We start from the raw sequence: 103399 nt of genomic DNA, 5'->3' as shown, positions 1-103399 counted from the left end.
TTAAATTAATAATAATATATAAACATGATCATCATATAAATAATTACTTAAGATACTTCGATGTTTATTGAAGTTGAAGAAAATATCATAAGAAACGAAACACACATTCTTACATGTAATCTTAATATATACACTCTGGTCTCACGAACAAAGATCAAATTCAATTGGTACTTAATTTTCACACCTTGCATTTTTATTTTCATAAAAAAAGTTGAGTAATAAACCATAAATATTATACTGTTTGAAAATTTATGAACCAAGTAATTGCAAAAAAAAAATTATTACGAATTGTAATTGAGTAAATTGATAACTCATTGTCGTGCTAAGCAAATCTACATCATTGTTCACAGAAAAATGAGGAAACTTTTGCTATGCATTGTGGAAATAGTTCCCATAATAGTATAGAAACTGTATCCACACTATTATAGGAATGATTCCCATAATATATGGGAATAGTTCCCATAATCGTAAGGGAATAGTTCCTATACAAATATGGGAGCCATTCCTACAATATCATAAAATTTTTTTTTTACAGTATACACTTATCCAAAAAATTAAAGGAACAAGAAAATTTCATAAAATTTTTAGCGATTTTTGGTAGTCTGTATTTTCGTGAAAAATGATCGTATAGAAAAAAAAAAAAAAGCAAATTGAAGCTTGAAATCTCTAGTTTAAAGATCTCCCAGCAAAATAATTTTTCGAGCCACGGTTTTCGCAGAATCATAAGAAATAGGTCAAGACAAAATTTTTCTAAATTTTTTGGTTTAGTTTTTAGGTCTACGGGGCCGGGAAATTTTTTTTTTGAAAAAACTAACTTAGGAGTCGTTTAGAAAATTTATTCAGCTACAATTTGCTTTTTTTGTTTCTCTGTACGACAATTTCCTGCTAAGATATCAGCTTTCAAACGAAGAAGGATCATTTTGTCTTTAATTATCGATATCTTAGCAACTAATGGTCGCACAGTAATTTAAAGGGCAGTTTGAGAAACTTGAATAAATACCCTACAAGCTCTATTTTCGATTATTTTGGAAAAAAAAATTTTTTTCATCCTTAATATCAATTTCAAAAACCCATATTTTTTTTTATCAAAAAACAAGATAAAACAAGAATTTTTTCTTTTTTTTTCTTTTACGTTTTATTCGGGGTTTTTTTTTCGTTTTTTGGAATTTTTTTCACTTTACCTTACATTTACCGAATAACTAACGTAAAAATAGAAGAAAATCCGAAAAAATAAATTTTTTCATTTTGATAATGATTACACAAATTAAGGAACAAAACTTGTTCCTTTAGATGTTTTATAAAACTTTGAGCAATCGGCCTGGACAATCGGTTCAATGGATCAATCTGAAAATTTTGAGGGTTTTTAGGAGTACATTAAGCTGTAAAATCACCTGGCAACATTATTTTTTTTATCGATATTTACAAAGTAGCGAAGAGTTGACTAAAAAACCAGAAAATGGCCATTTTTTGTGGGTTTTTGAAATTGATGTTAAGGATGAAAAAAATTTTTTTTTTTTTTTTCGAAATAATCGAAAAGGGAGCTTGAAGGATGTTTATTCAAGTTTCTCAAACTGCCCTTTAAATTACTGTGCGACCATTAGTTGCTAAGATATCGATAATTGAAGACAAAATAATCCTTCTTCGTTTGAAAGCTGATATCTTAGCAGGAAATTGTCGTACAGAGAAACAAAAAAAGCAAATTGTAGCTGAATAAATTTTCTAAACGACTCCTAAGTTAGTTTTTTCAAAAAAAAAATTTCCCGGCCCCGTAGACCTAAAAACTAAACCAAAAAATTTAGAAAAATTTTGTCTTGACCTATTTCTTATGATTCTGCGAAAACCGTGGCTCAAAAAATTATTTTGCTGGGAGATCTTTAAACTAGAGATTTCAAGCTTCAATTTGCTTTTTTTTTTTTTTTCTATACGATCATTTTTCACGAAAATACAGACTACCAAAAATCGCTAAAAATTTTATGAAATTTTCTTGTTCCTTTAATTTTTTGGATAAGTGTGGTGTAGAAATTTCTTTCATGATATGGAGAAATTTAAATGAAGCTTCGTCCACCCTAAATTTCTATTGCAACACTAAATTACGCTTATAATTACCCTTACTGTACAGGGATGACATTTATGCACGAATAAATGAAAAATATTCAAGTTTACTATCAAAAATATAATAAAATATCAGTGTACATACAATGATAGAAGAAGAACTGTCGTACATCGGTCTTATACATTGTAGTAAATTGAATTTTAACTATTAAAAACGTATCCCGAGTAGAGGTTTAAAAATCGTAGGTCCAATATACTAGACGTAAAAAACGTAAATTTAATTTTTTAAGATGTATAAAGCCGTTAAATCTCATTTTAGCTAGCTTTGATGGACAAAAACAGAAAGAAGACCTTCGACAAATTTGTTTAGCTTACGAAACTAAGTCTTTTTTTAATAAGGAAATAGCTATATTACTTACCAGTGTTTCACAGATGATTTGATGTAATTGTCGCAGATGATTTATGTACAATATTTTTCAGTGGTATTGGTTTGCATAGCCTTTTTATAGATGAGGTAGCTGTAACAAGTATAACAATTTATCATGCATCAGTTTTATATGGTGTAATGATATAAATTTTAGATTGTGAAACTGTATCCCGAGTTGAAGTTTAAATCGTAGATTGAACGTACTAGACGTTAAGAACGCAAATTCAATTTTTTAAAATATATTTAGCCGTAAAAACCTACTTTAGTCGTACTTCACATACAAAAATGTAAGGATGACTTGCGTGAAATTTATTTAGCTCAAAAAAACTAAGTCATTTTTTTGTAACAGGGTAAAATTTAATTTATCATCAAGGAAAATCGTGGTTTCCCACTGCTGGTCAGTTACCCGAGCCGAAACCCCAAATAAGCACCCGTTAGAGTTTTTCGACTTGTCGCCGGGTGCGCTAATTGAAGAAGCTCGGACGCCTGTCCCAAAATTAATTAAGTGGGGAGGCCATTTTTCGGAAGTTGCCGAAAATGGCCGAGCTGAAAATATATAACCACAGGACAGAAGCAAAATCAGAGAGAGAGTGAGAGTTCGCATTGGACTTTCATCGAGTAAACATCAAGACAAAGATTGAAAAGAATTTTCTCATAGAGTGAAAGTGTTGATTATTAACTCGTGAACAACGATAGGCATTCAGATTAGTTGATACTAATCTCAGTCAACTAAACAACATTCTCCTCCACCACCAAGGACACCACAGCAATATCCGGAGCTACCTAATTCATTGCCGATTGGACCACCATTAACTACGCCTACAGCAGCCAACTACAGTCAGGTTACAAAGACATATCAAGTAAATAATAAATTCAATTCAAATCAAAATCTTAGTAGCAATATTGATAGTAGATAGACAAGGGGGTTTTTGGATCACTTGAGGTAAGATGAACATGATCTGCTGTACCGACGGATGGTAAGTTATCGACTGGCGATAAGATGTCGGCGGTTGGTGTGGGTATCTGGGTCCTTTTTGACATTATTTTGACGCTAATTGACATTATTTCGAGGCTAAGTGACATCATTTTGTGTTTATTTGGGGCTATTTTACCGTCTGAGCTCATTTTTGAGCTCTTATCCACCATTTTGAGCTCATTTTATTATAGGTGACGCCTCATATATATTTTGAGCGGGAATTTTCGAAAAAATCAATGCTCAGTCCGCCATTTTGACATCTTCTTGACGTTAATGGATGCCATGTAAAGTTTTTATTCGCAATTTTGAGCTCCGATTCGCCATTTTGAATTAAATATTATGACCATGTCCGTCATTTTGAATTCTTATCTGTCATTTTGAGGTCATGTTATTATAGGTGGCGTTTCGTATATATTTTGAGCGTAGATTTTCGAAAAAATCAATGCTTGCGTTGGCCTTACAGTTGGTAGTTTTGAGCTCAGTCTGCCATTTGCCTTCTTGACCGCCATTTTATGTCTACTTCCGCCATTTTGAATGAAATATTATGCTTGTGTCCACCATTGTGAATTAAATATTATGCCCATGTCCGCCATTTTGAGCTCTGATCCGCCATTTTGAATCAAATATTATGACCATGTTAGCCATTTTGAATGAAATATTATACCTATGTCAGCCATTTTGGATCAAACATTATACCCATGTCAGCCATTTTGTATCTAATATTATGCCCATGTCCCTTATTTTGGATCAAATATTATACCCATGTCCGCTATTTTGAGCTCTGATCCGCCATTTTGAATCAAATATTATACCCATGTCCGCTATTTTGAATCAAATATTATGTCCATTTCAGTCATTTTGAATTAATTTTAAAACTTTCGAGCTTGTGTTTTCCTGAAGTTACTGAAGGAATATGTGGCACATTCTCAAAAAATTATCATGCATTACTTAGAAATTGCAAGATTTTATAACATTATTGTTTAGCAACAGCGAATATTCTTTATTAGCTATGGCTTAATTGATTCTATTTGTAGATGATGTCATCGAGTTTAATTTTAACTGCATAGTAGATTGTTTATTTTCAGATGATGATTCACACGATTCTATTTTTAAATCATGACTCATACAGTTAAATTTTTAACTGCGTAATAGATGACATCAAACTCATCTCCACGCCATCTAGATCTTAGGTTATGTTGATACAATCTAGGAATTTTTTTGTCGAGATTCTAGGGAACTTTGTTATATAAGGTTGGTACTTTGTTAATTTCTAGGGAATTTTTGCAAGTTTCTAGGGAGTTTTTATTTCATAAGGTTGGTACTCATGAGTGCTAGAACTTTCTACTGCGCAGTTGATGAGTCATCCCCCCACCTATAAAAGCACCGCGCGAGAGCATACTTCACAAAAAAGAAGTACGAGTTCACTCAATGAAGTACGAATCTCTAACGATTTTAAGTTCTTTGTGTACGCATTTCAAATTTTTTTTAATAAAAAATTTTTTAAGTGATTATTTGAACAATACATAAACAATTTAAGTGATTATTTGAACAATACATAAACAATTTAAGTGGTTATTTAAACAATATATAAATAATTAATGTGTTTTAGTGATAAATTTTTAAATGAACAATCGTAGTGATTTTTTCAAAATTTATTTTTTACTAAACTAATTAATTTATATAAAAACTACTTATTAAACAATACTAGTGACAGACAATTTCAAGGGTAAATATAAACAGTGACTTTAGAGATGAACTTTTAAAAAATGGCACAAAACAATTTTATTGCGGCGCTTCAGCGTCCAGTAGATTCAATAATTAAATCATTTAATGATTTACATGATCAGCCATTAGCTGAAGAACATTGTCAAAAGTGTTATCAAGTCTGCGCTGATATAATTGATTACTTCAATGAGATCTTGCTAGATCCGCAAATAAATGTTCAAGTCAGAAGAAGTGTACGAGCAAATATTGTACTTTTGTACTGGTATGCAGATCAATTTGTACAATTGAGTGGAGAAGTAACTGGTGGTGACTTGCGTGCAAACCGACGTCTCATCAAGTGGCAAGATCTTGAAAACGCATTTTCTAATAATATTAGATCAGGATGCGTGGTGAATCAAGCTCACACGGATCTTCGTACTTTTCTTGATGATGCCGAAGACGTTATCATTGAAAAAGTTTAAAATATGCTCAGAGATGTTGCTGGGCTTAAAGTAAATGTTGAATTAATTTGTAAATTTGGAAATGTAAAAGCTGAAAATGTGATTGAAGAAACAAAGTCATTCAACACAAAGAGCCGAGACATTTTACCCGAAACATCTCTTGCTACTTGGTATCAGGATCATGTCAACGATAAATTAATGAAGAAAGTCGAGGAATTCAATCAAAAGGATTCTGGGTGGAGTTTAACAGAAATCCACAGTTTAATCATTACAATATCGAAATATGCGGCTCTTCAAGCTGGAGATTCAACGTTTGTGGAACTACCCAAGGACATCCAGGCAAAAAAAGCAGTATTAAATATTCAAAATTTTGATGAACACTGTTTTCTCTGGAGCATTGTAGCAGCATTACATCCAGCTAATATTAATCCTGCGAGAAAAACATCATATCCTCACTTCAGCTCTATATTAAAGTATGAAGGTATAAAATTTCCAATCACTTTAAACGATATCCCGAAATTTGAAAAATTAAATAATTTATCAATTAATGTCTACGGTATCGAGTCAGAATTTTGCAATAAAAAATCTGATAAAAGTACAATAATTCCTTTATATCTAAGTAAACTCATAAAGTCTGATAAAAAAGTTATTCATCTTTTAATGGTACAGCAGAATATTAAATTAAATAAATCAGATTTTGATATTAAAAATTTTCAACCTAAATTCCACTTTGCTTTGATCAAAGATCTTTCACGATTAGTTAAAACCCAAATTACAATGTCAAAATGCAAATTATTTTTTTGTGATCGATGTTTGAATCATTTCAAATATGATTATTCATATGAAAATCACAAACTTGAATGTTTTAAGATGAACAAAGTCCATATGACATTTCCAAAAGATCAAATTTTAAAATTCAAAAACTATCGATACAAAGACACAGTACCGTTTGTTGTATATGCGGACTTGGAATGTACACTAGAAAAAACCCAAGGAGATGATGAAACTCAGAAGCATGTTCCACACAGTGTAGCATTCTATCAACATTGCAGTTATGACAATAAATTATCTAAATTTGAATTAAATCGTTCAAAATTTTGTATTAATTGGTTTATTTTAAAGTTAGAAAAATTAGCTATCGAGTATGAAGGATATTTAGAAATCCCATACCAATAAAACCACTCACCAAACAGCAGCAAGAGACACATGATCAGGCAACTGTTTGTCATATTTGCGAAAAAATAATTACAACAAATACAGATAAGTGTTATGATCATTGTCATTTCACCGGTAATTATCGCGGCCCAGCTCATATATCTTGTAATGTCAATTATCCCAAGTCACATGTTATTCCCATAGTATTTCACAATTTATCCGGTTATGATTCACATTTTTTAATTAAAAGTCTAGCTACATTAATTAAAGGTGATGTAACTTTACTGCCAATTAATAAAGAAAAATATATATCTTTCACAAAATCAATTGAAAATACTTCAGTGACATTACGATTTATAGACACATTCAGATTTATGGCATCAAGCCTTGAAAAATTAGCTTCATATCTTGGTGATGATGAAAAACTTATAACGAAACTTCATTATCCTGATCCCGATCAATTTAAATTAGTTACGCGCAAAGGCATATTTCCATATGAATATATTTCAAGTATTGACAAACTTAATGACAAACAATTGCCTGATCAAGTATCATTCTTCTCAAAGCTAACAAATGAAAGTGTCTCTGATGAGGATTATTTTTTTGCTCAGCTAGTCTGGAATAAATTTAACATCAAAACACTGGGAGAATACTCAGATTTATATCTTAAAACTGATGTACTTCTTCTTGCAGATGTCTTTGAAAATTTTAGACGTAGCTGCTTTGAAACTTATAATCTTGATCCATTACACTACTATACTGCTCCCGGTCTGTCTAATGATGCAATGTTAAAATACACTGGTGTGGAACTTCAGCATCTTACTGATCCTGAAATGGTACTTTTTATCGAGAAAGGTATCAGAGGTGGGGTATCTCGGTGTACAAACCGATATGCTGCTGCAAACAATCGGTACATGGGTGAAGACTTTGATCCAAGCAAAGCTGAATCATATTTAATGTACTATGATGTAAATAACTTGTATGCTGCAGCAATGAGTATGTCACTGCCGACGGGTTCATTTGAGTGGGTGAAAAATGTTGATGATGATGTAAATAAATTTTTTAATGATAATGACAGTGTAGGATATATATTAGAAGTAGACTTAGAGTATCCTGAGGAGTTACATGAACTCCATAAAGATTTACCGCTGTGCCCAGAACACTTTGTACCGCCAGGATCCAAACACTCGAAATTATCAACTACTCTATACGATAAAAAAAATTATATAATACATTACAAAAATTTAAAACAATGTCTAGAGTTAGGATTAAAATTAACAAAAATACACAGAGTACTACAGTTTAAACAATCACCTTGGCTCAAAAGTTATATTGATAAAAACACTGACTGTAGAAAATTAGCAAAAAATGAGTTTGAAAAAAATTTTTACAAACTGATGAACAACGCTGTATTTGGTAAGACTATGGAAAATGTTAGAAAGCACAAAGATGTACAATTAAAAACTGAATGGGATGGTAGATATGGAGTCAAAGAAATGATATGTAAGCCAAATTTCCATAGTCTTACCATGTTTGATAAAGATATGGTAATTATTGAGATGAGAAAAGTTAAAGTCTGTTTCAATAAACCTATCTATGTGGGCTTTTGTATTTTAGATTTGTCAAAAACATTTATTTACGATTTTCATTATAATTATGTAAAAAAGAACTTTAAAAACGATGAGTCGAAATTAATGTACACAGACACAGACAGTCTCATCTATCATTTTACTGTACCAGATATCTATAAAATCATCAAACGTGATATCTCAAAGTTCGACACCTCTGACTACCCCGTTGATAATGTTTATAATATGCCATTAGCTAATAAAAAAGTCCTGGGTCTAATGAAGGATGAAAATAATGGTGAAATCATGACTGAATTCACTGGACTCAGGGCGAAATTATATGCATTTAAAACATATAAAAACAAAAAAGCTAAAAAACGTGCAAAAGGAGTCAAGGGTCCTACTTTGAGGACAATCACGTTTGATGATTTTATGCAATGTCTTGAAAATCATGTGACTCTAACAAAAAAACAATATCTAATAAATACGAAGAAACATAATGTTAAAACAATTGCGCAAAATAAAATTGCATTGAGTTGGGCTGATGATAAGCGCCAGCTCATTGATGGTAGCCACGACACCCTACCATGGGGCTATAAAAATAAGAAAATTATTGTAGATGATGATGATGAGATAATAATTAAAAAAAGAAAACTTATGTAAATAGTTGTAAATATATATATATATATATATATACATATAAGCGAAATACCACTGACTCATCATCAGATCTCCGAAACTATTTGACCGATTCATTTAAAATTTGGCATAGGTACTCCTTTTTCACTGTAGATGAGAGATAAGAAGGGATTTTGCGCAATTCCTAGCCAAAATGGATTTTTCGATAACCATCACGTATGCTACCCCCTCCCCCCAACGTTGCCATAGTAACCGTTGCCATGGTTACTGTTACTATGGTTATCAAGGTGGTTACCATGGTAACCGTTGTTATAATAACTGTCAAAATGAATAAATTGTAATAACAAATTCAGTTGTCAATTAAATTCAGAGGAATCATTAGAATAAAGGTAGAAAGATATTAAATACTAATATTCTATAAATCATCTACAGTATTATTTTATATAATGTTAGGCAAATATATTTTGTTTTCAAATTTTCTACTAGGTCGATTCAGTCTAAACTATTGGTTAGTTAATCATTTTTTTTCTGAAAGTTATAGGTCAAAATTAACCCATAATTGTAAGATTCTAAAATGTTTTAAAAAAGTAATATTATAAAAAAAAAAAATATAAAAACGGTTGGCCTTAAAGGTCATCCCTGCAACTTCCCGTTAATTTCATATTTAAGCGCTCAAAATTGTACTTACTCCGAGCTCAAAAATCTGGTAAAAGTTTAATATAACATTATTTCTTAAATTCTAAAACCAAAATACTTTTGAATGAATTAACCGATTTTTACGCGATTGGTGGCATTCGACGCAGTTTTTTAGGCCTCATAAAGAGTCTTTGAGTTTTAATCGATCGAAGTATGAATTTCGATATAATTCAGAAAAAACATTTTTTTCTGTTTTTTTTTTTCGACAACGATAACTCATGAATGAATGAATCGATTGTGACCGGGCTAGCGGCCATCGACGTGGTTTCTTGATGTTGAGAGCTGATTAGTTTTTGGAATTGATCAGTAGTCGTTTAAAAGTAATTCTATAAAAACCACATTTAAAAAATTTTTTTTTTGTGTAGTATTTTTGAGATTTCTCAAAATATACCGGTTCGAATCGGTATAAATTGTATTTAAAATCTAAGTTTGGTCGAGCCCTTTCGGATGGCACCAACCGAGATCAAATCGGTCGAGCCGTTCAAAAGTTATAAGAGGCTTACATACGGCCACACACACACACACACACACACACACACACACACACACACACACACACACACACACACACACTCGGACATCATTCTGAAAATAGTCAGAATAGCTTCCTAGGACCTCAAAACGTCGACATCTGATGAAAACTCGATTTTCAAAAATCGGGGTGAAAACAATAACTTCCCGATTTTTCAGCGGGATGTTAAAAATGTTGTGTGAAGTACGCGATTAACTTTGAATTGAAGACTTGAACATAAAACGATAATAAAACTATTAGAGATCGGAAAGAGTATATCAAATAATAATAATTATTCAATTTTATTTATTTCAAACACACTTCCTATAAGTTAATGAATCTTAGATTATCAATAATCATAAAATGGTATTTGACGCAATTTATTGTAAATAATTCATTTGTGATTACTAATAATTATTAGTAATCGAAAATGAATTATAACTATAATGATATTGAAGTTGGCTTTAGATAAATGAATTATATCATGATATGCTTGAGAGAATAAATGAATAAATGTCGAAAATAAATCGCTGTCACGATATTTACAAAGAAAAATTTTAATAATTAAAAAAATTTTGGTATTTATACGTATTCGACGCTAATTTAAATAATTAAGATATCCATTCTTTATTATGGTTACTTCAATTGAGTATATGTCAATTATATTTTATTCATTGTTTTTAATTCAAGTAAGTCTTCGTGAAAATTTTTTTATCATTTTTTCTAAAGTTTCCAGTTGGTAAGTGTTTATTTAAATTTACCAAAAAATTTTTTATTACTTTACTAATTCTGATTTTATCAATTTACATCCTGGGGATCCCGCAACGTTAAATAACGGGGACGCATTCCGATACACAGTACCTCATGGGTGATGCGAAAATCTGTGAATGACAAATGCATTGACTGGTACTATTTCTCCTGACTAAAAATTTTAAAAATTCACTTCATTTATCGATAAGAAAATATACATTATGTATTTAATATAAGCAATAAAGATTAAAATTAATAGTGTGCCCAGCGAAACGGGCGGGTGGCTGCTAGTATATATATATATATATATATATATATATATATATATATATATATATATATATATATACTAGCAGCATATATATATATACTAGCAGTATATATATATATATATATATATATATATATATATATATATATATATATATATATATATATATATATATATATACTAGCAGCCACCCGCCCGCTTCGCTGGGCACACTATTAATTTTAATCTTTATTTCTTATATTAAATACAAAATGTATATTTTCTAATCGATAAATGAAGTAAATTTTTAAAATTTTTAGTCAGGAGAAGTAGTATAGAATATTAGTATTTAATATCTTTCTACTTTTATTCTAATGATTCCTCTGAATTTAATTGACAACTGAATTTGTTATTACAATTTATTCATTTTGACAGTTATTATAACAACGGTTACCATGGTAACCACCTTGATAACCATAGTAACAGTAACCATGGCAACGGTTACTATGGCAACGTTGGGGGGAGGGGGTAGCATACGTGATGGTTATCGAAAAATCCATTTTGGCTAGGAATTGCGCAAAATCCCTTCTTATCTCTCATCTACAGTGAAAAAGGAGTACCTATGCCAAATTTTAAATGAATCGGTCAAATAGTTTCGGAGATCTGATGATGAGTCAGTGGTATTTCGCTTATATGTATATATATATATATATATATTTACAACTATTTACATAAGTTTTCTTTTTTTAATTATTATCTCATCATCATCATCTACAATAATTTTCTTATTTTTATAGCCCCATGGTAGGGTGTCGTGGCTACCATCAATGAGCTGGCGCTTATCATCAGCCCAACTCAATGCAATTTTATTTTGCGCAATTGTTTTAACATTATGTTTCTTCGTATTTATTAGATATTGTTTTTTTGTTAGAGTCACATGATTTTCAAGACATTGCATAAAATCATCAAACGTGATTGTCCTCAAAGTAGGACCCTTGACTCCTTTTGCACGTTTTTTAGCTTTTTTGTTTTTATATGTTTTAAATGCATATAATTTCGCCCTGAGTCCAGTGAATTCAGTCATGATTTCACCATTATTTTCATCCTTCATTAGACCCAGGACTTTTTTATTAGCTAATGGCATATTATAAACATTATCAACGGGGTAGTCAGAGGTGTCGAACTTTGAGATATCACGTTTGATGATTTTATAGATATCTGGTACAGTAAAATGATAGATGAGACTGTCTGTGTCTGTGTACATTAATTTCGACTCATCGTTTTTAAAGTTCTTTTTTACATAATTATAATGAAAATCGTAAATAAATGTTTTTGACAAATCTAAAATACAAAAGCCCACATAGATAGGTTTATTGAAACAGACTTTAACTTTTCTCATCTCAATAATTACCATATCTTTATCAAACATGGTAAGACTATGGAAATTTGGCTTACATATCATTTCTTTGACTCCATATCTACCATCCCATTCAGTTTTTAATTGTACATCTTTGTGCTTTCTAACATTTTCCATAGTCTTACCAAATACAGCGTTGTTCATCAGTTTGTAAAAATTTTTTTCAAACTCATTTTTTGCTAATTTTCTACAGTCAGTGTTTTTATCAATATAACTTTTGAGCCAAGGTGATTGTTTAAACTGTAGTACTCTGTGTATTTTTGTTAATTTTAATCCTAACTCTAGACATTGTTTTAAATTTTTGTAATGTATTATATAATTTTTTTTATCGTATAGAGTAGTTGATAATTTCGAGTGTTTGGATCCTGGCGGTACAAAGTGTTCTGGGCACAGCGGTAAATCTTTATGGAGTTCATGTAACTCCTCAGGATACTCTAAGTCTACTTCTAATATATATCCTACACTGTCATTATCATTAAAAAATTTATTTACATCATCATCAACATTTTTCACCCACTCAAATGAACCCGTCGGCAGTGACATACTCATTGCTGCAGCATACAAGTTATTTACATCATAGTACATTAAATATGATTCAGCTTTGCTTGGATCAAAGTCTTCACCCATGTACCGATTGTTTGCAGCAGCATATCGGTTTGTACACCGAGATACCCCACCTCTGATACCTTTCTCGATAAAAAGTACCATTTCAGGATCAGTAAGATGCTGAAGTTCCACACCAGTGTATTTTAACATTGCATCATTAGACAGACCGGGAGCAGTATAGTAGTGTAATGGATCAAGATTATAAGTTTCAAAGCAGCTACGTCTAAAATTTTCAAAGACATCTGCAAGAAGAAGTACATCAGTTTTAAGATATAAATCTGAGTATTCTCCCAGTGTTTTGATGTTAAATTTATTCCAGACTAGCTGAGCAAAAAAATAATCCTCATCAGAGACACTTTCATTTGTTAGCTTTGAGAAGAATGATACTTGATCAGGCAATTGTTTGTCATTAAGTTTGTCAATACTTGAAATATATTCATATGGAAATATGCCTTTGCGCGTAACTAATTTAAATTGATCGGGATCAGGATAATGAAGTTTCGTTATAAGTTTTTCATCATCACCAAGATATGAAGCTAATTTTTCAAGGCTTGATGCCATAAATCTGAATGTGTCTATAAATCGTAATGTCACTGAAGTATTTTCAATTGATTTTGTGAAAGATATATATTTTTCTTTATTAATTGGCAGTAAAGTTACATCACCTTTAATTAATGTAGCTAGACTTTTAATTAAAAAATGTGAATCATAACCGGATAAATTGTGAAATACTATGGGAATAACATGTGACTTGGGATAATTGACATTACAAGATATATGAGCTGGGCCGCGATAATTACCGGTGAAATGACAATGATCATAACACTTATCTGTATTTGTTGTAATTATTTTTTCGCAAATATGACAAACAGTTGCCTGATCATGTGTCTCTTGCTGCTGTTTGGTGAGTGGTTTTATTGGTATGGGATTTCTAAATATCCTTCATACTCGATAGCTAATTTTTCTAACTTTAAAATAAACCAATTAATACAAAATTTTGAACGATTTAATTCAAATTTAGATAATTTATTGTCATAACTGCAATGTTGATAGAATGCTACACTGTGTGGAACATGCTTCTGAGTTTCATCATCTCCTTGGGTTTTTTCTAGTGTACATTCCAAGTCCGCATATACAACAAACGGTACTGTGTCTTTGTATCGATAGTTTTTGAATTTTAAAATTTGATCTTTTGGAAATGTCATATGGACTTTGTTCATCTTAAAACATTCAAGTTTGTGATTTTCATATGAATAATCATATTTGAAATGATTCAAACATCGATCACAAAAAAATAATTTGCATTTTGACATTGTAATTTGGGTTTTAACTAATCGTGAAAGATCTTTGATCAAAGCAAAGTGGAATTTAGGTTGAAAATTTTTAATATCAAAATCTGATTTATTTAATTTAATATTCTGCTGTACCATTAAAAGATGAATAACTTTTTTATCAGACTTTATGAGTTTACTTAGATATAAAGGAATTATTGTACTTTTATCAGATTTTTTATTGCAAAATTCTGACTCGATACCGTAGACATTAATTGATAAATTATTTAATTTTTCAAATTTCGGGATATCGTTTAAAGTGATTGGAAATTTTATACCTTCATACTTTAATATAGAGCTGAAGTGAGGATATGATGTTTTTCTCGCAGGATTAATATTAGCTGGATGTAATGCTGCTACAATGCTCCAGAGAAAACAGTGTTCATCAAAATTTTGAATATTTAATACTGCTTTTTTTGCCTGGATGTCCTTGGGTAGTTCCACAAACGTTGAATCTCCAGCTTGAAGAGCCGCATATTTCGATATTGTAATGATTAAACTGTGGATTTCTGTTAAACTCCACCCAGAATCCTTTTGATTGAATTCCTCGACTTTCTTCATTAATTTATCGTTGACATGATCCTGATACCAAGTAGCAAGAGATGTTTCGGGTAAAATGTCTCGGCTCTTTGTGTTGAATGACTTTGTTTCTTCAATCACATTTTCAGCTTTTACATTTCCAAATTTACAAATTAATTCAACATTTACTTTAAGCCCAGCAACATCTCTGAGCATATTTTAAACTTTTTCAATGATAACGTCTTCGGCATCATCAAGAAAAGTACGAAGATCCGTGTGAGCTTGATTCACCACGCATCCTGATCTAATATTATTAGAAAATGCGTTTTCAAGATCTTGCCACTTGATGAGACGTCGGTTTGCACGCAAGTCACCACCAGTTACTTCTCCACTCAATTGTACAAATTGATCTGCATACCAGTACAAAAGTACAATATTTGCTCGTACACTTCTTCTGACTTGAACATTTATTTGCGGATCTAGCAAGATCTCATTGAAGTAATCAATTATATCAGCGCAGACTTGATAACACTTTTGACAATGTTCTTCAGCTAATGGCTGATCATGTAAATCATTAAATGATTTAATTATTGAATCTACTGGACGCTGAAGCGCCGCAATAAAATTGTTTTGTGCCATTTTTTAAAAGTTCATCTCTAAAGTCACTGTTTATATTTACCCTTGAAATTGTCTGTCACTAGTATTGTTTAATAAGTAGTTTTTATATAAATTAATTAGTTTAGTAAAAAATAAATTTTGAAAAAATCACTACGATTGTTCATTTAAAAATTTATCACTAAAACACATTAATTATTTATATATTGTTTAAATAACCACTTAAATTGTTTATGTATTGTTCAAATAATCACTTAAATTGTTTATGTATTGTTCAAATAATCACTTAAAAAATTTTTTATTAAAAAAAATTTGAAATGCGTACACAAAGAACTTAAAATCGTTAGAGATTCGTACTTCATTGAGTGAACTCGTACTTCTTTTTTGTGAAGTATGCTCTCGCGCGGTGCTTTTATAGGTGGGGGGATGACTCATCAACTGCGCAGTAGAAAGTTCTAGCACTCATGAGTACCAACCTTATGAAATAAAAACTCCCTAGAAACTTGCAAAAATTCCCTAGAAATTAACAAAGTACCAACCTTATATAACAAAGTTCCCTAGAATCTCGACAAAAAAATTCCTAGATTGTATCAACATAACCTAAGATCTAGATGGCGTGGAGATGAGTTTGATGTCATCTATTACGCAGTTAAAAATTTAACTGTATGAGTCATGATTTAAAAATAGAATCGTGTGAATCATCATCTGAAAATAAACAATCTACTATGCAGTTAAAATTAAACTCGATGACATCATCTACAAATAGAATCAATTAAGCCATAGCTAATAAAGAATATTCGCTGTTGCTAAACAATAATGTTATAAAATCTTGCAATTTCTAAGTAATGCATGATAATTTTTTGAGAATGTGCCACATATTCCTTCAGTAACTTCAGGAAAACACAAGCTCGAAAGTTTTAAAATTAATTCAAAATGACTGAAATGGACATAATATTTGATTCAAAATAGCGGACATGGGTATAATATTTGATTCAAAATGGCGGATCAGAGCTCAAAATAGCGGACATGGGTATAATATTTGATCCAAAATAAGGGACATGGGCATAATATTAGATACAAAATGGCTGACATGGGTATAATGTTTGATCCAAAATGGCTGACATAGGTATAATATTTCATTCAAAATGGCTAACATGGTCATAATATTTGATTCAAAATGGCGGATCAGAGCTCAAAATGGCGGACATGGGCATAATATTTAATTCACAATGGTGGACACAAGCATAATATTTCATTCAAAATGGCGGAAGTAGACATAAAATGGCGGTCAAGAAGGCAAATGGCAGACTGAGCTCAAAACTACCAACTGTAAGGCCAACGCAAGCATTGATTTTTTCGAAAATCTACGCTCAAAATATATACGAAACGCCACCTATAATAACATGACCTCAAAATGACAGATAAGAATTCAAAATGACGGACATGGTCATAATATTTAATTCAAAATGGCGAATCGGAGCTCAAAATTGCGAATAAAAACTTTACATGGCATCCATTAACGTCAAGAAGATGTCAAAATGGCGGACTGAGCATTGATTTTTTCGAAAATTCCCGCTCAAAATATATATGAGGCGTCACCTATAATAAAATGAGCTCAAAATGGTGGATAAGAGCTCAAAAATGAGCTCAGACGGTAAAATAGCCCCAAATAAACACAAAATGATGTCACTTAGCCTCGAAATAATGTCAATTAGCGTCAAAATAATGTCAAAAAGGACCCAGATACCCACACCAACCGCCGACATCTTATCGCCAGTCGATAACTTACCATCCGTCGGTACAACAGATCATGTTCATCTTACCTCAAGTGATCCAAAAACCCCCTTGTCTATCTACTATTGATAATGTTAGTAATGTAGCTAGTTCAAAAGAAATTAACTTTATTAGTTCGCTAGTCTCTGAAATTAAGTCAATTCAAGAAATCTGTGATTTTAATAATATTCTTAAACAAATTAAAATATTAAATTATAATTTACGCCAAAACATTAACAATAAGAAAGCACAAATTGACACGATTATAGATTTCACAGCGCAAATAGGATTTGAGACTGATAACGATAATGGCAAATAAAAATAATTATGCACTTACGATAGGACACTGGAATGCGAATGGACTGATTGAAAAATAGACCGAGCTATAAAACTTTGTACTGGAACACAGTGTAGATATAATGCTGGTAAATGAAACTAAATTAACTAAAAATAAACTTAGGAGCATCCCAGGTTATGTTATTTTTAGACAAGATAGGCCAGGGAATACAGCGGGCGGCGGATTGCTCATAATAGTTAAAAACAATTTAGATTATCAGGAAACAAATAAAGTTAATTTCACATTAATAGAAGCTTTGGGTATAAAAATCAATAACATTAATATATACTCAATTTATATTAGACCGACTATAGATAATAAAATGAATAAAATAGACAAATTAGAGTTAGGACAATTAATTAACAGCTCTAAATCAGTTATACTTGTAGGGGACTTCAATTCGAAACACACGCTCTGGAATTGCAAAACTAATAATTTTAACGGTAAATTAATTTATGATTTTATTAATCAAAATAACCTATCAGTAGTTGCGCCAGACAATTTAACACTATACCCGACTAACGGAGGACTTCCGAGCACAGTAGACTTTGCTATCTTCAAAAACGTACAGTCTAACAACACAATCGACACACTGAACGAACTTGACTCTGATCACTTACCATTAATAATAAAATTAGAAATCCGACAAAATATCATGAAAACGACAGTACTGAGACGAAACTACAAAAAAGCAGACTGGACACTGTATAGACAATTCATAAATTCAAATATAATATTAAACACACAACTTAAAACAGCAAAGGATATTGATAAAACAGTCGAAGACCTCACAGACACAATAAATAAAGCTCTTGAATTAGCAATTCCAAAAAAAAACAACTAACAGCAAATACAAACCCTTACCTGACGATATAATAAAACTGATAAAACAAAGAAACAACTTGAGACGAGCTTATCAAAGGACAGGTCGAGAAACTTATAAAATTTTGAAAAATGACATCACCAGAGAGATTAAAAAAGCTATCAAAATATACAACAACAAAAACTGGGACAAAAAATTAGAAAATCTAGAAGTTAAAGATAATACATTATGGCAAACGGCAAAATCATTAACCAAAAAATCAGATACCAGCATACCTACACTACACGGGAGAAATGGTCTTGTATTTTCAAGTTACGACAAAGCAAATGCTCTTGCAGAACATTTTGAATCGGTTCATCGCTTAACAGAAGATTTTGGTGACGAAGAGACGGAGGTGAAAGTAAATAACGCTTATAACGAGCTAATGAACACACCAATATATTTAAATGAAATACTGTTAACATCTCCAAATGAAATAGCCAGAGCTGTTAAAAAAACTAAGCCACGTAAAGCACCCGGTGCAGATGGTATACAAAATATAGCTAAAAAAACTTACCAAAAAAAGCAATAGTTCAATTAACGTACATTTACAATAGCTGTCTGAAAATTTCATACTTTCCAAATGCGTGGAAAATAGCAAATGTCCTGGCTTTTCAGAAGCCAGGTAAAGATAAGCTCTTCCCACAAAATTATCGTCCTATTAGTCTATTGCCTACACTTAGTAAAATTTTTGAAATGTTAATTATAAACAGAATTAAAATATTTGAAAAACAAAATAATTTATTAATAGATGAACAATTTGGGTTCAGAGAAAAAAAAAGTACAGTGCACCAACTTGTTAGAATAACGGCATATATATCAAATCACTTCAATACAAATAAATCGACAGCAATGGCATTACTTGATATCGAAAAAGCATTCGACACCGTCTGGCATCGGGGGCTAATATACATTTTAATAGACTTGAATTTCCCTCGATATGTAATTCAACTTATAAACAAATACTTAACGAATAGATACTTTAAAGTAGTTATAAACAATGTAGCATCACGAAAACAAAGCATCGCGGCAGGAGTCCCACAGGGATCCATTCTTGGCCCAACACTCTTCTTGTATTTCATTAATAATATTCCAAAAAATCACAGAACTCAAATAGCGTTATTTGCGGACGACACCGCTCTCTTCCTCGCCTCATGGTGTAAAAGACTAAGAGTAGATTTAATACAAAAACATCTAGATGAAATAATTAGATTTTTCAGTAAATGGAAAATCAAAATTAATGCTAGTAAAACAGAACTAATTATATTTAGTAAAAAAGTAAATGGCACTGACAAAAAGAAAATGAAAAATGCAGACTTACATATTAAAGTAAACAACGAAATAATTAGACCAAAAAATCACGTTAGATATCTAGGAGCGATTCTGGACAAAACATTAACATTTAAGGAACATGTAAAACATGTATGTGAAAAGGCAAATAAAATCAAAGGTATCCTTCTCCCTCTTATCTGTAGAAATAGAAAACTAAGCTAAAAAAATAAGTTAATATTATATAAAAGTATGATAAAACCTACACTAATGTATGCAGCACCTGTTTGGAGCAATACATGTGATACTAACATTAATAAAATAAGAGTAGTTGAAAATAAAACACTTAGGATAATAAGCAATGCAATACTTCGTACCTCAAATAAACAACTACATAATAAACTAGAAATAAAAGACATATTTAGTGATATAGAAAAGCAAACAGAACTATTCTATAAAGAACGAATAAATAATATCAGTATCTTTAATAACCTAATTTATGACAAATTGGAAAAAATACCTTTTAAAAGTAAACACAAACTACCAAATAGTCTACTGTTAAATAAATTAGGTTAAACTAATAAAACTTGTATATATTGTAAATGTTGTAAATATTTAAATATAGTTAGTTAATAAGTAGAGTTAAGTTAGATATAAGTATTAAATGATCAAGTGGATTTTTTTTCAATTTTTATCACGAAAATAAATAAATCATTCTATACTACATGAAAAGGAAAAAAAAATAAAACAAATAAACTATTGGTAAAGTCCCTAATGGGATAGAAACAATTAATAATTTATGTTAACATTTATGTATTACTAAGTTCATAAATAAAGAGATTTTCAAAACGTTAAAAAAATCAGAGAGAAGAAGATTACGAAGAAAAAGACAAGATTACGAGATTCTCGCTCTGACTCTCGTCAAGTGAACGTGCCTGATATTCCTAAAACGTGAAAAGTAAAATACAGTTAAAAATTACAAAGCGACTTCTTCAAGAGACAAGTCAAAGTAGCCAAATGGCTAGCTTGAAAACTAAAATGAAAATCAAGAAGCGAAAGAAAAATAAGCTTCCACTGAAGGACGACCAAGACAAAAATGAAGCGGCAAAAAGAGCTAAAATCAATGAAGACAAAATCAAAATCAAAAGTGATGAGATGGAGACTATAAGCAACTCAAGTGAAGATAGCGACGACGAGACACAAGAACAACCTAAATATAGGTATGTGCCGATCATCGTTGACATCAAAAAGAAAAATCACGACCAAATCGTTGACCTGATTAATCAAGTGAAAGCAGCCACCTTAAACACTAAATACAAATTTTCGGAAGACAGAATAAGTCTCTACCCACAATGCAAGGAAGACCATAACAAAGTCATGAAGCTACTTCAAAAAGACAATCAAGAATTTCATTCATATCCTTTGAACGATGAAAAAGACTACAAATCCGTAATAAAAGGACTACCAACAATACCAGAAGACTATATTAAAATGGAACTCGAGGAGCTAGGATTCAAACCAAAAAAGATAACAGAAATGAGACAAAGGAAAGAATCAACTAATAAATTTCCTTTTTATTTTGTATCCATGGGTCCAGAGACAGATCTTAAAAGCATATACTCCCTTAAATACATATGCAACGTAGTTGTCAGAATCGAAAGATATCGAAATCCTAAAATTGTCACACAGTGTTATAACTGCCAACAACTTGGACATGGATCTAATCACTGTCATAATAAACCTCGATGCGTTAAATGCGCAGAACCTCACAAAACCGAAGACTGTAAGAAAAAGAAAGAAGAAGCTCCGCAATGCACTAATTGCAAGCAAAACCACCCAGCTAGCTACACCGGCTGCTCAGTTTATCAAAGCTACCTGGCAGCTCAAGAGAAGAGAAGACAAATGAGCTCCAAACCACAGAAGCCGCGTACAACAGCTCCGACCAATGATGCCAAAAATTATCCAGGACTGACTTCAACGCCAATAACAAGCCAAAGAACACAGGTCAGTTTTATCAACTACAGCCATGCAGCGAAACAGCCACCACAGGGTAAGATTAACGAAAATGAACCATCGATGTTTAACAATCTATTAACCGAACTCAAAGAATTAAATTCTATTTGCAATATTAGATTCTTAGTAAAATTAATTAGATCTCTTAATGAAGAACTTAGAAATTGTAAACATGATAAAACCGCGCAAACCTCTGCAATATTAGAATTTATGTTAGCCTATGAAGACGAAAATAATAATGTTAATAATGGTGAATAACCATAAACATAGCATAATAATAGGACACTGGAACGCAATCGGACTTTCTCAAAAATGCTCGGAACTTTTCGAGTTCATAAGACAAAATAAAATAGATATCATGCTCATTAACGAAACAAAACTCAATAGCAACAATAGACTTAGCAAACTGCCAGGATATACTTTCATAAGACAAGACAGACCAGACAGTATCAATGGTGGAGGGCTATTAATTATCATTAACAATTCTATTAAATTTTGTGAACTAAAAAATAAAGATTTTGACACAATAGAAGCACTCGAAATTAAACTAGCTGACAATACAGAAATCTACTCAGTTTATGCCCGTCCTAAAATAGCGAAAAAAACAAATAAAATCGACCCTAACGAAATTAAACAACTAATGACAGGCTCACGAGTACTAATATTAGGAGATCTGAATGCGAAACACACTGATTGGAATTGCAACATTAAAAACACTTATGGTAATATAATATCAAATCTAGCAGATAAATATCAATATGAAATCCTTGCACCAGATCGCTTTACTCTGTATCCCACTAACGGTGGGAGACCGAGCATAGTGGATCTGGCCATACTCAAAAATATACCCAACACCAACCAAATAGAAGCTATTAACGAACTAGATTCTGATCATCTACCATTGATACTAACCATAAATCCTACAAACAAAACGAGACACGACACAAAAACATTCCTAAATTACAAAAAAGCCGACTGGACGCAATTTAGAAAATTAATTAATGACTCAATACTTATTAATTCCAATCTTAACACAGAAACCAAAATAGACATATGTATCAAAAATTCGACAAATTCCATAAACGACGCAATAGAAACTACTATTCCTAAAACCAATATAACTAATAAAATCAAACCGCTACCAGATGATATACTACAATTAATTAAGGACAGAAACAGACTTAGACGACAATATCAAAGAACTGGCTTAAAAATACTAAAAGCACAAAAAGAACAACTCTCAATCACAATTAAAAAACTAATAGTATAATATAAGAATAAGCAGTGGGACGAGAAACTACAAAAACTAAAAGTTTCTGATAATACCATCTGGCAGACTGCTAAGTCTTTCACGAACAAAACAACTAATAACACACCAATACTTCACGGTCCCAACGGCCTGGCCTTTACTGACGAAGAAAAGGCCAACGTTCTCGCCGAGCACTTTAAGACGGTCCACCATCTCACTGAACACGAAGGTGACGAAGAGACAGAATCGGAAGCGAACAACGCTTACAATTATATATTGCATACTCCTTTAGGCCAAAACGGAGCTAGTTATCTTTAGTAAACGTAACAAACTCAGGAAAAATGAAAATAATCTTACACTAAAAATGAATAATATAATAATTGAACCTAAAACTAATGCTAAATACTTAGGTGTCATCTTAGATAATAAATTAACATACAAAGCACATATTAACAAGGCATGCCACAAAGCAAACAGTATTAAACAAATACTCTATCCGCTAATCAAATCTAAAAGTAAATTAAGTACCAAAAATAAACTGACATTATATAAAAGCATGATCAAGCCAGTATTATTGTGTTACGTCCCAGCCTGTACGTCAGATGACGTGGGCATTTACTTCTCTAATTACCGACCTGAAATCTAACTAATTATATCGAATATCGATAACCAAGTAATTTCCGTAGTATTTCATTAATTATATAAAATAATATAATATTATTTAGAATATTTGCAACATATTGATAAAGTTATTTTTCTCTTAATATTTGTTATGTACAAATATACGCTGACGCCTCGAGTAAATCCTCGAGACGTACAGCTGCACAAACATCTATTTTGTTCTAAGATAACTTTTGTTCATAGATAAGTGACTCATTTGTTAATAACAAAAACGGAGAAAGCGTGAGAACGGAGAATGGATCATTCGAGAATATTGCTTATCACGATCCACCCCTCTATATCGAACGATGCGCAGGCCTGATGCCCAAGCACCTCGTATTGATAAGAGACTTACTCTAGTTTTTCTCGATCAAGAGAATTTAGTCTGAAACATAGAATCATCGAGAGCAGTCAGGCTCAATATTAAAACCTCAACTTCGTTCTCACCCTCTCAAAGTTATTGTTAAGAGTACACTAACAATTTGTAAATTAATTCAACTGTATATTTTCACATCACTCAAAATTATACCCTTATAATTGAATAAATCGGATTTAGATATATGAAATAATATATATAATCAAACAACCAGTTTATTGCAACCATCAAATGGTGGCTGTTCAACCCATACTTAATTATTATTTATAATTATAGGTTTTCATTACGTCCAATTCAAATCGACCGCTCAACTACGCCAGCGCCAAAACATCTACCAGGACGTAACAATTGTATGCTGCACCTATCTGGGGTGGCGCTTCTGCATTCAATATTAATAAAATTAAAACAACTGAGAATAAAATTTTACGTATGATAAGTAACGCACACCCTACAGAAAGCAATATCGAGATCAAAAAAAGATTGAATATAAATGAAATTTATACAGATATATACAATCGTACTTATGCATTTTACACTACTAGAGTTAAACAAATTGAAATATTAGATAATGTTGGTATTTATAATAAAGATAACGCCCCTTTTAATATGAAACACAAACTCCCGCATCATCTTCTGATTTGTTAACAAACAACAAAACTGTAAATACTTGTAAATTTATGTAAATACTTTATTTATTTAATTATTTAGCTGTAAGTTAGTTCGTAAGATTTAAAAGTGTAAGTGGTTTTTTTTTCACCAATTTTTCCACTTAATAAAGATAATTATATAGGAACAATGTAAAATTAAAACTAAGACAATATAACTATTTGATAGCAGTAAGGAACAAATATTATAAACATGAATCTTGTAACTGATCCGAATGAAAATAAAGAACTTTCTAAATCCAATCTAAATCCAATCCAAAATCAGAGAGAGTCGGTCGAGCCGACAAGCTTAATGAACGTCCATCTGCCGTGAGCCTTATCCAGAAGACCGGAAACCAAGGAAAGATCAAGGGAAGCTAGATAGACTCCAATGGTATGATCCGGTAAACAAGGGAAAAGTTGAGTGTTAACATCGTAGTGCTGTGCGTAAATCAATTCTCGGCAGGTAAGCCAGAATTAATAAACTAATTAATATCGAGTATAAAACCATCGGAAGTATTAATAAACCAGCGTCTCCGACAGAATAAATTCTCGGCGGGGGAAGCCAGAATTTATTGTAAAAAAATAAAATAATAATTAACCACGTGTTTGGTAAAATAATTGTCGGCAGCGAGGCCAGAATTTATTAATCATTAATTGTAAATTAAGGAGTAAAATTTCTCGACAGGAGGCCAGAAATTATAATAGTTATTTAGTCATTGTTATCCCTGTTTAGAAAATCTCATAGAATCCAATAGATCCTCATACATTCCTATAGAAATTTTATAAGAATGAATGAGTTCTATGAGAAGTGCTATAGTTAAGTATAGGGCCTTATACATACAGCTATAAGAATCTATCGGATTTTTTAAGCAGGGATATAAGAAATTAATCGGTAATTTAATAAGATAAAATTTACAAGACTGAAAATCAAGTGCTGTGAAAATCGTGATAAAAGATTGAGATTTTAATTAATTAAAATTGCGAGCAATAAGTTAATGTCCGTAAATTGTTAAAAGAAATTGAAATTGAATTCGGAGAAAGATACGAAATAGAGAGAGATAGACCGAGACGCGCGAAGTAGAGAGAGATGGCGTCGGTCGCTCGAGTCAGTAAAGTCTATCACTTGATGAAAAATTAATACTGGAAAATTTTTTTGAATCAAAGTAAACGGTTATACAAAAGAGAAGATTAAGGAATAACTAAAATCAAATTTTAAGGAAAGTTTTAGAAAAATTCTAAATAGTTTTAGAATTAAATTCTGTGTGTGTGTGAGTTAAGTCCGGTGGACAGTAAAGTGGTTAAATAAAACGTGTGTGTGTGTGCGATATGAAATGATTCCAGGGGAATTTTTAATTAATTAATTTGAAATAATTAGATCCAGGGGATCTGGCAAGTTGCCTAGTTTGTTTAGTATAGATCCAGGGGATCAGGCCGGTGGCCAAGTTTATTATAATAAGTCCAGGGGACTAAATTTTGAATAGATCCAGGGGATCAGGCCAGTGGCCAATTAAATATTTTAATTCATAAAGTCCAGGGGACAAATTAATCAATGTAATAAAGTCCGGTGGACTCCGTTAGTTAATAAAATAATTATAAGTGAAGTAAAAAAATTTTTATATATAATCATATATGAAAAATGGCCAAATATAATCATATATAATTATATATAACTGTATATAATTATATATAACTATATATAACTATATATAATTATATTTTGCCATTTTTCATATATGATTATATATAATCAAGTTATATATAATTAAAAAATATTTTTGGAAAAAAAAAAAAAATTAAATACCAAATTTCTAATTTGGTTATTACCGCGCGAACGCATTACAAATTCAGAAACAAGAATTGATAGCAGTAAATGATGAAAAAATCCTGGAACATCTGCTGGATTCGAACACAGCTCCTTTTGGCTGGTAGCCCTGAACGTTGATCACTGGTCCACATCACGAGAGTTCAAGTCATGTGCTTAATTGATGTATTTAGAGTGAAATGCCGGTAAATACCGAGTTCATAAGTTTTCGTGATGGATTTTTACACAATTTAAAAAAACTCCATGAGCTTATATGAAATTTTATTTTTGTCGGCCTCGATGATAATTATATAAAATTTTATTAAGCTTCTTCAAATTTTTTTATTTTCTGTTGTGATGTGAAATTTAAAAAAATTTATATAAAATTTTGGGAAACATTGAATAATTTCACAAAATTTTATGAAATTCAACCGATTGAAAAACTGGGTACTTCCAATTTTTGAATACCATGAAAAAAAAAATTATTTTTTTTTTAAACACCCTAATGATTGTATACAATTACATATGGATATATGTATATATATATATATATATATATATATATATATATATATATATATATATAAGATTATATATAATTATATATGATTCTATATGAAAAAAATTTCTCGGAATAGTATTATATATAATCATATATAATATATATGGAGCTACATATGACTTTCTCCGTTCAAATATTGTATTATGTATGATCATATATAATCATATATAGTTATATACAATTATGTATGATTATATATAAACATTTATTCTCGGGTTAATAAAAATATTGTGTAATAAATTTAATTTCTCATCCTTTCTCACTCTTGTAAAATTCAACGACCCTGAATTTTCTAAATTTAACATCTCCGGTTCTGGAAGGCCGAGTCTTATCTTCCAGTGGCGCCCTTATTAAGATCCATTAATAAAGGGGCCAAATTTGGCAAGGTTGAAAATTACCCTGTTACATTTTTATGAAAAAATATCTATCATAATTACCAGTGTTAAGCGGATGATTTGATGTTATAATGGCGGTTGGTTTGTGTAGAATAGCGTGTGGTGGTACAGGTTGGTATAGCTTTTTGGTAGTTGAGGTAGCTATAAGATATATAAGCAAACTATCATGTATCGGTTTTATTTGATGAAATGATATAAATGTTAAAAAATGAAACCGTATTCCGAGTCGAAATTTATACCGTAGATTGATAGTACAAGACGTTAAAGAGACAAATTCAATTTTCCGAGATGTAAATAGCCGTAAAAACTTGTTTTAGACGTGTTTGACGTACAAAAACGTACATAAGACTTGATAGTCATAGATACAGCTTTTTACATTTTACAACATAATATTTCAACTATATTGGAAATGTTATATTGTCAAAATAATATGTCAAGCAGCCAGAAGATGAGTAATAAAAATTTTCGCTGCTGGGTTATGCAGACTATCTAGTAGCTTGGAGTTAAAAATTAAAAATTCTCAACACCTGCAGAATATTTTTTTGGAGCATTTTGTTTTATGAGTAAATCGTCTGCAGTAAGACTTAAATACAACAAAAAAAGAGCCATCAGTAAAGTAATGTCTCACAAGGTCCAAAATGTTTTTTTTACTGCTGTTGAGAGTTTTGATTTTCGTCGCCAAGCTACGAGGTAGACTAAAGTCCTATGAGAGCACGAGGCATTAGTAATGTTATGTCCTATAAGGTCCAAAATATTTTTTAAAAGCTGCTAAAACTTTTCATTTCTTGTCTTCTAGCTCCTAAATATATTTTTTTTTTTAAATGAAATGATTCCAATGTTATAAATTTCTTTCATTGAAAGTCTTACAAGGTTGCAACTATGATTACGCGTCTTCTTACTGAATGTCGTACATAAACTTACTTCGGATCATCCGAAGTCGTTAAAGAAAAATTGGTAGAAATTCCTTTTAATCGAAAGTTTACCAGAACAGTCTTCGGTGTCCTATTCAACGGAAAGATTGTCATTACTCTCTGCGTTTTCATCAGACTCGTCATGACTTGTTACTTCAAACTTCGGTGATTTTTTTTTTGACAATTAAGCTAACTCGTGATAGAAAAAAATTAAAAGATATAAAATTTTCCTTCTAATTGCTCCGTCACTTTGGTAATTTCTTTTCGTTTTATTAGATAGTTCGGGGACCAGGTGTCAATATCTCGACCCTCTAAAATCGATTATAATTTTCTTTCACCGCGTTCCAAATTACGTTTAATTTCTTTTAAAATATATAAATCAAAAAATTGATAGTTAGATAGATAGATACGATACTACAATACTGTAGATATATTATAGATTTAAAGACCCGTAAAATGAGTGACAACCGCAGACAACAGAACTAGCGCCATTTTTTTACTATCGATAAGGAAGATACTTCACCTTCACTTATCCGCGGCGGTATTGCAGATCTCTATAATTGCAATAGTACCCTCCGCCCTCTATCGACTTCAGTGAAAATTATAATTGTTGGTTAAAATATAATTATAAATAGTTCATAACGTGTATAATTCCTAAGAAATACTAGTATGTAAAATTTGTTGGATTTATTACCGCTGAAGATTAATTTCTTTACACCGTTAATCGAATTTTTTGATTAGGAATTGGTCTGGAGAATGAGAGTTAAGGAATTTATGTCAAGATATATTTTGTTGTTAAGAATTATCGTATGATGTCGATAGTTCGAGTGGAAAGAAAGATTAAAGTGATTGAAAACAGTACTTTTAACTTGGGTCAAGTAAACTGATAATTGATTAAAATAAATTTATAGTGCATTTTATCAAACTTCAAGTCAAGGACTACTTGTGGCTCACTTGGCAAAAACATTAATTGAACAGCTGAATGTAAAAGGTAGACCATTAAATTAGAAATGACAACTTTGGATAAGTTAACTTTCGTTTTAAAAAATTTGGTGGCCCTGAAAAGGGCCGGTTTGTTTATTTTGAATTGAAGTAATTTATGAGCTGCTTTTTTCGGTTTTTTTGGGCAACAAAACAGCTTGGATGTTGGGCAGAACTCCACCTTGAGCAATGGTGACTCCTGACAAAAGTTTGTTTAATTCTTCGTCGTTACGGATGGCCAATTGAAGATGACGTGGGATGATACGAGTCTTCTTGTTATCACGAGCAGCGTTACCTGCTAACTCGAGTACTTCGGCAGCGAGGTATTCCATAACAGCTGCTAAATACACTGGAGCTCCAGCACCAACACGTTCAGCGTAATTACCTTTACGTAACATACGATGAATACGACCGACTGGGAATTGAAGACCAGCACGACTTGAACGGGTCTTTGACTTTCCCTTTACTTTACCACCTTTACCGCGACCAGACATGTTTATAAATTGGAGTGAAAGGAACACGTAATTTACTCAACAGCGTCAGAGACGAATTATGCTTTTCGCAGCAAAAGTCACTGTATTTCCCAACTTTACGTTGGTTACTGCGAGCCACTCACAGTGAAGAAATTATCCCCTCTATTGATACTTTTTTTTGATTCGATCGCAGGTTCCGACGCAATTAATATTGTTATTATTTTGTTTCGGTACCTGCGATCCAATCGGATTACGCGTATCCCCTCCACCCGATAGTACGCAATATCATTGGTTCGGTCATAACAATGTGTCAGCTGTTAAAAAAGAAACGAAAAGTTGGCGAATTCATAATTTGACTCCAGTCTTGTACTAGTGTTGAATCAGTTATCATCATGCCTCCTAAAACGAGCGGTAAAGCTGTGAAAAAGTCGGGCAAGGCCCAGAAGAACATTACTAAGTCCGACAAAAAAGGACGCAAGAAGAAGCGTAAGGAAAGTTACGCCATCTACATCTACAAAGTGTTGAAACAAGTTCATCCTGATACTGGTGTTTCCAGTAAAGCCATGAGCATCATGAACAGTTTCGTCAACGACATCTTTGAACGTATCGCAGCTGAGGCGTCCAGACTTGCGCATTACAACAAACGTTCCACCATCACTTCCCGGGAAATTCAAACTGCAGTGCGTCTGTTATTACCCGGTGAATTGGCTAAGCACGCCGTCAGTGAAGGAACCAAAGCCGTCACCAAGTACACCAGTTCTAAATAAACTTACTAATCCCTCGATAAACCAAACGGCCCTTTTCAGGGCCACCAAATTTTTTAAAACGTATATTTCATTCAAGTTTTCAATTAGCATTCAAACAATTTCATATTTTATTTACGTTATTGAAGTATCCTTTCAAAGGACAAAATGTAAAGACAGTAGGACACCCTCGGCGCTTTCGCACTCAAAGCGTACGATAGGTGATTTTTATATGATCCTTATTCATAGATAAAGACCCAAATCATTAAATAAAATATTTCTTCCGATGCATAAGTTATTATTTATCGAATGAAATCTTTCGCATGCGGAAATTTCAGTTTTTATCGAAGAACGCCTAATTTAAAATTTCCATTTGTTAATGTGAGTGCAACAAGAACCATTCGTTTGTTCACATGTGTGAGCAAGAGAATATAGGCGGCATATCCTCTTGTATCAATAATTTTTTTAAGGGGACCCGGTGGTCTAGAAGCTGAAAATTTCATGATTTAAAAAAAATTTTTCTTATATTTTAATAAAAATCAAACCTTCTGAAATTTTAAGGGATTATTTTGTTATTTAAATATACAAAAATCATTACAACTAAGAAAAAAAATTATTCTTGATATTTTAAAGATGGCGTTGAAACCAGCTCCTTAAAAAAAGGGACCCGAGTGGCGTAGGACAATTCAGCTCTTCTATGGGTCTGAAACAAAAAAATTTAATGGATTTTGAATCAGTATAAACATATCTATCGCAATAACTAGAATAAAAATTTTTTTGAAGAAGTGGCACTTTGTTGAAATTTGTAGTCCAAAAATTGCAATTTTTTTTCTTAACATTTTGCATGTTAAAAAATAGAAATATTCATCGCAAAAATTTTATTCTAGTTCCTGCGATAGCTGTTAGTGTATTAAATAACATATTTAAATTTGAAACCAATCGACCGAATAGTTTTTTTTCCCCTATGCTAGGTAGAAAAAAGTAGTTTCGAGATAAACGCGTTTAAAGTTTTAGTCAAAGAAATTCTGAAGGAAAATAGATTTGAACATATACTTACGATTAATCAGCTATTCCAACACCATATTTTTTTCTTGTACATTTCTTCGGTTTTTCTTGTTTTTCATTATATGTTCATTTGTTTATCATTATTATAACTTAGGTATAGAAACCAAAGCAGATGTTTTCCGCCAAACAATAGAATAAAAATTACTCACTCGGCCGGCCAGTTAAATAGCTTTTAGAACATGAAATACTGGGAATACCTTCACTATATTTAATAGTATAATTTAGAAATCCTACACTTTCGAATCATAAAAAAAAAAAATCGATTTTTCAAAAATTATAGATCACCGGGTCCCCTTAATAACTTTCTGCCTTTCAGAAAGCATCCATTTTATTGCTCGATCATGTAAAATGACAGATTATGTACAAATAGATAATTCCTAACCACACATTCAATTATATTTAATTTATGATTATACATAAATAACTATCATATATATTGAGATGTGATTATATCTGGCCATTTCCTATGTATATTTAGATTTGAAATGCATCTAATTATTTACATTATTCTTTTTTAGGATAATATAACGAATTATTAAGTAAAGCTTACAAGACAACAGGCACTTATATTTTATGAAACAATCTCCGTAAAATGAACATGTAGCACCTGAAGTTATAAATTCATAGAAGTTTTCAAGTAGATAAAGTATAAAAGACCAAATTATTGGTTTCATTTTAGCATTGAATGTCAGAGATTAATAAATTTTTTTTAATCAACTATATTATTAGCAATGAATAATTTTATTAATCATAAAAAATCCACCGTATGCATACCAGTACTGAATCCCGATTATTTTGAATGGTCGAACAATTATAGAATTCTTCAGTGAAATGCATGAGTATGATTAGGCAGTGTTTAGTTGAAAGGAGAGTATGTATGGTTGTTGGGAAATTAGGATAAATATGACATTATTATTTTTAATTGTATTAAATACAATCAATGAGAAACGAGTTGAATTTTCTTAGTATAAAAAATTTGATGGCCCTGAAAAGGGCCGTTTGGTTTGTAAGTTTTAGATGTCAAGATAACTTAAGCACGTTCTCCTCGGATACGACGAGCCAACTGAATATCTTTGGGCATGATGGTGACACGTTTGGCGTGGATGGCACAAAGGTTGGTGTCTTCGAAAAGACCAACGAGGTAGGCTTCGCTGGCTTCCTGGAGAGCCATCACAGCAGAGCTTTGGAATCTCAGGTCAGTCTTAAAGTCCTGAGCGATTTCACGAACCAGACGTTGGAATGGTAATTTACGGATGAGGAGTTCAGTGCTTTTTTGGTAACGACGAATCTCACGAAGAGCGACTGTTCCGGGACGGTAACGATGTGGCTTCTTGACTCCACCAGTGGCTGGCGCGCTCTTACGGGCGGCCTTAGTAGCCAGTTGTTTACGTGGAGCCTTTCCACCAGTTGACTTACGAGCAGTTTGCTTAGTACGAGCCATAGTAAGCTAGTTAATCTCCGAATAAACGTAGTAATACGTTCAGAAACTTCAAGCAGAATGAGGTTGAGGAGCCGAAAATCGCCTTTTTGTCAACTCGCAGAGCAGATGGCGCGTGATTCGTTTTTTTCTCAGTGGAAGGGGTAATTTAGCGTCACTTCGATTGGTTTATTTCTGAGAGTGGGAGAAAAATGCACCGCCGCTCTGATTCGTCCAATTTGAGCAGTAGGAGTAAATCTTAGAAAGTGTTTATAACCAGGCTCAAAATCGGTCCTGGAGCATTCTCAGCCTAACTTTGTCGGTGTTTATTTCATCAAAAGTTTTTAACTTGCAATCATGACTGGCCGTGGTAAGGGAGGAAAAGGATTGGGAAAAGGAGGAGCCAAGCGGCATCGTAAGGTTCTTCGTGATAACATCCAAGGTATTACTAAACCAGCTATCCGTCGTCTAGCTCGTCGTGGTGGAGTCAAACGTATCTCCGGTCTGATCTACGAAGAGACCCGCGGAGTTCTCAAGGTCTTCCTTGAAAACGTCATCCGTGACGCAGTCACCTACACCGAGCACGCTAAACGTAAGACTGTCACCGCCATGGACGTTGTCTACGCTCTGAAACGTCAAGGCCGTACCCTTTACGGATTTGGAGGTTAATTGGATCATTCAACTCAGCAAATATTAAACAAAACGGCCCTTTTCAGGGCCACTAAATTTTTTATACGTAAAAAATAATTCAAGTTTTATTCACAGTATTAAAATATTAATAATATTATCTATTAAACAAAAGTAAATGGTCATCCATCCAATCTGTCTAACGTTAATATTTTTATTAGACCAAAGTATTGATTTTCATATAATGATATGATCTACCCATTACGATATCAAATATCAAACATACATTTAACCTTCAATTTGGACTGAATATTAAGTGCTAGATTTGCAAAAATTAGTTTAAACAAGCTCACAGTTATCAACCTATGTTATATCTTAATAATTATTAGTTCTCGGTCTTCTAGTAGAATTTAAAATTGTTTTTTTTTAAATATATTTATTTTACAACAGTAACTAACAACTCCATATATTATTATCATATGCCACGTGGAAATAAAAGTTATAATGAGATGCATCATCAAAAAAGATTCATTTTCAGGTTATCCTAGTTAAAAAAGAACAGTAATTCTTCCCTATTTATTCCATTTTCAGAGGTAAATCTTATGTTATTCTAGTAACGGACTTTTGATTGAACATTTTTTAGAAATATGCGTTTCAATTATTATTGATTTGATTAACATTACTTCTCAAAAGGCGTCTCATAATTAAATGTAAAAGCTATATGAATCTACATTATGAGACATACTCTTGATTATAGCCAAGCTGGCAGCAAGCTAGCGACCACCTACTGTAGCAACTTGTCACTAAGTTGGCCGAAAAAATTAGCATTTCCATAAGTTGACGGCAACTAGTCGACAACTTTCTGAGAAAGCTTGTGGCAATAGTTGGCATTCCATTAGTTGACGATAAGTTTCCTTTAATTTTCTTAGAAAGTTAATGACAAGTTGTGATAGTACATTGTCGACAACTTTCTAAGAGAGTTAGTAACAACTTGTAGTCAACAGTTACAAAAGCTCAAAGTTGTTGTCATTCTGATCGCAACTAATTGAAATCAACTTTCTGACCAGAAAGTCTTGCAATCAGAGATATTGTGTGTGTTTGACCAAATTAAGTCCTGAGTAAGCAGTAAGATTTAATATAGCAAATATGCTTTTACTATACCAAATTTTACTCAGGAGTCAAGTTCAAGTAAAATTTTTAAATATTATTTATAAAAAAACAATTATTGAACAAAAGTTAATTTTGATCAAACAATCAAGAACAAACGACGAACAAACGAATTAGCAAAAAAAACTTAAAAAAATAAATTTACCCCTGGTAATTTAAGAGAGCCGACTTAGTTCGGTCAAACACGATCATTGCTTGTATAAATGGTTGTGACCGTCGGTATAAAAGAGAAGATGTAGCTATGCCAAAGCGCGGTTTAATTTGAATACTAACAATGATAAATTAAATATCTATTAGCGGCATTTACAATCTCAATGTCCTTTTTTTTATTAACCAAGTTTAATATATATCCATTCTAGAATTAGATCTCTTTTATGGTTTTTTTCTCTTTCCAATATCATACATCTTTGATTTTTACACAATTCTTTATAACAATGTCAAGAATTCTAAATATGTGCCCAAGATATTGAACAAACGAGGCTACCATCTTATCTGATATAATGCCTAGTATGCACTAATAGTGCATTGTCTATATAAGTTATCACCTGAAGCAGTTATATTGTTTCTATTCAAATTGTTGAATAATTCGGGTTATAATTACAAGATAGCACGGTTCAAACAGTTATCACAGTTGTCTACATTAGCTCTAATTTCAATATAGATAAAAACACCAACTTAGCGCTGTTTTTCAAAATGGTCTATTACATTCTCGGATACAGTAAACTCGTTAGTCCGAGATGTACGTTAAGTTGACTTGAAGTAAAATACATTGCAATATTACCAGAAACAAAGCTTTAATTAAATATTTCAAATGGTGAAATTGTAAGTTTTCGGTACATAATGACAATTTAATAAATTATTTTAAATTAAATTTTGGTCTAATTTTCAAAATTATGGCAGCTCTATTCAATTATAAAATAATTCTCAAAAATACTATGGATTATACATTCATACATATATATGTATCGCTCGGTACCTAATATAAATTATCAATCTGTTTTGATGAAAGTTTTTAAAAAATTGTGCTTTAATTATTGCTAATAGTTAACAATAATTTTTTCAAAAACTTTTATTATAAACAATGGTGACTTTTACGTTGAATTATCATAATAAACAATAGATATGTTTGGTTCATAAGTACATTGTGTAAGTTGATATGAAAGTCATGTATAAGATAACATTGTAATATATCAATGGATTCGTACTAATCTATATTTACATAAAATTCTTAATAATTGATTAATGACTTTATAATGTTATATTTGCTAAGTTCCGTCATTTTTATACTATTAAAGTTTATATCGCATATATGTTGTGAAACTCATATATGTTATACTGTTTTAAAATATACTTGACAATTCAGAATTAAACTTCCTAGAAAATCCCTGAAAAAAAATTTTTTTTTTTGGAATTACTGAATTCGGTCAGTAGAGTCGATTATTTCGGCGGCAACTAATTACTATTTCGGAAACCATCGTCAATTATTTCAGTATTTCGGCTACCGAAATAATCTTTATGATATAAGTCAGATAAGTAACAGACAAATAGTTATTAGCTGCTGCCGGTTATTTTTTTTTCGTGTACCAGTTAAGAAAATCAGATCGTAAATGCGGTAGCCCAAGACCAGCAGTCAAACCAGTTTGGTTATAACTTAGACGAAGGTATCAGGGAATTAATCGGCCGATTTTGTAGTCCAGTGATGTGTTTGCTGTTACTATAATAGGCTTAACCATGGCTGAGACGTCTATTTTGAACGTTCCCATCTTCTGAAAGCTTTCATCAACCTCCATTAGTACACGGAAATAAGAGTATGGAAACGGTTCTCATAATTTTGTGGAATTTTTTCCTACACTATCATAAGAATTACGAACATAAATTATGGGAGCAGTTCATATAATTATGGGAATGATATCCGTAACATTATGGGAATGGTTCCTATAATTTAGAGGAATACTTCCTATAATATTATGGGAATTATTCCCATAATATATAGGGACGATTCCTATAAATTATAGAAATCATTCCCATAACATTATAGAAAAGGTTCCTATAATAGTATGAGAACTATTCTCATAATATTATAGGAATGGTTCCCTTAATGCAATTGGAATAGTTCTTATACCATTATGGGGATAGTTCCTATAATTTTATAAGAATACTTCCTTTACTACTATGGGAATAATTCCCATACTATCATGAAAATATCAATTTAAAAAAAAGTACAGAAATCACTTCTACAATACACAGAAATATTATTGAACATGAAAACGAAAATTCAAACATTGAAAACAAAATTCGTATTTGGCAAAAAACATTAAAATGAAGAAGGTTCCTATAATAATGTGGGCATAGTTCCCGGAATATTATGGGAATGGTTCCCATATTGATATAGGAACTATTCCTATACCATTATGGGAACTATTCCCACAATGCATAGCAAAACTTCCCATAATTTTCTTTCCATGTAGTAGCTTTTAATTTTCTTTCCCTGATCAGGATCAGTTTTATTTTCCGTAATGATTAATCGTCTGATCTTTAAAAGATACACGGGGAAATTTTTCTTGTTTGAAATACTATGATGTTATAGTAATGCTGGTTCATGTTGGCCACCTGCCAGAAATTGAAATAAACACATAAAAATTACTGTAGCTGTAGTAAAATTGACAACGATTATATCACAAATTACTGTAACCGTTGTAAATTTTAAGATGGCCATAGTAATTTTCTCATGTGTTTATTTGAATTTTTGTCAGGTGGCCAACATATATAATCCGATTTAACTATTACACCATAGTATTTCAAACAAGAATGATTTCGCTATGTAGACCACGCTTACTAAACAATGATTTTCTGCTCTCATTAATTCTACTTATTACATAATCCCATTAGACTTAGACTCAAACGTTAACATGCATGCGTGAATTTTAACTAAGAATCCATTTATTTGCTAGAGTCGAAATTAAAGAAGCTATTAGATTTTGAAATTAAGTATAAATTTGTTAACGCATGGTACGTTTTTCGTTCATCTTTAAAACTCTATTATAATTCGATAAACAAATTATATTTTTCACCTCCGCTAAAATATTGAAGCAGTCTATTTACCATCGAGTAATGACGTTAGTTAAATTATAATTTTTAAACTATCAAATTTAACTGTCCATTTCACATGTAAAAAATACTAAATAAACTTAAATTAAGCATCATGATCATATCCATACTGCTTACAGTGGTTTGTAGACTCCAGAAACTTATATATTAATATAACTGTATATAACATTACTGAAACTGGCTGTTAATATAAGCTTAATAGCTTACGTCGTACCTGTAGATTGGGGCCATATATCACTAATGTCAACCCTTGCTTTAATCAAGTTGTGCATTACAATTGTTTTAGATGTTATGCATTTTTATTTAGTAGAATTCATAATTTCAACTAAGAATTTACAGGTTTTTTACCTGATATCTTTTGATGCGCAATGAGTTCTATTGGTACAAATATTATATGATTGTAAAAACGTTACATTTGTTCAGTTTCCAAGCTTTGTATTTAAACATCTATTTCACAAAATATTAATTAAATTCACAGGTATTATTAATATTTTTCACGAGTCCATAATCTTTCCGTGACTTAAAACTATCATGAAAAATGCGGCGTAATTTTTGAAGAAGCTGACTTTCATTACTTGATTTCCGGTCGAAAAAGCCTGAAGATAATCCTTTTAATCCATTACTTTGATGTACTTTAGTATATAACTTAGTTAATTTTTTATTAATAAAGCCAGAACGAAAATACCGAAAAAAAGTGTTACAGAGCTGTGTAGCCAAAAGTGTAACCTTCCTTCATGTATCTGGATCTGCATGGTCCAAAATACGAAATATTTTTATAATGGTCGAATAACCGAAGTATGGCAATTCTGTTTTAAATTTACCATGTATTTTGCAAGCTTTACTCTCTAAACATGAATTAGTGAATATTCACTTATTTCACTTATTCATGTTTAAAAAGTAAATAAAATATTTTATTTACCAAATATCAGTTTATATAACGAGAATATGCAATTATTATGAAACGTTGAGTAATATATTTTATTGTACGATAAAACGATTTTAATTTTGTAAAAATATAAAAATTATCTAAAAGTCTATATCAAATACTATACAGTATGAAAAAGTTCCTATCTGTATAGTAACTGCTGTAAATCAGATCGATAGCGTGATCAAGTATTATACAGCAACTAAAAAGTACGGAACGGTTTGTACCCTGATTAATGAAAATGATTTACTCAAAGATATGAATGTATATCTATATAATATTAAAATTTAATTGTTTTGAATCATCTTTTTTTTTAATCCGGGTAATTTTTGAAAATAGATCGATAAAATTAACAGTTAGTAGAGACAGCGTGTACGTTCATGTACGACAAGTTCAGAGATGTCCTTCAAAAGGGATATCAAACCAACAGACTGAGGACAGGATTCGCACGCGGGAGATGAGGGTTCGAATCATGGTCAAGTCAAGTGATTTTTAAATATATAAAAATTTATACCAATACTACTACACATGCTATAAATGATAAATGTAATCATAATATTAATAATAGTAACATTATAAAGTTGAAAAAGTAATAAAATTTTAATTTTATTTAATTCTATTCTAATATAGAAATTGGATTAGTAAATTTTACTAAACTGTAGTCAAGTTTCCTAATGCAGTTTATATTTATTGGCATACTCAAATAATAAAAAACTGAAAATATTATACTGAAGCTACGCAAGGTTACATGATATACTGAAACAATGCTTGTTAACGCTGATTAACACTTGACACTTTTTTGTAACAATTCGTTCACGGACCGTCTTGATAGATCTCCAATATTGAACCACTACAATTTAGTCAAGTACCCTCTTTGTTGATTTGACGTAAGCATTCTAAAACAAAAGAATGTGTGGTTCTGTATAAGCTTCAATATTTCCATCATCCTCCCAGACAAGAAAGTACGACGGGCCCAGGCTTGATTGGCCCCTTCGTTCAACTCTGGCAGCTCCTGTATGGGGCTATTAAAGTCTAAATGACCGCATGAAATAAACTTTACTGAAAAGTAAAACACCTTTCAATAAATTACGGTATTTTGAATAGAAATAATTTTCGAAGATGTATTTTGCAAAGTTTCTAAGAAAATCAAGTCTTTCTTGAAGAACCCTAGTATTAGTTAGACTCAATAAGACAGACAATTTATTCAAGAGCCACTTCAACCCCCTATAAATAATAAGAAAAATCGTTGAGACCATTCTATTTTACAAGTTCTACAGACTCGTATAGTTGTTGCGATTTTAAAATCAGTTAAAAAGATTTTCCTAAAAGTTTTTTTGTATTTTTGGGCAAATTAATAGAATGACTCATAAAACAGTGTGCCTTGTACCAAGACCATGGGGCGCAATTTCAACAGATTATTTAGAAAAAGTGCTGAATCAAGAAATGGCGTTTCATTATTATAATTTCAATCGTATAGAAGGTTTGACACTTCGTGCTGAAGGTGTAACAGCTATAATGAAAATTCATGATAATCATGGGTGGATGTGTAAATCGGACGACTTAAAAATTAAACCACATCCCAAAGAATATTTCCCGGTTTATGTACCGTGCATTTTCTGTTCTGAGCGGTAAGTAAAATTTTTAATTTCCCGCTATAAAAGTCAATGATTTTCGGAAAATTTGGAAAGTCATTGTATTTGCCCCGATTTTCTAAAATCGAGTTTTCATTAGATGTCAATGTTTTGTGATCCTAGGAAGCTACTGACTAATTTAAGAAAGATATCCGAATGTGTGGGTGTGAATTCTCTATATAACTTTTTAACTAATCAACCGATTTGAATGGTTTTTGTGGTAATTGAAAGAGCTTATCAGGCATTAACTTTCCTGTGAATTTCAGAACATTCGATCGAATAAACTCTGAGATAATTAAGAAATACGAAAAAAATAAAATGTATTTATTAGAATGTATTCCAGCTCAAGGAGCTTTGGAACTAGTCCGTAGAATCGTTTCCCAGTTTTTTTTATGCTTTCATTAACTCGAGTTAAAAGATCTTTTGAAAAATTCGCTTACTACCTGTATTTTTCTACAACAACTTTTTTTTGTTTCAGAAATATGTCTCGTCACAGAAACATGTAAAACTACATTGAAAGCGTGAAGCAATTTATTTTTTCTCTCTTTTTTGTTTTTTTTCTCTCTATTGAATTAAATTCTTGTTGTCTTAAATATAGGTCCCAGGTTGAAATATTGAGCCTAGATCAATTTTAATCTTTATCAAGTGAATGTTGTTTTGCTAAATAATTTAAATTTTTAAAAAATGTTAAGCTTATAAAGGTGTTAAAAGTGTCTAATTGAGACTCTAATGAAACTAATAGAGACTGAAGTGAAGTCTCAAGTTATTTCGGACTGTGAAAACACAAAATATCTAAAAACTAATCTGATAATAGCTTATCTCTCGAAATATCTATCTATGGACTTGTAACGCAACACCCAAATGTCAAGCTATACATAAATATTGGTACACTGAAATATTATTCTTGTTTGAAATACTCTTGTATCAAAGTAGATCCGGACTATCTTGGCCACTTAACGGAAATTGAAATACGCACATATTTCAAAAATTACCACCGCCATAGTAAAATTTACAATGGTTACAACAATTGGTAATGTAGTGATTGTCAATTTTATTATGGCCATAGTAATTTTTAATACATGTTTATTTTAATTTCCGTTAAATGGGAACTAATTAAAAAAACAATTTCTCCGTCTATGAAGTCTAAATTAACGTAGTAATAATGATTAAATTAAGAGACAATTTATTTTCACTTGTGATAATAGTTTTTTTTATTAATAAAAGTAGCACTAGATTGTAAAAAATTATCTACAACCATTTAAGAGTCCCAGTCAGCGTCTTTCAAACGGTTGTGGGTAATTTTGTTTACAATGTGGTATCATTTTAATCTGGAAAAAAAAATGCTTCGAAAAATGAAAAATTACTGTCTTGTAATTAAACCGCCAACATCACATTGATTTGAACTTTATATCAATGTTTTTGCAGACATATAAGATATGATTCTCTGTTGCAAGTCTAAAAAGAGATCTTGAAAGAGAAGAGATCTATTAGATTGATTTTGGATTTTTACATTCCAATGTTATATCAGACTTTATTTATATTTTTATAAATTTCATAGAGACTCATTTAATCTTTCTTAACATCTTTGTAGGCTCAATATGTTTTATAATTTCAATTAAAATAAACATAGTCTTCTATTAATGCGAATTAGTATAGACGCATGCTCAATAATTAAACCTGAGAGATTATATTATGCATAATTCTGTTGAGTAAAAATATATATTTTATAAAACATAAATGGCTAAAACTTTTTTTTTATCCCAATTAACTCAATTGTCAATAAAATTCAATCATATTTCGATGGCCAAATAGTATATTGACAACACTGAACTTTCGATTAAACTTGGCTTCTGTATCAAATTTATTAAATGTCAATAAACTATTCAATATTAATTTGTCAGTTATAGTTGACAGTACATAAAAAATTTTTATTTAAATTTTTTGGCTACGGTGAACTCTAGACAATAAATTATATTCCTTGATTTATTCTTAATCCAATAAGATATTTTGAAAATGAAAATTCTGCTGTCATGAAATCATTTTAATTTATTAACTCTTAAAATTTTACCATGACTTCATAATTTTTATCTATGCTATTTGGATCCAATACACTATTGGTTCGTTTATGAATAAGTAATGAACAAAGAACATGTACTATAAACTTGAGTCGAAATTTAGGTCAAAACAGCATAGATAAAAATTAACCTGTCTTGACCTAAAGTTGGCAAGCCGTAGGAGTGGCCAGGCCTGATATATTTAGTTCTGGCCCAAAGTTGGCTAATCATAGGAATAGCTAAGGCTGGGTTCCCAGTTATTGCCCAAGTATGGGCCAATATAAGTAAGACAAGCTGGGTTCCCCAACGTTGAGCCAGGTATGGTCCCCCTGTCTAACTCTGGGGATTCCCGCATGGGAACTGTTAATGGATAATTAATTACTCTATCAATGAAAAATTATTGAATGCTATTCGAGTTCGAATCTGGATCCTTCTGCGTATTAGCTAAAGTCTGTGCTATTCAGCCCATCCACGGACTTACTATTCGAGGTCATTTATGTTTTTTAACAAAGTCTTTAAGAACTTAAAAGAATCTACATAGAGCATATTATGACCTCAAAATTTTCGGAAGACTTTAGAAAGAAAAATGAAAAATCTTATTCAAGATTTTACAATGATATCAGTAGTATCTAAAAGAAGTTAAAAAGATTCTATCACAATTGTAAGGTACATAAATGTATCTAAATAGAACATGTTAGGACTTCCAGGTTCTGTTTGGATTCTAATTTTTTAACAAGCAAAAACTTGTTAGATGTTAATTAGTACTTGAGAACTTGAGAGTACTTGGTAAGTTTCTATTTAGCACCTAATATTCGGGTCACACAGAAATATTTGACAAAATATTTACCCGGTAACAAATATTACTATATTTTCTTCCCTGTGCACTGGTCCTAACTGACACTTTACACTTAATTTTCTATAAGTAATAACCAAAATAATTTTTTATAAATAATAAGCAAAATTGTTCACAGTATTCTACATATTTAACACGTTCGGTAGACTCGTATAGCTGTTGCACAAGCTTCAATTCCGTAAATTATAACTTTACCAAATTTTCATCAAATTACTTTTTTATTTTGGGTAAATTAATTTAGAATTTTATAAACCACAAATGCTTAAAATTTATTTACTATTCCTATAAAAATAGCCCATCAATTCCAATCATATTATTGAAATTTTTCATCTAATAAAATGAAAAGTATTATTATGTTTACATTAGATCTAATTTTTGATATCTCCTGATGTTTAATAGAAAACGATGTAAATCTACATAGATCTAAGTTATTTTTTCCCAGATAGTTTGTTATTGAATTTTTCGATTAGACAACCTTTCCTGGTCTGACTCACGGGAAGCTTGTATGAGATTTTATTGACTTACTATTAAACATGTACCAGTAATGTTCTCCAAGTCGAAATTTTCAAACTCATAAACTTCAAACTACAAAAATAACTCTCTGGTGAGTTATACTTAGTCTTATCATCTGTTTTGCGGACATTATGTATGTACTGTAAATTATTATGCGTTATTCATTATAAAGAATGGCTTGCTGGTTACTTAAATAATTGTTATCAGTATTATTACTCCTAGTTCTTATTACCAATTAGAATAAATTTTAATCAAGACGTGAATCATAGCATCTGTTCATTATTGTTGTTCAACATTGAAAAAGCTATTGAATTTACCATTAAAAAGTTTTGAAGTCGTCTTTGAATCTATCATATACAGTCACATGCATTTAAACATATATATATATATATATATATATATATATATATATATACCCCTCTACTACTACTAATTAGAAATGAATTATTTAAGAAATTTTCTTTCAAACAATTGATTGTTATTCTTAATCATTATACCCGGGAAAAATTACTCAAATATAAACATGTATGATGCATAAATTTAAACATGATCATTCACAAACATATATAATCATTTATAGGTGGACATGATCATCCATAAATGGCTATATTTAAATATATTATATATTTCTTGTGTATCTATTATATCAGGCAATTAAGATCAATAAATTGTTCTCTTTATTTTAGTTTAAAGATTTTAGTCATAACAAAACAATTTAGTTTAGAAAAAAGATATGACATAAATAAAAAGTAACTATCGTAGTTTCTTGCATAATCGTATATTTTATTCGTAAGAGTACGCACCATTGCTCAAAGTTTTTCTACTAAGTGCTCTCAAAAAATGAATGAGTGAAATTCATTTCGAATTACTGCATATTGATATTCACTATTTTTCTAGCTGTAAATATATCACCACGCATAAGAGCTACACTCAGAAAATTAAATAATAGGAGTTACTATCTAGTTATGGTAAAAATTTCTACAATCAATCCGACAGTAGTGAATATTATCTAGATGATTGTATAAATCATCTAGATTGTAATATTCCCTATATTTATGATAATTATAACAATCGTGTATGATAACTAGGGTTAATTGTTATTAATCATTCTAGATAATTGGAATCACAGTGCATATTCACTAATTCACAGCGAATTTCACTAATTCATTTTTAGAGAACATCCAATTTATAAACTAGGGCTACCGTTTGTCCCGAGTTTAGAATATCTCAAGCATGAATATCTCAACCAGAAATGAAAATTTTGGGAAGTTTTGTTATACATTATGGAAATAGTTTCCATAATGCATAGCAAGGCATTATAGGCATGGTTCCTATATACACTGTCAAAAATCCGGAGTAAATTTGTAGTGAAATTAAATCCGGATTCATTCCGGATTGACTCCGCCATTCGTAATTCCGGAGTTTTACAAAAAATCATTCCGCGTGCGAGTAAATTGGGAGTTTTTTTTTAGCGGAATGATTGCAAAGTGACGCGGATTTTATTCCACTTCTAATTCATTCCGGTCCAGAGTTTTAACATTAAAATGAATTTATATTAATTAATATTAAACTGTTAAACAGTGTGTGTGTGCGAGTATGTGCGTGTGCGAATTTGTGTGCATGTGTGTGTGCGTATGTTCGCATTTGTACATGCGTGTGTGCACGTGTACAAATGTGTGCGCTCGGATATGTGTGTCGCGTGTGCGTGCGTGTGTTCAGGTTTGTGCGCTTGTGTGTGCGCTTGTGCGAATTGCGCGTGCGTGTGTGCAAATGTGTGAGTGCGTGTGTGTGTGCGTATCAGCTGATTAGTAATGTAATACACGAGTTTTTACATCGATTATATTTAGTGGAGTTATATTTTATTAATTATATTGAATTTCACTTTGGAGGAATTAAATTAATAAAAAATGATGTACTCCACAAAAACTCCCCTTTTAAGTGAATTTCACTCCGTGCGGAGTGAATAATTAAAAATTTATTCACTCCGCATTCACTCCGGATTTATTCCGCATTCACTCCGCGAATTTTTACAGTGCATTATGAGAACCATTCCCATAATAGTATGGGAATAGTTCCTATACCAGTATTGGAACCATTCCCATAATATTATGGGAACTATTGCCATATCGTTACGAGAACCATTTCCATAATGGTATAAGAGCTATTCCCATATTCTTGTGGGAATTATTTCCATAATAGTCCAGAACTATTCCTATATTATTATGGGAACTATTCTTATAATACCATAAATTTTTTTCTCCCCTCCGGGCGAAAAGCGTCAACTTTTTTCCCGCTGTGTGAAACGAAGTTGACGCTTTCCGCTTCCGTCGAGGAGAAAAATAGTATTGACACCTTGGGCAGTAAATAAGAAAGCCTCAGATCACATGTTTGTTGACCTCGGCTTCGCCTCGGCCAACAATTACATGAGATCTGAGACATTTCTTACTTTCCTGCCCGAGGTGTAAAATATACTATTTTTTTTTTGCAAAGTAATGTAGAAATTTCCCTCATCATATGAAGAGATTTAAATGAAGCTTCTTCGACGCTAAATTTGTATTGAAACACTAAATTAAGCTTAAAATGACCCTTACTATACAGGAATAACTTTCATGTACGAATAGATATTGATATAGACATAGACTTGTATTTATGTTTAATAATATTTCTGTGTATTGTAGAAGTGATTTCCACACTTTTCTTTAAATTAATATTTTCATAATAGCATGGGAACCATTCCCATAATATTATAGGAATGATTCCCATAAAGGTATAGGAACTATTCCTATAATATTATGGGAATGATTCCCATTTCTATAATTAAAGGAACCATTCCTATAATGTTATGGGTATTATTCCCATAATTATAAGAACTATTCCTATGATTGTGAAAAACATCCCTATAATTATAGGAACTGCTCCCATAATTTATGGTCGTAATTCCTAATGTATAATATTATACATTATTCACTCGAAGAAATGAATTGATATCTGCTAAGAAGTACTTATACGTACACACATGTGCGTAAGTCAGTACACGGAGAAATTATTAAAATTTTCAATTCAAAATACTTAAAATTTATAAAATTATTATTACAGTTGCTCTATATACTTTATAATTAAATGAAATTAATTAACTAAAGATTATATTATTAAGCAATAAATTAGTTTATAATACAAAATGGTGTTATTGCTTGATATTTCATATCTAAAAAATTTCACAGCGTTAATTCACACCGAGGTGACCGAGTAAAATTCTCAGAAACGATATTTACACACAAACTATTTGTTACAGTATACTTCAACTCAATTTTCATATTTTTACATTATAACTGCTAAATTACTGAATTACTATTTAAAATATGTTGAACATCTAAAAAAATAATTATTATGATATTTTAATTCACATATTTGCGACTCTCGTCATAGGCACTTAAATACCCGATGAAAAAAGATTTTATACAATTGTATAAAATTATATAAAAGTTGGATAGAAAATATGGTCCGATCCTTTTGTATATAGTCGTATATAATTATATCTTATTTGTATATAATTTGCATATAGTTTATATATAATCATATAATGTTTTCGTATAGATTATATATAATAATGTAATTATATATAATTGTATACAAATGTATACACTTGTATATAACTTTATTATTCTTTTTTGCATTTTCATATGGAATTATATACGATTGTATACAATCGTATATAATCATATAAAAATTTTATATAATTATGCATCACCTCTATCCAATTGTATATAATTCATATATAACTATATTCAGTTATGTAAAATATTTTTTCATCAGGTACACAGGGTAAAACGTCCTACTTAATTTCCTAAAGAGTGCAAATACTGTGAAGACGAAAAATATATGATGATGCAGACTATCAAATCGTGATATTGTTATTTATTACTTTTATATTTATCATGTTAATGTTAGTAACATAGATTTTTCCGTAAATTTATTTAATTGATTAAAATATAAGAATTGACGTTTAATTGATGTCTGTCTTTAAAATTTTAACACCATCAACAAGTATATAAATTTATGTTATCATTTATATTATCATCATTTCTTATTATAAATTCCTCTCAATGAGCTGACTTATACATTTTATCATTAAACTGCAGAGGGAGTTTGCTATCGATAAATTGCTCTATGACCTGATCATATACGTCAAATTTATGCCGACACATAAGTTTAAATTCAACTGTACTGATACGAGATATTAAGAAAGAAGTTGGAATATATTTTTCTGTGCGTTAATTTTTTATATATTAGACTAACTGTTTCGAATTATTTGCTTGATAAAAAAAAAAAAATAACAATACATATATAGTGGGCAACTTACAAAAGAAATATTTCTATTATTTTGTCTTATTGAAGCCTTAAAATAGTTAGACTGGTTTATAAATGGCTTTCCTACGTGTTTTATTCGTTTTTACGATTATTTTGTCAATTTCAAATTATCAAACTCATGCGCTAAAAATCCTTGGAATATTTCCGTATCCTGGGAAAAGTCATTTTGTCATGATTGGTGCGTTAATGAAAGAATTGGCTCATCGAGGACATCAAGTTGACGTGATTGGGCACTTTCCATTAAATAAACCGGTGGAAAATTATAGAGATTTGACTATACAAGGCTCAAGATTTTTATTAGTAAATAATCTTACGTATGAAACAACAGTTGAGCTTAATAGTTTGGCCTTAAATTCGGTTGTTGAAATATTAGGAACGGGTGTTTGTGATCTTTTATCTCATGATGTATTCCAAAAACTTATTAAAAATCCTCAGTCATACGACATTCTTATAATAGAGGTGATTTACATTATTTTCATACTATTGTATAATATTTAATAGTGATTTTATTTTATTTTTTTAATCTAATAGGTCAATTTCGCTGACTGTTATCTTGCATTTGGACAACATTTAAATACTCCAGTAGTCGGCGTATTGACAGGAAAAATTGATGAATGGTTAATCGAACCATTTGGTATTCCTTACAACCCTTCTTTTACGCGTAGTTCACATTCCGGTTTAACTAAACAGAAAACATTTTTCGAAAGATTAGAAAATTTTTTTTTGTATGTATTTACCACTTCTAAGATAAAATATTACATGGAAGCAGAAACAGAACATGTACAAAAATATTTTGGCCGTAAGCTTAATAGTATCAGTGATCTTTACAAAGATGTATCGTTACTTCTAATAAACTGGCATCACAGTCTCGATATTTTGCCATCCCCACCGGGTATTGTTGAAGTCGCCGGTCTTCATGTACATGATAGCGGTCAAGAAATATCTTCAGATATCAAACTATGGCTTGATAATAGTCATGATGGTTTTGTATATTTTTCATTTGGTTCAATGGTCAAACTGGAAACGTTTCCACACAATATTCTTGATGCTTTTTACAAGATGTTTGACAGAATAGCACCAGTTAGAGTATTATTAAAGGTGGCTGATATTGATAATATGCCAGCTGGAATTCCGAAAAATGTTAAACTTTCAACTTGGTTACCACAAATTGCTATACTAAGTACATTTATTTACATAATAATAATATAAAAATCATACACGGAAAAAAATAACTAGGTAGTGCAACATGAACCAGTCTAGGTGGGTCGCCATGTTGAGGCAACATTATTTTTCATGTTGGGGTAACATGATATTCATGTTACTACAACATGGAAATGTTGCCAACATGATTTTTCATGGTTCATGTTGCATTATCTAATTGATTTTTTCCGTGTAACTCTTGACTGTTTTATTTATTTATTTTTATGTCTCAAGAGCATAAAAATATCAAAGTATTTATAACTCATGGGGGTTTAATGGGAACTCAAGAAGCAATAACCTATGGTGTGCCTATGGTCGGTATTCCGATTTTTCGGGATCAGTTTATAAACCTCCACGCTTTTGAACAACGTAAAATCGCTATTGTTGTAAAGCTTGATGAGTTAACTGCAGATTCTCTTACCAACGCAGTAAATATTATTCTTCATGACCCAACGTATACGTACGATACATTTTATCGAATTAATAGAAAAGAATAAATAATAAGATTTAAATGGAAATTTATGATTTCATTTTTTTATTTTCAGAGAGAATGTTAAAAAAATGTCTTCACTCTTTCTCGATCGTCCAATGAGTCCAATGGATACGGCTGTTTATTGGATTGAATATGCTGCGAGACATGGAAATGTTTTAAAATCTCCAGGATCAGAGTTATCATGGTGGCAGAATTATTTTTTTGATATCTATGTGTTTTGTACGATTTGTATTTTGTTTATTATTTATATTATTCAAATGCTTTGTAAATTATTATTAAAACTTTTGAATATACGAAAAATCAAAAATACAAGTTCACAAAGTAAAACTAGAGGAAAGAAAAATAAGTGATACTAAATGTAAACCTTACATATAATGAAGACGATTTTTTTGGAAGTTAAATAACTTAAAATTTATAAAAACTTTTACCATGCAAAATCGGTTGGAGAAGGTTTATGGCTACTCATTATCTAAAAGTCATCAACGTTTAGTCACTTTTTTCTTGATTTACTTATATAAATATTTATTTCACGACAATAAAAACAGAAGACGTCATAACTTTTTGTTTTGGTCTTTTATTTTATTTTATTAATTTTTAAATTAATACTTAATCTATATAAATAAAATGATAGAGGTCTGCAGTTATGCGCCCATCACGGAAAAACTACTGGATAGATTTCAATTCCGTTTTCTAAGTTATATTTCTTAGACACCTGGCTCTGATCTAAAAAAAAATTATAGCGATATATTCATTGAATATATAGTTATTAAAAATTTGAAAAGCAACGATTTATATAAGCACTACGTGTTCAGTGATATATGTTTTCTTGCCGCGCAGAAGTGGGTACTAACGGTAATAACGATAATCAAAACAAAATATACAGTCATCTACACGCAGAGAAATTTTCAGTAAAAATTACCCAAAAAGTTTGATACTGTGAGGACATGTGGTCAATATTTAAATTTCTCTCATGCACATTGTAAAATATTCTACTCGATAGCAATAAAATAAAGTATAATATTTACTAACAACATAATAAAAATTTAGTTACTGGCTAGGTGTTTTTACAGCACCAAACTTGAAGTGTAATTTTTACGCAAAACTTCTCTGCATGTAACATTAAAAAATGCCCAGCGAAGCGGGCGGGTAACTAGTTGTTTTTATAATAGTAGTTTATCTATCGAGTGCGATCGTGTTTAAGACGCGAGGTGTGGAGATTGGTGCCCGAGCGCCAAAACCTGGGATAAAATTAGATACTATTTTGGAACAAAAAAATTTGAACGATTTGTAGAAAAAATTGGGCAGGTTGATCAGCCCGGAAAATCCAAATAATATAAAATTTCCTATAAACAAAATTTTTTCTAATTTAATGATCTTAATTATTTTAGTGAAAACTGATGTTATACGTTCTGGCTTTAATTATATTTAAAAAAAAATTTTTTAATTTCTTTTGCTGATATATAATAAAACTTTGGTTGCTCTGATGAAGAAAAATTCTTCAACCAAGCAACTACAGCAGATAAGCGATTTCTGCGAACACCGTGGTGGCCCGTAGTCTAAACTCATGACAAAGCATGAGATCCAGGCCTCGACGACGTTTTCTAGGGTAACCTGAGTTGCGACGTTGGACGATTTATAATTTTATAATTTTTTGTACTGCATCTGCGGAGATAGAACAGGCAGTCAGCCGACAAACATCTAAGTCACCGGACCTCGGTCCGGTGACTGATTGACTCAATAATTAATTTTATTAATTAAAACATACCTAAATTTATTAAATATGGTGTACCATTTATTATATGACCCTAGTCAAATATTGAAAAAAAATTCTTAACCCTTTAATTTTCGGCCTGGAATCCCCACTCTCAATTTGAGTCATGTCTTTTTCTTTAAGATGAAAAGATGAAAAAAGTTCAAAAAGTTCAAAAAAAATTTAATTTAAGTCGAAAAAGTCGAGATCTTATCGAAAAATTGTCGACAAATCAATAATTTCAAAAGAAAATAAGATGAAGCGAGCCTGAATCAAGTTTTATTTTTGACCCAGTTATAAAGTACAAAAAATGTCAGTTCTTTATGAAAATTAATAAAAAATATCATTTATTAAGAAGTATAGTGATCGAGTAAGTAAAAATATTTACAAAGTACAGTATATAAATACCGGTAAAGAATATCTACATCGGCGGCGGCGTTATTTTCACACCACATTCGGTGTTGAAATTTAACACCGCCGATTTTAACATCTACACCACTTGGACTTACTCCGGTTATTTTTTACAGTGTATGGTTGTATTGGAAAACAACACAAACTAAAATCGTCTTTTTATTCACATGTTCAAGATTATATTTATTCAGCTTTATTTTCGCAAGTCTATTTATGATTTATTAATACATACTCCATATCCAATCATTTAATATTCAAGGCCACACATGCCAATAAGCTTGTATAAGAACAATTGTCGTCACTACTTATTTATGGATGTACTAATATTTTTAATCTTTCCGAAGGCTGAAATAGCATAATTATTAAAACATTTATTTTACCGTTCGGTCTTTATTGAATTTAAACGTATTATTGAATAAGTACCTCTGATTAATATCAACTATCATAACAGCCCAAATTGGAATACCAAACATAGATTCGTAAATTTATTTCGACCTTCCGTTTCATGCAATTTATTGCACAATCATGTTTGTATTTTTCACACCTAAAGAATCATTATATAAGTACGTAGAACATCGAAAACATTAGTGTGAATATATTTTCGAGCACTTCGAGCTCGAAAATGCTATTACATGCAATTGTCTTTTTATGAGCTTTTCAAGCTCTAACAATTTACGTTTTATGCTGAAGTTTGAAAATTTAAGAATTGAAAATCATTAATGAAGAAGCGGCTTTTAGATTTTCATTCCCGATTATGTTCAATAAAATAAATTTATTGAGGCAGAAATCAATATCAGTGATAAAAATCAAGATTTAAATAAGTTTTGACTCATGTCAGAGCAATAATATATTAAATATCCGAGAAAATGATTAAAAACTGTTTTTTTTTTTTTTCAATTTACTTATTGATAATGAGATTTGAACTAAAGAACAAGTCACATGACATTATATGATGATCGAAAGAGACCATAAAGAGGAAGAGTTAGTATGATTTTAGACACATTTTAGTACATTATATTATGATTTATCCGGAAAAAATAACATAAAATGTTATTTTCTTAACTTTTGAACGCCGATATCTTTTGATTAAACGATTTTGACGTTTGAGGTGGCAATTGGCCCGTTTCATTGAATTCTAAAGCTGATTAAAATTTAGAATCAATCGATTCAGCCGTTTCGGAGATGGAAAAACCCGTTTTTCACCATTTCTTGCTTTTCTGCTTGTTAAATGCATAACTGATTTAAATAAAATGTTTTTTTACTAAAAATTAAAAACATTTCGACATCAACCCCTGACAAGCACACATCTAAATGATATACCTCTTCAGGCATTGAAGGTGAAAAGTACTCAACATATTTTATTTTCAAATATCTTGGTCCCTAATAAAGAGAGAATTTTATTTTTTTTTTAAATTAAAGCTGAGAAAATTCTCTATAATATAGATACAATGTTATTTGTATCTATTTATCTATCTATATTTAACAAAAGAACCCTATGTTAAATATACACAAAGAATTATAACGAAATAAAATTGTGGGGTAAGTACTTTGTACACAGTGTGCTTGTCAGGGGTTAAATTCATGTCACTGGTCAAATTTCCTTCAAATAGAATACCAATAACCTTCACTGAGTTTAAATAACTTCCAAAGTCGTATAATATGAACACATAACGAGGAAATGAGAACAAATTCATCTTACTAGATTGTTACCCGGGTCAAAAATAAAACTTGATCCAGGCTTGCTTCACCTTATTTTCTTTTGAAGTTATCAATTATATAGATTTCCTCATGAATTTTTTTTTAATAAGGTTGAGATTAATCAGTCAGAATTATACTTATACAGTAAAAAATTTTAAGCCATCAAAGATCGGATGGTGTAAAACAATATTGTGAAAATTATGTTGTTTTAGGTCTCGAAAAGTTGAAAAATATGAATATTTCCGTAATATCCGTAAATAAGTATTGTGACGACAATTGTTCTTACGTAAATTTATTGACACGTGTGTTTTTGAAAATTAATTGTATATACAGTATATTTTAAAGACATAATTAGACTTGAAAAAATAAAACTGAATCAATAACTTTAAAAATAAAAACAAAGGAGACATTTTATTTTTGTTATTTCCCAAGTTTCCCTAATTGTAGAAAGAAAAGAAAACAAACACATTTATTGACCTAATATTTGTATTTATTTCTTTTTGAGAAAACTTCTGACGAAAATAGGTATAAATATGTGAGTTTTGTAGTAATCGATATACCTCAGAAGAAGTTGGAACCATCAACATTTCAATTACACTTCGGTAAATATCTAATTATTATTTTTTTTTTCTAATTTCAATCCTTACCTATAAAATTTGATATCTACAGTAAAAACGATCGTACAGCAAAAATAAATGTTCAGACAAATTGAAACTGTAGCCAAAGGTTTCATCTGAAAATTGAGCTCAATAACATTTGTTATTTTTTAATAAATATCTGCATTGATCAACATCTTATAGTCGTCTCGATAAAAGCTTGGGACTTTTTTGCACTACGGTTTCTTTCCCCACCCTTTAAATTTTGGTTTGGCACATGCGCACATTTAATGATGCGTGCGCCCATTCTCATATTATGGTGGTGAGGGAAGAAACTGGTAGAAAAAAATCCCAAGCTTTCATCGGGACGACCATAAAAACTATGACTCAAAACTTGATTAAACAGAAATCCAAATTGTATTTCTAATATAATTCAAATTTAAGAACATCTATCACTATTTATATGGATCGATAGATTGAAAACTATCAATCGAAACTATCAATACTGCTAAAATGGAAACAATGTTATTTGGAGCCTAAAGTTTGAATTAAACTCCTTTTCACCCCTAATCCCAATAACTTGCTAAGTTGTCAATTTTTAATGCTTCTCTACTAAGGACAATTAAAATTTTTTCAAAAACCTATTTCTATCTATATAAATCGATATTTGGAAAACTATCGATTAAAACAATCAAAAAATGAAAATTATTCTTTTAAGCTTGATCTTTAAGTTGAGCCTAATTCCGTTTTTTAATCTCAATTAGTTCCTTTATCTATATGAATCGATATCTCGATAACAGTGTATCGAAATTTGGTCAACCAAAAATGAAGATTGTTTCTATAGTAATGTAACTTTCTATTTGAGCCTTACTCCCTTCCTTAACTTCAATAAGTTAAATAGTTAGGAACTTCCCAAAATAATCGTTCAATTGCTCTTCATAAATTATAAATTCCAATAATTATCAATTATTTTATTATTTCATCATTTTTTGCACGACTCATTATGCGAAGCATCAGAGTAAGCTTTACGATTGAAAACTTTTTTTTTTTAGTGTCAGTTAATTAATCAATAATTCATTTCAAAATGAACTGCAAGTTGACTTTCCTAATAGTATTATTTGCAATATTATCAATTGTTATTTCCGTCCAAGGATGTAAGGGATTGGGTGAAGCTGTAAGTTATGATTGTATAACATTTAATTATTTAATTATTTTTAGTTGAAAGTAAAACTAATTGGAAATTATGCTATAATTACAGTGTTTCGGCAATAATGAGTGTTGTGGAAACGCGTTTTGCTTCCAAGGTGCAACAGGTACATTTTGCAAAGCTTCATAGAATTATAAAAATTCATAAAAAAATAAGCAAAATTCGAATAGTGAAATAAAAATATAATTTTTTAATTTTAATGTTCACTTCAAAATTACTTATTATGTTGAATAAAAGTGAAACATCTGAACTCTAAAATTTTTTATTCCAATTAATTTATATATATATATATATATATATATATATATATATATATATATATATATATTCATACAATTATTTAATTGATAAGAATAAAGACGTCTTGTAAGTTCTCCATCCAGCGAAATTTCAATCTCGTAAAAATAGGAGCCTATCCGAGTCAAAAATAAAACTTGATTTATAGACTTATTCAACTTAAATTTTAAGACGAAAAAGTCAAGACTAAGGTGAAAAAATTTCAATATATAAAGGCAGAAGTAAGGCGAATAAATAACTCTTCTTCGACTTGGTTCAGCAAGTCAAAAGTACACTGAGAGACAAATTTAATCGTCAGGAATAAAAACACATACTAGAATTTTTTAACTTCCCGCTAAGAAAATTATTAATTTTCAAAAATTCGAGAAGTTATTGGTTTCACGCCGATTTTCAAAAATCGACTTTTCATCAGATGTCGACGTTTTGAGGTCCTAGGAAGCTATTCTGATTATTTTTAGAAAGATGCCCGTGTGCGCGCGTGCGCGTGCGCGCGCGCGCGCGCGCGTGTGTGTGTGTGTGTGTGTGTGTGTGTGTGTGTGTGTGTGTGTGTGTGTGTGTGTGTGTGTGTGTGGATGTAAACTTTTAATATCTTTTTGATGAACTGACCGGTTAACATGCTCGAGGTGGCAATCAAAAGAGTTTATTGGCCATCAACTTTTCTAAGAATTCCAGATCGATCGATCAAATAGACTTTAAGATATGGAAGAAAAACAAAAAAAAAATTATTTTTCAGTTTTTTTCAAATTTGTCAGAAATGGCTCGATCGATCAATTCCATAATCTAATCAGCTCTAGAATTCAATAAAACGCGTCGATTGCCGCCTCAACTATCTCAATCGGTTAATTCTTTCGTAAGATATCGTGGGAGAAACAAATGTTAAAAAGCGATTTTTCCTAAAACAAGAGTATGCAACAGTATTTTCGAGCTCGAAGAGCTCGAAAATGTATTCACAACAATGTTTTCGAGCTCAAGAAGCTCGAAAATTGCGGGAAGTTTTGAGGCGCCAGCGCTGGCCCGCAGGGTCAACTGATAGACCGATTTTTCTAAAACATTACTGCATATTAATAAATTTTAATTACATATAAGTATGGATTTTATTTTATAATAATAAATTTAATTGCAGAGAGATAAATGAGAGTTATATCAAAATGAAAATATCATTAGCATTTAATAAAATTTTATTAGTATTCAATGAAATTTTATTCATATTTAATATAATTTCATTAGATATAAATGTTTATTTACTAAAATCACCTCAAGCTTCCCAGATAACGAAATGACGTCTTGATGAGTTTTGAATGAGTTCCCATTTAAGATTTGGACGTCTCATCAACATCTTAAAGAAGTCTTTAAGAAGTTCTCAAGATGTCGAATGAACCACCTAGCAAACTCAAATAAGACGTCTTTAAAAAGAGTTCTCAAAGACTTCTTTTTCCTGACTCCGCAAATAAGACTTCGATATGAATTTACCATCCCTGATTAAAAATACTCATTGAAAAGGATTGAAAAAGATGAGAATTGAATACTTTTGAACACTTTCTATACCCCAACATTTTCATTTGGACATAAAATTAATCCTTTTCAATCCAAAAATAATATGAGAATTTCTAAACTTGCGAGGAATTGAAAAAGATTCAAAAGAATTGATATTTTTAATCTTTCTGAATACTTCTCAATACCAAAATAATATATCACATTTCGGGGCACGTGTAGGATTAAAAAGAATTCAAATGAATTGAAATTTTTGAATCTTTTTCAATCCTTCTCAATACCAAAATAGTTCGATATTTCGGATCGAGGGTAGGATTGAAAAGAATTAAAATGAATTGAAATTTTTGAATCTTTCTGAATCCTTCTGAATACCAAAATAGTACGACATTTCGAATCGAGTGTAGGATTGAGAAGAATTCAAATGAATTGAAATTTTTCAATCTTTCTGAATCCTTCTGAATACCAAAATAGTACGACATTTCGAATCGAGTGTAGGATTGAGAAGAATTCAAATGAATTGAAATTTTTCAATCTTTCTGAATCCTTCTCAATACCAAAATAGTTCGATATTTCGAATCGAGTGTAGGATTGAGAAGAATTAAAATGAATTGAAATTTTTGAATCTTTCTAAAGTTCTTTCAACAAAATAATATTAAATTCAGGAACCAGCAAAGAATTAAAAAATATTCAAATCAATTCCGCTTTCTATGTTTTACAGTTCTTTCGTTATAAAGAAAATTATAATGACTTGCACGAATAAAAATCTAAGTAATTAGAACAATATAATTGTTATAATGCCCATCATAAATTTTATTTCAATTATGATTATAAGAATTTTTTTTGTGTAAGAAGTGTGAAATCTCAATTTCTTGATATCGAATAGAAATCTTCATAAATTAGCTTAATAGCGAATTACCTTATCGAATAATTCTTTTAGGTAAAAGAAATATGGATTCTTATAAAAAACTCAATTTTATTGTCATATTCTTACAAATTTTTCTGGGTTTACATAAAATTTAATCAAAACGACGTTATTTTGAGATGAAGTTACATTTTTAGAACTATTGTTTATTTACAAAGTTACATCTCCAATTTCAGTACTGCACTACTGAACTTCAAAGTCATTTGGCTGTTGTGTTAAGTAGTTCTGATTTCTTTCATTACTTATCAATGCTTTTATTGACATATAAATCATTTTGGTTTTAATCATAGTTACTGGCAATATTATCGTTTCTTTTCCACGGTCCATAATTTTCCACAAATGATTACATTGTTCCATCATTTCAACATCCAGAATGCAAGCTTCTACGAAAGCAGAATTATCTTTCATCAAAAATCGCATGATTTAGGCCATTCTACCATCCATCAATTTCATAAATAAATTATTAGTCTTCTTAGCTTGAGTATACATTTGACTGTGATACATTTTACTGTTAATTAAACAACGACTGTAATATGAAATAGACCCTGTTGATGACTGATTTACAATATCCATCATTAATGCGCCGTCTTTACTTTTTACAAAGTTACATGCCTTGTTTTGTCTTTTATCTATTATTTTGTTATAAAATTGTCGATAGGAAGTGTTAGTCTCATCATAAATCATTCGCTGGAAGTTGTTATAGCGAAGCGTACGATTAGCCATCTGATTGAGAATTCTATTAGGACCAGATACTTTCTGTTTCAAATTATATATATAATTTTCAAATGCATAAGCAGACGTTGCCCACGATGGACCATTTTTACGTACATTTTCGACTGTATGAAGTAAAGAATGGACATTAAAAGTAATAAAAGAAACTTGATAAAATTTTTTACAGTCACATACGAAGTTCAAAAGATCTATTTCACAAGTCAAAAGTTGATCCTCACATAAATTCACTGAAAGGAGTTTATAAATACTTTTTACCAATAGTTTGTATGAATCTAACAAATCTTCTCGCAGTATTCCACTTAAAACTGGGATGCTGTAGAATAATAGCCAAGTACGCCACTCCGTCGCTTTCCACGTTCTCTTCTTTAACAGCATTTGTGGAGTTCGATGAATTTCATTAGTTGGGTGTTTATTAGTTAGACGTGCATTTATCAATTTCTTTTGGTCTGCTGTCAGAAAATTTTTACTCCATCTGTTCCAAAGCTGACGAGTTACTCCTAATAACACTGCATGCATGTAGTCATGAGGAAAACCCCTCATGCAATCGAAATTTGGAAGTGACGACAAAATACTAGGTCCCTTTATACCATTAACTGTATATTTCTCATTTTTTTTAATTTTAGGGATTTTTTGGATATCTTTCTTATGCTTTTCGACGTCTTTGAGGTAATTATGATGGTCTCGTTGTTGCGGAATTTCCGGTGTTACTGGATATTTCATGCTTCCGGAGCTGTGTATTGTTACGTTCCCGTAATATTTTATTGATTAAATTAAATTAATTATTTTTAATTAAATAATTTTATACAATGAAACGGAAATCGGGCATTATTCGGCAGCCGGTATCAGCGCCCAATATTTAATTGATGATTTTTGGATTATTGGGCTGCCGGTAGCAGCGCCCAAAATAACCATGGAGTCGTAGGGTATTGGGCTGCCTAATGGCAGCCCAAAATAAGGTTGGATTAATTTAGGATTAATTGTAATTTATTAAGGCTAGAGAGCAGAGGTTCGAGCTCCATGAGCTCTCTCGAAGGACTGACTATTTCGTCATTATAAAAATATAATAAAGCCAACAGAGTTGACAAAATGTTGACACTGCATCTCAGGTTCCCTGTGAGAGAATCGTCGTAGCCCGGGTCTCATGCATCGTCATCTGTTTTGCCTACCCGCGAGCCACGGCGACTCTCTTATCATAACCGATTTCCGTTTCATTGTATAAAATTATTTAATTAAAAATAATTAATTTAATTTAATCAATAAAGTATTACGGGAACGTAACAGTATCCCTCGTTGGTAACACCAACTGCAACCATGAAACCCATTAAATTGCAATCGGTTTTGCAAAACAGGTCGTGCCACAGAATCAACAGGAAAACAGAAAATTTTTACAAAGTAAGTTGTTAACGTATTATCAATATTTACTACTTTCAAACCTTTTTTTGTTAAATTTTGCATTTGTTTGATGAATGTGCTTAGGTAAAGGTTCATAAACTGTGGTTTAGGTTCAGTTGATGTGTACCATAATCCAGCCAAAAGCATAAATTTCAATTCATTTGAATTTTTTTCAATCCTACACTCGATCCGAAATATCGAACTATTTTGGTATTGAGAAAGATTCAAAAAGATTCAAAAATTTCAATTCATTTGAATTCTTTTCAATCCTACACTCGATCTGAAATATTGAACTTTTTTGGTACACGGAGAAAAAATTAAAGGAACTGTTCCTAGTACGTTTATGAAATATCATCCCATACCGTTATGGTAATGATTACTTGGGATTATGGGATATAGACCCATACTTTTTGGAAAGGTTTCCATAAATATGGTAACAATTCCTATCATTATGGTAACAGTTCTCATATCGCATATGAAAGAATCATGGTAATGATTACCATACTCATAGGAATAGTTCCCATAAGCAAATAGGAACCAATCCTATAACCACATTGTAACAGTTCCTAAGCGTATATGGGAATGGTTACCATAATATTATGGAAATGGTTACCATAATATTATGGGAATGGTTACCATAATATTATGGGAATTATTACCATAATATTATGGGAATTATTACCATAATATTATGGGAATTATTACCATAATATTATGGGAATGGTTACCATTTTATTGTAATATAGTTTCACAAAAAGATTAAATATACAAAAAAATTCTTATTACAAAAAAAAATTATTATAATTTCTAAATGTTATGGTAACCATACCCATAATATTATGGTAACAATTCCCACAATATTATGGTAACCATTCCCATAATATTATGGTAACCATCCCCATAATATTATGGTAACTATTCCCATAATATTATGGTAACCATTTCCATAATATTGTGGTAACCATTCCGATAATATTATGGTAACCATTCCCATAATATTATGGTAACGATTACCATAATATTATAGTAACCATTACCATAGGTACATAGTAACGATTACCATAATTCCATAGGAACTATTCCGATACCGTATGGGAATTATATCCATAATTATAGGAATGGTTACCATAATATATATGGGTGCAGTTCCTATAATCAACATTTCAAAAAAACCAGTTACCATGCAGTATGGGAACCATTCCCATAATATATTGTAACTGTTACTATAATTTTTTCTCCGTGTATTGAGAAGGATTCAAAAAGATTCAAAAATTTCAATTCGTTTGAATTCTTTTCAATCGCACACATGACCCGAAATGGGATATTATTTTGGTATTGAAAAGTATTCAGAAAGATTAAAAACATTACTTCGTTTTAATTCTTTTTAATCGCACATATGACCCGAAATGTGATATATTATTTTGGTATTGAAAAGTATTCAGAAAGATTAAAAATATTAATTCTTTTGAATCTTTTTCAATTCCTCGGAAGTTCAGAAATTCTCATATTTTTGGATTCAATAGAATTGAAAAGTATTAATTTTATGCCCAGATGAAAATCTGGTGGTGTAGAAAGTATTCAGAAGTATTAAATTCTCATCTTTTTCAATCCTTTTCAGTGAGTATTTTCAATCAGGGTAAGAATCAAAGAGTATTCAAAATATACAAGAATGAATCCTGATGAATATATTTGAATTCCACTCTAGAATTAAAAGGTATTCAAACGATAAAAAATTTAATTCCCTTCAATACTTTCGAATTCCACTTTGGAATTGAAAGGTATTGGAATGATAAAAGATTGAATTTTTTTCAATACTTTCGAATTCCACTTTGGAATTAAAAGGTATTGAAATGATGAGAGATTGAATTCTTTTCAATACTTTTGAATTCCATTTTAAGAATTACAAAGTATTCAAATGATCGAAATTTCAATCCCATTCAATACTTTTCAAAACCTCTGTTGGGATTGAAAAGGATTGAAAAAATTTTCAATCCCTCTCAATGAGTATTTTTAATCAGGGATGACGTCTTTAAGGAGCTCTTAACTTTGACTTCATAAAGAAGTTTGAAAATGAATACATTTAGACGCTTTAAAACTGACGTTTTATTTATTGAGTCTTTAAGAACTCTTAATTAAGAGTTTTTAAAAATGGCACTTTTAAGAAGTCATCATAAGACTTCTTGATGACTCCTTCAAAAAGACGTCGTAAAGCAGTCATTCCGACCTGAATGCTGTTTGGATATACTGGGATTAATTTATAAACTTATAAAAACTAAATTATTTATAAAAAAAGTCAAATTATTCTATAATTTATGTGATTTAAAAAAAATATGCACGTGTCAAAAATCGCCCGAAGTTTAAAATTTAGGATTCTAACCTAGTTAACACTTTTTACTTCAAATCTAAGGATAACTTTTGATATTTTGATATTATTTACTGCTAATAAATAAATTTATCTGTAAAAACATTTTTCAATTTCAATTCATCAATGAAATACTACGAATTTTAGGTTTCACATATTTATTTATTAATTATTCACAATATTAATTCATTTAGCATATAAATAAACAGGTATTAAATACTAATAAAATTTGAAACGGGATTTTAATAAAATTTTTATTCGAATTAAGTAATTTTTTTATTTGTGCATGACCATAATACGTGTGTTACTAAATAAAAATTCAGTATTACTATGTAATAAAAATGTCTCAGTTATAAGAAAATACTAAACGAGTTGTAAAATATACTTATCTGTTTACGAATTTTCCATTTAAATCATAAGCGTTTCAAGATTACTATCTAAATTTGGTAATAATTCTCATATTTTTTAGTAAAGTATACTACATTTTTTTCTCCGTGTACGTCAAAAAAAAATTGATTTTTAAATTAATTTTATCATAAAACTTCGAAATCAATAAATAATGAAAAATCTACTTCCATTTGGATGCCGTATGGCCATTTTTAAATTCAACAAAAGGTCAACAATTTTATTGAATGCTGCTTGGGTAGTATACCTACAACGCCATCTTTAAACAGCCCTTATAGTTATAAACGAAATTGGTTTCTGATGTCACATGCTCTTAAAATTACTCATTGACTAGTAAGCTGTTAGGCAACCAACGTCGTGCTTTTAGGTTAAAAAATATGTAACCTTATCACTGTATATTTATCCTTGTTTGTATCATTGGTAATGAAAATTTATAATTTCTTATTTCATTTTAAGTAAAAAAAAAAAAAATACTCCGAATGTATTTTAAAAAAATTAATAGTTTTTTCAAGGTTACTAATTTATCAACAAATTATATTTATAATTACAACCATAATAGTTATTTCTTAAAATCATTAATATTCAGGAGAGCTCATTTTATTAAAATGGCTGAAAAAGATTTGAATAGATCTTTTCAAAAATTGAAACAGTTGAAACGAATGAAAAATGAAAAATATAGTCCAGCAAATGTTTACCTCCAGGTAAAAAAATTACTTATATTTTACTATTTTTTTTAAGCATTAATTTTATTATTATTTTATTCTAGATACTAGGAAGTGGAGCACCTGGTGCACCGCACTGTCTCTATGTTTCATCAGATCATAGAACGTATATGTTCAATTGTGGTGAAGGTACTCAGAGATTAGCGCATGAACATCATTTAAAATTATCAAAATTAAATCACATTTTTTTCACGACACCAACGTGGAAAAATATAGGAGGGTTACCTGGTTTATCATTGACTATTCAAGACTCTGGTGTACCTGACCTAAATCTTCATGGACCTAAAGGTATATTCGGTATTTATGACGCCGTTAAACGATTTGTTATGCTTACTGACTTGAATGTTACCGAAGTCAGTTGTGAAGAAAGTGATACTTTTCAAGACACATGTATGAGTGTTCGTTACGTTCATTTAGAAAAATCAAACCCGGAAGAAGATTCTGATAGTGATAAGTTATTAGATTTAGATAGTTATGATGATGATGACACAGACTATTACGCACATGAATTCAATAAAAATGGAAAACGTAATTCTAAACTTCAAAATAGAAATCAACCAAATTACAAAGTTCCAAAACAAAATAAAAAACTTTTTAAAAGAGTTACTGGCTGCATTAGTTATATTTGTAAATTAACAGAAGTATCGGGAAAATTAGATTTTGCAAAGTGTGTTGACTTTGGTATTCCACCCGGTCCTCTTTTGGGCCAATTAAAGTCTGGTCAAGATGTTACATTAGATAATGGAACTGTTGTAAAAAGTTCTGACGTATGTCATCCTGCATCATCGGGACCTACTTTTATAGGTAATTATTTATTTATTTATTTAATCTAACAAAAATGATATTGGAATTAGCCGAAGTCTAATAATTTTTGGATTTTTTTAAACTATTAAAAAAAATATGATTTAAAAAATTGTACTTAAGGGAAAGTAGAGACTTTTCGTACAGTTTTTACATTTTTTTTCTATCGATCATTTTCTCAAGAATTTAAATGATTGTATTTATCAATCATATATGTATTTATAATTAATGTAAAAAAATTATCAGTTGGTTATCTATATTATTAAGAGAATAAGGACAATTTTGTTCCTGCCATATCAATATGATAGAATTGGTTAATGTTATTAAATTTGGTATCGTTAGAAAGGTCTTGACTTGAATTTGTTCCTTTTCATGGTTTAAACTCTTTTTTATTGCCAATTATAAAGTCAAATAAATTTATCTATATCATTCGAATTACATTTATATTACGCAGGAAAAAAAGATGGTCGTATTTATTTTCTTTAAATAAATTAATATTTTAATTATTCTGTCACAGAATATGACTGAACATATATAACTATTATGTATATAATTAAGAGAGAATAAGAAAAATTTAGTCCACGCCATGTCTTCTATGACAATAAAAATTAAACAAATCTAATTGGGTGGCAGTGAAAAAAAAAATATAACGATTAATAAAAAAAAATTTGATCGTGTAGATTTTTTTTTTGGATCCCGTGATTATACAATCATCAAAATCAACAGGTTTGTGAGCTGATGATGAGATTTGTCTTATTAAATTTCAATGATAGTAAAAATAAACAAAAGATTCTGGAGTAAGTTTTAGCGTAGAGATTTTAATAAACATTAAATTCAAATCGTATACTATAATCGTATTAAATATATTAATAAATTTGGAAATAATACTGTGGCAGTCACGTAGTGACTGTAGGTTGCTCGTATTTTATACTTATCATTTAATAATAATTTGAAGTAAATCTGGAATTCGTTTGAATGTTCCTCACGCATAGGATGCTTTTATACATCATCGTGGGTACTTTTAGACACTGGAATAGTATTGTAGAATAAATTAAAACAGCAAATAAACTTAAAAATCTTCATTTGGTACAGGAATTTAATTAATTTTTTAGATAAAATATTTTAGGGGACATCCATTAATTACGTGAGCTCATAATAGGGGGGGGGGGGGTCCAATGAAATCTCACCAAATCTCATTTAAACCGAGGGGGGGATAATCGCAAATCTCACCTTAACTTCAAAAAGTATAAAATATTACAGATATTAAGAAAAAGTTATTTTGAGTGTTTATTTTGCTCGCTCAAATAAATCTCATGGCTATTAATTATTATTTACTAATATTATTATATAAAATTAAATCTCATGGCTATTAATTATAAATTATTTCAATCGAAGAACTACACGAGTCTCCATGGATTGAGTGAAAATTTTATAAAAGTGTTGTTTTTATCTGTTTTTTTTTTTTTTTTGCTTTGAATTTTATATAATTTAAATAAAATAACTATAGTATAGGGGTTGGATGAGGGGGGGGGGTACCTAAGGAAATACTAAGTTTTTGAGGACTAAAATATGCTAAATCTTTTAGTTTGTAATGATATTCAAAGTAAATAGACAAAATTGTTAGCCGCCGTTAAGAAATAAAATTTTTACTTTTGGCGGGCAAAATGGGGTACCCTTAAAAAAAGTTGAAAAAAAAAAAAAAAATTCTGAAAGTTGATCAAATTTCATTAAATTAAATTTTTTCATAATTTTCGGCTGGTCTATTTTGCCCCAGGTGTTATGGGTAAGGCTAAAAATGCGGAAATATATTAAATTTTTTTTAATTTGACGTAAAAATTTGAAAGGATCATTTTTTCATAATTTTCGGCTGGTTCATTTTGCTCCAGGCGTCATGCGTGAGGTAAAAATGCGCAAATATATCGGATCTATAGTAATTAGACGAAAAGAAAAAATTTTTAATTTTATAAAATTTTGAGGGTACCCCGGTTTGCCTACCCTACCCCCTTTTGCCCCCTCTCCACCCCTACCTGAACGGTTTATTATTTTCTCGAATAGTAAAAATAAATCTAGTTTAAAATATTTTTAGCGTTAATCTCACGTAAGGGTAGGGGGGGGGGGGAGTCTAAACTGATCGAAAAATAGCTCACGTAATTAATGGATGCCCCCTTTTTAGTAAAATTCGGCCAAATGCCTTTTAATTTCAATTTTAAATCAGTCAATAATTTATTTTTCATTAATTCAATTCATTCATGATAATAAGAAGGGTTGAAATTGATTAGCTTCAGAAAACTTTTTGACAAATATTTTATTTACAAAATGAATAAAATCCCTATATCACGTGGACGAAAAACTTTAACTACTTAACTAAAGAGATGTTTGTTGTAGAGGTTAAAATTTCCTAAAAAATCGTTACCTGTATTTTTAGTGTAAATTTCGTTATTTAGTCAATATCAACTAAAAACTAAAATTATTATTTAAAAAATGATTTTCAGAACCAATACAGGAGAAACAATTGAAATCTCAGTAAAATTACTAATGAGACTTTTGAAGAGCATTAAATTACCTACAAAAAGCCGCAAACGGCGACCCAATAACTTGAAATGTGGCTAAGCTACAGGGAATTTAAAAAAATCCTAACTTTCCTATGTATTTTCAATGAGAAAACTTCAAATCAAATGTCAAGTACTTAAAATTAAAACTACGAGCTGTAACTTAGGGAATTTTTTTTCAATGTTTACAACAATATTTCGAACTAAGAGAAAAAAAAGTCGTTCCAAATGGACCACCCTAGTATGCATATTTTTATTTTTCTTGTAATTGATTTGTTGAAAAAAAAAATCCAGAAATTGTTAATTGTCTACTAGCTTCATGATCATTAATAAAAAAATTTTTTTATTTATTCAGTTCTCGAATGTCCTGACGAAGATTATTTAGACTCATTAGTTGACAATAAAGTTTTTAACGAGTATCAAAACAACGCTGATAAAAATAATATTCCTCAATATATTGTTCATTTTACACCGGAAAATGTTTTAAGGAATTCACGTTATGTTGATTGGATGTGTAAATTTTCATCAGAAACTCAGCATATTATTATTAATGAGACTAATAATTGCTTGAATCATGAAGCCATACATCGAATACAGCATAAATTACATTTGTTACATCCTGAAATATTTCCAATGCTACATGAGAAAGATGATAGTAAATTAGAAACCCCATTCGGCGAAATAAATGTAAGTGATATGATGATAATTTTAATATCTTTATCAAATAAATTTTACAAATACTTTGTTTCTTATAGGAACAATTTAAGGCTTTGAAAATTTATCGCGCGAAAACTTGTAATGTTTTTCACTTAAGACCATTAGACGGTTTCGACAATATAGAAATTAATTTAAATCGAGAAGCAGATGTTAAAGAAGTTCTGAATGTTGATGGCTTTCTCGATGTTCTAGCAGAACTTCAAACAGAAATAAATGCACGTAGTAGATATCTTAATGATATGCCAAAGTATCCAAAAATTGTTATGCTGGGTACTGGCTCGTGTATTCCCAATAAAATAAGAAATACTAGTGGAATTTTATTGAGAATTGATGAGGACACAAGTATTTTAATGGATTGTGGTGAAGACACTTTTGGACAAATAGCAAGATTTTTTGGAAAGGATTGTGAAAAAATTCTTAAAAGTATAAAGGCTATTTATATATCACATTTGCACGCAGACCACCATCTTGGACTGCTTGGAATTATTCAAAAACGAAAAGTTGTAACTGATGAACCCATTTTTCTTCTCGCGCCAAAACAAATTGAGTCGTGGATACGACTTTATCATAAAAAATTTGAACGTTTTGAAGACACAATAATTTTTGTACCAAATCAAGGTCTTTTATTAAATTTGGAGAGGCCTTCACTTGAAGCTATTGAAGAATTAAATAGAAAACTTAAATTAAAATGTATTAATACTGTTGGCGTATTACATTGTTTACATTCATTTGGAATTGCTTTGACTCTTGAAAATGGAAAAAAAATAGTTTACAGGTAAATTTATTAATTATTAGTAATATAAAATATGGACTTTATATTAATGGAAAAATTGTTTTTTTAAAATTGAATAATTTCTTTCTAAATTAAAAAACGATAATTTTGAAAAAAAAAAAAATAATAAAATATAAAAAATCTAAAAAACGGTTGATCCTGGGAGCCAACCTCTATATTTCCGGATCTTTTCAAGCTCGAAAACGACATTATTCATAAACTTTTGAGCTTTTCGACCTCAAAAAATGGCTGGACGAAACATATACACATTTCGCTGAAAAAAAGTAATTTTCGTAAACAAATCAACCGATTTGCACGTGTTTTGTGACAATCCAAAGAGTTTATTGAGACTCAGATTTGATCAAACTTCAAAATAAATCGGTCAAGCGATTTACGAGTTATGCAACAAAAACAAAAAAAAATTTTTCAATTCTTATTTTTCGTATAACTTGAAAACTACTCGACCGATCGACTTCAAAATCTACTCAGTTCCAAGGCTTGATGAGCCCTTTCACACACACACACAGGCGTGCACACATCACGCACTCGTACACACACACACACACACACACACACACACACGCGCGCGCGCGCGCGGCCGGACGTCCACCCGGAAATAATCAGAATAGCTTCCTAGGACTTCAAAAAATCGAGATCTGATGAAAACTCGATTTCCAAAAATCTAACCGAAACCAATATCTTCTCTTTTCTTTGAAAATTTTCAATTTTCGTTGCAGGAGGTTAAAAACCGTCCTGATAAGTCAATTTTTGAAAAAGTTATAGCTTATTGAAAAAAAAAAAAAGTTTTTTCAATTCATAATTTTCTTTTTGGTCGGGTAAAAAAATTTTAGAAAATTCTGAGAAATCTTTTTGATAGAGTAAAAGAAGAGAATAAATTTTCAACCAAATCGAAAAGGGTTGGGTCCAAAGTGGTCGATTTGGTGTGGAATGCCTCATATATAATGTTCTTACGTTTTATTTGAAAATAAAAAAAAAAGATCAATAATCGACAAAATTTATTAAAATAAAATTTAAAAAATATAGTTTTTTTTATAATCGAAATAATAATTTAATATATAGTTAAAAACCTTCTTTGAAATACACAGAAGTTTATGGTCGAATTTCGTGTCCAATTTAGGGCTGTGCAAATCGGGTTTCGAATCGAATATATATATTCGATTCAAGTTTCGAATCGAATATATATATTCGATTCAAGTTTCGAATCGAATAATTCGAAATATTTCAAGTCATTTGTTAATTGTAGAATTATTTGTAACTTTTCAATTTACACGATTCAAATCAATAAAATTTTAGTCAGCTTTCAAATATTCAATTTTTATTTCATGAAACGCTTAGTTTTTAAAGTAACCAAAAATACTTATTTCGTAAATTCGTATCTGAGCTCTATTTATCTCTGACGAAAATTTCAGTTATTCAAAAAACATATTACAATTTTCAGTCGTTCAAAAAATAAATTTTGGAATAATTCGAAAATTTACGAATCATTCGTAAGTTCGAACTTTTCGCACACCCCTAATCAAAATATTCAGTAGTTTTTGTATGATGGGCGTTCGAAAAAGCATCTATTTTTTTATAGATATAAGGTAAATGTCCCAATACCGGAACGACGAGGGGTATATGACTGATTTTTATCGTTTTAAAAATATTCAAATAAATTATAACCCAAAATAATTTATTCCATCATATAAAATAGACATTTACCAATTTAAAAATAATCAAATTGATTCATTTTTCTTAAATTTGATATAAAAAAAAAAATTTTTTCTATGACACCCAAAAGACCCAATACCGGAACGCTGAAATAGCCTTGTCCCAATATGGGAATTCGGCTGTCCTAATACCGGAACAGTAAATAAAATAAGTTATTTTTTGCATTTATTCATGGTGAAAATATTAATAATTATTAAATGATATTAATATAAAATGAGTATGAATGTAGCAGACATCAGAGAACTTTAAAATTATAAATAAATAAGATAAATAATTAAAAAAATAATATTTACAAAAAAAGCACTATTAGTTTCAAAATTTTTTGGATTTGCATTTTTTTTAATTTTATATTATTAATTATTTACTCAATTTATTAATAATTTTAAATTTGTTTGATGTCTGCTATATCACACCCATAATGTAAAATGTATTTAAAATTTTAAAATGATTGAATATTCAATGAAAATAAATATTTTGAACTAAAAAATAGAAACATAATAAATCATTTGAGGTTATACTAGAAAAATGTTAAAAAAAAAAACTAAAAATAAAAATTTATTTTTTATGATTTAAATTAGAGTTTATCTATACTTAATCTATTTTTTAGAACAATCATACATACTGCATTAAATATTAGGGCTCCAGTAATAATTAATATTGTACTTGATTTAGCCAGTCAATAAAATTCACCGTTAATGTCTATCGATAACATTAATATGATTGGCTGTTCCGGTACTAGGCACGGGTTCATTTTGGTGTACCAATAGACGAACAGTAAAATTGATATAATAATACTATTTTTTTCATATTTTTTATATGTTTTCTTGAATTTCATATCATTCAAGATGCATACAAAAAAAAAATTATTGAAAAGTAATTCTATGCATTTTCTATAAGTTTAAGACCATTGACTGATTTCTTAGCAAAACCATTAAGAGACATGAAAAAGTCATGAATCTGAGACTATTGCTCTAATTAACATTTTTTTTTTCATATTTTAAATATTTTCTAAAATCTATTTTATATCTTATTTTTTAACTGAAAGATTAAGGTTTCAAATAAAGAAAGTTTTATTTAGTTTCATCGCGTACGAGTTGAAATATAATATAATGATTATCAAATCGTTCCGGTATTGGGTCTTGTTCCGATCTTGGGACATTTACCTTAGACAAATATATTTATTAAAAAATAATTTATTGAAAGTAAATTTTTTTCATTTTCAGCGGTGATACAAAACCTTGTCTTGGGTTAGTGACTCTTGGTGAAAATTGTGACTTATTAATTCATGAGGCAACCATGGAAGATGGACTTGAATGGGAAGCTACTAAAAAAATGCATTCAACAATATCACAAGCAATAAGTATTGGTGAACAAATGAATGCTAAATTTACACTTCTAACACACTTTAGTCAACGTTACTCCAAAATGCCAAGATTACCAGAAAATAGTGAACAATTTAATGCCAATAATATTGGTATTGCTTTTGATAATATGCAGTTCAGTCTTTCTCAACTTTCATTACTGCCATTATTTTATCCAGCATTACGATTAATGTTTAGTGAATTTTGTAATCTACTTGAATTAAAAGCACATAGAAGAAAATTAAAAGAAGACGAAAAGCGGGCTACAGAAGAAATGAAAGCAAACTAGAATGATAACATTCAGTGTAAGAAAAACTTTTAAAAAAATGTTTTTTTTTTTTTTTTTTTTTTTTGAAGAATAATTTTTGTTTTATGTTTGTATACAATTATTCATATGTAAGAATTTATTAATTTTTTTTTCTGATATAAATTGTAAAATAAATCTCATAAAATTTTAATAAACATAAAATGTGCAGTAACTTAAAAAAAAATAATAATGAATTAAATCGAATGTAATAATCCCTTACCATTAAATAGTAACTTAAAAATAAAAAATACACATAAAGTAAAATATTATATTATATTAATAAATATGATAGTGAATATTTATAACTCTTACGTACAATTGAGTTTTTGTGCTGATTACTTTTTTATAATTAATACAAAAAACAAATAAACAATATTATTAATAACTTATGCGTTAATAAGTATATTGATTTATAAAATATTTTTATATTGGCGTTAAGAGACAGCAATAGCGGTAGTGTATGACGTTACACAATTTTTTTTTTTAATCAGTTTTAATATATTTACACAGAAAGTAAATGTTCCTTATTGATGTATAAAAAACAGTATCTAGACAATATGAAAATCTTACTTAAAATTAAAGAAATATTTTATTAAATAAATATTTAATTATTGTTTTATTGTTTAATTGTCTACAAAAATCCTCTTTTTTTATAGAAAAAAATTATCAAAAAATTTAGTGCTAAGCATATGCCGATAAAAAATATCTTTTTTGTCAGTCTAATTTTTTTCTTGTTTTTATTGTATAAAAAACATTATTATTTGGTATAAAAGTAGACAAAGTGTTATAAAACGAGAACGATCAATACGCCGAAATTGGAATGAATTTGGTGATATTGAGTGTCTTGATAACATTATTTCACCATTGTTGATATATATATATATATATATATATATATATATATATATATATATATATATATATATATATATATATATATATATATAAATTATTAAGCGCCGATGGAGATAATTATACTCGGATTATATAATTATTAAAATATAAATGAGTTTTAAAAATTCCATGGGCACAAGCCGCAATCTTATTTTGGTTTTGTAATTTAAAAATTCGATAAGAGATTATTGAATTATTAATTATTCGTTTTTTTTTCATTCTAATCTCTAATCAATAATTATATAATATAAATATTTTAAAACTCCCATTTTGTGGCGGATTTATAATCAGTTTCGCCAAGACGTAATGCTCCATTTTTACCAGCAGCTAAGTATCGACCATCTGTACATTTAATACAGAGACGAGACGGTTCACGTAATTCCAAATAAAAACCTTCGGACGGTTGATCAGCATCTACAGTAACACCTTCACTGTCTGCATGCCAATATTTACCATTTTGACCTATAAAAAAAAATTTCAAAGTAATTTCCATAACTTGCATCCTACCCTGTTTAGAAAATCTCATAGAATCCAATAGATTCTCATACATTCCTACAGAGATTTTATAAGAATGAATGAGTTCTATGAGAAGTGCTATAGTTAAGTAAAGAGCCTTATTCATGTAGCTATAAGAATCTATCGGATTTTTTAAGCAGGGCACAAACAATTATACAATTTCTGTGATTGCAGTATTAAATAACGGTGATTCCTCTTTACATCTCAGTCTAAATATATCAGGTGAAATATCTCAATATAAATTCTATCAAAAAAATCCAAGTGGGATTGCAAGGGAACCCATATAGAAAAGTATGGATTTATGTAAAAATCCACGTAGGAAACCATAGATACCTGGATTCCCCATGTAGGGACTTCACATAGGAAACTGGGTTTCTGCATTCCCACGTAGGAAACCCACATAGGAAGCTGTGAATACTTGGATTTTCATATAGGAACTTGGACATATAGATTTCAAGATGTGTCATTTTAGGGCAATTTTTTTTTTCAACGCACTAACAGCTTCTATACTTACAGGAAGGTAAAATAACATGCCTGTTAAAATTAGAGCCCTTAATATTAATATTAATAGGCGTCTCATCGCGATTTTCTACTTCCCATTTAAATGTCACGAGAAAAAAAAAATTTGAAATTTTATACTTCCGCAATGGCTCATTATAAAGATAAACTCAGGATATGATTTCGTAGGGGATTGAACACTCTACAAAAAAAGTTTTTTATTTTTTGATAAATTCATCTGTACAAAAAATATTGGAGTTTGAAGACAAATTTATAGTAAATTCCGAGATCTTTTTATTTTTCCAACGAAACTATTAGACTTATCACAAAATGTCCTCAGATCTTTTTTGTAGACAAATTTATTCCCTAAAAATTATCTCTGATAAATTTTTCTGAATTTTCGCATAACTTTCTAGTTATTTTCACTTTAATATCAAGTTCTTAAAAAAATAGTGTTCTGATCGATTTTAAGAGCTTGACATTCAAATGAAAATAACTAGAAAACAATGCGGAATTTGAAAAAACCTTATCAGAAATGATTTGTAGGGAATGAAATTGTCGACAAAAAAGATGTTATGACATTTTGTGATAAGTCTAATAGTTTCTCCGAAAAAGTAGAAAAAATCTCGAAATTTACTATAAATTTGTCTTCAAGCTCCAATAACTTTTAAACAGATGAATTTATTAAAAAATGATAAGAGACTTTTTGTATAGATCATTTCATTCCCTAATAAAATAGATCCTGAGTTGAGCTGTTAATATTAATATGAAAAACTCTAATTTTAACAGGCATCTTATTTTACTTTCCTGCAAGTATAGAAGCTGTTAGTGCGTTAAAAAAAAGTTGCCCCAAAATGACACACCCTAATAGATTTCTTCGTAGGAAATTAATATAGGAATCTGGGTTCCTATATTAGTGATTTCTACAAGATCCTGGGAATCTGGATATCTATGTCTATCGTCTATTGATATGCATATATGAATAAAAGAACAGATCAATCTTTCTATAGGAAAATTACGAAAATCCATCCGAAAACATCATGTGGAAACCCACATTGGAATCTAGGCTGGATTTCCATATGGATTTTTTTGATAGGGAAAATATCAACTTCCGCACACTTTCAAATGTAAAATTGAGATATTTCACCTGATATATTTGACTATGTTTCTGGCTGAGACGTTATTTGTGAGATAAAATGAGGAAGAGCCTAAAATAACAATTAAAAAAAAAATTACCTTTAAATCGAACAATGCCGCGTTCACAACGTTCAACACGAATAGCTTCATATCCAGCTTTATTACACTCCAATTTCGGGCTAGCTGCACTTTTAGGCCCAACAAAACCTTGTTCACATCGCAATACAAGAATTGGCCTGTTCATCAGATAAAAGTAGTATTTTGATGCATCGGAATCACTTCCGTCGGGTGAGTCAGAATTTGCATAAAGATGCCCTGATCGTTTAGTTGCAAGGAATTTCCCATTGTTTGCGCGCAATGCCACTGTACCGTCGTCTTGCCAGACCAAATCAAATAATGCATTTGATGAGCGTTTGTGATCGGAAGCTTGAATGCCGCCACCAGCTTCGAGAGTCCAATAACGATCTTGCATTGTTCGTACATACCATCGTTTTGTTACACGATCAAATTCTAGTTGGAAAGTTTCATGACCTAATATTTCATCTTGATTTGCCGTAACATCCACACCTGGATATTAAAAGTTAGTAATATGATAAATATTGACGACACAATGACTGATGAATAAAGAAAAAAAAATAACTTTTCAGAGTAGACGTGAATGATAATTAATATGTGATAGGTGTAGCATTGAGTAAAGCACATTGATTCTCATGAATGTCTAATGTTAAAAGTAACGTGAGTAGGAGAAACAATATTTCCGGTGTAAAACAGAGACAAACAAATATAAAAAAAAAAGTTTACAGAGTATATGACTCGATAGCTGTACCTTGTTTAACAGATACATAGCGTTGATTTAATGCCGCAACAAAAGAAGCTTGAGGCAACGATTCTTCGAGAGAAAATAATTCATCACGTGTTGCGGTTGTTGAACGTGACTTTAAAACAGCTTTGCTTCCAATCGGTGCTAAATACGCTCCATTAATATCCCTATGGTTATTTTAAATGTTTAAATATTTATTTAAATATTTGACAGATAAACAAAAGGTAAAATAATATACCTCAAAGCAAGTAAACCAGCATGAAATTCAGCAGCATAAAGACAGTCACGCGTACAAGAATCAAGTAACTTTCCATCACGAGCGAGATATTTATTGTTGCAAGTATGGAGCGCATAGTGACCACCTTCAGATTTACCACGGCCAACTACATCATTATCAGGATTTGCAGCTGCCCGGAACTCTAAAGTGAAAAGAGTATCTTCACCCCAGGGTACTGGAGCGTCTACATGGATTTCATCTTGGGACGCGCTCAAGTGAGCGAAACGTTTACGACTAGCAGATCGAAGATTCACCTAAGTAATGATAATTGTAAAAATAAAATATAACATTTATACAAATAAATTATATTTATTAGGGTGTTTAAGAAAAAATATTTTTTTTTTTCTTTAAGTCATATGGTCTTTAAAAGTTAGTAACAGGTGTAAAAAAAAAACTCAATCCTGCTAAGAGCTCAACAAATATTCATTTTCCCATTTGAATTGCATGGGAAATTTTTTTTTTGTTTTTTATAAATAAAAGTATTGAAAAAAAAATCTTTTTTTAAATTCAAGTACACTGTCTTGTAGAAGATTAAATTCTCTACGAAAAAGGTCTTGAATGCTTTCTTCGTACAACTAACAGAAAAAAGTTATGCAGCTTGAAACAATAGTGAATTGAAAAACGTATATGTAGGCAGTTTGAAGCCGATTTCCGGGTTTTATTGCATATATACATTTAAACGGTGAATCTATATATTATGTATAATCAGCTAGGTGTTTTAAAAAGATTTCTGAGATCCTACTTATTTTCCGTATAAATTTCTAAAGTAAAATATTTTCTTTTCAAAAATTAAAATTTTTTATCTTCCTGTTTTTTAAATAAAAAAAAAAAAATCTATTTTAAAAGTAAGGAAATTTTTTTCAAATGTTCGAAAATAAATTCACGGATGGCATTGGCTTAAATAAAAAAACTTGAATTTGTCAAAAAAAAATTTAATATCATAAAAACATGAAGTTATACTATTTTTTATAGTTTAAAGCTTCATAAGTTTTTTTTGTTCGTCGTACGAAGAAAACATACACGAATTTTTTTGTAGAGAATTTAATTTTTACAAGACTATGTACTTCGATTTTTTAAAAATTTTTTTAATACTTTTATTTATAAAAAACAAAAAAAAATTTGACATGAAATTTGAATGTAAAAATGAATATTTCGAGCTGCTCTTTTGGGAGGATTTTTTTTATACTTAAAACCAGCTTTTGAAACCATAGGAAATATTTTTTTTTCTTTACACTCTAATATTTATACAAAAAAAAATAATTAATTAATTACTTGAGGTCTTGCCGCAAGATGGACAAGCCAATATTCAGCTTCACCGGGAGCTTTGGCTTGACATTTAAGCTCATCTTGACTTGATCCTAAGAAATATCCGCGCTGTATATTCTTCAAGGCCCATCTGCCACTCCCTGTAATTGATAATAACTAATAACTTAATAACTTTATTTATTTTTATCTGATAATGATCATAAACTAACTTACATCCAGGCTATATAATATACTATACAAGACATATTAAATAAAATAGATATTCAAGAATTAAAAAGCTATACTATAGGATCAAATACTTAATTAATTTTATTAATAAAAAAACTTTAAAAAGCTATTGACATTTTTATTAGTTTAAAAATATCAAGTTAAGTATAATGATTTCAGTTAAGTACCACTTGAACTATAATATAATCTTATCTGTATATTAATTATATGGAATTTAAATTACCGTCCGAAGCAAGTTGAATTTGAAAAGCACATCCAGGATCAGATGAGTCCTCAGCCTCACAAGTGACGTTACCAAATTGATCAACAGCCATATAACGGTCTAAGTGAGAACGAAGGAAAACCTGATGCTCACTTCCCTCAAGTGTCCATAACTGTTTTTTCTTTAGACTTGAACCGTTTGCGTTTATTTTAAAACCAAATGTCTCAGCAGTTAAATATTTAAATTTACCGTTGATAAGACCAACCTGAAATAAATTTAAATTTAATAAGTTTATAATATTTTTTTTATTCAAATATTTTCAACAAGCATCCAATTATTTAGCTTTCATTAAATTTTTTACTTCAGTATTAGTTAATTAATTACTAGACATTCTAATTAACAATTAACCAAGTTATAATGATAATAAATAACTTACAGTCCAGCCGGTTCTGTCGACTCCATTCTCACTTCCGCTTTCCGCGCCGTTGCTCTGCATTGTCTTGATCTGTTACTTGTATATCTTACGATGAAAAATAAGCTTCTCTCTTTACTTTATGTATTAAACGAACACTAATGCTTTCCTCAGCACTTACTCCTGTCCTTCTTATGATCTCGACGCTCGCCTCAAATGCTGTCGGTACTTCTTTTCAACTCTTCCCTCTATTCTCTATATCTAAAATAAATAATTGATCAATAACTTTAAGCTTTTAAAAGCTAATTATAATTTTTAAAAAAGACGTATTTAAAATTATAAATGTACGCAGAAAAAAAGGATTTTTTGGCGCAAAAAATTTTTACTTGACCCAAGAAATTTTTTGTGGTATAAATTGAAAGCAAAAATTTTTTGAGACACGAAAAAAATTCTTGAGCGAAAAAATTTTTTCTCGTCTCGAAAAAACGTTACTTTGAGTCAAAAAAAATATTTTTAAAGACAAACATTTTTGGGAAACAAGTTAAGATTTTCTTGAGCCAAGAGAGTCTTGGTCAGAGATTTCTACTTTATCCAAAAAAATAGAGGTTTTCAAAAATATTTTATTGAATAAAGAATATTTATTTTCAGTCAAGAATGTTTTTTTCTGTGTACGTTTTAAAGATAGATTATTTTATCATAAGAATGAGCTAGAAGAGGCAATAATCTTAAAAAAACATTCCATTCCCAAGAAGGTAACGACACTTGAGAATCAGACATAGAAAACATGTACAAGTAAGTTTATAAAGACACGTTTCCTTAACAAGGAATCTTTTGCCATGTTAAAGTTACTTCAATAATAGATCAACTTACGATTGTAAGGAAAAACAAATCACTAGAATCTTTTGTCGAATTTCGTACGGTATTAATAAATATACTCATTACATTTGTATGTCTTAAAGAAACTCTTTGGCATGATAATCATGTGTTCTATCTTATAATCTATCACGTAAAATAAAAATTCCGTATATAGTATTTATAAAAAAAGACGGCTTAAACGTCTCATGAAAGCATGTGTCATTACGATGCTTTTTGCTGCTTGTCATTCCCTTTTATATTGCTCGAACGTGTGCCACTACTTGGCACATTCTAAAAGTCTTTAATTCTTTTTTTGTTATTTTAAAATGGTATGTAGCTGAATAAACCAATCAGCATTGAAAAAAGGGAGAAAACAACAGTAGGCACAGTGCCCTAACACATCTCGTGTGATGTAGCGTCTAGACTATTCGCGTGCGTATTGGCTGCGTCAGGTATTGATTTCGGAATTTTCACTCCACTCTCTCACTAAACTCGACGCAATTTAAATGTCTATTTTATAATTATTTCTCATCTTAAAATTTTCAAACCAATTTTTTTTTTTTTCGTCTTTTTTATCAATTAACAAAATTATTTTTTATAAACTGGAAAAAATTAAAGATCATTAATTTTTTTGGATTTTGATGTTATGAGTAAAAGAAACAATAGTATAAATTCGAGTGTTATATGTATTTATGTTGTATATATAATATACGATGAGGAAGTCGGTCGTGCAAACCTCTCTCAAGGATACCATGTACCCGTAACGGTCACGGGTACTTCATTTGCCTTCAATTCTATACTCTTCTGAGATTTAATTTCGTTCGTTGGGCCTGTTTCGATTAAACCAAAACTCATTTACTTGATTAACATACTGATTTACTCAATAATCATAAAACTTACAGGTGTAATTGTTTTTTCTTTCTAATAATAATTTCAAATATATAATTATTCCTATCAAAAATAAAATATTAATCCACCGAATTCGGAGTCAAGTTATTAAAGTTTCTACTATTTATATATATATATATATATTATTAAATAGTATACATCATTTAAAACATATTACAAACAATAAAAGTTGCTTCTCATGGTAATTCGCACGAAAGTCTTAAACATTTGCGTGTAATTTTTCAGCCAATTAATAATTACATGAATTTCCCTCTGGGTCAGTGGGTTATAGTTTCTATAAATTAGTGTTTTTTACATCATTTTTATTTTCTCTTTGATTTACGTCATGATAATTATTGTCATTTATATTTTATGTGGCCTACTATTTTATACTACGTTTATTTATTATGTGCGTATCGTAATTGCTTGTTATTTTTTTTTTCTACTGTAACACAACTTTTATTTTCATTTATCATCGTCGTACGTGTTTAAAAATGAATAATATAACCATGATTAAATCCCAGTGACTTTGAAATGATACTTAACTTGGCGGAAGTGGGAAGGAACGGAAAAGAATTGGAAAATAAAAATAAAAAAAAAAGATTAAGATCTAAAGAACTGAAAAGAAAAAAGCTTTCGTAAATAACAATCAGAGTATGTATTCTTTGACATTTTGAATATGACAAAGGATAGCCCAAGTAATGTTTGAGACAAAGAAATAAAAAATGATATTATAGATACTGTTTTAAATTATTTTTATATGTAAATTGGCGCAAAATAATATGATTCTAAAATTAGCAGATGATTAACAATTTTCGAATTTTTTGAAACTTAATTAAAAAAATAAAGAAAGATTAAAAATATGCACATTTAGAGAATTAAAAAAACTATAGGTGCAATTTTTTTAAATATTTTTTTTTTATATTTATGGTTTTAAAAAAAATCAAAAAGTTATTAAACGTCAGCTACTTTTAATAATTCTGAAATTTGCAATGATCCTAAAGTTAGCAGACAATTAGTAATTTTCGGATTTTATTTTTTCACCAAATCGATTAAAAAAAACAAAAACTGAAAATATGCACATGTAGAAAATTTTAAAAACTTCAAGTACAATTTTTTCAAATATTTTTTTTTTTATAGTTTATCACCTACAAAAAAAAATCCAAAAATTATTAGACGTCTGTTAACTTCAGTATCATAAGTTAGCAGACAATTGAAAATTTTCGAATTTTTTTTTTTTTACAAATAAATTACAAAAAAAAATAAACTAAAAAATGCACATGTAGAAAATTGCAAAATCTATAAGCGCAATTTTTTTAAAAATCGAAAAATTATTAGACGGCAGCTAACTTTAGAACTATTGTTTTCAGTATCATAAAATAATAAATGATCCTGAAGTTAGCAGGCAATTAACAATTTTTGGATTTTTTTTTTCGAATTTAATTACAAAAATAAGAAAAACTAAAAATATGCACATGTAGAAAACTAAAAAGGCTATAGGTGCAATTTTTCAAAATATTTTTTTTTTTTATAATTTATCGTTTATAAAAAAATTCAAAAATTATTAGACGTCGGTTAACTTTAGTATCATAAATAATATACTTTTGAATAAATTAAAAAACTAAGTTAGCAATATCCTATACAACCCCCAGATAATATTGAGAGACTCCACCCAGGCATTTTATCGAGGGGTACAATCGTGGAGCGGGCTGATGTGAGTCAGCGCACGCATGCCAAGCTACCAAAGTAATATAAGTATAGAAACTAAATACAAGTCCAAATACAAAGTAAAACCGGTAAAACTGATGACTAAAAATTGTATGTGTTGTATCCACCACCCTCCTACTCTTCAAGTACATTTAAAACTGTAGCGCATCACATCCCTCCTTACTCATTTTATTTTTTTATCCATATTTTAAAAATAGCGTCTTCCGCACTGAAGCGAATCCACAGATAAGGCCGAAGAATGATAGACAAAGAGTAAAATACACATTGAAACATAAACTTGGGAACAGAGAATTCATTTACTGTCACAAACCAACTCCTTTTTTGTTTTCTTTTATTTTTTTTCTACCTTTAATCTCTACTTCTACCTTGCCGACTCAGTGACCCTGAGGACGAACCTTCAAACACCCTCTCGGCCCTTCAGCTAATTCCTTGTAAAAAATGTCCGCCATAATCCGTATTATCTATTATACATAATTCTATAAATAATTTAAAAAAAAATACATACCTTAAATAAGAATAAAACAATAATTAATATAAAATCGATGTGATTATTTTTTTCACTTAAAAAAAATCACTCACAGTTATATTTATTATCAATGATCAAGTGAATTAAATTTAAGAATAACTTGTAAGTAATTTAATAATATTTAAAATGTATATAATTATAGCGTAAACAAGTTTTATAAATTTATATTTAATGTAAAGGTATACAACACCGGGTATACTGGCGAGCGCCGAGTGCGAACAAGGACTGGCACGACCACAACCGGCGAGTGGGACTGTGGGCTATGGGGAATAGTACCAAGTAACGTAAAGGCTGCGCGGGGGCGAGAGAAAACAGAACAGAACTGAACAGAACAGAACAGGGTGCTCGAGGGGCGCGAGAGAATGAACGAGATCAGTAGAAGGGGAACATGCACATCGAACTGCGGGAGGTTAACTCCCATAGGCCGGTGAACTCACATATGTATACTTATATATACATACATATGTAAATATGTATATGTATACTGTACGTACTTTAGATCAAGTCTAGACCTAGACCTAAACTCTTACGCAGCCACACTTAAAATATAATAGAACGCGTGCTGATTCTTGTAACACAGCCGCTAAATAATTGACTTTAAATTGACGGAAGATAAAAATATCATTACGTCAATCATTGTTAATTAAGACGTTTATTGAGTTCTTTTTGTATTTGTAATTTGATATTTGCTACTTTTCACGGATTCTTTTTATGACTCATCGACGATTACGAATTTTTAATTACATTGGGATTTAAATATTTTGTTAAATAAATAAAGTTTTTATTCTTTGAATTTTTTGAATCAGACAAATAGTAAAAAAGAATAATTCATTTTTTTTCAATGGTTCTGTTAAAAAAAGTTCTTTTAAATTTAAAGCAAATTACTTTAAGTTATAAACGAGTTTAAGCAGACAAAAATATTATATAATATAGATATGATTATAAATTAACTTATTTACATATTTTATTTTTACATTACTTTAAATTTCCAAGTCATAAATGTCATAAAAATTGAAATCACAAAGTATTTTATTTCATTTCATTTTAATAATTGTTTTTTTATTGTCCAAAAGTCAATTTATTTTAAATGATATTAATTTTAAAGCCGGTAGTTATTTGAAAAACTATTATTTTATTTGAAAATTATTTTTCGCCATGGATAATTAGTTTTTACGAGAAATTTCACAGCAAGACTTTAATAAACTCACAATTATCGAAAACTAATTGAAACTTTTGAAAAAAAAGTTAGCAATGTAATTTTGAAAATGTTTTGAATTTAAATTCAACAATATCTGAGTTTAAAAAGAATTTCTTGGCGCAGAAAATTTTTTATTGTTCTAAGAAAATTTTTACTTGATCCAAGAAATTTTTTTTATTATAAAGTAAAAACAAAAATTTTTGTTTTTAAATCATAATACAAAATATTTCTTACGCCACGAAATTCTTTTTTTTGTGAAAAAAAAATGAGTTTTGTTCAATTTCCATAATCATTGTCTTTTTGTAAATCGGAAAGTATTTTGTTGCTATTAATTAATACACTGTGAAAAATTGGGAGTGAATTCAAAGTGATTACGGAATTGAATTCAATCCGAATTTACTCCGTCACTCGGAGTTTAAAAAAAAGTCACTCTGTATATGGAGTAAATGGGGAGTGTTTTTTCAGAGGAGTCATTTCGGAGTGATCTGAATTTTATTTCAATTTGTATTCACCAATTCAGAGTGTTAATATTAAAATAAACACTTCTAAGGAGTAAATTTCACTCCAAGGGAATTAAATAAATAAACAATCATCCGCTCCAGATTTACTCCGGGTTCACTCCGCTTATTTTTTACAGTGTAAGAATCAAAGGATTCAATTTATAAAGTAAAAATAGGGTATAAATTACAGTATTTCATTGTTAAATCATCAATATCGATTTTCATATATAAACTTCATCGATCAAATGATACGTCAATTGACTTTATTATTACGGAACTAGAAAAACAAGATCTAGATTAAGTTTCAGTATCGGGATTAAATTTCATTATTATATCTAAATAATCTAATAAAATAAATGTAATATGTAATAAAATGTAGCATTACATGTTATAGAAAATCATTTTAAATAAAATATAATACACATAAATAATTTTTTTTTTTTTTTTTTTTTTTTTTTTTTTTTTTATTTAATTGTATAATTAACAAGTTGCTAATTACTTTTACGTTAAACAAAAATTAATTTGATGATCTAAAATAGCATGGACCGTATCTAATAAGATTTCTCAATTAAAATCTTGCGTGTTTATGAGTGTTAAAATGATACTTAAATATTTAATAGTTTAATATACTTATTACATAGTTTATGATATCAATGAAATAATGGAAATGAAATAATAATAACAATAATTAAATGTATAAAAATAATTTCTAGTGATGAAGATAAATTATATCTCGTAATATTATTACATATAATTAAGAGAAAAAGTGATGTTTACTTTTTATGAAAATACAAATTAAAATTTTTTTATATCATACATCAATTTGAAAATAGCAAATAGTAAAGATAAATCAAAATTTGTGTATGTGTGCCCAATAAAAAGAAAAAAAAAAAAATATATATATATATATATATATATATAATATATTATAAAGCAAGATGATATGTCAAGAAATTGCAAATACACAAAAAAAAAAAATTTCTTAACGCAAGAAAAATTTTTCATTATGAATTAAAAACAAAAATTTTTTGAGGCGGGAAAAATTTTCTTGGAGCAAGAAATTTTTTATCGCCTCAAAAAATTTTTTGTTTTCAATTTATAATGCAAAATAATTTCTTGGGTTAAGTAAAAATTTTCTTGGGGCTAGTGAAACTTTTTTGCGCTAAGAAATCTTTTTTTTTGTGTACCCACTATTTGGCATGTAATGAAATAAATTTTATTCTAATTTGTATATAAAAATAAATCCAAATTTTTTAATTAATTTATCATAAATTAGAAAGTGAATAATATAAGAATACAAGACTAAAAATTTAGATTTCTTTCTTGAATTATTTTCAATTTCACACTTGACAGATGGGCACTTTTTTTTTTTTTAATGTAAAAATATTAGTTTATTGACCTAAATAAGTATATTTCTATGATAGAATCACTATCATATGATGATAGAAAGTAATAAAATTGAATGAAACAATTTATTCAACAATTACTAACTGTTGTGGGTAACTGTGAAACTTTACTACGTATTGTTAAAGACGATTTAACGAATCGAGACCGTCGACGTTTGCAATTAACGGGATTAATGTCATGAGTCGAATCTCTGTGAATTCCAGCTGTTATTAATAATTAAGAAATCTTTATTTTTACGATCCTTATATAATTTTATTGAATTTATTTATTTTTTTTTTTTAATACTTGAAAACAGAAATGCTTGTAATCGTTGTTCGAAATTATTCATCAAAATGATTCTTTTTTATTTTTATTTATAAAGTTCTTCTTTTTATGATTCGTCATGTCTTGAAGAAACATTTTTTTTCTATTGTTTTGATATGAACCTTTAGTTTGCACTTATATTAAATATTTCAAAGTAACGATGACGTTGAGATGGAAATAAAAGTCTTGCCTTTGTTATTTTATTCTTTTGAAATGTTACTAATAAATTAAATTACATTTGAGTGAATAGATGGTATAAAAATGTACTAACTTGCATGTAAATAGACCGAGAAACTCGTCTTAATTATTTTGTACAAAGTACTTTAATAAATCAATATTGTACGTGCTTAAAAAAGTTTTTTTTTTTTTAAATTTAAATTTATAATTTTTACGTGTTCACTGAGCAAGAAATATTGCCATTAAAAAACTATATCATTCTTTGACTCGATAATTATTTTAACTAGATAATTTACTTTTAAAAATTAATTTCTTATTAAAAGAAATTACATACTTATTTGAATCGTTTATTTGAGAAACCCCATAAGTCATGTTTTTTCGAAATTTGGTTTTTTGTATTTTTGGGTTCTTTGGATGTCTTCCCATAGAAATTAATAAAAATATCCATCAAATCAGTGTTTAAAAAACAATTAACGGGGTGACAGAAATTTCATTTCATTTAGAAATCCCATAAGTCAATGACATGGGGTTTTTCAAATAAACATATGCAGTTTTAGTTTTATAGAAATAATTTTTCCTTCTGTATTTAAAATTCACGCTTTTTAAAAAAGAAAATAGTATGACTAATTAAAATAAATTAATTATTACTGTTTGTAATTTCTGAGTTTCAGAGTTTAAATATATATTATATACTTCATTTTATCAGTCTAATAAATTATTTGAGTGGAAAAAAATAAAAAAACAATGATTTTATAACTTTTTCTTCCGTTTGGTTGAGAAACTCCATAAGTCAATCAACTTTAAATAATTTTTTTAAGTAGTTTCAATTAAAAAATTGAATTTTTAATTTTTGAATATTTTTTCGACGCTAACATTATTCTCTTCAATTATTTATTTATTATTTCAATAGCAAGTTTTTCCACAAAATGATTTTTGTGTTTCTTGAAAAATTTTGTTTTCTCGACTTATGAGGTTTCTCAAATAAACGATTCATTTATACTAATTACTAATAAATTAATTACTAAATTTTTATAATACATTCGGACCTCGTTATAAGACTATCATTCTGTCTTTTTTATAAACCAGGTATCGCGATAGTTTGAAATAGAAACTAATAGTCTTATAACGAAGTCCGTTTATAATAATAATTAATTGATACAAAAATCAATTTTATTGAAAGTAATTTTTTTTTCGCTCATTAAAAAAAAAAAATATCTAAAATATAAAATGTTTAATTTCAGTAAAAATATTTACTGTCACTGTTATCGTTATAAAAACTTAATTCTTACAACAATAGATTTCATAGTTTTGTTATTTTAAATTGAACTTATTAAGATTAAGTAATTCAAGTAAACAATCAGATAATTTATTTTTTAAAAATTAACACGTAATACAACCATAATTTCTAGAGTTATTGCGATATGTTTTTTTATTTAAAGTTTATAATTATAATCTTTTGATCATTTATATTTCATAGATTACATATATTTCTTTTTTATTTGTTTTTATTGCAGTTAAGTCTTATATATTATACCGATTATTTTTTAATACTTTCTACTTGACTTGAAAATTTTTTTTCTATCATTTTCAATAATTAAAATTTTCAATTGCTCATTAGTTAACGATTATCTATTCAAACATTATTTTTTTACATTAGAAATCTCAGATAAAATAAAAATAATTTTAACAGATGATAAATAGAACGTTAATGATATTGACATTGATTTCTCCTGACACTGAAAAGGATTTCTTGTCTTAAAGAATTCGTTTTAATTCAACAACTTTTTAAGTTAATTAATTACAAGACTTTAGACTCATATGAAAACTAGTTTAATTTTAATTTCTTAATAATACGCTTATAACTTAATTAACACTTTTAAAAAAATTTTAAATAATTAATCAATAAAAAAAATGAGTGTTAATTTACGATTTCTGGCACAAAACAGGAGACTGCTGACCGATAATAACTTTATTAAATACATTGAGAACATGAAAGTTTTAATCTTTTAATAAATGGTCCAAAAATAAAACCAAAAATTTATCATATTTTAAAAATAATAAATTTGTTAAAGTTAAAATTTGTGCTTATAAAAAATACATGACGTACGTGCCTGATGCTTGAGTGTATGGTATATAAGTGTGAAAGAAAATAGTAAGATATATATAATTTGGGACGTTCTTGAATGCATCTGCATCAGCAGAGTACAAGCTAAATGAAAGTTCGCTGACCGAGACGATGACGACGGCGCGAATACGAAAGGTTTTATATTTTATGGAGCCAGAGTATAGTGAACAGACCGTAACTGTGGCCGTGACCGTGACCGAATTGCGTTTACTCTGACGACTGGCTAGCCACTATATTACTTCTAGTCTAAATACTCGATACGTTACTATTTCTATGTTAAAATTAATACAATTTAACATAAATCTTAACGTCACTTAATAATATCATTATGACACTTAAATAGCAGGAGTTATTATAAAAAAAAAAAATTATAAAATAATATAATATGTAAAATTTATATTTAATTTCATAACTGTTCGACGGTTACAACGGCATGATTTATAAATTGACATATTTTCTAAACATACATGGAATTTTTTTATTACTATTATTATTATTATCATTATTATTATTATTATTATGTGTGCGGTCTCTACAGCTTATGGACTTATTTAAATTTCTTGTATCTATTCCATTTGTTTATTCTTTTTATTAAAAGCATTTTAAAAAGAACTGACGTATATCCATAATATAATTATCGATGACAAAGATGAGGCACTCTTATTTTGTCACTGATTTAATTTCATTTGCAACATCAAATTATTATAAATTTATTTATTTTTCATTCACTAAATTTAATTTAAATAATGGCTGTATTTTTACACATTTAATTTATTTTACGTCCAAATATAGCACCGAGAATTCTCAGCAATAATTAAATAGACAATGACTTTATTTATGTATATGAAAGTGCAAAATTTTTGAATTATAGTATCTATAACTACAAAATAATACACTTAATTTGTTTTTTTTTTTTTTTTTTTTCATTATATGAAATATCCAATTAATTTTAAAGTACATCAGATAGTAATGATATCTTATCGATATCAATAATACACTTGTTTTTTTTTTTTTTTTTTTTTTTTTTTAATTCTAATGATAGTAAATTACATGGCATTCATTCTTACTATTTGTAAAAATTAATTCTAACAAAAAAAAAAAAAAAGATGAATTTATCAATTGGAAAAAATCATTTTGGCAATTCTCTTCGTCAATATTTATATAGGTATACATATATATATATTATAAATGCAATTATTTAATTTCTTTATCAGAGTTTAAGGCTATGGTGACTTGACGTGATTGCGTAATGCAATACTTGGAGAAAAAAAAAAAAAAAAAAAAAAGAAACAAAAAAAAAAAATAATAATTTCATAAAATCTACTCTTTCCAATCTTTTTTAATATCAAACGACCATTCCCATTTCAGATGTTCATGTTTATCATCATCTGTAAATAAAGAACTGACGGTATACGATCCACGAGCCATTACTCCAGCTGGTGCATCTTCTGCTGGTGTTGTATAAGATTGTATTTCAGTTTTAGGTGGATAAGAGCCAACCATATGTGTCATTTTGTCCACTAAAAAATAAAAATAAATTATTTAATTATGATAATTTTTATCTAACGAAGATACATCTAAGACCATATTTGTTAATATACGTTAACTTGTTACCTGTCACTCCTTTAAAGGATCCAGTTAAGCGTAATTTATTTTTTACAGTACAAGTATTAGTAAATAGTAATTAAATTATGACTTAACATAATCAATATTATTTAAATAAAAATAAATAAATAAATAATCTTACCGGGTACTCCAAGCCTGTAGGTTTTTTGAATGTATTTTAACCCATGAACAATTTCCCTCTGTACAATAAAATCAATACGAATTCGATAACTGACACCTTCCTTAATCACAAACGTTTGTTTTTTTAACTGAGTTAGATCTTTAGTTAAATCTAATTCCATATCAGGTCTTCCAGCCACACAAAGGGCTAATTTTTTAACGATTACTTTACGTGGATCATTTGAATCTACAATTTATTAATAAAATAAATTATAATTAAATCATTTTACATAAAATGAAAAACTAAACTAGAAAATAAAAACATACCAACGACAATTCCGCCAGATTTAGCTTCCCCCAATAACGTCTCTTTATATTTTCGTAGACTCTCGTCATCTTTATCAGCCTCCAAAATTTGTTCTATCGTTTTCTCCGGTGGTGGTTTGTAATTAGACTCAACTTCTAATTCTTCTTCTCTCTGATTGTCAGCATGATCTCCAGTTGCGTCTGCCATACTTAATCTCAGTATTCTAAAAAATATTCGAAATAAAAAAAATATATATATACACAATTTATTGTCAATGTCAAATAGAGACCTCCTGGACTGTAAAATTAATCGTGATTTAATAATCTTATAAAAATATTAAAAAAAAAAAAATTAAGTAACGATTCTTAATAACATTAGTTTAAGTAAAAGAAAAATACATTAAAATTAAATAGTGAATCCTGTCATAAGCAAGTATGAATATACTAATTTAATTGACAATTCAATGACTTTTAAAAATTGATATTTAATTATTCAAGTAATTATAAATTTTTTGAATAAAAATTAAGAGTATGATTATATTGATAAGATATTTATTGTAAATATTATTGTAGAATAATAATAAAGTATTATTTTTACTTACCACGATCACACACACGACACTCCTCTGTTGTCACGGTCTCACTCGGCCGCAAATCGTCGTCGGCTCAGACATACGGAAAAGCAACAACATGGCGGAGTCATAATATCAAGGGCGGGTTACTTCCTGCTTTCGTATTCATTTCATTTTAACTCTCACTATTTATTTTTATTAATATACAACAATATTTTACACAACATTTTCATATTTATTGTTATTTTAATACATCAATTATTAAATCGTATATTTGAGAAATTTATAAATATTTCAACAGAAAAGAAGGGGGAGGGGAGAATAATCAATAATTAAATCAGCAAGTATAGTAATGAATTAATCTAAATGTTATATATTTATATTTGATGATAATGTATCGGTTATTTTACATATATTTATTTACATACTAAGCGCGGTAAATTTAAAAGCATAGAATCATAAAATTTTAATAAATAGTTTATAAAATATTGATTCTGGAGTTAATAGATAATTAAATTTTTTGAATTTTTTTTTCAACAAATAAATTACAAAAAAAAAAAAATATGCACATGTAGAAAACTAAAAAAAACTACAAGTGTAATTTCTTAAAGTATTTTTTTTTTTGTAATTTATCATTTTTAAAAAATTCCAAAAATTATTAGACGTCAACTAACTCAGTATCATAAAATTTTGAATGATTCTAAAGTTAGGAGACAATTAAAAATATTTGGATTTTTTTTTCAAGAAATCAATTGCAAAGAAAAAAAAACCAAAAAAATGCACATGTAGAAAATTAAAAAATCTAAAGCTGCAATTTTTTAAAATATTTTTTTTTTTTATAAATGATCGTTATTAAAAAAATCCAAAAATTATTAAACGTCTACTAACTTCGGAATCATAAATTTGGATCCTGAAGTTAACAGGCAATGAACAATTTTTGAATTTTTTTTTAACAAATAAATTACAAAAAAAAAATATGCACATGTAGAAACTTAAAAAAACTACAAGTGCAATTTTTTTAAAATGCTTTTTTTTTATAATTTATCAATTTGAAAAAATTTCAAAAATTATTAGACGTTGACTAACTCAGTATCATAAAATTTAGATCCTGAAGTTAACAGGCAATTGATAATTTTTTGAATTTTTTCAAAACGATAAATTATAAAAAAAAAATAAAACTAAAAATATGCACATATAGGAAATTAAAAAACTACAAGTGCAATTTTTTTGTTTATAATTTATCATTTTGAAAAAATTCCAAAACTCATTAGCCCTCAGTTCTTTATTACCGCTAACACTATATTACCGTCAACTTTGGACCAGCCTCGTCAATCCAAGACATTCTTAATCCTAAATGTAAATTTTTGAAGGCCATCTATCAGTATGTGCAAAAATAAGGGCGTTTATTTTATTTGAATAGACCACAGCTATAAAAAATTAAATATTTTAATGAAAATTATTAAAACCTCTAATGTAAATTTATGTTGTAGACTGTCTTTTTTTTCTTTTTTTTTTTATATATATTTTGTGAATGTAAATTATATTTGTGATTATCCCCTTGCTATGGGAATATTTTCTCCCTAGAAGCAATAAATTAATAATAATAATAATAATAATAATAATAATAATAATAATAATAATAATAATAATAATAATTAGCCATCAGTTAACTTCAGTATCATATAAAATTAACTTATTTATTTTTTAATAATTCATGACAATGTTTTAATAATTTATCAAGACCTGTTTGATTTTTAAAATTATTTTTACATTTTATTATCTTATCTGCTAATAATTCTGGATGAATTTTTGCGAGTTCCATCATGGCGGCTAAAATTATTAAAAATAATATAAAGAAAATGTAACGACTAAAATAAATTAATAAAATTTTTGTTACTTACAGAGCATCAAATTTTGAAATTCAATTTCTGGATCATCTAGATGAACAATCATAGTTGTATATAAATAATCAATATGACTTTTTCCAAAATCTAAATCATAATTTTTAGATAATGCTCGCCAAACAAATACAAGAGCTTCCACCGCTCCACGTCTTATATCATCACAACCATCATCCAATCTTTTAATAACTGCTGGATAAATTTTAATAACATCATCGTCTGATATACAAGATAATTTCAAACCAATTTTTAACGTTAGATATATTGCTCGTAATCCATACAGTCTTGTTTTTTTGGCATTGTCTTCAATCAATGACATTAAAATTGGTAAAAGTTTTTCAAAAATAGGTATCAATTTTTTATCATTGAAAATGTCACTGGAATCATTTTCTATGTCACTGAATCGTGATTTTAATTTATTGCTATCAATTGAAGTTGAATCATCAAAAAGAGCACATAAACAACCAACAGCTGCAGTTCTTAAAGTTTCAGAAACCTTACCAGCCGACCAAATTAATTTCGGCATCAAAATATTATCAAAAAAATCTATAATAAATTCCGTTGAGTTTTTTATTAGTTTCAATGTTTTATGTCGGTTTTTAAGAAAATCTGATAGTATGATAAAAAGTTTAAGACGTAATTCAGCATCAGAATCATTGTTCATTATGTCTTTTAAAATTGGTAAAACAATATCCATATTCTGTGCAGTTGCTGACTTTGCTTCTGTTAAACATAATTTAAATATATAAACTTCTGGACTATACATAGTCCAACTTTTTGATGTATTTTTAATATCTATTAAAATTTCGCGTAAATTATTTTCAAATAAATCGTCAAAATTTTCACTCATTGTAATAACAATCAAGCTTTCCATTAGTTGCTTGGCAAAAATTTTATTATCTTCTTGCTGTGACATTGACCAAACGGTAAAAATGATTGTAAACAAATAATTCGATATTACATTACAGTCCTAAAATATAAAACATTTTTAATTTTTGCAATAAATATTTAAAATTAAAATTGTTTAGAAAAAAGTTACTTCTTTAGAAACACTCATGATGGCTTGACAACATCGTAAAATTTTTTGTTGATAATCAGCTTTTTTGTTGCGACAAATGTGTGATAATTTAAGAAAACTTCCAATATCTTCGAGTTTATTGACAAGAGATTGACGTTCAGTACAACGTAGAAAAGCAGCAAAAACTGCTAAATGACCAGCAGAAATATTACTATCTTCTAAAGTTGGAAGTACTAATCGACAATAGGTTTCAGGTGGAACAAAGTAACCCATATATTCTGCAGCTATTATTACATTATCTACTACCCTCAAATCTTGATCGTTACAAGCTCTAAAAATATATTTACTTTATCAAAAAAATCCACATGGAAATCCAGCCTAGATTCCTATGTGAGATCTCACATGGCGTTTTCGGAAAGATTCCCATATGGTTTTCCATAAGAATCCAGCATAGATCCAGATATAGATATAGATTTTTACATGGGTTCCTATGGGAATCCGCACGATGCCAAATCCATACAGGAATCTAGTATGGATTCCCATGTGGATTTTTACGATAATTTCCTATGGGAATCTGCACCATTTCAAAATCCATATGGGAATTTTATATGGATTAGAAATTAGGAATATTAATTAACCCGTAATCAACGGGTACATTGACTCTCTAGAAATACTTGAACGTTTTGAATTTATCTGCCCCAAAATGGGCCTACGACATAGCCGGCTGCTAAATACTACAAAATCCTCCAAAAACTATGCCCGTTTTAGGCCTATCAACAGAATATCTAATTCGGTCAATGCTATCTGCTCGGATGTGAACTTCTTTGGTCGTCCTTATTCATCCTTTCGAACGTCTGTCAAAAAGCTGGTACTGGAATACAACGACTAACCACGAACCCCTCCACGTGCAATCTTTTTGTCTTCATTATTTTTGTATATCTGTTATTCTCCTTTCATATCGTATGTAAATTATTATTTTACATTGCCGATTGATGTTAAATAAATAAATAAATAAACTTTCCTGGAGTACAATACCTTTATACGGTTCCTAATTTAGTGTTTTATTAAAATTATTCGTAATTTCTATAAAGATCTATTACTTCTTGAGTTAATTAATAAATCAATAACTTATTACAAATACTGATATAAAGAGTATCAATAAATTAATTTTTTGTTAAAAAGTATTTTGCCAATAGAATATTAATCTGTTCTTTTATTCATATATGCGTATCAATAGACGATAGACATAGAAACCCAGATTCCTGTATGAATTTTCTACAAAATAATCCATATATCCAAGTTCCTAAATGGGAATCCAAGAGCCCCAAATTTCCTATATGGATTTTCCATATTGGAAGCCAGATATCCATGATTTCTTACATGGATTCTTATGTAAATCTATACACTTCTATATTTATTTCTATGATTCTTATATAAATTCATACTTTCCTATATGGATTCCTATGGATTCCAATGTAAATCCACATGGATTTTTTTGACAGGGTAGTGTTAACAATATTATAATAATTTAATTTAAATCTATAAATTACCTATACATTCCTGGGAGTAATTTTTCAATGTGTTGTGTAATATCTTCTTCAGCATTTAATGTCAGTACTGCTAACAATTGAGCAGATCTAACGCGAATATCAGGCTTCCAGTCTCCAAGTTCTCTCACTATTCCACCGACAAGTTTACCAATATTTCGCTGAACAATTAATCTGCATCCCAAGTTTGGTCTTTTAACTAAAAAAAAGTAAATTATTTCAGCTCATATACAATTCTTTTTTTTTTAATTATAAAATAGAATAGTTTTCATCAACAAACTGTTGGGTGGATAATGATCAAGATTTTCTGTCAAGAAATCCATTTTGTCTTTAATTTTTTCATCGGAATCATTTTCTTGTAAAAAAAGGCATCCAGTTGCATCCCAGAGCTCATGAGCTTTTAATCGTATTTCCATAATTTCATCATGGAGACCAGTGACCAGAAGTGGAATTAATCTGTACCACCAACTATATCTATCTCGTAAATTTAAAAGCCAGTAACCAGCAACTTCAATAACAGCTAAAAAAAATAAATGAATAAATAATTAATTAATTTAATTATTAATGTTATTAATTATTCATAAAGTGCAGAATGACATCAACAAGTTAAATAACTGGTGTGAACTAAATAGATTGAGTCTAAATGTTAAAATTTTCTCGGCGGTTAGAGATCAGTAATTACCAATACTACATTGGTAACAACTTGATCTCACAGGCGGATGGAATCAGAGATTTGAGTATACGTTGATACAAAACTAGCTTTCAACAAGCACCTGAACAATGTTACACTCAAGACAAGCAAGATCCTGGGAAACATTCTGAGGTCTAGTAATGATTTTACTAGGGGCAAAACCCTGTTTAAATTATGTGCTACTCTAGTAAGACCAGTTATGAAATATGGGTGTATCATTTGGTTTCCGATTCACAGATATCGGATTGACGAGCTTGAAGCAGTGCAGGCCAAATTTATTAGGCACATCAGATACCGTCTTAGACAAAGAGGAATTTTCATGGATCGGGGACAGACTTATGATTATGTGGGCTGTAAGGGGCTGGTTGACAGAAGGAAGTATCTGACACTTTGTTATAGGACGAGTGTAATAAGGCTATTTAGATATTCCAAAAGTGTTAAGTCGATTAAATTTTGTGTTCTGTATTACACATACGTGTAAAAACTTGTATAATTGCCGAGCAGCGTTAATGAATAAAAAAATTCTAATACCTGTTCTGACGGCTCCACTTTGATCAAAAAGTCTTTCAGCTAATGGTGTTGAAACTTCTTCAATAGATTTATTATTCCCATACTGAACAACATCGCCAATAGCTTTAACACTACTCACTCTTACTCGATAATGTTGATGAGTAAAATTACTAAGTATTGGTTTTATCAAAATTTCACTTTTAGAATAAAATTGAACGGGAATAGTTTTAGCAAGTTCTGAAATAGCCTCACAACTTTCTCTCTTAACTTTTGGATAGTTATCAGTAACAGTTTTAGATAAAATTGTTACAAAATCATCAATATAAACAGATAAATGATCTTTATAAAAACTTATTATTAAACGAAGAAGATTAATACAATTGAGACGAACTTCTTCTGAAGGTTCTAAAAGTTCTTGAGAACCCAAACGACGAACAAAAATAGGAATAATGTACATAATATTTTTTTCAATAATTGGTAATGAATTAATAAATATTTTAATTATTTCAATGGCTAAATCACGACAAGATTCTGCCGGGTCAGTTAATATTTTTACCATATGCTTATTCATTATTTGCCAAATTTCTAAAATTTCACGTTCACTCCATTGCTCAGCATCATCACTAACGATGTCACGTAGTTTCTCTAAAACTTGTAATCGTTTTTTCTTATCATCAGACTGTAGAGATACACAAATTTCACTTAATTTCAAGTTTTCTATTCGTGACATTTTTTTAAATTTATTTCAAAATCAATCTTTCAAATAAATATATAATTACGTTGCATTAATAACAGATATTCGTTGCTTAGTTACAGTATTTATTACTATAGAAACGTATATATTTATTTTTTCTAAATTACTCTTATGTTTACTAAAAAATTTTTTTAAAAAATAAGACTTATTCCAGTCGAAAAATTTATTTTTTCTGTTGACACACAATTTATTTGGACTTTTCACAATAACTTCAACTACATTATTGATATACATCTAGAAATATTATGTGATATATGCCATGATTATTCTTATTTAAATATATTCTTAATAGTTATTCTCTTTTTTTTTTTTTTGTTTTAATACTCATAACATAAAAGATATAATGATATCAATTATTATTTAAAGGTAAAAATGGAAGAAATCAATAGATTTCTACACTTAAATACTAGTTGAATTATTAATATCTAATACCTTCAGTTTACAAAGAAAGTTTACATGATTTTCGAAAAAAAATAAATAAATATTATAGAAAAAAAAAAAAACTATAGAAAAAAAACGAAGATTCAGGATATTCTCAGACAGTGCCTCAACTTTTAAAAAATTTTCAATGACTCAATTGTCAAGCGTATCAAAATTTTATCGATTGTTTAAAAAAAATTAAACCCTAAATGGAAAAAAGGACAACGTATAATTTCGCCGAAGTACAGATTTAAAAAAAAATTACTTACAATTGATATCAATGGGGAGTTAAACGAAATTTGGAAAATAAATTTCAGTAAAATGTTGATGTCAATTTTATAATTAAATTTTCAAATTTTGTAAGTTAAAATTTATTAAACAAATTTTGTTTAACTCCTAATCGATAACAGCTGTAAGTAATTTGTTTTAAATTCTACATCTCAGCAAAATTGTTACTACGTTGTCTTTTTTTCAATTAAAGTATTAATTTTGTTTTAATTCATTGATAAAATTTTAATACGGTAATGAAAACTGAGACATTTAACATTTTTGAAAAGTAGGGGGCACTATCTGAGAATACCCTTAAATATAAAGAAATATGATATTTCAATTATCGTAAAACAGCGAAAAAAGAAAAAAAAATAGTATACTTAGCAATATAAATTAATAAAAAAAAAAAAAAAGTCTAATAGTAGTTCGTTTCAAAAATTCATTCTTTCTTCTTGTTTGTGATTGTTTATCGAAAAAATATATAAAAATATCATATAAAAATTGAGGAATATACATAACCCTGATCTGGTCCCTAACACGGAACTGTTGTATGTTTTAATATATATTTCCATTTTGTATTGATTATTATTTTTTTAGATTTATAAAACTTTCATTACTTTATGTCAAATAAAGTTATTTATTTATTTTTTTTTATTCTCCATTATTTAAGGCGACGATCCTTTTCTTGACTTTATACTTAATATTTTATATCAAATAAAATATTTAGTCTTCAGTAGTGACATTTTTGAACAGATAAGACATTGATTCTTTGTTATGAATACGACGAATAGCTTCGGCTACTAGAATACTTATATCGACGGTTTTAATTTTTGAGCATTGGCTCTTTTGAATTTCATGTGGAATAGTATTAGTAACGACAACCTGTAAATAAACAAAATTTATTATTAAAAGCCTTATGTTTTTTTAATAAAAAAATAATAAAAAATAATAACCTCATCAATAGGTGATTCGTCAATGAGTCTTGGAGCATCTGAACTAAGGAGTCCATGTGTAGCAAGAACATAAATTTTATTAGCTCCTTGTTCTTTTAAAACTTCGGCTGCAGCAACGAATGATTGAACATCATCTACCATATCATCCTGATATAAATAGTAATTAATAAAAATTGAAATTGTTACGTTATTATTTAATTACTGGTATTATAAAATAAATGAAACGTACGACCATTATGGCAATACGACCATTCACATCACCAACAACATTTATTGGTGGTTTTTCTTTAGCTGGATGAGATGGTACACCAACACCAACTTCCATAGTTCTTGACGATAACAGTACAGTTGGTGGTGGCGAATTACGTCCGTCATTCATATCAGACTCAGATTCTCGTTGTTCACCATGAATAACAGCTATTCCAACTCGAAGTCTTTCGGCATAACTGGTGGCTTTTTTCGCACTTCCTGGATTTTTTGCAACTATTACAGAATTACGGTAATCTGGTACCTATTTAATGATAATTCAAATTATAATTTACGAAAATTATACAATAATAATTAGGTGAAAATTCCATTTAAAATTAACGGGAAATAAAATTAACGTTAATTATATGAAGTCAATTTTGCAATCGAAATTTTACCTTAGTAACAGTAAGGTTGTAGTTATGTGACTAGTAATTGTTAATTATCAAGAAAAATAAATCGTTGAAGAATGTGAAATTTTTGATATTTGGTAACTATATGACTTTTACAGATTAGTTGTTCGTTAGGGTGGTCCGTTTGGAATTATTTTTTTTTAACTCCCACTTCAAAATGTTGTAAACATTGAAAAAAAAAATCCCTGTGAGTTTCAGCCTCTAATTTTAATTTTAAGTACTTGATATTTGATTTTGAAGTTTTTCTATTTAAAATATATACACGCGAAAAAATGAATTATAGATATTAGTAATTGATAACTAATAATTTAGAATGTGGTCATAATTTAATATTATTTCAAACAATAATTTCATGGTTTTATTGAAGATATTATAATAATCTTAATTTAAATATTGAAATTTTAAGTATATATGTAAATAAATCATGTTACAAGTAATAGGAATTACTGTTTGGTAAATAAAAAAATGAAATTATAATAATTTAACGTTTCAGCTTCAACATTCGATGTTTGGAACATTTAAGTTTATAGTAAAAAAGTAAAAAATTATTCAATATGACAAATAAAATTTTCAATGTCGAACAATTGATTTTATGTAGAACGGTATATAATTATTACTTTTTTCAAATTGTCAAAAATTATATTTCAAGCGCATCAGTTTTTATAGTTTGAAACAATAAAATTTTACTTGTGTTTGTAAGCTTTTAATGTATGTGAAAGAATTAACGTAAATTATTACTGATGCGCGGCTGTATTTATATGGCAAGATGACGTATTTCATCATTTCAAACAATAAAATTTAAAGACCAAGAGTGACTATTTTTTTTTCATTTCAATATATTTTAAAGAATCATTCTTATACTTTTTTGCTTTCAATATTATATTTTTTATGAATTACCTTCTTCGATGCGGGTTTCTTGTTCAAACAATAAAAATAAATTGAAAATCCGAATAAAATTTATCATTTATTTTTTGGCGTGTAGGAAAGTTCGGATTTTTCTTTTCAATTCTCTATAGCTCAGCTGCATTTCAAGTTATTGGGTCACCTTTTACGGTATTTTGTAGGTAATTTAATACTCATCATAAGTCTCCGAAGTAATTTTACGAAGATTTCAATCGTTTTTTCTATATTGGTTCTGAAAATCATTTCTTAAATAATAATTTGAGTTTTTAGTTGATATTGACTTAATAACGAAATTTACGTTCACGTGGTATAGGGATTTTATTAATTTTTTAAATAAAATATTTTTTAAATAATTCGACCAAATGCTTTTTAACTTCAATTTTAAATCAATCAATAATTTTCTTTCTATTAATTCAATTCATTCATGAAAATAAAAAGGATTAAAATTCATGAGCTTCGAAAAAATTTTTGACAAATATTTTATTTACAAAATTGATAAAATCCCTATATCACGTAAACGAAGAGCTTGAGCTACTAAACTAAGGAGACATTTTTGTAAAAAAACAAATTTCCTAAAAAATCGTCACCTGCATTTTTACTGTAAATTTAGTTATTTAGTCAATGTCAACTAAAAACTCAAATTATTATTATTAATAAAATGATTTTCAGAATCAATACACGAAAAACAATTAGAATTTCAGCAACATTACTGAAGAGTTTTTTAATGAGTATTACAATACTTACAAAATGCCATAAACGATGATGCAATAACTTGAAATGCGGCTGAGCTATAACGAATTTAAAAAAAAATTTTAACTTTCCTAAACGGAGAGAAATGTTGGCTCGAAACCTACCAATTTTTACCATACTGTCGACTAAACTTGAAACAAGAAGTGAAGTATGCAAAAAGTTATTATGCTCTTATAAAAAATGATTATGCCACATCACAATTATTATAATGTATGAAAGTGTTATTAATGCTTATCGATAAGTTTCTGGGGCGTACTAAGTATTGTGATACAGCACAGTAATTTTTCGTATGAGCACAATAATTTTTTAGATGTTTCACCTCCTGTTTCAAGTTTGGCCAACAGCATAATAAAAATTAATAGGTTTCGAGCCAACATTTTTCTCCGTGTATGTATTTTAAATAGGAAAACTTCAAAATCAAATGTAAAGTACTTTAAACTAAAACTAAGAGCTGAAACTTTCAGGGATTTGTTTTTTGAATGTCTACAACAATATTTTGAAGTCGGAGTGAAAAAATAAATAGTCGTTCCAAACAGACTACTCTAATGTTTATGACTTATTAAAATAATTTTTTTTTTTTTAAATTTTGTGTCTTAATATTGTAGAGCCTTGAGGAAATCCCTGGTTAAAAATACTGATTGAAAAGAATTGAGAAGCGGTCATTCCATGCAAACTGTATATCCATATATTCAAACAAAAGAATAAAAATTATTGAAAAAAAATCGAATTTCATCATTTTTTTAATTCTTTTCAATCGATATTTTTCAACAGGAATATCTAGCACGAAAAATTGCTTTCATGACAGAAAAAAATGAAAATTTAATTGTACTACTGTAAAATAAAGATCAGAATATCTTGAAATAATCTTGAGTTTCTTCGATTAAGAAAATTATTTTGAATGAAATCTTCCAATTTTTGCGCAAAAAATCAATTAGAATGAAAGTTTTTAATAGCATAATTTCTGGTGGTAAGAATATACTATTCAAAAAGATTTTTTTCCCTTTAGTGTAATCACAAAACGTTGGTCAAAAATAAAAAATAATCGCACATATCTAAGTGTCCTTATTTCCCGTAAATTGTAAGTGGAGTTATACTGGGTATGGACCTAAACAAGAATATCAAGTGGAAACAAAAAAAAACATACACTTTCTTGAATATACTGCAGAAGGAATGGACTAGCACGCAAGTTATCGACAGGACAATCAAAAAATCCTTGAATTTCTTTTTGATGAAGGTCCATTGTTATGATATGTGTAAGACCACTTTTACACATCATTTTTGCAAGTAATTTAGAAACAATGCAACCACGTTTACGCATTTTGCATTGTTTTGAATAAGGTAAATAAGGAATTACACCGATAATGTTTTTAGCTGACGATGTTTTACAAGCGTATGCCATTATTAATAATTCCATTATGTTGTTATTAACATCTTTAGTGCCTGTTTGAATTATATAAATATCTTTTCCCCGTACAGAATCAGCAATTTCGACCATTGTTTCTCGATTTGTTTTGTAGTAAACAAAACACCCGCCATTTTTCACACCAAGTCGGCTAAGAAAAAAAATCATTTAAATTTCTTTTTTAAAAAGTACTACAAATAAATTACAATAAACGATTATAAAATAATAAAGATATTTATTTTACTTGGCAATTAATTCAGCAAGCTCAGGATGTGAGTTTCCCGATACAATCACAATATCCGAAGCAGTCGATTTCTCCATTTTACTATAAATAAATTTATGTAAACAATCAGTTTACTTCTTTTTTTTCGCATAAGAACCAAAAGTTAGTGTATTTATTCTATAAATTATTTTTAATAAATAATTCTTCTTACCTTTGATATAATACTCGATAATTCTTGGTTTTAAATCAAATGTTTATTGATTAAACATTTGTTTTATATTTATCAATGACCTGATTTAAATATTTTTATTAAGTAAAACAAAGTTTAGACTGTAAATACGTATTCGATATCCATGAGTTTACAATGTTTTTTTTTTTTTTTTTTGTTAGATTACTGCTTGCTAAACCTTGCAAACATCAGCTGGTTAATCAATAGTCTCAACTATCATTTTAGTAAATACGTAT

General features: G+C 29.2%; 10 protein-coding genes across 15 annotated transcripts in view; 5 read left to right on the top strand and 5 right to left on the bottom strand.

Annotated features, from left to right (window-relative positions):
- Positions 1-29171: 29171 nt before the first annotated feature.
- LOC103572041 (histone H2A) lies at positions 29172-30037 on the bottom strand. The gene has a single exon (XM_008550425.1). It carries the CDS (start codon positions 30005-30007, stop codon positions 29630-29632), a length of 378 nt encoding a protein of 125 aa, XP_008548647.1. The 5' UTR covers positions 30008-30037; the 3' UTR covers positions 29172-29629.
- A 318-nt stretch (positions 30038-30355) lies between these two features.
- On the top strand, positions 30356-31281 carry LOC103572040 (histone H2B). The gene has a single exon (XM_008550424.2). The coding sequence runs from the start codon at positions 30379-30381 to the stop codon at positions 30751-30753; it is 375 nt and encodes a 124-aa protein (XP_008548646.1). The 5' UTR covers positions 30356-30378; the 3' UTR covers positions 30754-31281.
- Positions 31282-32552: 1271 nt separating this feature from the next.
- On the bottom strand, positions 32553-33235 carry LOC103572039 (histone H3). Its single transcript, XM_008550423.2, has one exon. It carries the CDS (start codon positions 33233-33235, stop codon positions 32825-32827), a length of 411 nt encoding a protein of 136 aa, XP_008548645.1. The 3' UTR covers positions 32553-32824.
- A 300-nt stretch (positions 33236-33535) lies between these two features.
- Positions 33536-33904, top strand: LOC103572037 (histone H4). The gene has a single exon (XM_008550422.1). It carries the CDS (start codon positions 33569-33571, stop codon positions 33878-33880), a length of 312 nt encoding a protein of 103 aa, XP_008548644.1. The 5' UTR covers positions 33536-33568; the 3' UTR covers positions 33881-33904.
- Positions 33905-39690: 5786 nt separating this feature from the next.
- On the top strand, positions 39691-40675 carry LOC103572036 (hypothetical protein). The gene has a single exon (NM_001414773.1). It carries the CDS (start codon positions 40398-40400, stop codon positions 40668-40670), a length of 273 nt encoding a protein of 90 aa, NP_001401702.1. The 5' UTR covers positions 39691-40397; the 3' UTR covers positions 40671-40675.
- A 7606-nt stretch (positions 40676-48281) lies between these two features.
- Positions 48282-50701, top strand: LOC103572035 (UDP-glucosyltransferase 2). Its single transcript, XM_008550420.2, has 4 exons — positions 48282-48916; positions 48989-49637; positions 49892-50117; positions 50203-50701. The coding sequence occupies exons 1-4, from the start codon at positions 48512-48514 to the stop codon at positions 50498-50500; spliced, it is 1578 nt and encodes a 525-aa protein (XP_008548642.1). The 5' UTR covers positions 48282-48511; the 3' UTR covers positions 50501-50701.
- Positions 50702-63743: 13042 nt separating this feature from the next.
- On the top strand, positions 63744-73227 carry LOC103572042 (ribonuclease Z, mitochondrial). 4 transcript variants are annotated; one of them, XM_008550427.3, is made up of 6 exons: positions 63744-63833; positions 64000-64114; positions 64180-64939; positions 67841-68172; positions 68241-68977; positions 71929-73227. In XM_008550427.3, the coding sequence occupies exons 2-6, from the start codon at positions 64019-64021 to the stop codon at positions 72353-72355; spliced, it is 2352 nt and encodes a 783-aa protein (XP_008548649.2). In that variant the 5' UTR covers positions 63744-63833; positions 64000-64018; the 3' UTR covers positions 72356-73227. The 4 variants fall into 4 exon arrangements, with proteins under 4 accessions (XP_008548649.2, XP_053598804.1, XP_053598803.1 ...); XM_053742829.1 differs by having other exon boundaries at positions 63926-64114; XM_053742828.1 differs by having other exon boundaries at positions 63916-64114.
- Positions 73228-73336: 109 nt separating this feature from the next.
- On the bottom strand, positions 73337-82893 carry LOC103572034 (protein singed). Of its 2 annotated transcripts, none has more exons than XM_008550418.3 (8): positions 82600-82893; positions 78648-78884; positions 78233-78476; positions 77788-77921; positions 76477-76769; positions 76245-76405; positions 75518-75985; positions 73337-73729 (listed from the first exon to the last, which is right to left on the bottom strand). In XM_008550418.3, exons 2-8 carry the CDS (start codon positions 78705-78707, stop codon positions 73524-73526), a joined length of 1566 nt encoding a protein of 521 aa, XP_008548640.1. In that variant the 5' UTR covers positions 78708-78884; positions 82600-82893; the 3' UTR covers positions 73337-73523. The 2 variants fall into 2 exon arrangements, with proteins under 2 accessions (XP_008548640.1, XP_008548641.1); XM_008550419.3 differs by lacking the exon at positions 82600-82893 and adding an exon at positions 82441-82498.
- Positions 82894-88711: 5818 nt separating this feature from the next.
- LOC103572033 (rho GDP-dissociation inhibitor 1) lies at positions 88712-97345 on the bottom strand. Of its 2 annotated transcripts, XM_053742927.1 has the most exons (9): positions 96622-97345; positions 95680-95919; positions 95403-95598; positions 93874-94183; positions 92835-93804; positions 92649-92763; positions 90383-90573; positions 90078-90302; positions 88712-89850 (listed from the first exon to the last, which is right to left on the bottom strand). In XM_053742927.1, the coding sequence occupies exons 1-9, from the start codon at positions 97328-97330 to the stop codon at positions 89651-89653; spliced, it is 3156 nt and encodes a 1051-aa protein (XP_053598902.1). In that variant the 5' UTR covers positions 97331-97345; the 3' UTR covers positions 88712-89650. The 2 variants fall into 2 exon arrangements, with proteins under 2 accessions (XP_053598902.1, XP_053598903.1); XM_053742928.1 differs by lacking the exons at positions 92649-92763; positions 92835-93804; positions 93874-94183; ... (1 more) ...; positions 95680-95919; positions 96622-97345 and adding an exon at positions 90964-91221 and having other exon boundaries at positions 90383-90585.
- A 186-nt stretch (positions 97346-97531) lies between these two features.
- LOC103572032 (phosphoribosyl pyrophosphate synthase-associated protein 2) overlaps positions 97532-103399 on the bottom strand; it is a 6043-nt gene continuing 175 nt past the window's right edge. Inside the window, exons 1-6 of the mRNA XM_008550416.3 lie at positions 103146-103399; positions 102956-103036; positions 102454-102862; positions 99227-99508; positions 98998-99144; positions 97532-98926 (exon numbers count right to left, since the gene is read on the bottom strand). The exon at positions 103146-103399 is cut by the window's right edge and continues 175 nt beyond it. Coding sequence (XP_008548638.1) covers positions 98768-98926; positions 98998-99144; positions 99227-99508; positions 102454-102862; positions 102956-103032 — 1074 coding nt within the window. The 5' untranslated portion in view covers positions 103033-103036; positions 103146-103399 and the 3' untranslated portion in view covers positions 97532-98767. The remainder of the gene's footprint in view (positions 98927-98997; positions 99145-99226; positions 99509-102453; positions 102863-102955; positions 103037-103145) is intronic.

This window comes from Microplitis demolitor, chromosome 2, assembly GCF_026212275.2.
Source record: "Microplitis demolitor isolate Queensland-Clemson2020A chromosome 2, iyMicDemo2.1a, whole genome shotgun sequence".
Classification (NCBI taxonomy): domain Eukaryota; kingdom Metazoa; phylum Arthropoda; class Insecta; order Hymenoptera; family Braconidae; genus Microplitis; species Microplitis demolitor.
This window is presented reverse-complemented; position numbering and strand designations above follow the sequence as displayed.

Bases quoted from the DNA above. Each gene is read 5' to 3' on its own strand.
- LOC103572041 (XM_008550425.1), bottom strand. From the start codon at position 30,007: ATGTCTGGTCGCGGTAAAGGTGGTAAAGTAAAGGGAAAGTCAAAGACC.
- LOC103572040 (XM_008550424.2), top strand. From the start codon at position 30,379: ATGCCTCCTAAAACGAGCGGTAAAGCTGTGAAAAAGTCGGGCAAGGCC.
- LOC103572039 (XM_008550423.2), bottom strand. From the start codon at position 33,235: ATGGCTCGTACTAAGCAAACTGCTCGTAAGTCAACTGGTGGAAAGGCT.
- LOC103572037 (XM_008550422.1), top strand. From the start codon at position 33,569: ATGACTGGCCGTGGTAAGGGAGGAAAAGGATTGGGAAAAGGAGGAGCC.
- LOC103572036 (NM_001414773.1), top strand. From the start codon at position 40,398: ATGACTCATAAAACAGTGTGCCTTGTACCAAGACCATGGGGCGCAATT.
- LOC103572035 (XM_008550420.2), top strand. From the start codon at position 48,512: ATGGCTTTCCTACGTGTTTTATTCGTTTTTACGATTATTTTGTCAATT. The intron at 48,917-48,988 runs GTGATTTACATT...TTAATCTAATAG, and splicing joins ACGACATTCTTATAATAGAG to GTCAATTTCGCTGACTGTTA. The intron at 50,118-50,202 runs GTACGATACATT...TTTTATTTTCAG, and splicing joins CTTCATGACCCAACGTATAC to AGAGAATGTTAAAAAAATGT.
- LOC103572042 (XM_053742826.1), top strand. From the start codon at position 63,893: ATGTATTTTAAAAAAATTAATAGTTTTTTCAAGGTTACTAATTTATCA. The intron at 64,115-64,179 runs GTAAAAAAATTA...ATTTTATTCTAG, and splicing joins CAGCAAATGTTTACCTCCAG to ATACTAGGAAGTGGAGCACC. The intron at 64,940-67,840 runs GTAATTATTTAT...TTATTTATTCAG, and splicing joins ATCGGGACCTACTTTTATAG to TTCTCGAATGTCCTGACGAA.
- LOC103572034 (XM_008550418.3), bottom strand. From the start codon at position 78,707: ATGCAGAGCAACGGCGCGGAAAGCGGAAGTGAGAATGGAGTCGACAGA. The intron at 76,406-76,476 runs GTATATTATTTT...AAATAACCATAG, and splicing joins GCTGGTTTACTTGCTTTGAG to GGATATTAATGGAGCGTATT. The intron at 75,986-76,244 runs GTACAGCTATCG...TTTAATATCCAG, and splicing joins CTATGTATCTGTTAAACAAG to GTGTGGATGTTACGGCAAAT.
- LOC103572033 (XM_053742927.1), bottom strand. From the start codon at position 97,330: ATGTCACGAATAGAAAACTTGAAATTAAGTGAAATTTGTGTATCTCTA. The intron at 95,599-95,679 runs GTTTGTTGATGA...ACTTTTTTTTAG, and splicing joins TGATCATTATCCACCCAACA to TTAAAAGACCAAACTTGGGA. The intron at 92,764-92,834 runs GTAAGTAACAAA...TAATAATTTTAG, and splicing joins ATTTCAAAATTTGATGCTCT to CCGCCATGATGGAACTCGCA.